General features: G+C 46.0%; 4 protein-coding genes and 2 pseudogenes across 5 annotated transcripts; 4 read left to right on the top strand and 2 right to left on the bottom strand.

The window, feature by feature from the left end:
* Positions 1-2,390: 2,390 nt before the first annotated feature.
* On the top strand, positions 2,391-7,064 carry LOC131481845 (NUT family member 2G-like; the record flags this gene model as incomplete). The annotated part of the gene is made up of 5 exons (XM_058672268.1): positions 2,391-2,911; positions 4,721-4,849; positions 5,845-5,984; positions 6,414-6,703; positions 6,951-7,064. Coding segments are annotated over exons 1-5 (1,194 nt in total), but the record flags the coding sequence as incomplete, so codon positions are not given.
* A 17,751-nt stretch (positions 7,065-24,815) lies between these two features.
* On the top strand, positions 24,816-29,499 carry LOC131481844 (NUT family member 2G-like; the record flags this gene model as incomplete). Its single annotated transcript, XM_058672267.1, has 5 exons — positions 24,816-25,336; positions 27,147-27,275; positions 28,267-28,406; positions 28,837-29,126; positions 29,374-29,499. Coding segments are annotated over exons 1-5 (1,206 nt in total), but the record flags the coding sequence as incomplete, so codon positions are not given.
* Positions 29,500-33,695: 4,196 nt separating this feature from the next.
* On the top strand, positions 33,696-47,805 carry LOC118759904 (methionine adenosyltransferase 2 subunit beta-like; annotated as a pseudogene).
* Positions 47,806-68,053: 20,248 nt separating this feature from the next.
* On the top strand, positions 68,054-70,927 carry LOC101523020 (hippocampus abundant transcript-like protein 1; annotated as a pseudogene).
* Positions 70,928-79,463: 8,536 nt separating this feature from the next.
* On the bottom strand, positions 79,464-105,335 carry LOC105941594 (F-box/WD repeat-containing protein 12-like). 2 transcript variants are annotated; one of them, XM_012925761.2, is made up of 10 exons: positions 105,230-105,335; positions 101,703-101,740; positions 92,849-93,012; positions 92,487-92,605; positions 91,269-91,478; positions 83,709-83,774; positions 82,632-82,842; positions 81,215-81,393; positions 80,708-80,835; positions 79,464-79,966 (listed from the first exon to the last, which is right to left on the bottom strand). In XM_012925761.2, the coding sequence occupies exons 1-10, from the start codon at positions 105,317-105,319 to the stop codon at positions 79,858-79,860; spliced, it is 1,314 nt and encodes a 437-aa protein (XP_012781215.2). In that variant the 5' UTR covers positions 105,320-105,335; the 3' UTR covers positions 79,464-79,857. The 2 variants fall into 2 exon arrangements, with proteins under 2 accessions (XP_012781215.2, XP_058528573.1); XM_058672590.1 differs by having other exon boundaries at positions 79,465-79,966; positions 83,709-83,867.
* Positions 105,336-108,803: 3,468 nt separating this feature from the next.
* Positions 108,804-115,385, bottom strand: CDK20 (cyclin dependent kinase 20). Its single transcript, XM_004581141.2, has 8 exons — positions 115,036-115,385; positions 114,749-114,862; positions 112,134-112,322; positions 111,869-111,990; positions 111,679-111,741; positions 111,013-111,136; positions 110,554-110,709; positions 108,804-109,467 (listed from the first exon to the last, which is right to left on the bottom strand). The coding sequence occupies exons 1-8, from the start codon at positions 115,108-115,110 to the stop codon at positions 109,270-109,272; spliced, it is 1,041 nt and encodes a 346-aa protein (XP_004581198.1). The 5' UTR covers positions 115,111-115,385; the 3' UTR covers positions 108,804-109,269.
* Positions 115,386-144,179: the final 28,794 nt, after the last annotated feature.

Below are 144,179 nucleotides of genomic sequence, written 5' to 3'. Positions count from 1 at the left end.
CTGTTGAACCACACTCCCTGCTACTGCTCCAAGACTTGGCAACTCCCATTGGACATCTCCGCTGGGGACAGTTGGTGGGCCTGACGTAGAGTAAAGAGAAAGCCCTGGGTTCCCAGCAGCTCACACTGCCTGGGGAGACTCTGGAAGCCCATGTTGAACTGACATTGCTGAAAGCGTGAGGGTGGCAGGAGAAGGGCTCCTCAGAGCCGCTATGGGATGCTTCAGGGAGAAATTCACTGCATCAGAGGCAGAGATGAGAACAGAAGAGTTGAAGTTTGACTCACCCCAGACACACACACACACACACACACACACACACACACACAGAGGTCACTTCAGTGTGCTTTTGTAGAGGCAAGAGCAATGGGCTTTGCTGTGGAGGCAGAGAGAGAGAGAGTCCGGGCACACTTGAGCCCTGTCCTTTCTTGGGATATATAGACAGAGACCTCAGCATGGTTCTCAGGCTGTTGACTGGGCTGTCCTAGACATCAGGAGGCTGTGAGAGATATGGGCATAGCCATGAAAGTGCACAGTGATGGTGTTGCTGCTTTCACCCTCTCTGCAGAGAAATATTCTCCCACATGCAGACGTGATGGTTACTCTGTCTCCTGCAGTCCTGAGTCTCCAGACTCCTTCCCTCTCACTGACGGCTTCTCTGACTCCCGGTAGCTGCTATCTGGATTTGACAAGGACCGTGGTGCCCTTGCCTTCCACCACACAGTCCGTGGGGTTCCCTCACTCGGCCCAAATTTTTTCTCCCACAAGTTGAAACTCAAGTACTTCACCTACTTCTCTCCCTTCTCATCCCATGGTGGGCACTGAGCTCAAGACTTGTCCAAAACATGGAGACTCTTCTCAGCTTGCTGCTCTTTTCAAGGACCAGCCTGCATGGCTGTGGCTGATTTTACACAGAGAACTAAAACACAGGCTGTACATTCTTCTCCCTTGATTCTTTGTCCAATAAAAAACAAAAACAAACTAACAGAAGCAAAAACAAACAAACAAATAAAAACCCATTGCATTTGTTCCTTCAATGCCAGGACACATAAGAAGCTAGACGCAGACTGAGCAGCTTGAGCTAATGCCTGATAGCTTCCACATTCATGGCAGGTAAAAGAATACTAATATCACGTCAGGATACCTACTCTGCCTGCATCTTCCACATCTTAGACAGCATCCTTAGAACACAGAGCACCTGCTGCCTCTTGGACTGCATACATGACCACAAAGCTGCATTGGAAAAGGTCAGAGCAACTTGACTCCAATCAGTGCCCTGAGAACCTTCCATGCACTTCCCCAAGCTGGGGTTTACCCACTCAGCTACAATACACCCACCCCCTGCCTTCCTTTCCTGAAACAAAAGAGCCTAGCAGACAGGGAGGAAGGCTACCATCCATTGCAGCCACAAAGAGTGCTGGTCATCAGGGACGTGGGTGTGCACGCTGTGGTTGACCAGGCTCTGCATGGATCCTCCACAAGGATGGCTTCCAGTCAGCTTCGTCCTATGGCTGCCAGCTCATGTCTGCTCCTGCTTGGCTACCCCCGAGTTGGGAGAGAAGTCTGGGGCCTGTCTTTCACTTTTCTTCTACTACAGAAAATACTGTAATATTCCATTTCAAGATTATATGATATTATTAGATATGGAATATACATGACATTATGTATATATGGTATGAGATTATATGCAAATAGACAGCGAATATAAAGGAGTGCTTCATAGCAGTAGTCATTCAAGAAGCCTTGGCAAGAGATGAGGGCACACTACTCTGAATCTTCAGGCTACGTCTAGATCATCTGGACTCAGGCTCTGTGTGTCAAAAGAACTCCCCTGACCTAGTAGTGCGGAGTACTGAGGGGGTGCGGAGCTGCCAAGGACTCAGTTCTGAGTTAAGCTTCCAGATCCAGCTATGAGGCTGGCCAGGTGTTCACACAGATGCCCTGGGGAGACCCTCAAGACAGGCAGAGCCATGGTGCACCCTGGGAGACAGGTTGACAAGATGGACCAGAAGGATGGGAAGGCTCTGGGGATACTTTCCATGGGAGGAACAGAACCTGAGCTTGACCCAGGGACATGTCCATACCACCACTCTCCCAGGCACGAGGGCCTCAGTGTCCCAGCAGTGACTGATAGGGAACACAGAGCCTCCCTCCACAATGCGCGTGCCCATCCTCCATTAGCCCTTTGCTTTGTCTCCACAGCAGCTCCAGGGCTGAGACCAGCCATGACGCTGAACCCTGGCACCTCCACACCTTCCTTTATTCTCATGCCCTGTCCCCAGCCAGCTCAGGGCCCAGCAACCCAGCCCCTCAGCGGGCCACGCCCACCGCCCAGCCTGAATGCAGCATGCCCTCCAGGCAGCCGCCTTGTGCTGCCTGCTGTCCTCCCCAGGATGCCTGTGGTGACAGCAGAGGCTGCTGCCTGTGGCCCAAATGGGGCTGGGAACCTCAACATCCTCCTCCAGTTGAGCACTCAAGGCCAAGTGGTGGAGCCTCCACGCTCTCAGACCTTGGTCTTTCATCAAGCCCCTCTCAACTGGAGTGTCCAGGGGGCCCTCTGCGCACAAGCTCAGAACCCTGCTCCCGCACTGCTGCAGACCTCCTCCCTGCAGCCAGGAGTGCCTGCACCAACCATAAGGAGGGCCCAGGGCACCCAGCGGGGCTGGACACAGGCCCTGGCCCCTCCAGCTCCACCACCACCTGTCCAGACGGCTCCCACGCTCTGCCCCGCAGACAACGGGCCTCCACAACAGGGAGCAAACGCAGAGGGCTCCTTGCCTACTTCCAAGGACAAAGCTCCATCGGGGGATTCCAGCGTCTACAAGAACTTCCGGCGCTGGCAGCATTTCAAGACCCTGGCCCGCAGGCACCTCCCACACAGCCCTGATGCTGAAGCTCTAGCCTGCTTCCTCATGTGAGTGCCAGGCCCTGGGACCCAGAACGCATCCTGCAGCCCAGCCTAGGCACGACTAATGGGTGGGCTCGGTCATGCCTTGCACGGGGCATCAAGGAGCACCTGAAGGGCAAGGACAAGGCCGTGCAGGAGCAGCTTGGTTCTCTCCAGTGTGTTTTTCCCACGCAGCTTGGGATACCATTTAGAGGTTTTCTACTCCGGATCTTCATCCTCTCTGTGCTACTCAATACATGGCCTGACACCACTGATGTTAGTTAGACAGGGCCATGGTATCACGGGAGCCCTTCAGGGATGGAGTCTTGCAGTGCAACACCTGCCACACACAGGTCAACGCCCTTGGGCACTTCACATGAGAAGGGGCTCATATGGGATGCAAGGACCCCAACAGGACCTCTAGAGAGCTCTCACCTCATTCTTCTGGGGAATGTGAGGAATAGAAAAAGGTGGTCACAAGCCCACACTGGGCCATGTGGGGCCCCCATCACTGGTGTCTGTCCTGGGCTCGTACCAATATCCACTTCACAGAGCCCTCACATCACTGGAGGAAGGCATGGCCCGTTTCCCCATGAAGATGGCACTGGGAAGGCTGCTACAACTCAACAGGATGGGCTAGGCAGATACCAGCTGTGCACTCTGACCACAGACAATGAAGACACTGGGAGCTATCATTACGACGCACAGGCACTGTGCAGAACAGAGCCCCAAAACCAATGTCCTGGCTTCAGAAAGGAAGGACACTCTGTGCCCCACAGCCAAGCCTGCAGCCTTCCTCCTGGGGAGGCTGTGACTTCAGCACAAAGGGCTTTGGTCCCTCAGTCCCACACTCACCTCTCTTGACCAGGCAGACCCTTGGTCCATGTCCAACCACCATGGCCGACCTTCCAGCAGCATCTGCATCAGGCCTGTAAATGAAACGGAGCTCAAGGTTGTGCACATGACCATCTCCATTGCCCTACAGCTCTCAACAGTCAGCCTCCCCGGGAGAGCACATCTTGCCCCCATTCCCTAAACCCATACCTTCAAGGTTCTGCTATTGTAATTGGGCACACGCAGGCCACTCACAGGCTCCCTCTTCTGCTCCTCAGCCCCAGCGGCACTGGGCTGGCTCACGTCCCCAACTGCTGCCTCTCCAACACACTGATTCTAGGCCCAGTCACGGGGCCAGGAAACTGCTGCTGAACCCTGACTCCCAGGACACTCTCTGTCCCCGACAGCTGAGGCACATGCAGCCACACATGCTCATCTCCCACATCTGCAGAATGGAAATCTGAAAACAAGGCATTGGCAGGGTTCACATCCCACTGAGGCTGAACTTCCAGCCTGAGAAGCCTCTTCCTCACTGTGTGAGCTGAGGTGGCTGAGACATGGGCTCATGGTGTCTCTTGCTCTTTCTCTCAAGACAACAATCCAATCCAGGCAGCACCACATACAAAATGTCCTTTAACCCCCAACCCTCAAACCACTCAAAAGGCCATCACATTGAGGACTAGGCATGGCACTTAGGTATTGTGACACAGCATTCGGGCCATTATGCACAATGACACGGAGGTCTCCAGCAGAGGACAGACAGGCCAACGCAGCCCTTGCTGCTGATGTGCCACACATGCAAGGGGGTCCGGGAGGGTGGAGAGTGGCCACTGCAGAGGAGGATGGGATGAGATGGGGCAGAGCACAGCTCTGATGTGATGTGAGCAGAGCAGGGATGTCGCTTGACTCAGCTTGGTGAGCTGGGGAGTTGTGATAGGCAGTGGAGTGCGGGGGGGGGGTGGGCAGTACTGCTGCCCCATGACTGACTCTGCCAAATTACAGCCCGGTGCTGCGCACACTGGCCCAGAGGAAGCCCAGCATGCCACTGGATGATGGCATGCGGATTGCCATGCGGGAATGGCAGCACAAGAGCAACTTTGACCGCATGATCTACTATGAAATGGCAGAAAAGTGAGTCAAGATACCTGCACCTGACACTGCGTGCTGAACGAGGGTGGAGAGAGGCTAGGCCTCCGGGGGTGCACTTGGCAACACACAGGCTGACAAGAGGCCTGTTCCCAGCCTCAGCCCATCCAGGGGCCCTGCCAGCCCATGGTGTTGCCTCTACCACGTGGCTGTGGAGGGTCTCTGTCTGCTTTCTTCTCACTCTGCCCCCAAGCACAGAACATCCTCCCACAGCTTCAGCTGAGGATGCCTGTCTTGACTTGGAAGGTCGAGGTAGAACAAGCCGCACCACCACTGGCGGTCTTGTTACCGTGGGCACTGTGCACACGGCACGAGCTGCTCCACACACACCCCTCATGCTCATGGTGCTGCTCAGGCTCACGCACTGAACTGGCCCGATCCACTCAAACACATGTTCCTAAGTTGAGACACACCATCCCAGAGATGCTGATTCAGAGCATGGCCATGGAGAGCTGGTGTCTAAGATCCTCCAAGGCCCAGAGAGGGCCTTTTCTGCCACTCCATGCTGTCCACTGTGTGACATGGAAATATACCATCTCCTAGCTAGGACTCCCCATCCTCCAACCTGCCCCTCGAGCCTCAATTCCGATGCTTCCACTCAAAAACTCAAGGACCCACAGCCTCTCAGTCCCTAAGCCTCGGTCAGGACCTTGGAATAGACTAGGAGAAATGAGGTGCTGGCCAGCCTCTGCTGACAACTCTCCTCATGGGCCTGGCTTTGAGACCCACATGGCCTTCAGGGCATCAGCTTGGCCCTGCTTTAGTCAACGAGGCCTGTTGCGGGTCTGAAAGTGCACACCACACCACATGTCACCACATGTTGCTGATTCCCATAACATTTGTCCCTCCCAGTGCTGGAACTCAGTAGGCCTGGGCTGACCACAAAGCCCATTTCCATATCTTGCTCCTCCATATCAAGTTGCCCTGTGCTGGGTCTGGGCCTCAATCACTCAAGTGGGACCTGCCTTTCCTTCTGCCAGGTTCACGGAGTTTGAGGCAGAGGAGGAGATACAAATTCAAAACCTGGCGTGGAAGAAAGAGAACCTGTGCCAGCCCCCACCAACACCACAGCAGCCGGCTCCTCCTGGGCCCCCAAGCCCTGTGGCCCTCCAGCAACCAGGTACAGCTCCCCTGACACCACACACAGCACTGCACAGGACAAGGTTCTCTAGGTGTGAATAACCCATCCTCCGGACCTTTCCCTGCAAGAGCAGCACTTGTGTGTCTTGGTTGGGCATGTGCCCCTGACAGCCCACGTTGCCTGAGCCTTGGGTCACAACTCGGTAGTAGCTGTCTGACCACACCAGCAGTGCCTCTGTCTAGGGACACCACACACATCCTCACCTTCTGCACAGGACATGGGCTTGGCGCCAGACCACAGGCAATGTCAGTGAGTGCCTCACACGTTCCACCTCAGCCCACTTCAGGTGCCGTGGGCAGCTTGTGCTGGACCAGCCCCACCAGCTCACATGCCCAACAGCCACTCTCTGCAATGTGGCTGATGTGGAGCTTGAGCTCCTGATCCTCACTCGCCTGTTTCCTCCCACAGAGCATGCCCACAGGAAGAGCAGCTCCAAGGTTCTGCCCACCAAACCCTTGCCACAAAGACACCAGGCCTCTCGGAACAGGACACCCAAGGAGATCCCTCCAGAGGCCGTGAGCGAGTACATGGACATCATGGATGCACTGCTGGAGCTGCAGCCCTCAGCCTCGGGCCAGCCCAGTGAACAGCCAGAAGAGGACGCCATGCTGGAGCCCCAGCAGGAGGGACTGGGCCCCGACCCAGACCTCCTGACTTACCTTGACGAGCTGTGCTCCCAAGATGACTTTGTCACCAAGGTGGGCTGTGCCACTCCACGATTTGTCCCACCGGGGCCGTGACCATCTCATGCCCTTGGATCAAGCTCACTTCACTTGCTACTGCCCCTGGGTGTAGGAGTGTGCGTGAGTAGCTGGCAGCCCTGCCAACCGGACATCCCTAGCTGGGCACGGCGCTCTGCTGCTCACTGCTTTCTGCTTCTCCTTCAAGTCCCATACTTTGGTGACTTCTGCAAAGAATGATAGAAGCCTCTTCCTTCTCTGCTAGGTGGAGGCCATCATCCACCCCCGATTCCTGGCAGAGCTCCTTTCACCAAATCCACAGCTGGATCTCGTGGCCCTAGCCCAAGAGCTGGACAAGGACAAGGACAAGGACAAGGACAAGGACAAGGACAAGGAGGAAGGGCTCCACCCTGACCAGGTGAAGGAGGGATGGAGGGAGGGAGGAACCTCAAGCAGGGAAGGGCAGCAAGGCCCAGCATGCAGACAGGGCAGGGATACACACCAGGAAAACAGAAGAGGGGTGGTGTGCAAGAGCAGCTACATTTGGGCGAGGCCTGCAACTAGGTCGACTGTGTGCAAGTGGGTCTCCAGTACAGTAGGCCCCGAGAGGCTGTCTCCCCCCACCTGCTGGCCATGCAGGATTTCTGAAAGAGCTGCTTCCAGTGTGGTGCAGGTACGGACCTAGAACAAGCAGCCAGGAGAATCAGGGTCAGGTGAGTGTGCAGAACGGCAACCAGCCCCAGCAGGATGACAGCAGAGCAGCTGCCTCCTGCTAGGAAGAAAGCCCACTGACTCTGGCCTGCCTCCCTCCTCCCCTGGGCACTGCTCTGGACCCCAGGGTCCTTCTGACACCAGCTGCACAGCCACTCAGTGCCTCTTTCCTCCTGCAGGTGGTGGACAAGAACCTCTGGCCCTTGAAGAGGGATGGCACCATGCGGGAAAACCCCAGGCCTGGGACACCCCTACTGGAAGCCAGTACTTCCGATTCCATAGCCCTGCAGGGCACACACAGAAATGACTATGCTCCCAACCCTGGGCTCAGTGCGGAGACCTCCGCCCAAAGCATGTCTTCCTGGAAGCCTAAGAGATGCGTGGTCCCAGACACCCACCTGTCCACAAGCAAAGACAATGCTGTCTTCTCTGGGGACAAGACATGTCCTTTCCTGGGACACATTAGGCCCACTTCTCCCAGAGCCCCTTCCACACGAGTGCCCAAGGCAGCCAGGGCTTTACGAGGACAATGTTCTGTGGAAGAGCCACCACCACTAGTGGATCTGACCAGTGACAATGACGAGGAACTGCCCAGCCTGGCCTTCTTCCTTGATTCACAGCACCATCTGCTGCCCTTGGGACTTGCCCACAGCCAGGTCTCTGCTGAGGGCCTGCCTTGTCCTGGAGCTGGGAAACCAGGCAGAGCACACAAGCCCACCTCCAATCTTGGAAGGGCCTTCACTGGTCCTCCCCCACCTGCTACCAATGGCAAGAAGCAGGTTCTCCTGGGGGACCCAGGCCCTAGACAAAACAAGCCTTGCCCGAGGGCTGGCTCCCACACCTCTGGAGAACAGGCCCCAGCTCTGGAGTCTGTGCCGCACTGCCAGGCTCACAAGAGGAAGGGAGACTCCTGGGTCCATATAAACAAAAAGATGCGATACTGAGGCCAGGCGCAAGCCTGTGGCCCCTGGGAAGCTGCCCCACCACGTGCAGGCTGAAAGCACATGGGATCCTTGTCTCTTGCACCACAGGGGTCTCTCCTTGTTCTCCCCATGCCAAACCCATTGTGCCCAGGGAGGGAAGGGGTGAGCTTCCCAGGTGGACGGATCTAGAGTGTTGGGTGGGGACCTCTCCTGAGGCACACTGTTTGCTTCAATAAAGAAACTGAAATGGAAAATGCTCTCTTCTGTCCTGACTTCAGTGCGCTGAACATGTGAGGAAACATGGATCAGGACTCCCAGCTGCTGGGTCCACATGCGGCCAGCCAAGGCCTTCCCTCCCCTCCACTTCATGCTTCTCTTCCTCCTGCTCCCTTCACAAAGCCTGTCCTGCACCCGGACATACAGCAGTGTCCCCACAGCCCAGTCCTTCTTTGACTCTTTGCATGCCCTCGTTTGTCAACCATGCACACAAATAACCAAAACAACACTCAGAAAATCAGCACCAATCCACTGAGGACTTGAACAAATCTGTACTTCAATAGATTCTGCTTCACAGGAACACAACATGCCGTCCTACAACAGTATACTATATGCTTTTGACACACATCTTAGCACGTGCTGTCCTAAGCTACCCTTCCAAGAGCTACCCTATGTTTGTCCATAGAAATCTTCATTGAAATCATGTAGAGTGTGGTCATATTGTGCAAGGAAATCAAAGCGAGAAGCATTCATAGGTGGACAGCTAGAACAGCTCCAAGAATTCTAAAGCAAAGTGCACACTATTGACTAACCCCAAAGACAAAGACACGGAAAAGAACATTCGAAGGTATTGTAAATTAGGTGACCCTGAAAATGCAAGGTGTCACAATTGGTGGGATGTGCTGCTCTAGCGGCAGAGCACTGGGACACACAACTGCAACACGTGTATCCCACAAGGCTGCTGGTGCCAGTCCTGCTTCTTCCAATCAGCAGAGCTAGGCCTGGTACTCCAGCCCCTGCAGCTGTGTTGGACAGACGGATGCAATCACAGAACGCGGAATGTGGTTTGGGCTCAGGCACTGTAGCCGTCTGGGGAGTGAACCAGTGGATGCAAGACCCACTGGTGTCTCTCTCGCTCTAGCTCCCTCCTTACCTCCCTCTCCCCTCATCCCCTCCATGCCTCATGCTCTGCCACTCTCCTTCAAACTCGACACATCTCAGTGTCTAATTCAGGACGTGAAGTATATAAAACCCACCGCCAAAGCACAGACACCTGGGGGATGCAACCAAAACGGCACTTAGGGGAATCTTACACCACAAAATCCACGTAGCAAAGCAAGTCCTCACACTTTGCATGTGAAATGGCAGAAAGGAAGGATACAACATGGATGAATCATGGAAACGTGACCTGCAATCATGACATGTCTACCCCAAAGTCATGAGGGAAGAGATTCAGGATGTTAGTCTTCACAAGGATTGTGTGCATGGAACACCAAAAGCACAGGCAAAAACAGCCAAACTAGCAACCACACACAGCCAAATGAGACTATATCCAAGCAAGCAGCTACTGCACCATCAAGCATACAACCTACAGAGTGTCAACACAAGTGACACAATTCACGAGAAAACATCATTTCACACTGTGTGTCTACTACAGGGTTCATGGCCACCTAGGTAACGAATGCCAACTCAACAGCAAAATGAAGAGTCATCATCCTATTCAACTGGGCAACTGACAGCAGCCGTCACTTCTCATAAACAATGCACGTACATGGCAAATAAGAAGGAGACAATGTGCTCCATTTCATTCATGCGGGTCCACACAAACCACGGTCATGCTGTAAAAACACACCAGAGTATGAGCATAGCCAGTACACTGAAAGTTCCACAGCAACTAGAACCCTGAGCCACTGTGGAAGAGTTTCGAGCAGAAACCAACATGGAGGAAGAGGGTCAGGATGCGTTCAGATGCACAGAGAAGGATGAACAGAAGAGAAGCAGACAGGATGGAACCCTGGATGACACCTGCAGGCAGATCAGTGGCAGAGTACAGCTACCAATATGTGCACACTGGGAAGCAGTGGAGAGAGCAGAGCGGCACTGCAGTAGCCAGATTGCCTGGCAGCGCACAAGCTCCAATGAGAACAAAGGTGGATATATTGAATGCTGGATCTGTCTGAACTGGTGGATCCAACAAGAGCCAAGAAAGAGAAGGAGATACCCTGCAGATGGGCACAAGAGTGGGGCTAGTGGACATGCCAGCTGCCCTGCCCATACAGGTGGCACATAGGGCACCATTTTGAGATGAGAGGCAAAGCACCTGGAGAACCAGTGATCCAAGCATACCCCAAACTCGCTACAAACCCATACCCAGCTCTCCAGGGACTGCCCAGGACTCTCACAGAATGCACACACTTCACTGCTCCACCAGGACATATTCCACCTACTTAGTGCTTATGGGTTCCATCCAGAAACAGGCAAGAGTCACACCCTGACCAACCCGTTGCCAGATTCCAGCAAAGAAAAGTAATAATCATAATAAACCTGTGCCTTGTACTGATCCAACACAGAGTGGAGAGCAAGCAGAGGACAGGGCACCACCAGGAGAGCCAGGACCACAACACTTTCAAGATACAGTTGCTGCCATGCCAGTGCCAGCACCACCAGGTGAGTCTGGAGTCATTAGCGGGAGAAAAGCTCAACACACCAGCCATGTGGCCACAACTGAGGAGTGCAGGGGATGGAGAGAGGCACCCCGTGTATTGCCGTTTGCCAAGTCATGGCTGTGGCAGGGCATGCGGTCAGCCAGGTGGCTGAAAGCCTTTGAAGGTGGAGGAGCCAGTGCCACAAACAGGGAACCAGGCTCCAAACAGCAACACTCATGTTGGCCTGTACACCTGTACAGGGCACAGCAACAAGACAGAATCTGCCTGAGCAGAGGCGCCAAGCACAAGGGTCAAAGAACTCCAAACACCTACAAGGACCAAACCAACAGCCTCCTCGCAGCAGACTCAGAAACGGCAGGTCAGAAGAAAGATGCTCAGAGCTAGTAGACACATCATGGCAAAATGCACCACAGTCTTCAATCTGGAAGATGAACTGAGCAAAGGGAAGAAATTCACCCGAGAGTTAGGAAACACTTTCAAAGAAACAAGTGTACATGCCAAAGGTGTCCCTGAGTGTGTGCAAAGAGTAGCTGACTGGAAGGGTTGTCTGCTCAATGAAATGGCAAACAAGAACTTCCCTCACATGCAGAAAGCAAGGAAGGGAACTCCAACACAGGGAGGGCTGAGGATCCTAAACGGACATGAATACAAGTCACCCCTGCCATCAAACAGCATCATCATGCTTCTGCTGTCCAATGTAAAGACACGATCCTTAAATACAGACGTGAGAAACATCAGGCAACCCCCAGAGGAACATAAGCAGACTCACAGATTCCTTCTCAGAGAAAGCCGACAGGCCACAGAGAACGAACGCAGTGGCATATTCCAGATCCCGAAAGGAGCAAAAACAAAACTGCCAGGCCAGCACAACAAATGCAACAAGGCCTTCACCTATATTTGGGAAAGAATTAAAAGCATCAGAGCAAACAAAAACACAAAAGTCTTCAACTCCTCCAAGAGCTACCAAACTAATGTTGCCTAGAGAAGTGTTACAGTAATGAAAGACACACACACATTGAGATATATACATTGAGAGAGAGAGAGAGAGAGAGAGAGAGAGCAAGAGAGAGAATGAGTGAGAGATAGCCATTGAGAGAGATAAAGGTTGAGAGAGAAAGCAAGAGAGAGAGAGAGAGAAAAGAAACAAAGAAAGAACAGGAATTGACACCTACCAGAACAACCAAAGACATGGAAAACCTCAGCTAAACATTCACAGGACCTGGAATTGTGATTCCTCCGGTTTGATTTCTATTTTTCAAGACAACTTTCAAACAACACATGCTGGCGTGGATGTGGGGGAAAAGGTACCCTCCTTCACTGCTGGTGGGAGTGTAGGCTAGTACAATCATTGTGGAAATCCATATGGAGAGTGCTTGGAAAATTGCAAATAAACCTGCCATGTGACCCAGCAATCCCGCTCTTAGGAATATACCCAACAGAAGTAAAATCTGCATACGAGAAGGGGATCTGTAATCCTATATTCACAGCAGCACAATCCACAATAGCAATGTCATGGAAACAAACCAGATGTGCGTCTAAGGAAGAATGGTTAAAAAAACTGTGGTACATCTATTCAATGGAATATTATTCAGCTGTCAAGAAGAACGATATTATTCTATTCAAAACCAGGTGGTCCCAACTAGAAACTATTATGCTCAGCGAAATGAGTCAATCACAAAAGAATAAATACCATATATTCTCTCTCATATAAGAAAGCCAACATGGAAAGGTGGAGTTCATCAAGTGCCCATGGAGTTCTGATCTAAATATAGATTGCTGCAAGTCAGGTCCCACGGCAAGAGATGGTGAAAATTCTCTCTTCTAGGCATGTTGGCATTTTATGGATGAAGGAACAGCAGAGTATACTTAGCATGTTGTGAACATGAATATGGCAAATTGGCAGTTTCCGTCAGTTGCTGGCAATAGTTTAGAGTGATGACAAATACTATTTTGATTCTTTTTTGTGTTATTTAGTTATGAGGAAAGTGTATGGTAAGCAGTCCATTTGATGGTTTACTAACTTCCTTATTTTTGAGAAGTCTGAGTTGATTATGTATTTAATATGATAACAATTTGTGTGCTGTGAATTGCATTAAGAGTTATGTAGGGCAGAGATGATGCTTACTAAATGTACAAAATGGATTGATGAGATTAGCCAGTTAAATCTTTTCACCAGTAAGGCACTCAACAGCCCATGAGATATTTATTAAAAATGTCAAGTAAATCCTCTTATTTTTGTATCATAGTGTCAAATAGCAGTAAAATAAACATGTTAAGATCCTTAATCTGGGGGAGACTCGCAAGATGGCCGACATAGGAGGAAGACTGTGAGAGAGCTCACAGACAGAGAGGGCTAGAACGCGACAAAAGCGTAAGTGGAGCAGCATAGAACTACAGGGAGAAGAACGTGAAGTTCCCTGGACAGTGTGGAGCCAAAAAAATCCACACAACTCGGAAGAGCAACCAGGGAAAAACAAAGCAAAGGACAGGGAAGACGACTTTCCGCTCCTGACCTGCTGAGTCACCTCTGAGGGCAGACGCTGAAAGCCGCCGAACCCACCCAAAGACCGACCTGAAGACGCTGTGGCCGTGAGGACCAGAGGTGATTGGGACCCGCTGGCATCTGCTCACCCTGGTCACCAGGACTCGCCAGGACCTGCCCCGCTGCGGACACCAGGACCCTGAATCACCGGGACCCGCCGGCATCTGCCCACCCTGGTCGCCAACCCCCGGGACCTGCACCAGCCGCAGCCTCCAGGCTCCATCGCGACCCGCGCGGAGACCAGCAACGGACGCAGCAGTCGGGAGACGCACTGGCGGCCAGGATTCCCACCAGAGGAAGAGGCAGACTGCAAGAACCTGAGGTTTGAGTGAGTTGGGTGGGGACAGTGGTGGGTTGGAGGCTTCGGGAGTTGGCCCCCCAGGGGCACGGACAGAGCCTGAACACAATTGGCCTCCCCGCCCCTCCCCCCCCCCAGGCTCCAGCCTCTAGAGACACAGGGCGAGTGCCTTGAGACTGCCAAAACTGTGTCTGGGAGAAAGGCAAAAGGCACACTGGATACTCCCCTGTGCCTTTGCGGTGTGGCACTCAGCTGGGCGGTGCTATCCCACAGGAACCCAAGCACGCCTCTGGGCTGGGCAGTTCCCTGCTAGCGCAGGGGCGGTCGGTCCCCTGCAAGTGCTGGGGTGGGCGGACCTGCGCAGGAGGCGTTTCCAGAGAGCACCTGGAACACGCCCTATAGTCCCTTGCTCCGAGCCCTGTGATCCAGTAAACAGGGTGCGCGCACAGAGAGTGCCTTCACTCCCCCACGCCCTGTGGTAGCATACCTGTAGGGGACGAGCTGAGAGTGTGCTTTGAATCCGCTGGGCCCTGGAAGAGGCGCCCTGAGGTCCAGTGTTCTGGAGACGCACCAAAAGTGCCTTGAAAATTCCCACACCCTGCTACTCCACGCCTGCAGACTCCGATCTATACAGGATAGTGCTTGGAGACCCCTCAGCACACTGGTGCCTAGGTCTCTCAAAAAAGAAACACTAACACAATGGGAAGAAATACCAGAAAAGGTAATGATCCAGATGAGAGTGCCAACACCCTACCAATAAAGGATCGAAAGCCAATGTCTATTTCGGAGATGCGAGATGAAGACATAGAAGATCTACCAGACAAGGAATTCAAAAAAATAATGTTAAAATATGTCAGAGACAATGAGAAGAATTGGGAGGACTTCAAGGAATTCAAGAACCACATAGCCTCAGAAATACAACAAATGAAAAGTAAAATCCTTGACTTAGAGCACAAAATTGAGAGCCTAACCAACAGAACAAATACAGCAGAAGAGAGGATCTCTGAAACGGAAGACACACAAAACGAACACACCCAGTTCATGAAACAGCTGGAGACAAGTCTGAACAAAGCCAATAAGACCATACAAGAAATGAAAGACAACCTCAGAAAATCAAATATTAGGATTATTGGCCTTCCTGAAGGAGCGGAAAAAGAATCAGGAATGCAAATGGTGCTCGACGAAATTATACAGGAAAACTTTCAAAACACTTGGAACATGAATCCAGCTCAAATCCAGGACGGTCAGAGGACTCCCAGCAGATATGACCCAAAGCGATCTTCACCCAGACATATGGTGCTCAAGTTCCACTCCAACGAAGACAAAGAAAGAATCCTGAGACAAGTACGAAGCAGAGAAAAGATCACATACCGGGGAAAACCAATCAGGATCACGGCTGACTTTTCTGAAGAGACCTTACAAGCAAGAAGAGAATGGACAAAGATCTTCCAAATCCTGAATCAGAACAACTGTCAACCAAGAATATTGTACCCAGCAAAGATCTCATTCGTATTTGAGAACGAAATCAAATACTTCCACAGCAAAGAGAAATTAGAAGAATATGCCAGCACAAAACCAGCTCTACAAAATCTCCTTAGAAATGCACTAATTCCAGAAAAAAAGGAGGTGAATCATAAGCAAAGATGGCAAACAGGAAGGTCTCCCCACTAAAGTCCACACAAGGAAGGGCAATAACACAGATATCAACACCCACAAAAACAAGTATGGCAGGGCAAAATCACAACCTCTCAATTTTAACTCTCAACACAAATGGCCTGAACTCACCAATCAAAAGGCATAGATTAACAGAATGGATTATCAAACAACACCCAACTATCTGTTGCCTACAAGAGACACATCTAACCAGAAGAGATTCAAAGAAGCTGAAAGTGAAAGGTTGGAAACAGATATTTCATGCCAATGGACGAGAAAAAAAGGCTGGGGTAGCTGTCTTAATTTCAGATGATGTGGACTTCAATCTGACACACATCAAAAAGGACAGGGAGGGACATTATATATTGGTGAAGGGACTGATCCATCAGGAAGTAATTACCATTGTGAACATATATGCACCAAATTCAAACGCACCTAGCTACGTGAAGCAATTACTCACGGACTTAAGGGGAGACATAGATATGCACACAATAATAGTGGGTGATCTTAACACCCCACTAACAACTATAGACAGATCAACAAAACAAAAACTCAACAAAGAAACAACAGAACTCATACAAACAATAGAACAACTGGACTTGGTTGACATTTATAGAATTTTTTACCCTAAGGCCACAGATTATACATTTTTTTCAGCAGTACATGGCACCTTCTCCAGGATCGACCACATGATAGGACACAAAGCAAACCTAAATAACTTCAAAAAGATAGGAATCATACCATGTACCCTCTCAGACCACCACGGAATGAAGCTGGAAATCAGCAATTCAAAATGCCCCAGGAAATACAGAAACTCTTGGAGGCTGAACAATATGCTACTAAACGAACAATGGATCAGAGAAGAAATTAAAGATGAGATCAAAAAATTTATGGAAACCAATGAAAACTCTGACACAACATTCCAAAATTTGTGGGACACTGCCAAAGCAGTGCTACGGGGTAAACTCATCGCAATTGGAGCTCATGTCAAGGCCCAAGAGAGGCGCCAAATACAGGAACTAAACACACACCTCCAGGAACTGGAAAAACAACAGCAGAAGAGCCCCACACACAATAGGAAACAAGAAATCATCAAAACAAGGGAGGAAATCAACCAGATAGAAATAAAAAAAACCATACACAAAATCAATGAATCAAAAAGCTGGTTTTTTGAGAAGATAAACAAGATAGACACTCCACTGGCCCGACTGACAAAGAAAAAACAAGAGAAGGCAAGAATTAACAGCATCAAAGATGAAAAAGGCAACATAACAACAGACACCGCATCCATTAAGGCCATAATCAGAAATTACTACAAAGCACTGTACTCCAACAAATCAGAAGATCACCAAGAAATGGAAAAGTTCTTAGACTTCTACCACTTGCCAAAACTTAGCCCAGAGGCAACAAACGACCTGAACAAACCCATAACTGAAGTAGAGATTGAATCAGTGATTAAAGACCTCCCAACAAGGAAAAGCCCAGGCCCAGACGGCTTCACTCCAGAATTCTACAAAACATTCCGAACAGAGCTGACCCCAATCCTCTACAAACTCTTCAAAACAATAGAAAAAGAGGCAACCCTTCCAAACTCATTCTATGAAGCCAACATTACCTTAATCCCAAAACCAGACAGAGAACTAACAGAGAAGGAAAACTACAGACCTATCTCTTTGATGAACATTGATGCTAAGATTCTCAACAAAATCCTAGCCAACAGAATTCAAAAACACATCAGACAGATCATTCATCCAGATCAAGTAGGATTCATCCCTGGAATGCAGGGATGGTTCAACATTCGAAAATCTATAAATGTGATACACCACATCCAAAAACTGAAAAACAAGAATCACATGATAGTATCAATAGATGCGGAAAAAGCTTTCGACAAAATCCAACATCACTTCCTACTAAAAACCCTAACCAAGGTAGGCATAGATGGAAAAATCCACAACATAATTAAAGCAATATATGAAAAACCCAACGCCAGCATCATACTGAATGGAGAAAAGCTGGAACCCTTCCCACTGAGATCTGGAACAAGACAGGGATGCCCACTTTCTCCACTACTATTCAACATAGTCCTAGAGGTACTCGCTGAGGCCATAAGACAAGAAAAAGAAATCAGAGGAATCCAAATGGGAAACGAAGAAGTCAAGCTCTCACTATACGCAGATGATATGATTCTTTATGTAGAAGAGCCAAGAGACTCAATACAGAGACTGCTAGAACTTGTACGAGAGTTTGGTAGAGTGGCAGGGTACAAAATTAATGAACAAAAATCAACAGCCATAGTGTATGCGAACAGCCCCAAGATGGAAAAAGACTTAACCAGCAAGATACCATTCAAAATAACAGAGAAAAGTATGAAATATCTGGGAATAAATCTAACCAAAAATGTAGAAGACTTATTTGAAGAAAACTACAGTCTGCTTAAAAAAGAAATTGAACAAGACCTCAAAAGATGGAGTAATATCCCATGCTCCTGGATAGGTAAAATCAATATCATTAAAATGTCTATACTGCCAAAAGCAATATATACATTCAACGCAATCCCAATCAAATTGCCCAAAACATTCTTCACAGATCTGGAAACAATGATCCAAAGGTTCATCTGGAAGCACAAAAAACCACGGATAGCTAGAACTATCCTGAAGAACAGGAAGTTAGCAGGGGGAATCACAGTTCCGGACCTCTGGACATACTATAGGGCAGTGGTTATCAAAACAGCGTGGTACTGGCACAAAGATAGAGAGGAAGATCAATGGAGCAGAATAGAAACGCCAGAAGGAAACCCACACAGATACAGCCAAATAATCTTTGACAAAAAGACAAACGACAACCCAGGCAAATGGGAAGGTCTGTTCAATAAATGCTGCTGGGACAACTGGTTGATAGCCTGCAGAAACAAAAAAATAGATCCACATCTCTCACCATACACTAAGATCAGATCTAAATGGATAACAGATCTAAACCTACATCCAGAAACCTTCAAACTTTTGGAAGAAAATGTTGGAAACACACTGGAACACTTAGGGGTAGGCCCTCACTTCCTAAAAAAGACTCCAGATGCAGTAGAAATCAAGACCAAAATAAACAATTGGGACCTCATCAAACTAAGAAGCTTCTGTACAGCTAGAGAAACAATCAACAAAGTAAAAAGGCAACCCACAGAATGGGAGAAGATCTTCGCACACGACATAGGTGATAGAGGGCTAATATCCAGAATATACAAAGAGCTACAAAACAACCAAAATGTCAAAACAAACAAGCCACTCAAGAAATGGGCACGGGAAATGGGCAGACACTTCACAAAGGAACAAACCCAAATGGCAAATAAACATATGAAAAAATGCTCAAGTTCCCTGGCAATAAGGGAAATCCAAATTAAAACATCAATGAGGTACCACCTAACGCCAGTAAGACTGGCCCACATGAATAAAAGCACCAACGACACTTGTTGGCGAGGTTGCGGGGAAAAGGGAACCCTACTCCACTGCTGGTGGGGCTGCAGGCTGGTACAGCCTCTATGGAAATCAGTATGGAGAATATTCAAACAACTCAAATTCAACATACCGTATGATCCAGCAATAGCACTCCTAGGAATATATCCAGAACACTTGTTCTATGAGAAACCAACATGTACTCCTATGTTCATAGCAGCACAATCAGTAATTGCAAAAACATGGAAACAACCAAAATGCCCATCAACAGAGGATTGGATAAGAAAGCTATGGTTCATCTACTCCATGGAATACTACTCAGCTATTAAAAAAAACAAAATGCAGTTCTTTGTGGCCAAATGGGCCAAACTGGAAACCATAATGCTAAGGGAAATGAGCCAATCCCAAAAGGTTAAATACCACATGTTTGCCTTAATTTAAGATGATATGATGTTATGTATAACATGTTATGTTTTGAATGTTATATGTTGTGTATAAACTAAAATTGAAGTATAGGTGAGGTGGTCACAGAAGGTGGCTGGGAACCCGCATTTACTTTTAACATATTGGTTACTCATTACTATGTCAATTAATTCCATAATGATGTAAATTTTTGCTGATGGTATGTTGGAGCTTTCAATTGACTGGGATGATACTCTGCTGGCTCTGTCATCAGACCAGAGAGGGTATACCTAAGAAACCGTTGAACTTGACGGGACAATAAGATGCTGGACTCTATGTTTGGTATACGCTTGCAATGGGGAAATCTCAACTGAACTTGAGCTGTGGTTATGCAATAAGGTGGAGGAATCCACCATGGTGGGAGGGTTTGGGGAGGGGTGGGGAGAACCCAAGTATCTATGTAACTGTGTCACATAATACAATGTAATTACTGAAGTTAAATAATAAATAATTAAAAAAAAAAAAAAAAAAAAAAAAAAAAAAAGATCCTTAATCTACTGCTATGTTTACTGTAAAATTTACCTTTGTTGAAATTTGCTTCTGTTCAAATTTGATGAGATCGCACGTAAAAGTATCCTAATATTACTTTGGCTGGTATTTTCTAATTACTGTATAGTATTATGGGAATGTAAATTTTATTTGAATGTCAACTACAGTTAAGCATGTGCCGTTTGTTTTTCTTGCTCAGGTTTTGTAATTTGATCGAATGTTTTTCTTATAGTTTAATAAATGTTTTTAAATAAATTTAAAACAAAACATTCACAGGACCAAATCGTGAGCTGCCCACGCAAATCCTGAAGGCAAAAGGCTGACACTCATCAAGCAAAACACACAGAGGAGCAGAATGGATCCAAACACACGACCCTTCTATGTGTTGCCCACACAGAACACACCTCATCAACCCACAAAGCTAGGCAGAAACGCAAAGTCCAAAAGGGGAAAAAGACAGGACAAGCAATGCAAAGGAAAAAGAACTGGAATAGCCACATTAGCATCACACAACCCAAACATCCATGTGAAAGGCATTAAAACACAAGGAAAGACACCACATCATGATGAAGGCAGACTTTCAACCAGAGGAAATGAGCATTATGAAGGTACATGCATAAATGTTAGTGCCCCCAGCTAAACACACACACTCAGCAAGGAAACAAGACCACTCACCCACACAACACAACAAGTGGACATAATGGATACCTACAGATCCTTTCATCTTATAGATGCCAAACACACTGGTTTTCGTCACTACAAGGAACCTTCTCCAGGATTCATTGCAGTGAGGCTATTGGGTGGAGACTAGTGCTGCAGAAAGAGAGCACCCGCTTGGATGCAAGGCTGTGGGAGGCAAGGCATACTGCAGACGAGGAGCTGCACATTGGTCACAATGTGGACAAATGAGTGTGCATGGCCACTCTAGGGGTGCTGGGTTTCTTGACTCCAGAAAAAGAAGGGCTCTAGGAACCCAGTGCTGCATGCTTTCACTGAAAAGGAACACATATCAAAAAGACGTCTTCTGGAGAAGGAAATGGGAGGTCCAGGCAGCTTGGTGGGAGGAAGAGCCATCTCTACATATCCCATGCACCTTTGGCAATCCATAAACATTTTGTGGGCCACAATCTGCAATGGAAATCATTACCGGGAATCAAAAGCACAGATTTAACAACACACACTCCCAGGACCAAAACCAGACAAGACATGAGATGTGGGAAATCGGCCCTGCATCTCTGCCTGCCTAGCCCAAGTGGGAGGCCATGGGCACAAGGCATACTGTGTCCCTGGGGAAGCCCTGACAGGACACTTGCCTAACTGAGGCCCCAAACTGGCCTGTTCACTGGCCATGCAGCAAGAGTGATGCCCTGCTCTCCAATCTCTCTTTGCTGCCTCTTGAACAAACTGTGCTAAGACTTTCTTGGCAAACAACTCTAGCAAGTCAAATGTTACATTCACCCTGCTTTTCAGCAGGTCACTACTTGGTCCTGAGACATAGCTTTCTGTGCTCTCTGAGCTTCATGGGTTTGAACTTCAGGGGAGGTTCCAAAGAGACCATCAGACCCATTAGCCAGTCACCATGTCATTTCCTGGTGGAAGTACCATCGTCAGCAACACCTCTTTGCCTGCATCCTTTTCCTTCCATATATAAGGTTGTGACGTCTCTCAAATAAATGCACATCCCTCACCACCAGCTTGTCTCCAGCGTTACTGCTGCAGAAGAACATGTCGCCTAACACCTTGGTGTCCTGGGGCCTGCTAGACAGAAGACTCCCTATGGGAGAGTGGTAGCCCAGGGGTTTCTGTGGTTTTGCTACGGCCCATGATGCAATGGCCTTTCTGACAAGAGGATCTCAATTAGAACGTCCTCTGCAGAACGAAAGCCCCAGCAGTGGCCAGCACACAGCGACATGAGAATGAGGACTTCAGGAAAGACTGCATGCAGGCTAAAACACAACCACCATCGCAGCTGCTCAGATGAGCTCCCCTGTCCTCCCCTCAGCAAGCCTGTCCTTCTCGCACTTCACACACAGAAATGTCAGCAGAAATAGCAGACACAGTTGAATATGGAGTTGAATATGTTGAAGGCATGCACGGGAGACTCCCAGCACAGGGAAGCAGGACTAGTGGGGAATGCAAAAGGAGGTTTACTGATACCAGCTGGGAAAGGGGTGACAAGCACTACAGTCTTAGTGCTGGAAATCTCAGCAACAATGTTGAAATTGCTCAAGAGACACACCAGTTGTGTGCCCACTGTCAAACCTCCAAAGCACTTGAGGGTCTACCCTCCGGAGCGGCCAGAGCCACCATGGAAAGTCTCCCCACACCCACCCAGGACCACTCCTGCCACCCCTCCCCCGCCACAGGGGCTTGAGCCCAACATTCTATTCCAGTTACCTTTAAATTTAAACGTGCTGCAGTTGGACTCTGAGCGGCCATCTCACTCGTTGGCTCCTCAGCTCGAACTTTCCCATTAGGGGGCTGCCAGTCAGCTGTGCTGAGTGCCCAAGCCTGCGAGCACTGCTTCCAAAGGAGGTAAGTCTGTTGGGGTGCGGCTGTTGAACCACACTCCCTGCTACTGCTCCAAGACTTGGCAACTCCCATTGGACATCTCCGCTGGGGACAGTTGGTGGGCCTGACGTAGAGTAAAGAGAAAGCCCTGGGTTCCCAGCAGCTCACACTGCCTGGGGAGACTCTTTAAGCCCATGTTGAACTGACATTGCTGAAAGGGGTGAGGGTGGCAGGAGAAGGGCTCCTCAGAGCCGCCATGGGATGCTTCAGGGAGAAATTCACTGCATCAGAGGCAGAGACGAGAACAGAAGAGTTGAAGTTTGACTCACCCCAGACACACACACACACACACACACACACACACACACACGTCACTTCAGTGTGCTTTTGTAGAGGCAAGAGCAATGGGCTTTGCTGTGGAGGCAGAGAGAGAGGGTCCGGGCACGCTTGAGCCCTGTCCTTTCTTGGGATATATAGACAGAGACCTCAGCATGGTTCTCAGGCTGTTGACTGGGCTGTCCTAGACATCAGGAGGCTGTGAGAGATATGGGCATAGCCAAGAAAGTGCACAGTGATGGTGTTGCTGCTTTCACCCTCTCTGCAGAGAAATATTCTCCCACATGCAGACGTGATGGTTACTCTGTCTCCTGCAGTCCTGAGTCTCCAGACTCCTTCCCTCTCACTGACGGCTTCTCTGACTCCCGGTAGCTGCTATCTGGATTTGACAAGGACCGTGGTGTCCTTGCCTTCCACCACACAGTCCGTGGGGTTTCCCTCACTCGGCCCAAATTTTTTCTCCCACAAGTTGAAACTCAAGTACTTGACCTACTTCTCTCCCTTCTCATCCCATGGTGGGCCCTGAGCTCAAGACTTGTCCAAAATATGGAGAATCTTCTCAGCTTGCTGCTCTTTTCAAGGACCAGCCTGCATGGCTGTGGCTGATTTTACACAGAGAACTGAAACACAGGCTGTACTTTTTTTCCCTTGATTCTTTGTCCAATAAAAAACAAAAACAAAAACAAACTAACAGAAACAAAAACAAACAAACAAATAAAAACCCATTGCATTTGTTCCTTCAATGCCAGGACACATAAGAAGCTAGACGCAGACTGAGCAGCTTGAGCTAATGCCTGATAGCTTCCACATTCATGGCAGGTAAAAGAATACTAATATCACGTCAGGATACCTACTCTGCCTGCATCTTCCACATCTTAGACAGCATCCTTAGAACACAGAGCACCTGCTGCCTCTTGGACTGCATACATGACCACAAAGCTGCATTGGAAAAGGTCAGAGCAACTTGACTCCAATCAGTGCCCTGAGAACCTTCCATGCACTTCCCCAAGCTGGGGTTTACCCACTCAGCTACAATACACCCACCCCCTGCCTTCCTTTCCTGAAACAAAAGAGCCTAGCAGACAGGGAGGAAGGCTACCATCCATTGCAGCCACAAAGAGTGCTGGTCATCAGGGACGTGGGTGTGCACGCTGTGGTTGACCAGGCTCTGCATGGATCCTACACAAGGATGGCTTCCAGTCAGCTTCGTCCTATGGCTGCCAGCTCATGTCTGCTCCTGCTTGGCTACCCCCGAGTTGGGAGAGAAGTCTGGGGCCTGTCTTTCACTTTTCTTCTACTACAGAAAATACTGTAATATTCCATTTCAAGATTATATGATATTATTAGATATGGAATATACATGACATTATGTATATATGGTATGAGATTATATGCAAATAGACAGCGAATATAAAGGAGTGCTTCATAGCAGTAGTCATTCAAGAAGCCTTGGCAAGAGATGAGGGCACACTACTCTGAATCTTCAGGCTACGTCTAGATCATCTGGACTCAGGCTCTGTGTGTCAAAAGAACTCCCCTGACCTAGTAGTGCGGAGTACTGAGGGGGTGCGGAGCTGCCAAGGACTCAGTTCTGAGTTAAGCTTCCAGATCCAGCTATGAGGCTGGCCAGGTGTTCACACAGATGCCCTGGGGAGACCCTCAAGACAGGCAGAGCCATGGTGCACCCTGGGAGACAGGTTGACAAGATGGACCAGAAGGATGGGAAGGCTCTGGGGATACTTTCCATGGGAGGAACAGAACCTGAGCTTGACCCAGGGACATGTCCATACCACCACTCTCCCAGGCACGAGGGCCTCAGTGTCCCAGCAGTGACTGATAGGGAACACAGAGCCTCCCTCCACAATGCGCGTGCCCATCCTCCATTAGCCCTTTGCTTTGTCTCCACAGCAGCTCCAGGGCTGAGACCAGCCATGACGCTGAACCCTGGCACCTCCACACCTTCCTTTATTCTCATGCCCTGTCCCCAGCCAGCTCAGGGCCCAGCAACCCAGCCCCTCAGCGGGCCACGCCCACCGCCCAGCCTGAATGCAGCATGCCCTCCAGGCAGCCGCCTTGTGCTGCCTGCTGTCCTCCCCAGGATGCCTGTGGTGACAGCAGAGGCTGCTGCCTGTGGCCCAAATGGGGCTGGGAACCTCAACATCCTCCTCCAGTTGAGCACTCAAGGCCAAGTGGTGGAGCCTCCACGCTCTCAGACCTTGGTCTTTCATCAAGCCCCTCTCAACTGGAGTGTCCAGGGGGCCCTCTGCGCACAAGCTCAGAACCCTGCTCCCGCACTGCTGCAGACCTCCTCCCTGCAGCCAGGAGTGCCTGCACCAACCATAAGGAGGGCCCAGGGCACCCAGCGGGGCTGGACACAGGCCCTGGCCCCTCCAGCTCCACCAACGCCTGTCCAGACGGCTCCCACGCTCTGCCCCGCAGACAACGGGCCTCCACAACAGGGAGCAAACACAGAGGGCTCCTTTCCTACTTCCAAGGACAAAGCTCCATCGGGGGATTCCAGCGTCTACAAGAACTTCCGGCGCTGGCAGCATTTCAAGACCCTGGCCCGCAGGCACCTCCCACACAGCCCTGATGCTGAAGCTCTAGCCTGCTTCCTCATGTGAGTGCCAGGCCCTGGGACCCAGAACGCATCCTGCAGCCCTGCCTAGGCACGACTAATGGGTGGACACGGTCATGCCATGCACGGGGCATCAAGGAGCACCTGAAGGGCAGGGACAAGCCCATGCAGGAGCAGCTTGGTTCTCTCCAGTGTGTTTTTCCCACGCAGCTTGGGATACCATTTAGAGGTTTTCTACTCCAGATCTTCATCCTCTCTGTGCTACTCAATACATTGCCTGACACCACTGATGTTAGTTAGACAGGGCCATGGTATCACGAGAGCCCTTCAGGGATGGAGTCTTGCAGTGTAACACCTGCCACACACAGGTCAACACCCTTGGGCACTTCACATGAGAAGGGGCTCATATGGGATGCAAGGACCCCAACAGGACCTCTAGAGAGCTCTCACCTCATTCTTCTGGGGAATGTGAGGAATAGAAAAAGGTGGTCACAAGCCCACACTGGGCCAGGTGGGGCCCCCATCACTGGTGTCTGTCCTGGGCTCGTACCAACATCCACTTCACAGACCCCTCACATCACTGGAGTAAGGCAGGGCCGGTTTCCCTATGAAGATGGCACTGGGAAGGCTGCTACAGCTCAACAGGATGGGCTAGGCAGATACCAGCTGTGCACTCTGACCACAGACAATGAAGACACTGGGAGCTATCATCACGACGCACAGGCACTGTGCAGAACAGAGCCCCAAAACCAATGTCATGGCTTCAGAAAGGAAGGACACTCTGTGCCCCACAGCCAAGCCTGCAGCCTTCCTCCTGGGGAGGCTGTGACTTCAGCACAAAGGGCTTTGGTCCCTCAGTCCCACACTCACCTCTCTTGACCAGGCAGACCCTTGGTCCATGTCCAACCACCATGGCCGACCTTCCAGCAGCATCTGCATCAGGCCTGTAAATGAAACGGAGCTCAAGGTTGTGCACATGACCATCTCCATTGCCCTACAGCTCTCAACAGTCAGCCTCCCCGGGAGAGCACATCTTGCCCCCATTCCCTAAACCCATACCTTCAAGGTTCTGCTATTGTAATTGGGCACACGCAGGCCACTCACAGGCTCCCTCTTCTGCTCCTCAGCCCCAGCGGCACTGGGCTGGCTCACGTCCCCAACTGCTGCCTCTCCAACACACTGATTCTAGGCCCAGTCACGGGGCCAGGAAACTGCTGCTGAACCCTGACTCCCAGGACACTCTCTGTCCCCGACAGCTGAGGCACATGCAGCCACACATGCTCATCTCCCACATCTGCAGAATGGAAATCTGAAAACAAGGCATTGGCAGGGTTCACATCCCACTGAGGCTGAACTTCCAGCCTGAGAAGCCTCTTCCTCACTGTGTGAGCTGAGGTGGCTGAGACATGGGCTCATGGTGTCTCTTGCTCTTTCTCTCAAGACAACAATCCAATCCAGGCAGCACCACATACAAAATGTCCTCTAACCCCCAACCCCCAAACCACTCAAAAGGCCATCACATTGAGGACTAGGCATGGCACTTAGGTATTGTGACACAGCATTCGGGCCATTATGCACAATGACACGGAGGTCTCCAGCAGAAGACAGACAGGCCAACGCAGCCCTTGCTGCTGATGTGCCACACATGCAAGGGGGTCCGGGAGGGTGGAGAGTGGCCACTGCAGAGGAGGATGGGATGAGATGGGGCAGAGCACAGCTCTGATGTGATGTGAGCAGAGCAGGCATGTCGCTTGACTCAGCTTGGTGAGCTGGGGAGCTGTGACAGGCAGGGGCGGGCGGTTGTGGAGGGGGGCAGTACTGCTGCCCCGTGACTGACTCTGCCAAATTACAGCCCGGTGCTGCGCACACTGGCCCAGAGGAAGCCCAGCATGCCACTGGATGATGGCATGCGGATTGCCATGCGGGAATGGCAGCACAAGAGCAACTTTGACCGCATGATCTACCATGAAATGGCAGAAAAGTGAGTCAAGATACCTGCACCTGACACTGCGTGCTGAACGAGGGTGGAGAGAGGCTAGGCCTCCGGGGGTGCACTTGGCAACACACAGGCTGACAAGAGGCCTGTTCCCAGCCTCAGCCCATCCAGGGGCCCTGCCAGCCCATGGTGTTGCCTCTACCACGTGGCTGTGGAGGGTCTCTGTCTGCTTTCTTCTCACTCTGCCCCCAAGCACAGAACATCCTCCCACAGCTTCAGCTGAGGATACCTGTCTTGACTTGGAAGGTCGAGGTAGAACAAGCCGCACCACCACTGGCGGTCTTGTTACCGTGGGCACTGTGCACACGGCACGAGCTGCTCCACACACACCCCTCATGCTCATGGTGCTGCTCAGGCTCATGCACTAAACTGGCCCGATCCACTCAAACACATGTTCCTAAGTTGAGACACACCATCCCAGAGATGCTGATTCAGAGCATGGCCATGGAGAGCTGGTGTCTAAGATCCTCCAAGGCCCAGAGAGGGCCTTTTCTGCCACTCCATGCTGTCCACTGTGTGACATGGAAATATACCACCTCCTAGCTAGGACTCCCCATCCTCCAACCTGCCCCTCGAGCCTCAATTCCGATGCTTCCACTCAAAAACTCAAGGACCCACAGCCTCTCAGTCCCTAAGCCTCGGTCAGGACCTTGGAATAGACTAGGAGAAATGAGGTGCTGGCCAGCCTCTGCTGACAACTCTCCACCTGGGCCTGGCTTTGAGACCCACATGGCCTTCAGGGCATCAGCTTGGCCCTGCTTTAGTCAACGAGGCCTGTTGCGGGTCTGAAAGTGCACACCACACCACATGTCACCACATGTTGCTGATTCCCATAACATTTGTCCCTCCCAGTGCTGGAACTCAGTAGGCCCGGGCTGACCACAAAGCCCATTTCCATATCTTGCTCCTCAATTGCTGCCCTGTGCTGGGTCTGGGCCTCGATCACTCAAGTGGAACCTGCCTTTCCTTCTGCCAGGTTCACGGAGTTTGAGGCAGAGGAGGAGATACAAATTCAAAACCTGGCGTGGAAGAAAGAGAACCTGTGCCAGCCCCCACCAACACCACAGCAGCCGGCTCCTCCTGGGCCCCCAAGCCCTGTGGCCCTCCAGCAACCAGGTACAGCTTCCCCTGACACCACACACAGCACTGCACAGGACAAGGTTCTCTAGGTGTGACTAACCCATCCTCCGGACCTTTCCCTGCAAGAGCAGCACTTGTGTGTCTTGGTTGGGCATGTGCCCCTGATAGCCCTCGTTGCCTGAGCCTTGGGTCACAACTCGGTAGTAGCTGTCTGACCACACCGGCAGTGCCTCTGTCTAGGGACACCACACACATCCTCACCTTCTGCACAGGACATGGGCTTGGCGCCAGACCACGGGCAATGTCAGTGAGTGCCTCACACGTTCTACCTCAGCCCACTTCAGGTGCTGTGGGCAGCTTGTGCTGGACCAGCCCCACCAGCTCACATGCCCAACAGCCACTCTCTGCAATGTGGCTGATGTGGAGCTTGAGCTCCTGATCCTCACTCGCCTGTTTCCTCCCATAGAGCATGCCCACAGGAAGAGCAGCTCCAAGGTTCTGCCCACCAAACCCTTGCCACAAAGACACCAGGCCTCTCGGAACAGGACACCCAAGGAGATCCCTCCAGAGGCCGTGAGCGAGTACATGGACATAATGGATGCACTGCTGGAGCTGCAGCCCTCAGCCTCGGGCCAGCCCAGTGAACAGCCAGAAGAGGACGCCATGCTGGAGCCCCAGCAGGAGGGACTGGGCCCCGACCCAGACCTCCTGACTTACCTTGACGAGCTGTGCTCCCAAGATGACTTTGTCACCAAGGTGGGCTGTGCCACTCCACGATTTGTCCCACCGGGGCCGTGACCATCTCATGCCCTTGGATCAAGCTCACTTCACTTGCTACTGCCCCTGGGTGTAGGAGTGTGCGTGAGTAGCTGGCAGCCCTGCCAACCGGACATCCCTAGCTGGGCACGGCGCTCTGCTGCTCACTGCTTTCTGCTTCTCCTTCAAGTCCCATACTTTGGTGACTTCTGCAAAGAATGATAGAAGCCTCTTCCTTCTCTGCTAGGTGGAGGCCATCATCCACCCCCGATTCCTGGCAGAGCTCCTTTCACCAAATCCACAGCTGGATCTCGTGGCCCTAGCCCAAGAGCTGGACAAGGACAAGGACAAGGACAAGGACAAGGACAAGGACAAGGACAAGGACAAGGAGGAAGGGCTCCACCCTGACCAGGTGAAGGAGGGATGGAGGGAGGGAGGAACCTCAAGCAGGGAAGGGCAGCAAGGCCCAGCATGCAGACAGGGCAGGGATACACACCAGGAAAACAGAAGAGGGGTGGTGTGCAAGAGCAGCTACATTTGGGCGAGGCCTGCAACTAGGTCGACTGTGTGCAAGTGGGTCTCCAGTACAGTAGGCCCCGAGAGGCTGTCTCCCCCCACCTGCTGGCCATGCAGGATTTCTGAAAGAGCTGCTTCCAGTGTGGTGCAGGTACGGACCTAGAACAAGCAGCCAGGAGAACCAGGGTCAGGTGAGTGTGCAGAACGGCAACCAGCCCCAGCAGGATGACAGCAGAGCAGCTGCCTCCTGCTAGGAAGAAAGCCCACTGACTCTGGCCTGCCTCCCTCCTCTCCTGGGCACTGCTCTGGACCCCAGGGTCCTTCTGACACCAGCTGCACAGCCACTCAGTGCCTCTTTCCTCCTGCAGGTGGTGGACAAGAACCTCTGGCCCTTGAAGAGGGATGGCACCATGCGGGAAAACCCCAGGCCTGGGACACCCCTACTGGAAGCCAGTACTTCGGATTCCATAGCCCTGCAGGGCACACACAGAGATGACTGTGCTCCCAACCCTGGGCTCAGTGCAGAGACCTCTGCCCAAAGCATGTCTTCCTGGAAGCCTAAGAGATGCGTGGTCCCAGACACCCACCTGTCCACAAGCAAAGACAATGCTGTCTTCTCTGGGGACAAGACATGTCCTTTCCTGGGACACATTAGGCCCACTTCTCCCAGAGCCCCTTCCACACGAGTGCCCAAGGCAGCCAGGGCTTTACGAGGACAATGTTCTGTGGAAGAGCCACCACCACTAGTGGATCTGACCAGTGACAATGACGAGGAACTGCCCAGCCTGGCCTTCTTCCTTGATTCACAGCACCATCTGCTGCCCTTGGGACTTGCCCACAGCCAGGTCTCTGCTGAGGGCCTGCCTTGTCCTGGAGCTGGGAAACCAGGCAGAGCACGCAAGTCCACCTCCAATCTTGGAAGGGCCTTCACTGGTCCTCCCCCACCTGCTACCAATGGCAAGAAGCAGGTTCTCCTGGGGGACCCAAGCCCTAGACAAAACAAGCCTTGCCCGAGGGCTGGCTCCCACACCTCTGGAAAACAGGCCCCAGCTCTGGAGTCTGTGCCGCACTGCCAGGCTCACAAGAGGAAGGGAGACTCCTGGGTCCATATAAACAAAAAGATGCGATACTGAGGCCAGGCGCAAGCCTGTGGCCTCTGGGAAGCTGCCCCACCATGTGCAGGCTGAAAGGACAGGGATCCTTGTCTCTTGCACCACAGGAGTCTCTCCTTGTTCTCCCCATGCCAAACCCATTGTGCCCAGGGAGGGAGGGGTGGGCTTCCCAGGTGGACGGATCGAGAATGTTGGGTGGGGACCTCTCTTGAGGCACACTGTTTGCTTCAATAAAGAAACTGAAATGGAAAATGCTCTCTTCTGTCCTGGCTTCAGTGCGCTGAACATGTGAGGAAACATGGATCAGGACTCCCAGCTGCTGGGTCCACATGCGGCCAGCCAAGGCCTTCCCTCCCCTCCACTTCATGCTTCTCTTCCTCCTGCTCCCTTCACAAAGCCTGTCCTGCACCCGGACATACAGCAGTGTCCCCACAGCCCAGTCCTTCTTTGACTCTTTGCATGCCCTCGTTTGTCAACCATGCACACAAATAACCAAAACAACACTCAGAAAATCAGCACCAATCCACTGAGGACTTGAACAAAACTGCATTTCAGTAGATTCTGCTTCACAGGAACACAACATGCTGTCCCACAACAGTAGACTATATGCTTTTGACACACATCTTAGCACGTGCTGTCCTAAGCTACCCTTCCAAGAGCTACCCTATGTTTGTCCATAGAAATCTTCATTGAAATCATGTAGAGTGTGGTCATATTGTGCAAGGAAATCAAAGCGAGAAGCATTCATAGGTGGACAGCTAGAACAGCTCCAAGAATTCTAAAGCAAAGTGCACACTACTGACTAACCCCAAAGACAAAGACACGGAAAAGAACATTCGAAGGTATTGTAAATTAGGTGACCCTGAAAATGCAAGGTGTCACAATTGGTGGGATGTGCTGCTCTAGCGGCAGAGCACTGGGACACACAACTGCAACACGTGTATCCCATAAGGCTGCTGGTGCCAGTCCTGCTTCTTCCAATCAGCAGAGCTAGGCCTGGTACTCCAGCCCCTGCAGCTGTGTTGGACAGACGGATGCAATCACAGAACGCGGAATGTGGTTTGGGCTCAGGCACTGCAGCCGTCTGGGGAGTGACCCAGTGGATGCAAGACCCACTGATGTCTCTCTCGCTCTAGCTCCCTCCTCACCTCCCCCCCCCCTTATCCCCTAGATGGCTCATGCTCTGCCACTCTCCTTCAAACTCGACACATCTCAGTGTCTAATTCAGGATGTGAAGTATATAAAACCCACCGCCAAAGCACAGACACCTGGGGGATGCAACCAAAACGGCACTTAGGGGAATCTTACACCACAAAAATCCACGTAGCAAAGCAAGTCCTCACATGAACAGCTGCTGCTCACACTTTGCATGTGAAATGGCAGACAGGGAGGATACAAAATGGATGAATCATGGAAACGTGACCTGCAATCATGACATGTGTACCCCAAATCATGAGGGAAGAGATTCAGGATGTTAGTCTTCACAAGGATTGTGTGCATGGAACACCAAAAGCACAGGCAAAAACAGCCAAACTAGCAACCACACACAGCCAAATGAGACTATATCCAAGCAAGCGGCTACTGCACCATCAAGCATACAACCTACAGAGTGTCAACACAAGTGACACAATTCACGAGAAAACATCATTTCACACTGTGTGTCTACTACAGGGTTCATGGCCACCTAGGTAACGAATGCCAACTCAACAGCAAAATGAAGAGTCATCATCCCATTCAACTGGGCAACTGACAGCAGCCGTCACTTCCCCCAGACAATGCACGTACATGGCAAATAAGAAGGAGTCAATGTGCTCCATTTCACTCATGCGGGTCAACACAAATCACGGTCATGCTGCAAAAACACACCAGCAGTATGAGCATAGCCAGTACACTGAAAGTTCCACAGCAACTAGAACCCTGAGGCACTGTGGAAGAGTTCCAAGCAGAAACCAACATGGTGGGAGAGGGTCAGGACGCGTTCAGATGCAGAGAAGGATGAACAGAAGAGAAGCAGACAGGACGGAACCCTGGATGACACCTGCAGGCAGATCAGTGGCAGAGTACAGCTACCAATATGTGCACACTGGGAAGCAGTGGAGAGAGCAGAGCGGCACTGCAGTAGCCAGATTGCCTGGCAGTGCACAAGCTCCAATGAGAACAAAGGTGGATACATTGAATGCTGGATCTGTCTGAATTGCTGGATCCAACAAGAGCCAAGACAGAATGGATCCTCCACAAGGATGGCTTCCAGTGAGCTTAGTCCTATGGCTGCCAGCTCATGTCTGCTCCTGCTTGGCTACCCCCGAGTTGAGAGAGAAGTCTGGGGCCTGTCTTTTACTTTTCTTCTACTACAGAAAATACTGTAATATTGTATCTCAAGATTATATGATATTATTAGATATGGAATATACATGACATTATGTATATATGATATGAGGTTATATGCAAATAGACAGCGAATATAAAGGAGTGCTTCATAGCAGTAGTCATTCAAGAAGCCTTGGCAAGAGATGAGGGCACACTACTCTGAATCTTCAGGCTACGTCTAGATCATCTGGACTCAGGCTCTGTGTGTCAAAAGAACTCCCCTGAAATAGTAGTCCTGAGTACTTAGTGCTTAACCTTTCCATGTCCTTTTTTTTTTTTTAACATACACAAAAGTAAGCAGAAAGAATACTCAGAAAATCAACACTTATCAGTTGTTACTTGAATAAAATTGTCCTTAAACATATTTTCCATACTTCTCTTAGCTGGAAAAAAAGTTGTCTGACCTCCAAGGTTTAGTGTAGCTTTGATTTCCAAAAAAGAGGGATAAATTATGCAGAATTTGATGCAAGAATTATAGAATTGCAGGTAATGTTGTCCTAATCTCCCTGGATTCTGCAGGAGCAAAACAATTCACACAACTCTGAATATCAAGTTATGACAAAAAAAATAAGTCATGGTGGCATCCTGTTCCAGAGCTGCCGGAGGTGGATACCAGTTGGATATTACTGACTTGAAACCTCATGAGTACGAATTCAGGTAGGGAAGAAACCCGCGGGAGCCCTAGCCGACCCATTTGAGATGGATGGAGGCAGAGAAAAGACTCTTAGATTATGACACTGTTTGGAATTAAAAAAAAAAAAATCCCGCCAGAGAACTGCTGGAGAACTACAGTCCTGAGAAACCTCTCCCAGAGGAGTGAATTAAAGATCAAAACCTACACCAGAAACCATGAAAACTTCAGAAGAACAAGTTGGACATACTCTGCAGGATATAGGCATGGGCAAAAACTTACTAAAAAAAAAAAAAAAAAAAAAAAAAAAAACAATGCAAAAGAAGTCAAGACCAAAAGAAACAAATGGGACTACACTAAGCTAAGACATTTCTACACAGCAAAGGAAACAATCAACAAAGTAAAAAAGAAACCAACAGAATGGGAGATCTTTGAACGCTACACAGAAGACACAGGGCTAATTTCCAGAATATACAAGGAGCGCCATAACAACATCAAATCAAACAAATCAGTCAAGAAATGAGCAGAGGGAGAATCGAGATGGTAGAAGTGGGAAAGGACATAAATAAACGGACAGAGAAACATTAACGGGTATGAAGCAGAGACAGCACATTCCAGGAAATAGGAGAGGACAGAATGACAGCAGAGGGGTACCTGGAGACTACAGACACAGGAAAGCAGCAAAAACAACAGTGTGCTGTTGCACTTACTGAAATCCCAGCAGCATTCAGCAAACGGTGATCTGAACTGCACCAGCAGCCAGAACTCCACCAGCAACAAGGTGGGAAGGGACTTTCACTGGGAACTTGGGAGGTGAACCCAGACAAAGAACTGCTACTCCTGCTGGTCTGTTTGATTTTTGACCAGTGCGGCAGATCCCGGATGGACAATGAGGGAACAGGGTGGACTTCACAGCCAAGTCCACCTCCTAGAGCCAAATCAAGGAGGCTAGGGTAATGGGGCAGGGTTGCACATGCACTGAGCTGGGAATGAACTCATTTCTGACTCAGTGAACTGCAACAGCGTGACACTCTACAACTTCCTCCCAAAACAAGTCCAGGTAGCCCTCAGACCTGACAGCCAGCAGATCAAGAACTCTAGTAGGGGCATGTCAGGCACCATTTTGTACAGTGTAACAAATGTTTTAGGACTCCAGAGACAACAGTGACAACAGCTGCACATGTGCTGAGCTCGTGAGAACTCACTGAGCTCAGTTCATTGCACTGGTCCCACAGGAAAATAATACCAACTATGGCATCACACAGGTCAAAATAGGTCTGTGTGGCCCTCAGACCTAACGGCCAACAGGTTCCTACAAGATTACCACCAACAACAACCTAGCTATATATAGGACACCTGGTGTCTCCCTAATCCTGGAAACTGCTCCAACCAGAAGTGGGAGAAAGGTTGCAGAGACAATGGTGCAGCCTCAGCATGGTATCACAGGAGGTGGAGTGTGGTGAGCCAGAAGCTGGGGTGATAGAGACCATGGTGGAAATCTAACATAAGAACCCAGAGCTGGAACTTGCTGGAGGGAATGGCACAAATAACTGCAAACAAAGAGCTGTGTACCAACTGCAATAAGTATAATTGAACAGTAGATCTGAACATGACACAGCTTTAAAAACCTGCCCCAAGGAGAACACTCTGCTAACCAGAAGTACAATGACTAATAGCAAAAGATGAGACAAAGTCAAAATGAATATTACTGAAGACGCCCCCGCAAAGGATCAAAACCCTTTGCCAATCTCAGAGTTCACTGAGGAAGACATCAAGAAAACAGGAGATACAGAATTCAAAACACTTGTAATAAAGCTTCTTATGAACAACAACAAGCACGTAAAACAGGTGTTCAAGGAATGCAAGGACTATGTCACATTGGAAATAAATCAAATAAAAGCTGATACATTAGAAATGAAGAATACAGTGGAACAAACTCAAAGTACAGTGGAGAGTCTCCAAAATAGAATGAAGCAAGCAGAAGAAAGAATCTCAGAACTGGAAGATATTTCCTGTCACCAGGGAAAAACAAACAAAAAGCTGGAAGCAGAGCTGGATCAGGCCAAAAAAAGTATTCAAGAATGGAAAGACACTATTAAAAGACCAAATATAAGCGCTATGGGAGTCCCAGAAGGTGCAGAGAGAGAAACTGGTTTTACAAATATGTTTAATGACATGATAAGGGAAACTTTCCCTAATCCAGAGAAAGAATTGAGAAAAAACATCCAGGAGGGGCACAGAACTCCCAGCAGGGTTGATCAAAAGTGATCTTCACCAAGACACATGATCATCAAGCTCTCTTCAACCGAAGATAAGGAAAAGATCCTTAAATGTGCATGTAAAAAAAAATCAATTGACATATAAAGGAATGGCAATTAAACTCACAAAAGACCACTCACAGGAAATTCTACAGGCCAGAAGAGAATGGAACAACATGTGCTCACTTCAGCAGCACATATACTAAAATTGGAGAATGGAACGACATATTCCTGATTCTAAAAGAAAAAAATTATCTGCCCAGGATAACATATTTAGCAAAACTTTCCTTTGTCATTGAAAATGAAACAAAATTCTTTCACAGTAAAGAAAAGTTAAAATAATTTGCCTCTTCCAAACATTCCCTACTAATAATGATACTTAAAGATGTTCTCTTAACAGAGAAAAGGAATAGCAACCAACAAAACCAAAGGCAAATATAGAGAACACCCCAATAAAGACAACAGAAGACTAAATCAATGAATAACCCACAGCTAAAATAACAGGACCAAATTACCACCATACATATTAACCCTAAATGTTAATCGCTGAAACTTAATCAAACATACATTAGTAGATTTTAAAAAAAAAACATTTATTTGTTGCCTACAGGAGACACATTTCACCAACAAAAATCAGCAGAAACTATATCACATGAATTTTGATTTTTTTCTTGTTGTTAGTTTCATCTCTTCAAAACATTTTCTTCTGATTAAATTCTGGGCCCCGGCTAAAGTTCTCACCTTGAACGCACCAGCATCCCATATGGGTGGGGGTTCTAATCCTGGCAGCTCCACTTCCCATCCAGCTCCCTGCTTGTGGCCTGGGAAAGCAGTTGAGGACGGCCCAAAACCTTGGGACCCTGCACCCGCGTGGGAGACCCGGAAGAGGTTCCAGGTTCCCGGCTTCGGATCGGCGCTCACTGGCTCGTTGCGGCTCACTTGGGGAGTGAAACATCAGATGGAAGATCTTCCTCTCTGTGTCTCCTCCTCTCTGTATATCTGACTTTGTAATAAAAATAAATAAATCTTTAAAAAAAAATCAATGAATCAAAGAGCTGGGTTCTTGGAGAAAATAAGCAAAATAGATTCTCCATAGGCAACAAATCAAAAAAGGAGGGAGAAGATATGCATCAATAACATCAGAGACAAGAAACAAAATATAACAACAGATACCTCAGACATACATAGAATTGTTACGCACTATTTTAAGTTAATGTATGCAAACAAATCAACAGACCCAGAAGAAATGGAGAGATTTTTGGATGCATACAATCTACTAAAATTGAATCATGAGGGAGTTGATAATCTAAATAGACCTATAACATGGCCTGAAATCAAACTGGTAATTAAATCCCTTTCAACAAATAAAAGTCTTGGGCCAGATGATTCAATGCTGAATTCTATCAAACATTTCAAGACCTCACCCCAATTCTCCACAAGCTTTTGCAAACAATAGAAAGAGGAGCAATCCTCCCAAACTCTTTGTCTGAAGCCAATGTCACCTTAATACCAAAGCCAGATAGAGAAACAACAGAAAAAGAGAACTACAGACCAATAATCCTGATAAGCATAGATGTAAATATCCTCAACAAAATGTTAGCCAATAGGATACAACAGTATATCAAGCAGATCATTCACCTGAACCATGTGGGATTCACCCCTGGCATGCAGTTTCATCATTTGCAAATCAATAATTGTGATACTCCGAATCAACAAATTGAAAAATAAAAACCATATGATCACCTCAATAGATGCAGAGAAGGCATTAGATAAAACCCAACACCATTTCATGCTAAAAACCTTAAGCAAGATAGGCATAGATGGAACATTCTACAACACAATCAAAGCAATTTACCAAAAACCAATGAAAGCATCAAACTAAATGAGGAAAGACTGGAAGCATTTCCCCTAAGATCTGGAACTAGACAAGGATGTCTACTTGCAACTCTGCTATTCAACATAGTATTGGAAGTCCTTGACGGGTCTATTAGCCAAGAAAAACAAATTAAAGAAATTCAAATCATAAATGAGGAAATGAAATTATCTCTTTGGTAGAAAGTCGATTCTCTACAAAGGAGAACCAAAAGACTCAATCAAGAGACTACAAGAAAGAAAGAAAGAAAGAAAGAAAGAAAGAAAGAAAGAAAGAAAGAAAGAAAGAAAGAAAGAAAGAAAGAAAGAGAAAGAAAGAAAGAAAGAAAGAAAGAAAGAAAGAAAGAAAGAAAGAAAGAAAGAAAGAAAGAAAGAAAGAAAGAAAGAAAGGAAGGAAGAAAGAAAGGAAGGAAGGAAGGAAGGAAGAAAGAAAGAAAAAAAAGATCGAGGGAGAATGCAGATTTCATTAGCCAAGCTATTACTGGAATAAATGCAAAGTTTATTCCCTAGAGTAATAAATATTTCACAATCTAAAACAAAAAAAAAGAGAGACTACTGGAGTTCATAACAGACTTTCACAGGATAGCAGGATACAAAACTAATGAATACAAATAGATGGCACTAGTATATACAAAAAATTCCAGGGCTGAAAAATAAGTGTAAGTACAGTCTCCTTTAAAATACTGGAAAGGAATTTTAAATACCTAGGAATTAATCTAACCAAATATGCGGAGGACCTCTATGATGAAAACTACATAACATTTTAAGAAAAACAAAGAAATAGAAGACATTATACAAATTCAAGGTGATCCCAATCAAAATCCCAACAGCATTCTTCTCAGAAACAGGAAAGAACATACAAAGGTGCAACTGGAAAAACAAGAAACCGTGACTAGCCAAAGCTATTCTGAAAAATAAAAATTAAGCTAGAGGAATTTCAATTCCAGACCTCATCATACTACAAGGCAATGATCATCAAAACAGTCTGGTATTGGTATAGAAACAGATAAGAAAATCAATGGAACCAAATAGAAACACCAGAACTGAGCCTACGCATGTATAGCCAACTAATGTATGACAAGAAAACTGAAAACACTCCAGGGACAAAAGCCTGGTCTCTTCAACAAATGTTATTGGAACAACTAGATAGCAGCTTGCATAAGAAACAAGACCCCACACCTGTCACCTTTTATAAGAATCAGCTCTAAATGGATCAAGGACCTAAATTTGCACCCAGAAATCATTCAACTATTAAAAAAGCATAGGAAGCACTCTCCAAGATAAAGGCACTGGGGGAAACTTCTTAGAAAAGTCACCATAAGCATAGGCAAAGCCAAATAAACAAGTGAGACTACATAAAAAAAGTGAAGAAGCAACCAACAGAATGAGAGAAAATTTTTGCACACTACACAAGTGATAGTAGACTAATATCTAGGATTTACAAAGAGCTTCAAAAACCCAGGGAGAATAAAACAAACAACCCAGTGAAGAAACAGACAAAGGAAACAAACAGACATTTTTCAAAACAATAAATTCAAATAACTAACAAACATGAAAAGATGATCAGGCTCCCTAGTCATCAGGGAGATACAAACGAAAACCACATTGAGACTCCACCTAACTCCAGTGAGATTGGCCTACATTCAGAACTCTACTAACCTGCTGGCATGGATGTGTAAGAAAGGTACTCTCTGGTAGGAGTATAAGCTAGTACAACCACTATGGAAGCCATCATGGAGAGTGCTTAGAGAATTCAAATAAACCTGCTGTGTGACCCAGATACCCTGCTCCTGGAAACATACCAAAAGAAATGAAAACTGCATACGAGAAAAGGATCTATAATTCTATATTTATAGCAGTACAAACTACAATAGCATGGACATGGAAACAACCCAGCTGCCCACGCAAAGAGGAGTGGATAAAGAAATTGTGGTACATCTAGTCCATGGAATACTACTCACTCATTAAAAAAGAATGAAATTCTACTATTTGTAACCAAATTGTCCCAACTAGAGACCATTATGATCAGTAACATAAGCCACTGCCAAAAGGATTGTGTTCTGTCTGATATAAGATTACCTTCATGCAAATTATAAGATCGATAACCCTTTCAATACTGTTTTTGCTGCAACTCATGGGTTTTGATAAGCTTGCTTTTAATTTTCATTTCTTCAAAACAGTTTCTTTCCTCTTATTAAATTCTTCACTGACTCATAGATCACACAGTAGCATAATTTTCTACAAGAAGTCTTTTGTTTTCTTTTTCATTTCTTCATCAACATATTGATTATTCAGTAGCATGTTATTTAACACCATGATGCTGTAAATTTTTTAAACTTTATTCCTGTTGTTGATTTTGTTTTATGGCTTTTCATTTAAGGGACTGTGTAGAAATGGCATAATAGAGACTGTCTTATCTATACGTAAAGATACAATGCAGCATGCATCTCTACTTCGAAATCAAAGATGGCTCCCAATGAAACTGTTGGATTTATCTTGACAATATGATGTTGTACTTTCTATCACTGTCTGTGCCCACGATGTCAGGATATACTTCAGTAGCATGATGGTTGACCTATCACTGCTTATGAAGGACTATACTATTGCAATAGGGGGAAATGTTGGGAAGGAGGAATTTAGGGAGAAGGTAACAGAAATCCCACAGCTTATGCAATTTTATTATAAAATTAAAAAAAAAAAAGAAGGAAAAAAGAAAAGAAAGCTAGTTACTTAAATAGCAAAATGTAAAAATAAAATAATTATCACTAAACTTTATACCTCCACAGATTTTTAAATTTTTATGTGACATACATACTTAACATGTTAATAATGTATTGGAATTCCAAACATTTTTTTAATAAAAATTGACTTAAAGCAACTATTTGCTATACTAATGGACTACTGTTGACATGCTTCCATGCAAAGTCTGTGTCCTATGTACTTTGCATCTTATAGATGGATACTTTCATTTCACATTTTGGTATTTTTGAGCCTGTGTTCTTTATATATATATATATATATTTACAATCTTTAAAAAAAGATTCATTTTATTTACTTTAGAGACAGTTACAGAAAAAAATGAGACAGAAAGAGATCCCCCACCCACTGATTCACTTCCAAGATAACTGCGATGGCCAGGGGTGGGCTAGAGAGAAGTCAGAAGCTCCTTTCAGATCTCTCACTTGGGTGCAGTACTTGTGTCCCCACCATCCCTACGACCTGAGTTCCAAGCATCTTGTTTCAGTTTGGCCCAGCAGCCTCAGCTGCTGTTGTAGGCATTTGGGAAGTGAACCAACACATGGATGATGGCTATCGCCGCCCTATAAATATAAATAAAGAAATATTTTTCATTGTTAATCTTCAATTCTCAGCCAGAGGTGTACTATTTCCCAGGCTCCTTATTTTTTCTCCCCTCAGAGTCATATCTGAGAAGTTGTGTGATCAGACCTCATAAACACCAGTGTGTGAAATGGGAAAATCAAAGGGGAAATAAGACAAAATAATATAATAATATCATTAAGCACAGTGACACACATATTCATGAGAGCCCAATGGGATAGTTTGGTCAGCTGACTTTATCAAATAGAATCAGTATCACTTAATTATAATTTCTTAAGTGCCATTTAAAATCTCAGAATTGTGAGATTCTGTGATGCAAAAGGTTTATTTACTGCCTGTAACACTGGTATCCCATATGGACACTGGTTCACATCCTGGCTTCCCCACTTCAAGTTCTCTTGTTGTGTCTGCGAAAGCAGCAGACGATGGCCTGTGTACTTAGGTTCCAGCAACCCATGGACGATTACTAGGCTGCTGGCTTCAGCCTGGCCCAAATGTTTGGCAGAGTGAACCAGCAGAGGGAAGATCTCTGTCTCTGTCTCTCCCTCTCTCTGATACTTTAACATCTGCTCTAAATAATCAACACACTTGATCACAAATGGAATGCTGTTGACTTGTTCGAGACCTAGTCTGCTTGTTTGAATCTTCCAAAACATCCTGGAATGATTGTGACATTAACAATGCAGTAAAGAGAGAAACACAATAGAAACAGTTGTTGGAGTCTTGGGGGAATCAAGGAAACACTATCAAAGAGCCCCTTCCTCAGTGGAATACATGTAAATAAATGGCTGGTTCATTTTGGAGTTTTCGAGATGAATTAGTACAAATAATTAATATTCAATCTTGATAATTGAGAATATGTATTTTAATAATATGTGATGAAATCAAACATACATACTTTAATATATCAAAAATAATAAACAAAAGAGTGGATTAGGCACAAATGAAGAGGACACTGATGACATAAAGGATCAATGACCTAAATGAAGCACAGAGAAGAATAGTCAGAAGTATATGGACACGGAAATCTAAGATGTCTTGATCTTCCACTTCCCAGCCTTCAAAAATTTGGGGGGGAAAATCTATTATTTAAACCTTTCACCACAGATGTTTTCATGGAGCAGTCTAGGTTTAAAGGAAAAACTCAAATCAACAATTTAAAAGAATTAGAACTGCCTTTTCCTACACTCCTAAAGGATAATAGACTGAAAAATGTCCAGTTTCTATGTTTTGCTATATTTACCTAATGGAATCCTAAACCTGTGCTTGTGAAGTGAATGCAGGTATGCCATTCTGATGGGGAGGGGGAAAAGAGGGTGGAGGAAAGGGAGAGAAAGGGAGGAGCCCTGTTCTTACAAAATTGCAACACAGAAAATAAGAGTCAAAAAACTTTTTTTGAAAGTATGTCATTGTGAAAACTAGGAAAAAAAATTTAGGGAAGGAGGAGGGTGGGTGGAGAATACAGGCAAGAGGGAGAATAGGGTAGGAAGTATCACCACGCTTCTAAATCTATATTGTGAAATAGGAGGTATTTGTTCACTTTTATAGAAATAACAAAAGAAAAACTAAACCAAAAGATAGTAGAAGACAGAAATTTTTAGGCTAGAGATAAACAAAATAGAAAAATCAAGAGTGTGGCACTGAAAATATTCACAAAATCACAATCCTTTCCAACTTGAAGAAAATAATTAAGCTAAGCTAACTATGGTGTATCAGGCTAAGCCTCTGTCTGTGGCCCTGGCATCCCATTTGAGCAGCAGCTCAACTCCCAGCTGCATCACTTCCAATCCAGCTCCAGCTGACAGCCTGAGAGAGCAGCAGAAGATGGCTCACGGAACTCTCATGGGAGATCCAGTACATCTCCTGCTGTTTATTACTTCTCAAAGAAACTATCACTAAAAGAAAAGAAAAGATAATCCTCAGTTTCTTATTGGTGTTGAAATATACATTACCTTTCAAGAGATAATGTGACTGTTTTTATAAAAGGTAGATTTACAGAAAGGGAGAGAGTGACAGAAATCTCCATCTGCTGCTTTACTCTTCATTGCAAAGCCATGAGTCTGGCTTCTTCTGGGTATCCCATTTGAATGCAGAGGTCCACAAACTATTTTTTCTAATGAATACTTCTTTTGCTGGGGTAGGCTCAATGGGCTAATCCTCCACCTCGTACTGCATGCATCCCACATGGGTGTTAGTTCTAGTCCAGGCTGCTTCACCTCCTATATAGCTCCCTGTTTTGACCTGGAAAAGCAGTGGAGGATGGCTCAAATCCTTGAGCCCCTGCATCCACATGGGAGACCCTGAAAAAGCTCCTAGTTCTTGACCTCAGATCAGCCCAGCTCTAGCCAATGTAGTCATTTGAATTGAACCAGCAAATGAAAGATCTCTGTCTCCCTCTCTCTGTAACATTGTCTTTCAATAAAAACTTGAAAAAAGAAAGAATAGGCATCTTAGCCAACATCACAGAAATAAAAATGATTACAAGAGATATGAATAATTCTATGCCAACAAATTGGATAACACCTAGAAGAACTGAACACATATTGGAAGATTTCTGTCTTTCTCTCTGTAACTCTGCATTTCAAATAAAAATAAATCTTTTAAGAAGGAGGAGGAGGAAAAAAACAGGACATAACTACTTCTGGCTTTCAAGAATCATTTTATCAACAAAGATAGACATAGACTAAAAGTGAAAGGATGAAAAAAGATATTCCATATCCACGGAAAGCATAAAAGAGCAGGACTACCTATTCTAATATCAGACAAAATAGACTTTAGTTTAAAAACTGTTGAAAGAGACAAAGAATTATGTTATGATTAATGGATCAATTTAACAGGAAGATGTGACTGTACCAGATGTATATGCATACTCAATACCAGGATGCATTTATAGGAACGACATACTCCAATGCTTTTCAAACTGATCAAGACAATTAGAAGGAAGGAAATCCTCCTAAAGCATTTAAAATTTCTAATGAATCTAAAGGGAGACATAGACTTTCAATGCAAAAACAATGAGAAACTTCAACACTATCATCAACTGACATATTAGACAGAAAATCAACAAAGAAACAAAACTAAGTTATACTATGAATCAAATGAACCTAATTGATGCTTACAAAATCTTTCATCCCACAGCAACAGAATACACATCCCTTCTATCAGTGCATGGAACTGTACTGAGGAAAGACTGTGTGCTAGGACCTAAAGCTAGCCTCAGTAAGTTTTAAAAAATGAAATCAGACCATGTGTCTTTTCTGACCAAGATGGAGTGAAACTAAAAATTAACTTAAGGAACTTTAGAAAATATATAGCCACATGAAAACCAACCAATAGGCTAATTAATTAACAGTGGATATTAAAGAAATCAAAAGGGAAATAAGTCCTGGAAAAGAATGAATATGATATCAACATATCAAAACTTAAAATCTACAGCAAAAGCAGTATTAAGAGGTAAGTTTATAACAATTAGTTATCTTCCCATCAATGAATTGGGAAGATAGTAACTAAATTATCTAATAATGCATCTCAAGGATCTATAAAGCAACAAACTAAACCTAAAATTACCATGAGTAAACAAATAATTAAAATTGTATTAGAAATATATACAGTTAAGACCAAAAATTATACAAAAGATGAATGAAATGAGCTGATTTAGGAAAAAATAAACAAACTGATACATCACTGGCACAACAAATTAATAAAAATAGGGAGACTAATCAAATTAATTAAGTCAGAGATGGAAATGATCTGTTACAACAGATGCCATGGAAATTACATAATCTTATGGATTTACTACAATAGCCACATGTCAGTTAAATGGAAAATCTAGAAGACTGACAGATTTCTGGACATACATGATCTACCAAAATGAAGCCATGGAGACACAGAATGCCCAAATAGACTAATCACCAAGATCAAGACTGAATCAGTAATAAAACACAGAATCAGGTGACTTCTTGCTGAAATCTACCAAACTTAATAAGAACTACATATTCCAATGCTTTTCAAACTGATCCAGACAATTAGAAGGCAGGAAATCCTCCTAAAACACATTCTGTGAGCCCAGCATCACCTTAATTCCAGAACCAAAAAAAAAAAAAAAAAATAAGAAAAAGAACTACAGACCAATACTCTTGATGAATACAGAAATAAAAATCCTCAAAAATTAGCTAATTGAATGCAATACCATACCAGAAAGATCATTCACCCACCAGACTAAATGGAATTTATGCACAGCATGCAGGGATGCTTCAACATACACAAATCAATAAATATGATACATTACATAAACAAATTGAAAAGTAAAAGCCATATGATTACTTCAAAAGGTGCAGATTAAAACACATTAATCAAATTGGGTATAGAAGGAACTTGCCTCAACACAATCAAGGCAATATATATGAAAGAAACCAAAGCAGGAATTATATTCAATGGGGAAGAGTTGGGAGTATTTCCAGTAAGACACAGAACCAGACAAGGATGTCCACTTTCACCATATCTATTCAAAATAGTTGTGAAAGCTTGAGTCAGAGCAATTGGGCAAGAAAAAATAATCAAAGGGATACAAATTGGAAATATATCTCTTTTCTGATGACGTGATCACACATATACAGAAACCAAAACATTCTCACTAGGAAACTATTGGAACTTAGCGAGTTTGGAAAGTTGTAGTATATAAAATTAATGCACAAAAATTAATAACTTTTGTATACACACAATGCTCTAGTAAGAGCAGTTCAATTTCTAACAGCTACAAAAGTTTAAATATTTTGGAGTCGATCTAACCAAGGCTGTAAACAACCTCTGCAATGAATTTAACAAACATTGAAGAAAGAAGTCAAAGAAGAGACAAAACAACAGAGAACACTACCACGTCTGTGGATAGGAACAATTAATACCTTCAAGATGTCTACAGTACACAAGCAATGCGAACATTCCCAATCAAAACACCAACAATATTCTCAGATCTAGAAAAAACTAATGCTAAAATTCATGTGGAAATACAAAGGTCCTCAAACAGATAAAGTATCTTAAAAGCAAAAGGAAAGCAGAACACATCACTATACTAGATTTCAGGATACACTGCAGAATAGTAATGATCAAAACACCCTGAACTGGCACAAAAACAGACAGGCACTCCAGAAATCTATCCAAGTATCTGTACCCAACTAAGCTTTGAAAATATAAAGTTAAAATAAGCTCCAGGAGACAGTACAGTCTCTTCAACAACAAGTGCTGAGTAAATTGAGTCTCCACATACAAAAATATGAAACAAGATTCTACCCTACATATTATTCAAAAATCAACTTGAAATGAATCAAAGATCTAAATTTATGATCTTACACCATCTAATTATTATACGGAAACATTGAGGGGAAACCATGCAAAAACTGTCGTGGGCAAAGATTTCATGTAAGACACCGGAAGCAAGACAATAAAAGCAAAAACAAATGGGAAAACATTAAGCAATGAGAGTTCTTCATTACAAAGGAAACCCTCAATATAGTGAAGAGATAATGGACAGAATAAGAGAAAATATTTGTAAACTATGCAACTGATAAAGGATTGATAACCAGAACTTATAAATAGCCCCATAAATGTAACAAACAAAACAATCCTGCCCTCACCAACAAATAAATGCAACTGGGAAACCATCATGCTTAGTGAAATATGCTAGTCCCCAAAAGACAAATATCACATATTTTCACTGATATGTGGTAAATAATACACAAAGTGTTTAAAAATATGGTATATATGAACTAGATTGGCATTCTGAGGTTTCATATCTCTTCACACACTTTTTCTATACTCCTGAAGAATAGTAGCAGTTTTTTGGTACAAGACCAAAATCTGGGCAAGTTAATCTTTTGAATTCTGATGCAGTTCATCACATCATGCATGAGTTTCAGTCTCATTTTGCTGTACACTAGGCAGCAAAGGCAAGACCAGATGCAGTGAAAAGCCAGCCAGATTCTGCTTCTCAACTTTTAGCAAAGGAATTTAGCAAAGGAATAAGATGTAATTGGAGCATTTCTCATCTTCACAGGCTGTATACAGGACAAATACACCTTCTAGAGAGGAATATGTACCAACTCTCCTAAATCTCTCTGGAAAAACAAAATTAGAAGGAGAAAAACTGTACTTTGAACAAGTCAGGAGAAGGCTGCTTTGAGGATTCCTATTTTGCAGGGGGAGGTTGAAAAGCTTGAAGTGCTGTGACTGTGGTATTTGATAAACAGCAGAGCAGCAACTAATCCGCACACATGCACTCGCTGGAAGTAATAAGGGTTTCTTTCCTCCACAAGTCAAACATGGAGAGAAGTGAAGGAACTTCTCACTGATCTGGCATCCGTAGATGACTACAGATAAAATCACATGTGCAACTACAGCTACAGATGCCTTCAACCTTCCCAGCAGTCCCTTAAGATCTAGCACTGAGAGCACTGTCTTAGGAGTACAATGCCCCAGAAAGGCTCCACTTGAATGTGCCAAATTAAGAGATCTTGGGCATTGGACACCAAACACCATTTAGAATAGTAATTAAAGAATCACTTTGATGTTTCATCAATGACAAAAGATGAAAGCAGGCCCAGCCAGCCACCCCGTCTTGTGCTATGGTTGCAGGATCCATGTTTCTTCTAAGACAGTGACAAAGGACTCAGGGTGACTAGAGGAGGTGACAAGGCCTTCTTTCCTTCACCAGGACCCTACACATCATCCTTCACTCTCATGCACAATGTCTCTGTATAGCCAGGCACCCTGCATCTGCCCAAATTTACACTTCACCTCCATGGACATTGTGATCACAGCAGTGGCCAGTGGTGCCTCCCTCGGCTCCTAGGAGCAGCTCCTGGACTGTAGTCCCTCCCAGAAGGACCATGCAGCTCCCCAGTGTGGAAAGACAGCAATGGCCAGCAACTAATGCTGGGTTTTCAGCTGTCCCCGCAGGCCCTGTCCCAGCCTAGGTTTCTGAGGAAGGAAAAACACAGGTCCCACATGATCCTTGGGAAGCGAATGTAGGGAAAGGGAATGATGAGGTGGTGGGAGGCGGCGGCAGGTGAGTGCAAAGACGGCATCCCTGTAGCTGCCCAAGCCCATAGCCAAAGACAGGTCAGTGTTGCCTCAGATGCAGCCACAACCGAGGCCGGGCGAGCTTCTTCCCTCTTCTTCCCTCCATCTTCCCAGCCATCCATCAGGCCCTGCTCTGGCCAGGCCCTTCTCACAAGCCTGGGGATACATGATCTGGATGGGCTTTGGCTGCAAGAAGGCCCCTGATGCCCGGGGGCTATTGCAACCTTAACTGTCAGTCCTGGCTGAGTCACAAAAGCAGGGTTTTGTTGCCCAAGGCTACACAGGAATTGCAGGGCATCAAGCACTGGACATTCGTGGGGTGGGGCTCTGTGAGGCAGAATAAGACCCTTGAATGGGAAGGGTAGGCCATTTTTTCTTCAAGGTAAACCCTGTTCAGCTTTTTTGGGGGAAGATATGTTTCGATGTGTGCCTGGTTGGTGGGCTGGGGTTTTGGGGGTAGGCTGGTGGGGATAGAGAGAAAAGGGGCGAAATGTCAAAGAGGGGCCTGAGCTCAGATATTACTCATTTGTCGCTGGTCACCAGGATTCTGGAGTTCACTGTGAGTTTTTGGGTTCGCCAGAGCCAGCTGTGTCAAGCACTACTGCAAGCAGCTGGTCTTTCAGTTACTTAATTTTCCCCCTTCACTTGAGAATATGGAAAGGACTCTTTGCTTGTGTTAGTGTGAAGGCTTTTATTGATAAAGTAGAACTCAAATGCACCAAATGCTTTAGTCTGGAAGATTTTTAAAAAATAACAATTTTGATATGGACACTGGTTTAGTGTAGAATCCTGGAAAGATATTTTAGTGCTCCATCTTCAGTGGCTTGCTACAAGCAAGCTAAAACAGAAACAGTTTTAAATCTGTTTGAGGTTGTATGTATTATGTAGCAAGGGGGCTGCTCAAAATGCAATGTGAGAGTTACAGTCCACTTTTATCCCCAGAGAGGAGTATAGATACAACACACAATCTTGGGTCATTCCACCATCTGCAATATATATAGGCCCCACAAAATGATTCCCGAGGATTTTGGAGACCAATGGGGCTTAGAGAAATGCCAACAGCTAAATACAGCTATTAAAATATAATTCAAAGACACATAGTGATCCAATCAATCTTGCTGAATAAGTTATATAAGTGGGGTAAGAATCTTTTCTTCACATTGTGACTCACAGAATCCTTATTTAACAGGTTATTTGGTAATTTATGTAAAATTTGTGATTTAGAAGAGATAAAAAACTGTGTCTTGGCATGCAAAGTGAAATAATTTTGAAATGAGACCCTGATTTTAAATCTTGACACTAAGGATAACCAGAAGCTTATAAAGAAATACTGGGAAGCATGATCAATTGAAGACTCCAAAAATAGCTTTTCAAGGTAATTTATATGTGATGATTTATAATAAGAAATACAAGATCATGATACAAAGAAATAACTTGTATCTCCATGTACAAAATTAAAATGTAAACTCTAAAGTCTCATTGTGACAATATTTAACTAACACTAGTTTGTCAAGTCCTGTACATGCCATCCTCTGGACATTGTACTTGTCCCTGAGGAGTTTATGCAGAGGTACAAAATACCATGCTTTGATTCCTACTCACTGGTTTTATAAACTTCCTTCTTAAATTTCACTCTCTTCTCATGGCTTAAAAAAAAACAACTTTCTAAAATAAGGGGCCTAACCTGGCAGAGGTGTGAGGAGAAACTCTTCTTGTTCCGCTTATTCAGGCCATTTAACAAGACTCAATGGATGCTACAGGATCTTTGGATATGTAACATTGTATATATCAACTGCATTTCTTAAGCTTTCATTTATTTGTATTTCCCTCTTCCCTCTCCCTCCAGAAAACTTTTATAATCAATGGAATGATCCAAAACTATGAGTTGTGCCTGAATTATGCAGATCAAGCACTGGAAATGATGTTTCCAAATGCCTGGTTTCTTAAATGATCACTGATTATGTTTTCTTATGTTGCACACTCTTCTGCAGACCTATGTGTAGGAATAAACTAAGCACATATACAATTATTTAAGCAAGAATTTTTAGGTTTGTTTTGAGTGAAGACAACATTTTTAAGTGTTCAAATAAAATATTCTGATAAAATCTTAGATGTTATTTTTGTGATGGTTCTAAACAACAGAATTTTGGCCAGTTTCAACACCATTCCCCTCAGGCCAGATGTAAAGAATATAATCAGGGGTATCATGGTGTGTAATGGATAACTCTGGACTCGGGCCCTGCTTTTAATTCTGGCATCCATTGTTTTCTTAGCCGGAGGAGCCACAGCTCTACCCGTAAGACGAGATGGTAAACCCACCCCACATTGGTGAGGATTAAAGGATAGAAAATGTCTAAAACAAGCATTCAATAAAGAGCAGAAAAGGGAAAGAGATGAAAGCAAACAGGTTTTCATTAAATTTATGTCTTTTTTTTAATAAAAATGTAATACATGGTACTTCTTTAAAAATAAAGGAAATAGACTTGTATGAGTACTCTAATGATGACTCCTAATGATCTTTCTGGTAAATACTCTCGAATTAGTGAAATTATCTAAAGAAACTAAAGAATAATAATGCTATGTTTACAATAATAATTTTTGTGTTTGAGCATTCTGGCTTAACCTGCAGGTTCAATGTAAAACAAATGATAATTATTTAATGTTTGATAGCCAGGCAAAAATATATCTGTTGTAGGCTTTTTTTTCCCTATTAAAATACATCCACTCCCATAACCTCCATATTTTCAGGTTTTCTACAACTGTTGACTCTCTACAATAATTACTTTAAAGTGAAATAGTATGAAGATCACTGGTGTCTATCCTAATGTTGTCTTTGAACTTAGATAAAAATGTTTGAAGAAACAAACTTGATTTTCGTAACTTAAGTAGTTTTAATGCTTGAAATATGTTATTATGTTATATATATTGGAAGTACAATTGGTGCCTCCTGCCCTCCACAGCAGTGTATATTGAGTGCAGTATAAAGAGAAAGATAGAGACTCTGTGTAGTTTTTAAAATATAAATATGTAGCTATCATTTTGAATATAAACATATAGCTGCCACTTGTTTCTAAGTGATAATTCATACTGTGGTTATATCAATAATAATGAGCCTGTAAGTCTTCTGACCTTTCATAAATAATGAACACGCACTGCTGACACGTAATTCTGAGTCTTCTTGTACTTACTACTCTTTCTTAAGTGTAAGGAGAAAATATCTAAACTGTTTTCATTATGCTTTTTATTTTATATTCTTACGTAACATGTGATGCACAGAAAAGAATATAGTTTATACACTGAGACATAGAATCCCACAATAAATGAACACCTGTGAACACTGAACTAGAATATTAGGTACTGTATCTGCTTGTGACAACTGACTGTTCTTTACTGAAAATATACCTTAATTTAAAATGTTTATCTCAAAAACAAATATATATATGTCTTTCATATAGAGTAAATAATATCTATTGTTTTGAATGTATTTTGTGTATATCTATATATCTATGAATATTATGTATATAGATCTATCTATGTATATCTATGTATATAGATAGGTACATGTATATACACATATGTATATAGGCCATACATATTTCCTATTTGGTTCTTTCCTTTGTATTTTAAGTTTTCTTGTGTTTTGAAATAGAATAATTTTAAATTATATAAAATTTGTTCATTAAAAATTTGTATTATAATAGGGAAAAAAAATCTCAACCCAGCAACCTAAAAGTAGAGAAAAAGAAACAAGCTAGCAGAATGAAGGAAAAAAATAAAGGTGACAGTGGAGATAAATTAGAAAACAGAAAAAAAATCAACAAAAGTAAATCTTGGTTGTTTGAAAAATAACAAAATTAACAAATCTCTAGCAGAAGAGAAAACTCAAATCATTAGGCGAAAAGAGGATGTCATTGCTCATTTCATAAATATATAAGACAGAAATATAAAAAGATTTATGCCAACAAAGTGGAAACTCTTGATGAAATAGACAGTTCTAGAAAAATAACATATCAAGTTTGAATCATAAAGAACCAGAATAATGAAGCAATCAACTGAGTAATCAAAAACCTTATAAATATTATAAGTTTAGGATCAGATGATTTTACTGGTGAATTATATCAAAGATTTCAAAAGGAATAAACTAAATCAAGGATGAGTGAACACTTCCAAACTTATTTTATGAGGCCAGCATTACCCTGATGCCAAAGGCAAAGACGATATAAGGAAACTGCACATAAAAAAGATAATCACTAATTATCAATACCACTTACATATACTGATACAAAAATACTGAACAAAATACTAGTGAAATCAATTCAAAACACATTAAAAGGCTTGACCAGGACCAAGTATAATTATTCCTGCTATGCAAAGATGGTTCAACACATGAGAATCAATCATTGCAAAACATCGCATTAGCACAATAATGGAAAATCATGGTTATCTTAACTGTTGCAGAAAATGCAGTTGATAAAATTCAAGCACCACCCTTAATAAAGCTCTAAACCCAAACATATAAACTACACATACATGAATATAGTCTCATCAAGGCACCCTAATGCAACTTTTACATAAAAATATACTCAACTCTGCTACCCAAAATGTATATCCCAAGTATGTACAAAGGCATGTTTGCCTTAATTTAAGATGATATGATGTTATGTATAACATGTTATGTTTTGAATGTTAAAAAAAAAAGTATACAATTTAAATTTCCAAAGCCCTGTGTACATAAAATCACCCTATATTCCATTAGCAGAAATACGCACCACACATTCACAGCTCTAGAATGGGAACACAGGCACATTTCCCAAATATATTCAACTGCAACTTCACAAGCTCAAGCATCCTTACATCTACAATTTGCTCATAGATCCAAATATGTCCATAGCCACATTGTCTTCAGTACAAACACACAGCCTTTAGCTTGAGAAATTATAAACAGAATCTTTCCATATCACCAGATTAGATATAACTCACAATATCCAAATGTACCCAAATCTCCCATTTTTCTAAAATATCTACTTAAAAAAGGCACACCCAACTTCTTTCCTAGAAACCATGAGCACTCACTAAACTCCTTTTTCTGTCAAGACACACAAAACAGTAAAATTCATACTATGTCTTGTCAAATGTATACATATTCACATTATCTCAAAATACTCTCAAAATTGTACAGAGCCATTCCTGCATCCCAGCCATTCATACATCATTCATAAATGTACCCTTGACCACTCTGCCCAATATATTCCAGATTCACACAGTCTTCCATATAAACCCAAACCCACCATATTTCCATATTTCTATATTCCCTTAAAACACATTTCTAAAACCATTAAATAACTCACCATACCCATTTAATTGAAATACATATTTCAAATATATAATACATACACGATACAGAATACAGACATCCAAACATTCATCGCTGAAATGGACATAAAGTCCCTAATTTCACTATAACACATTCCACATCTGACAATGGGTCATTGTCACACAGCAGCCTTCATACATTTAAAAACACTCGTACATGATCTCTTTATACTCCTCAGGACACTATATACACAGCCATGGAACCTAAAATGTATCTACAAACTGTGGCAGATATACCATTACAAAGCATATTTATTGTCCCTCTCTGTAGGTATCTTCAAAAATCATATCTTGTTGAGCTCAGGTATGACCAAGTGACTTTTGTTGGCCAAAGAAATGCAAGCAGAAATGCCATGAATGACATCTGAGCAGAAAACAAAACAAGCAAAAACTCCTCTGTCCCTGACAATGCTGCTCCATCCAGTTGAAACCAACAATGCAAAACCAACTACTGGAGGATATGTGACTTACAAAACAATCATTTGTTATTATAAGTCACTGAGATGCAGATTTGTTAAATCAAATAATCAGGCACATATTAATGGATTCATGTCCTCATACCAACACACACATACACACACACACACCCCACCACCACCACCAAACTGTGTGCATGTGTGCACACATATACACTCCCATCAAGACTTCCCCAAAGTCATCTTCAACTATCTCTCCTCTTCAGTTTACACACATCTATGAACTTCCATAACCCCCCAAAATAGAATACCAAACCCCAGTCCATGTACACACACACACTGAACATTTTGACCTCTCAAAAATGTGTATAAAATCTTCACAAGCTATAAATTGCCATATTCCCTAGCCAATTTATACTTCGCATAATCTCTTCTTCCATAAACATATATGCACACTCCCTACAAACGCTAAATTTACATAAGCACCCAAACTCTAGTATACACATAACCCACAAGAAATTTCACATATGTATATCAACACAAACCATACCACAAATATATATGGTGGAGGCTTCCAAACCACCCTGATAAACACATAACTCCCTTACTCCGTAAGTTCTCAAGTTTGTACGTACAAGACACACTACCCTGAAAATACACACAACTCCCACTACTCTGAACACACCCTTCAGCAGTGAGCTGCACCACATCCTCCTGCTGAAAACAGAAGAGCAAAGGAAGGCCCCCTGCTGGCTCTACAACCAAGTCCAGAGCCAGAGTTGGGGGCAAGCGCCACACAGAGTGCAGAACAAGGACCTTGTTGCTTCGAGGTGTGGACACTGGGGCAGAGCTTTAAGCACTCTGTTTACTGTGAGGCAGAGCTTGAGGTGGGATTTTTGGAAAAGGAGTAGGAAGTCCATGTCCCAGCAGACCAGCAAAGCACCGGCTGCTTTCCTCCTTATGAGGAAAAGGGCACTGCACTAGGGCAATAGGCAGTTATTCGGCAGGGATTGGTAATCAGAATGGTTAAGGCTTAGGATGAGTTCTTGTAACGTGCCATTCATTGCAACAAACACTATAACTTAAATGTCCAGAACCCTGTAGAATTACCACTATACTCTCATTTTACAGGAAGAGAAACTGAGAATCAGAAGGCTCATATGCTTATCCAGAGTGACAAAAATCACAGAGCTGACACTGCAGCCCCCTGGGTTGAACTCTTCAAATCCTTACCACGTGATGTTTCCCTGAGGTAAATTATGCCAGAATGACTAACTTTAAGCTACCAATCTAAGACCACTGCTTACAGTGTAGACAGAAGATGTGACCCATCAGCTGGCTCAAGCATGTGTAAGTCCTTTCAGATTAAAGAATACTCTCCTGCATCGCCAGCAGGACCCTTGATCCTCGTGCCAAATAGACAAAGAAAGTCAACCAAACATATCCACAACAGTGTGCTTCTAAACCCACACCCTGAACTTCCCACAGTCCCCAAACTACACAATTCCTAAACCCCATGAACTCAGATACACACTGATCACAATCTCATCCCAGTCAGAATTGCTGTCATACAGAAATCAAGAAACGATAAATACTGGTGAGAATGTGGGATAAATGGTCCCCATAATATAGTCTTAACAAACTCTATATTGCACAATTTAACTTCACCAATATCAAAACATAGTAGTAGGACCTCTCCACACACATTAATATAGGCATACACAACTTCTAAAAACACACAAGCTTTCACACTCATACTACATGCTTTGATTATAAAAATAATCCCCCATACTTACTAAATATAAAAAAAATCCACACTCAAATATACCCGCACTCCTGAACATTGCACACCAAACCCACCACCGCCACACACAAGCACACACTCATAGTCATGAAATTTAAAGTAAAATATTCCTCCCAACAATAAATTAGAACCATTGGGACAGCACTGTGGCAAAAAGGGTTGAGCCACTGCTTGCCCAATGCTGGCATCACATGTGGGCAACGGTTCTAGTCTCAGCTGCTCCACTGCCTGGGTTCCTGCACCCACATGGGAGACCAAGAAGCAGCCCCTGGCTCCTGGCTGTATTTAAGGAGAGAACCATTGCTTGAAATACTTATCTCTTTCTCTAACTCTACTTTTCAAGTAAATCTTAAAAACAAAGAGAATTGCTTTACCCAAACCCCTGTTTATATGTGTGGGCTCTCATACCCACCAAATCTACCCAATATTACAGACTAAAAAAATTATCACCTACCCCTTAGTCAATATATCCAAACACTACACACACATCTTTGTATACATATCAACTTGTTGCCAATTAAGTATCTAACCACCAAACTACAAATTTATATGTTACCAATTAACTCCCAAAGATATACCAAACAACTCACATCACTTCAGTGGAATTCCTGAAATCACTGACATCCACAAATACACACTTAATGAAACATATAGCCACCACAATTCCCACATGCCCAAAATATCAAAGAAAAAACATCACAGCCTCAAAAGTATGCACTGGCCTCCCAGAAAAACCAGGAACAGAGACAAACACCTGTTTGTGAGAGAAATTCCCCTGAGGCAACAAATGAAAAAGACACAACATACAAATAACTTATGAGATGCTTTATTATAAACTTCAGACAAACTGATTCTCAACACAGCCTTTGGCTGACGCTCGCCAAAATCTTGTATTAATTGCCAGCCTTCTAGGGCAAGTCTCTTCATGATTCGACATATAAAGAACAGCCTAGGATATGAAGAAAGCTCAACTGAAACAAGCCACGTCAGTCACACATCCCTAATCTGAGATTTTAACAAAAAGCAGGTTGACCACTTTTCTTCATGGAAGTCAAACAACATGCCCCCCTGAGACCTGGTCCCATTCCTGGAGGGACAGGATCAGGGCTTGCCAATCCTGAGGAAACGGCCCCTCTGTCCTCCTCAGAGGACAACAGCCACCGACGGGACACACTTCAGGATCTCCCCTTGTCAGAGCAACGTCCGCACCAACGGCAACAACAGCAAGCCGGGCCATGGCGCGGGCGCTGGGCCGCGCAGGGCCGTGTGCCCTGCCCACGCCGAGGTTGAGAGCCGGCAACACCGGCAAAGCGCCTCACGGAACACGCTCAGGACGCGAGACCAGCGCAGCCATTACCGTTTCTTGTATCTGAGGGCCTCGGGCCAACGGCCGTTGGGCACCCGGGTGGTCCTCGTGCTGCGCCCCTGGCAGACGACGCGGGAACGCCGGCTGGGAGGGCGGCGCATGCGCACTCACACCGCGCTGCCACCTCAGGGCATCCCCGGAAGGTTCTGGGTGCGAGTTGAGGAGAGCCACAGGATGTCACATTTTAGAGGGTTGTTGGTCGCTCGGTGAAAGGGACGGCTGCAGCCGAAACTCCGTGGCTGTCTCGCCTTTGGCCTCGTGGGTCTGAGGAACATCCACTCATAACCTTCTACCCACAGAGGGAGAAAGAAGCCCTTCCCGACACAGTTTTTCTCAGAGTTGCTCGCTAATGCTGAGTCCCTTGCAGCTGGCCGAGCACCTGTTTCCTCTAGGCAGCGAAGGCGTTTGGTTCTTGTCCCAGCCTTTCAAAAATGCTGCGTTCGGTCTTGGTCTATGTGAGGTTCCATTAGAAAATAATCTGGCAAAGGATTTTAGATTTGGCACACACTGAGGGATTTGGACTCCTGACTCTCTGGAAATTTTGTTTTTATCATGTCAGTTTTCAAAAAGTAGGAATTCACACTGCTTTTCGTTGAACATTGATGATACACACAGAGATTTGATAATCCTGGTCGCTTAAAGTCTACCTACCTATCTTACAGAAGTAATTTTATCCTCCTCCAAGTTATCTTCGTTTCAGAACCTCAACTGACAAGTAAATACTGACTTGAGCATTAAACACTATCAGAAAAACCCCAGTCATAATTCATGGAGTTATGTTTTAATAAAAAATAATTTGTTCAAATTCAAATGGAGAGGCTTTATTTTTGCTGAATCTGTCCTACCCTATCCTTTTGGATACATTGCATTTTAAGGGATGATGAAACCTCTCATTGCAAAAATCTACCCTACAGAAATATAGGAGCCCCATTACCAGGACAAAGAAAATCATAGTATATATCATGTTACTGTAAATAAATATGACAGAATTTTTAAAGGTTCATGAGTTCATGGAAGGGCCCAGCGCAGTAGGCTAGAAGCTAAAATTCTCCCCTTGCATGCACCAAGATCCCATATGGATGCCAGTTCTAATCCCAGCTGCTCCACTTCCCATCCAGCCCCCTGCTTGTGGTCTAGGAGAGCAGCCTAGTATGGCCCAATTCCTTGGGACCCTGCGCCCACGAGAGAATCCCAGAAGAATTTCCTGACTCCTGGCTTCGGATTGGTGCAACTCTGGCCATCGTAGCTACTTGGGGAGTGAATCATGAGACGGAAGCTCTTCCTCTCTGTCGCTCCTGCTCTCTGTATATCTGACTTTCCAATAAAAATAAATAAATTTTTTTTAAAAGTTAATGGAAATTAACAGGAAAAGACAAGTTTCTTTTGATGCGAAAGATTTTGATATCCATAGCCTTTTCAAACTACATATTTTCAATCAATTTTACAAAAACCTTAGTTATATATTAATTTTAAACAGAAAGAACAAGGCCTCTTAAACATTTATTACATGAAAAAGCAACAGGGAGAAGGAGAGAAAGCTCTTCCATCTGCTGCTTCACTCCTCAGATGACTGCAACAGCAAAGCAAGGTCTGGAACAGGCAGAATCGAGACAGCGTCTCCATTCCGATACCCCACAGGGTGGCAGGGACCAAGGACTTGGCTTATCATCTGCTGCCTTCCCAGGCTCACTTGATAATGAAAGTAGATGGGACTTGCAGCAGATGGAACTCCAACCAGCATTCTGATGTGGGATATCACCATTGAAGTCAGGGATTTCCCTGTTTGGGCCACAACTCTGACACCATAGAAAACATTTTTTAAAAATAAAATATTGTTTATATGCTTTTAATTACATGGCAACTATGGAAAGCTTTTTAAAAAATCAAGCATCAAGCTCACTTCTCTGGGAAGGACAATCAGTGAGTGACCAGAGTGAGAAATAAACTCATGACTGGATATTCCAACTACAAAATACTCAAAAGATGTTACATACTATAAAATTAAACTTAAGTTATTAAAGAGGTCAGAATTATAGAGGTCAGGACATAGATATTAAATTAAAGAGGTCAGGACATAAATATTTACTAAGGTAATATTATCAAAAACCAAGAAAAAAAAAGAGTTTTGGGTTACCTCAACGTTGTTCAATAGACTAGGGTTCTCCAGTAAAGGGGAGAAAGGTGGACTGCACTCTGGAGAGTGCAGATTCTAGGAGTGGACATGACAAGACTACTTCCTTCAGGATGAACTACCAACACAAAAAACCACACTATAATTTGCTGAGATGACCTTTTGTTTTAAGACCTTCTCTCTACCTTGTCCTCCTAAACACACTTTTCTCACTAAATTTGTAGTTCAGAATTTGGAGTTGAGTGCAGTCTAGAGCCTCACTCCACAAGTGGAAAACAGGATGAAGAAAGAACACAAAAGTAGGTTCACTGATACAGAGCAGACAGCTGACATCAAATACAAGCTTTCTGCTAGAACATATCCCAGTACTATCCAGGCCCCTCTCCCACCACTCCTCTCCCATCTGAAAAGCTTGACACAACATTCTATTCTAGTTACCTTTAAATTTAAACGTGCTGCAGTTGGACTCTGAGCGGCCATCTCACTCGTTGGCTCCTCAGCTCGAACTTTCCCATTAGGGGGCTGCCAGTCAGCTGTGCTGAGTGCCCAAGCCTGCGAGCACTGCTTCCAAAGGAGGTAAGTCTGTTGGGGTGCGGCTGTTGAACCACACTCCCTGCTACTGCTCCAAGACTTGGCAACTCCCATTGGACATCTCCGCTGGGGACAGTTGGTGGGCCTGACGTAGAGTAAAGAGAAAGCCCTGGGTTCCCAGCAGCTCACACTGCCTGGGGAGACTCTTTAAGCCCATGTTGAACTGACATTGCTGAAAGGGGTGAAGAGCCCCTTAGAGGTGGATCATGGTTCCTCAGAAGATTGCACATTGTCAGAAGACATGGCAGCAGAGGTATTATTTATTTCCAAAATGGGGAAAAAAGTAAATCCATTGAGCATAGGTTTGTAGAAGGAAGAGGGATGGGGTGCAGTGGAGGCAGACAAGAGTCAGGGAACATCCAATCCCTGTTCTTTCTTCAACCTCTTGGAGCATGACCCAGAAACAGTTCTGAGGTCATGGAATGGCTCTGGGATATCCTAGAAATTAGGAGGTTGTGAGAGAAGGGGAACAAGTCATTTCTCCCAGTGGGGTTTCTTCTCTTTGCTCCTGTCTGCTGTGAGATGTCCTCCCCTGAGGATGGTTGGATACTAACCCAATCTCCAGGGTCCACAATCTCCCACCTCCTTCCTATCTACTAATGGCTTCTTTCAACTTGAGTAGATCTTGACTTATATTTAATGATGATATTGTTTTGGGATTCCCTGACCTGTTCTGAATCATACTCCCATTAGTTGAAACTCAAGTAGATTAACCACTTCATTCCCTTTCCATCTTGTGGTGGGTCTACCACCAAGGACTTGCCTTAAAATGAAGACTGCATTCATAATACACATCTGTATAACACAGGCTTGCACAACTAGGTAGTTTGCTTGGTGTTCTGGATAAAGATTCCACAAAGACTGTCTTGTTTTTCCAGAAAGATATAATAGTGGCAGACAATTAGGAAAGGTGTCATAAATGTGAGGACTCAAGTCCCTATCATTAGGTGCATGTACTGTTTGGCATCCTTTATGAACAAGGGTTTGCATAGGTCCTAGTGGCCAGGGTTGTTATATACAAAACTTTGTCCTGCCTGGTGCCTGGATCTGCTCCAGTTCCCTGGGAGTAGCAGCAAGATTGCTCTGCTGTGTCTGCTGCTTGTGTTCATGGAGTGTGGGATTAGGAAAAGCTCTGCCCTCTGGACTGGAATTTTCCTCAAAATCCCTAGGTCTGTTGTGGGTCAGCATTTTTGTTTTAATGAGAATGTCTCCATTTCAGTTGTACCCCTATGCGCACCTAGCACTGTCTCTGAAGAAGGTTCCTGGTATAATCGAATATGAGGAGTGCAATGGTACTAAGCAGAGCCACTTTTGAATCAAGTACAGGGAGCTGCATATGAGGTTGGCCAGTGTCTGCAGGGATGCCCTGGGGAGACTCAGAAGCAGTGAGTTGAATGTTGTTCCATCCTGGGGCACAGAAGTCACTGACTGTAGATTAAGGAAGGATGGACTTTGGTGGATACTTCTCAGAAACAGAGCCTGAAGTTCACTCAGGGACATTTGAGGACTGCACATTTACCCCATCCATGTAGTTCCCATATGTTGAGATTGTTCTTCTTTTTCTCCAGCAATTAATGGGGAACCAGAGGGCCCCACCCTTACTGCAGGTATGCCTTATTCTACTTATCCCTTCCATTTGTTTCTACTGCTGGAAATGGCCATGACACTGAATTGGAACGCTTCCAGCACAGCCACCATAAAGCTGGTTTCAGGCTCAGTCTTGGGGCCAGGAATCTACAATCTACTCTGGCTCCCAGCCTCTCTGTGCAGTTTCTCAGTCAGCTCAGGCTACCAAGCACACTGCCACAGACTGAGTGGTTTCAGCCACTAACATACACATGGCACTGCCAGGATTCAGATACCAGTGAGGCTGGTCTTTCAGCCTGAAATTTGGGTCCTCCACACCATGTCCTCATGTGTTTGAGACACTCCAAGCTTCATGTAGTTTGAGGCAGATAAAATGCAGAGTCTGAAGCTGAGGTGGATGAAGGAGAAACCATGCCAACTTGCCCAAGTCTTGCCACAGCTGATTCTGCAAGAACCCTCAGCTCCAATTGTCCAGTAGGCAGATACAATTTCCCTCACATCCCGGTGTAACTCATGACAAAGGAAAGAAAGACCAGAAGGAAGCCACTGTCTCTCCATCTGGGCCCTCTCCTTCAATAGCAACATTTGTTCTTTCACACATGATGGCCAGTGAGAGCTTGGGACCCCAGCTGCTCTTGGTCATGACTTGGGTATTCACTTCTCTCTCTCTCTCTCTCTCTCTCTCTCTCCTTTTGCCCTACATCTGTGCAAGGCTGCAACATAGTTTACCCAAGACATGGAGTCTGGGATGATGTGGAATATCAGTGATTGTTTTACATGTTCCACCTCTGCCTCATTTCCTCTCTCAGGTGCTGCAGTAAGGTCATCCAGGCCAAGCCTGACCGTCTCATGTCCCCAAAACGGGCCTTCTTCAGTGTGACTATGTTGGAGCTGAAATCCTTGTTTTAATGTTGTCTTTCCCCATCCATAAAGTGTATCCTAGGAAGGTCAGCCCCAAAGCCCTGCCTGGCTGCCTGTAGCCATCCAGATACCATTGACCTTGAGACACCAAGAAACACAAGATTCCTCCAAGAGGCCACAATGGAGTACATAGATGCTTTTCTTCTAGGCCACAGCTCCTACTAGGGAGCCCAAGAGCCTGGGTTGAGGGCAGGCCAGGCAAGTCTGTGGTATGCCTAAGTGTTTGTGTGGACTGGGTTGGGGAATAGGCTGAGCTTGGCCAGGCCTCACCACCCGCTGGCATGCATGAGAACCAGGATAGGGTATGGGATGCACCTGGCTGGGATAGGCTACAACACCTACCAGTGACAGCAGAGAGTGAGGGTGAACCTCGCCAGCTAAATCAAAGCACCTGTCAAGCTACTCCCACTGGCGAGCGTGAGCTGGGATGGGGCAGACCAGACCAAGCAGGGCTACAACACCTGTGGGCTTTATGGGGACTAGATCAGAGAAAAACCGGGCTGGGTTGATTATTCCTACTGCTGCAAACAAAATTAGAGTGGGTGAGGGTTGTTTGGGCTTAGCCACAGCATCAGCTGGCAGAAGCTGGCACTGGGGGCTAATTCTCTCAAGTCAAACCACAGAACTACCTGGAGAGTGCATAATCCAGGAGTGGGAGAGGCCTGGGAGGGAAATAGTAGGCTCCTCCCTCTAGGGTTACCACTGCCACGGGAGGGCACAAAAACTAGGACAGGGGCTGGGATGGCTAGATAGAGAGGCACCCAATAATAACCATGAGGGCTGGATAGTGGAGCTGGTTAGATGGAACTAAGCGTTAATACCCATTGACATGTACGAGAGCTGAATGTGATGTGGGACAGACTGGACTAGTCTGCTACACATACTGACAAACCAGGGTAGAGGGTGGGCCTAGTGGGGGTTATTGTGGGTCGCCCTGACTAGGCTTAAGCTCCCACTGGTGTCTGTGAGGGCCGAGTATGTGCTAGGCAGAACCAGGCTGGACTGCAACACCCATTGGTTCCAGTGGAAGTCGGAGCTGAAAACAGAACCAACCCAGCAATTGCAACCACCAGCTGATCGGGGCGATGGACTGTGCCAGGCCCTGTACTTGCTTGTACATCTGGTCTGGGAACACCTCAGACAAAGTTTCTTTGGGGATCCCCCAGTCAAATTGCCGGACTCAGAACCCTAACCATGAAAAGACAGAAGACAGAACAAGTCAACCAACCACCTCAGCTATATGTTGGCAGTGAAAAACTGGGCAAATGGAGATTCTGTGATGGACTATGTTAATCAGTGGATTCTTCAACGATCTCATCGTGCTTGGAGTGGCAAGAATGGCAGCAATTCATAACTGGTGAACTATCAAAACCACTTGAGCAAGAATCTCGGAGCATGCCTCACATCTGGGACCTGGGGAGGGTGGGAAATTGGGTGGGGCTTCTCCCTTAATATCCCCCTTTGCCTCAGATACATGAAGGAAACAATGTGGAAATAATAGTCTTACCCACTTTCCTGTAGCCCTTGAACCTTTTTACTCTTATTAGCTATGTAAAGATTGTCAAAAATATAATAAAAATAGGGAGAAAAAAAGCACCTGTTAGTATGTACAAGACCTGAAGCTGAGAACAGACCTGTTAGGAGAACTCTGGGGACTCCCCTGCCAGGCTGTAGCTCCCACTGGTGAATGCAAGAGCCAGGCCTGTAGGTGGACCAGGCTGACAATTTTGCAGCACCCACTAGCAGTCACTAGCAGACCTAGCAGGCTGGGTCTTGGGGTGGGTCAGACTGGTCTAGGCCCCAGCACACACTGGTAATTGGAAGATCCAAGAAAGGTGTAGGGCAGGTCACACTAGGCCTCACACCTGCCAGTTCATGTAACAGCCAGGTATGGGGGGGGGGTGGACCAGGTGGGACTAGGCTGTTACATCCATCAGTGAGAGTTGGTATGGGTGCAGGCCAGTCAGGCTGGGCTGCAATACCACTAGTGAATGCCATGACTAGGGGTTGGCCATGTCAGTCTGGGTAACAGCACCAAACAGCACACGTGGCATCTGATGTCTGGAGTAGGCCTGGATCTTGGAGAACTCCCCTCCTTGGCTGAAGCTCCTGCTGGTGAGTGCAAGAGCTGGGCTTGGGAGCAGGTTAACCAGGCTGGGCTGCAGCACCCATTGGTATATGAGTGAGCCATTTTTGGTACAACCTGGGTATGGTCAGTCCACAGCACGCACTGGCATAAGTGACAGCCAAGACAGAGTACAGGCCAGGCCAGGTTGGACTGCAACATCTGCCAGTTCACATGAGGGTTGGGGATAAGCCAGGCCAAGCTAAACTTCTGCACGTGCAAGTAAGAGCTGGGACTGGGGGAGGGCTGAGCTAAGCCAGGCTATAGCACCTGCTGGAAAATGCCAAGACTATGGCAAACTAGATTCCAGAGTTTGTACAGCAATTTTTCTTCAACTAATCCATTTCCACAATAAAAGCAATTAAGAATTAGCAAACTAAAATCATTAAAAGGCCTGATGTTGTAGCCTAGTGGCTAAAGTCCTCGCCTTGCATGTGCCAGGATCCCATATGGACACTGGTTCGATTCCCAACTGCTCCACTTCCCATCCAGGGAAAGCAGTAGAGGATGGCCCAAAGCCTTGCAACCCTGCACCCACGTGGGAGACACAGAAAAAACTCCTGGCTCCTGGCTTCGTATTGGTTCAGCTCTGGCCGTTGCAGCCGCTTGGGAAGTGAACCAGCAGATGGAAAATCTTTCTCTCTGTCTCTCCTTCTCTCTGCATACCTACCTTTCAATAATAATAAACAAATCTTTTAAACGCGTTAAAATAAAATTTGTATGTGAGTCTGATATTTAAATTAGCAGATAAAGACTTCAAAACATCTATAGTAAAAAGCTTAAGCTTTTAATTGATCGGGATGATACTCTGCTGGCTCTGTCTTCAGACCAGAGAGGGTATACCTAAGAAGCCGTTGAACTTGACTGGACAATAAGATGCTGGACTCTATGTTTGTTATATGCTTGCAATGGGGGAATCTCAACTGAACTTGAACTGTGGTTATGCAACAAGGTGGAGGAATCCACCATGGTGGGAGGGTTTGGGGAGGGGTGGGGAGAAGCCAAGTATCTATGTAACTGTGTCACATAATACAATGTAATTAATGAATTAAAGATAATAAATAAATTTTAAAAATAATAATAAACAAATCTTTTAAACGCATTAAAATAAAATTTGTATGTGAGTCTGATATTTAAATTAGCAGATAAAGACTTCAAAACATCTATAGTAAAAAGCTTAAAAACCAAAAGAAAACTGTTTTTTTAAAAAATACTCTATTTTATTCCTTATTTTTAAAATCCATTTGGTAGAGAAGAAGGTGAGGAGTTTGGGAAAGTGGGAAGGACACCTATCAACGGTTCCTCAAACTCACACAAATGTCTAAGACTGGGCCATGTCAAAGCAGAGGATTTGGATCTCATTTCATGTCATCTCCACGGGTTGTAGGAATCTAACCAACTGAGTTATCATCGCTGATCCCAAGAAGTTGCAATTGGCTACTAGAGGAGCCACTGAGCTTAGGCTGCAACTCTGATATGCAAGAGGGATATCTCAAATGCTAGACCTGGGACCAAGCTTAAAGAATTAAACAGGAGCTTCCAAGATGGTTGAATAAGGAAAGATGTGCTGATTTTGACTAGGGACAGCTAATGAAAAAGAAGTGGATAAGGTTTATTCCCAAGGGAGAGCTGGAATAAGGTCCGCAGTGGAGATTTTGCAGAGGGTTGAGAAACATCATGGGCGGAGACACCACACAGGAGACTGGGGAAGACGATAGATACAGAGTGGTGGGAGCAGACTGTGGGGGACAGAGCCACTGGTGACATGGTCTGGCATAAAATATCATGACCACACTTTGTGATCAGACTGGAGCCAGAGCAGGGGAAGGGTTTCGGCAGGTCATCACAGGCAAAGAGTATACTTTTCTCTCCTGTTCTCCCACAATGCACTTGGACTAGTGGGGAGAAGATGTCATTTTGAAGGGAGCCCAGACCAGCTGGGAGAACTGGTCAGAGAAAGGTCACCAAAGATTGTGGTGGCTGCAGCTGCTGTAGCATGCGTCTGGCTCTTTGAGGGTACACACAACTAAGTGGTTCTGTCAAAAGGATAAAGCCATGGTCTTCATGACTGTAAGTCTGAGCTGATGACCTCACAGTGGGGGTAGTGGAGGGGAGCCATTCTGAAGGTGACTCAGACCAGCTAGGAGAGACCTCCAGAGTAAGATCACCAAAAGTCACAGTGATACATATGCTGGTGTGGGTGTGGGTTGTAGCTACTGTGGGATAAACCCAGGCACTGATCACCTTGTAAGACAAGAGGTTGTATTTACGCTAACAAACATGATCACTACTTCTTCTTTGCTGGCAAAAGAAGAGTTATGCCACATCTGACTCTAACAGCACACTTGAGCACTGGCCAGAGTACACTGACCATACCCAGAACACACTCCAGATACCAAATGAAGGAACAGTAGTTACATCAAACCACAGAGGCATCATCCAAAGATTTAAAAAAAATCAGAAGAAAACAACAACATGTGTCCAGAAATGCCTAGAACTAATGCAAAACTACAAGAAACAAAAACAAGGAAGACATTTTTTGACTCCGCAAAAGGAACACAAGAAAGCTTTTATATTTGAATATGAATATAATGGTTTTGATGGAATCCCTGAGGATGAATGGAAAAAAAGTGATCACAGGGTAACTCCAAAGCACAAAGAAATACGTTATTAAAATAGAGAAATCCGCTCACAATGTGGAATAAAAAAAAATCACACAAAGAGATTCAGGTTTTGGACAGAAGTCAACCTAAAATATTAGAAATGAAGAATTCAATAGCGCAAATAGAAAACAAAATGGAAAGCCTTTGTAACAGGCTTGGCAAGGCAGAAGAAAGAAAATCTCAGAACACAAAACCTTGGAAGCATTGCAATTCAACAACAACAACAACAAAAAAAAAAAAGACAAAAAAAACCCACAAAAACTCAAAACAATGTTCACCATTTATGGGACAGTATCTAGCAATCAAACATACAGAATGAAGATCCTGATGGTGCAGAGAAAATAGGGGGAAAAAGGCTTATTCAGAGAAATAATAGAAAACTTCCTTGATGTGCAGAAGTCAAGAGACATCCAAGTACAGGAAACATATATAATTCCTAATAGGCATGATAAGAAATTACCTTCACAGCAACACATTATAATCAAACGTTCAATAAGGGGAAGATTCTACAATGTGCATAATACAAACACTGATTACTTTTAGAAAATCTCCAATTAGACTAGCAGCTGATTTCTCATCAGAAACCCTACGTCTAGTAAAGAATGGAAAGAAATTCTAGGTCATAAAAGAAACTGCCAGCAGGATAATACCCGAGAAAGTTCTCATTTATATATGAGGACAAAATTAAAATCTTCCAGAACAAACAGAAACTGAAAAATTTATAACTGCCTGCTCAACCTGGCAAATGATGCCCAAAGATAGCTATATACAGAAATAGGCAATGAGGGCAACCATCATGAAAGAATGTGGAGGTACAAAAATTCCTAGAAAAAAAGGGACAGAAGAAATGCAAAGCAAAGCAAACAATGAGAATATCTACTAACAAGTAGCAGGACCAAGCTGTTACCTTTCAGTAACAACCGTGAATGCAAAAGGCCTAAACTCTCCAGTTGAAAGATATACTCTAGATTAATGGATTAAAAAATGAAAATCATCTATTTGCTGACTATAAGAAATACACTCAACAATAAATAAACACAAACACTGAAAATGAAGATGGAAAAAGATGCTCCATGTTAAAGCAAAGGAAAAATGAGCAAGTATAGCATGTTATATCATGATGGCAGCTCCTAGAAAACAGATTAATACAGTTTGGTTTAGTTTCTGAATGTATTGTTCATTTTAGATTCAGGACTAGAGTTACGTTAGATAAGAACTTCTTTCATGATGTATCTAGTTTTCATATAAGAAAGAAAGGCAATAAATACACAAGGAGATTAAAAAAGATTCATGGAAATACTGAATTAAGGAATGATGGCCACTTGCATAAGCTTTGTGAGGACATACTCAGATCTATCCATTTGGGCAAAAACTGAACAAGAACTACACACAAATTAAATGATAGAGGTTAGAAGAGTGAGATGGAGAGGACAGGGGAACGGGAGCTAGGTAGGAGGAATAGAAAGAACATCTCTTTGAATATACTTCTTCATTGTTTTTACATTTAGAACAATGCTAATTTTTAGTATGCTCAAAAATAAATTCAACAAGGGTTGGGGTAGATGGTTCTTTTAACTACTTTATGTGTATTCTGGGACTGAGCAGAGAAGCAAACAGAACTGTGGACAATGATAGCCAAATTCTGTGGGAGAAAGAGCTACAAATGAAGAAAGCAGGAAAACCATAATGTAAGCTGTGGTGCTGGGTTTGAACTGAAGGTGTCAAAACGGATTTGCCATTGTGCAAGTCAGCATGCTTTGTGAATCAGTATGCCTCTGTGGTTCTATGAACCAGTCTGATCCCAAGGATATAAATCAGTCTGAATCACTATGTATCTGTGATTCTCAAATCACAGTATGAACTCAAGACTATGCAAACATTTATCAGTTAATGATTCTATAGATCGGCTTGAGTCCTTGTGAGGAATGGCCACCAAAGATGGCTTCCAAGGGTGCCTTACAGGGTTAGGCCTGTGAGTCTTTCCAACAAGCACTGCGCCTCACTGGGCTTCCAGCTTCACAATGCAGAAGGCAGGCCTTATGTCATCCTCTGTGGATTTCATGTTTCTAATAACAAACTGCTAAAGGCAAATATCACTCAAACTAACCAGAAGCACGATGAAAAGAAGCATCTTATGGCTCTTTCTAGTCCATCAATTCACTCATCTATATCCCTAAATTAAGAATGTTTTTAAGCTTAAATCTTGTGATGATAAATTTAAGGGCTGTGGGCGGGCCGCCGGCGGGGGGCCTCGCGGGGCGCACGGGGTTGGGCTGCCGGAGCGCCGGCCTGTGGGCTGAGGGGAGCCGGCTGGCCTGGGCCTGCTGACCGCCTGCCTGGCCGCTGGCTGGCCGCTGGCTGGCCACGGAGCCCATAAAGCCCAGGGCCCCTCCGCCACCGCCCCCGAGGCGTGGCCATCGTCCCCGAGCGTCCCGAGGTGGCTCGGGCACGGCTGCGGCAGGAGCCCGGGCCCACCACCTCCGTGGGAGCCGGAGCGGAAAACGGTGTCCAGAGCGGAGGTGGCTCGAGAAACGTGTGGGGGCGAAAGCCCTTCCTCCTGGGCATGGTCTTCTTCACCTGCTTCCCAATTCCCCTGATGAGGATCATGATGCCCCTGGTGGTATTTTGCAACAATTTCTGTGTCTGGAGTCTTCTCAGTCACCTTCTCTGTGACAGTCGTCTACGTCGCTGACATTACCCAGGAGTACAAGAGAAGCCCTGCTTATGGATGGGTCTCAGCCAGGCCACTTATGGGGACAACCTTGTGGTGCTGGTGGCCACAGTGGTGGCCCTCCTGGACATCTGCTTCATCCTGGTGGCTGTTCCAGAATCTCTTCCTGAGAAAATGCGACCAGTCTCCTGGGGAGCTCAGATTTCTTGGAAACAAGCGGACCCTTTCACGTCATTGAAGAAAGCTGGCCAAGATTCTACTGTCTTACTTATCTATATCATCGTGTTTCTTTCCTGCCTTCCTGAAGCTGGACAGTATTCGAGCTTTTTTCTGTATCTCAGGCAGGTCATAGGTTTTGGATCTGTGAAAACTGTAGCTTTCATAGCTATGGTAGGAATTCTTTCTATTGTGGCTCAGACAGTCTTTCTTAGCATCTTGATGAGGTCACTGGGAAACAAGAACACTGTCCTCCTTCTCCTGGGCTTCCAGATGTTCCAGTTGGCCTGGTACGGGTTTGGATCTCAGGCCTGGATGATATGGGCTGCAGGCACTGTGGCCGCCATGTCCAGCGTCACATTCCCTATGATTGGCGCCCTCATCTCTCGGAATGCAGAGCCGGATCAGCGAGGAGTTGCTCAGGGGATCATAACTGGAATCAGAGGCTTATGCAATGGCCTTGGACCAGCACTTTATGGCTTAATAGTCTACATGTTCCATGTGGAGCTCACCGATCTCGGCACGGAATTGAAGTCCGACAGTGCCATCCTGCAGGGCGCTGTCATCCCAGGCCCACCATTTTTATTTGGAGCATGTATAGTTCTTACATCTTTTCTTGTTGCCTTATTCATCCCTGAGTACAGCAAGGCTGGGGGCGCTCAAAAGCATAGCAGTGACAGTGGCAGCCTGGCCAGCTCCCCTGAAAGGGACACTGGGGAGGACGTTGAGCCACTGTTGCAAGACAGCAGGATTCCGCTTCAACGATAAATCTTCTTTGCTGCCCTGCAGCTTTGTGAACCCAGGTGCAAAGGGACAAAGGCACAATTCTCCCATCCCAGGAACAGGAGGAAGATAAGGGTGTGAGGATGGGATGAGCCATAAAGATAGTGAGTATGGAAACGGAACAGGCTCCCTGAAGGCCATAAAAATTAACATGTCTAAGGTTGTTACTTTGTTACTTTTAATGTATTTCCCAGCCCAAAAGAGCCTATATAATCTTCTGTCTTGGGTTAATTCGAGGTCCGACTGCCCGGCTTGGCTGGCCTGTGTGCCCCAAGTGCGGTCTGACCCCAGCATGCTGGCGCAATGAACTCTGTTTGCTGTTTGCATTGCCAGTGAGACTCTTTGTCGTCCTCTAGGGGTTGACTAACTCGCACCCTGACGTCCGGGGCTTTAGCCCAGACTCTAACACATAGCCCACAGGCGTGCTGAGTGGCCACTCCAGAGTCACTCTGTATCAGGGACCCGTTGTCTTTTTCCAAAGGTCAGACAAAAACTTAGTTTTTGTCTTTGTATTTCCTCTGCTTTCTATGCTTGGCTGAAATAAACGTTGGCAATGTTGATTAATGATTATCTTTTCTAGCTGGAGGAATTTTTCTCTTACATTTAAATCAGGTAGAACTCCGATTTCTGGATGTAGTATTCCGATCAGATCTGAAGTGTTATTAGAGAAGACACATGTGGGCCCAGCGGCGTAGTGTAGCGGCTAAAGTCCTCGCCTTGAACGTGCCGGGATCCCATATGGGCGCTGGTTCTAATCCCGGCAGCTCCACTTCCCATCCAGCTCCCTGCTTGTGGCCTGGGAAAGCAGTTGAGGACGGCCCAAAGCTTTGGGACCCTGCACCCATGTGGGAGACCTGGAAGAGGTTCCTGGTTCCCAGCTTTGGATTGGCGCGCACCGGCCCGTTGCGGCTCACTGGGGAGTGAAGCATCATATGGGAGATCTTCCTCTCTGTCTCTCCTCCTCTCTGTATATCTGGCTTTCCAATAATAATAAAATCTTTTAAAAATAAATAAATAAAAATTAAAAAAAATAGAGAAGACACATGCATCATGTGTCCTAGTGGAGACAGACGTGGAGGGCGCTTGGAAGAAACACTTTGAACAATGTGAACATTCCTAAGAGTGATGAGTTAATGGCGGGACACTAGTGGAGTTTATATCCAAGTCCAGACTCCTAGTCTTTTCTCACCATCCTCCCACGGCCTGCTCCTCCAAAGGTTTCCTCATCCTTCACACTCCCGCCGTAACTGCTCGGCAGGTCCTGCCCAGTTAATCTTTTCTGTCAATCTGTTTCCTGAGTTTTGAATCTCATAGGAATCTGTACATCAAATTCCTTTCTGAAACATGAGGGTTTGGTGAGGCTCAGTTTCACAAGGAGTGTCTTGCTAACTTTTCAAGGTGTTTTATGGACAAAGAACACTTTACAGATTTATATGTATTTTGCTGCAAAAGTACATGGACCATTAACTAGGACCTACCGTTAATAGCACTCCTCTGAAAGTTTCATAGATATGAAATATATGTAGATATTTGTAAGGGATTTTAATTTTTTTGATGGGGTGCTATGTTTATCCTGTATTTATAAATGTAATGAAGGTATTGACAAAAATATATACAACTTTTATACGATTGTTTACTGACTGAATACATTTAAAATATATATATTTTGAAGTCCTGCTCTACCATGAACAGACATAACAGATCTTTTTACTGTTGGGTTTTCAGGTTATGCTTCCTAATGCATAATAAATTTGCCATGGATACTTTAAAAAATAAATAAATAAATAATAATTCAAGGGTTGTGTTAGGTGGTTCTTTGATGTCACTCAATTCCAAGATTCTCTGAGTCTGTGTCCCCATGGAGCTGCAGTTGTAATGCTCCCCACCCCAGGGAGAATCATCTTACTAAGCCATTCAAGGCAGCCTCCCTTTCCTATCCTGAACTCCTGGGCCAAAACTAAAACAGGGATGGAATGGCCACCTCATGAATAAGAGAACCTTCAAAGAACCAGATGCCTTACACCTGCAGAGGACTCGTGTAAACAACCTTGGGGAAGAAAAGAGGACCAAACTTCAAGTTGAAAGAATTCATAAAGCTCTAATTCTTCGGCTCAGGGAGATTGACAAAGAAAAAGCAACACTCCAGAAATTTCTGGTAAAGCTTCACAGAACAACTGGGTATTTCCCTCCAAATAAGTTCTGGTGATGGATGCCACTGCGGACGACTTCACCAGTTGTTCAACTTGGGACACATTTGAGTCTCCTGTTACCTCTGTGGAGCCCAAAAACATGCCTTAAGAAACTACTAAGACAGGTCAAAAAGGGAAAGAAAGACTATAACTTAAGACAGGAATGGAATGTCTATCAACCAATATTCCTACAAGAGAGGAAGTATTTATTCTTCAAGATGACCCTGTTGTTTTCACAGCCTGAGGAGCCAATGTCCTGCATACATTCCTTTCTTACAAATCTTGAAAGAGATTATAATAAATCTCGGCTATTTGAGATCTTTCTGAAATTGATCATGGAATATACATTTGTCTAGTAAACTCATTTTGTTCTCATTGACATACCATTTTTAAGCTCTTTATAAATAGCACGAAAAAGATAAAAGTTGATGTTAAAATGAAACGGCACTGGCATTGTGGCATGGTGGATTAAGCTGCTGCCTGCAAAGCCAGTATCGCATATCAGAGCCCTCATTGAGTCCTGGCCTATTCCAATTCTAATCCAGTTTTTTGCTAAAGAGCCTGGGAAAGCAGTGGATATAGTTGGAGTGCCTGGGCTTCCCATGTGAAAGATCAGAATGGTGTTTCAGGTTTCAGGCTTCAGCCTGGCCCAGTCCTGGCTGGTACAGTCTTCAGGGGGTGGAACAGACAGTGGAAGATCTCTCTGTCTTTGTTTCTCCCTCTCTCTGTAACTATGCCTTTCAATCAAATGAATATTTTTAACAAATGAAATAACTTAACAGTGGCAAATATATAGAACCTTGAGTTTTTATGAGCAATTGAATATCAATGTTTCTAAGTATGAACATGGATTACAAACCCTTTTTTAAATTCAAGTTGCTGATGACCCTTATACAGAAAGATTATTTTAAGGGTTGACTAAGAACATATCTTAACTCATACTTTAAATATTACTAAAATTTTGTATTGAAATTTATGACTAATAATTATAAAAACTCAATCAAGTTAATTGTTATATATTAAAAGTGTTTGAAAACTGAAAAATCACTACTCTGTTGAACTTACAAAGTAACTTTAAAATGTCTTTAAAAATCTTTAAATGATGAGTGGACTGTATAAGTGGAAGATATAATTTTCAACAAAAATGATACATTTGTAAAAATTAAAAACAAAAGTATTTAAAAAGCATTACTTATATATTTTTAAGCATTTAGACATAAAAGAGTAACTTAATTATTCTGCTAAACTTGATAGCATTTGTAACTATGAAACTTTTAATATTATTATGTATCTTTCCTCTTTAGGAAGAATGTTTTTGGAGAATTTGCTTTTCATACACATAAAACAATTCCATACCATTCTTACAGTTATATATTAAGTATGCACACAAATAATTTATGAAATTAGTTTTGATTAATGTTCTGTGTGATACATAATGAGAGTCATTGCTAAGTTTTGGATTCTATTTTTTTGGGTATTAAGGTAAAATCGACATAAGAGACAATTTCGTATTGCATTATGAAATAAAAGTACGTGGATGTTTAAGAAAGAGGTCTTCAGATTTTAAATATATTTTGATGGAATTAAACTAAGTGAAGTGTATGTTAAAATTCATATCCTTAAATGCATCCAAGATAGAACATCAACTAGAACTGTATCATGGAAAATAGAAAAAGTTTAAAAAATCTGTCAAAGAAAAGAGCATACATACTAAGAGAATGGAGGACAACTGTAGATACCTTCTATTTTACTCACTGTTGTTTTCAACATTATTTTTAATCACTGTGTAATAGAGGTGAAGTTCTCCCATTATCTCTATCAAGGAAAACCCATTTCCATTCATGGATATTAGCTTTTTCCAAGATTATGTCATAAGAACTGCACTATATAATCTTTAGGATCCCTGAGGCTTTAAGTTCTTTGATGCTAAAGCTCTGTGATTCTGCTTAGAACTCTTTGAGAAAGCATACTAAAATGACCTGAGGAGTGTGGGTATACATATGTTACTATGGCTAAGCTTCCATGATTAAAGACACTTATCTTTCAAATTTGACAGATGTTTAGCAGCCTCTTATTATACAATGATGGGCGGCTTGCACAACAAATGCAACTCATGTCTTGAATATCCTTGGATTTAAGCTGCACATCTATATAATCTGTTTAGCCTCAACTATAAATAGATCTGGATTCCTAATCAAAATTTTCCATCGACAGAGAGACTCCAAAACTGTGGAAAATTGAATTAAAAGATAATTTGGCTCCAAAAAATTCTGAAATCCACGGAGTTTTTCATGATACCCACTTTCCATAAACATTTTGAAGACTCCACTTAAATGTTTGATACTAAACAAGTTGCTTAACATTCATATAGGTTAAAAAAAAAAAAAAGAAAAAAAAACATTCATATAGGTTGTGTTATTCAGATTTTCCAGTTGTACAATGGAAGTACTAGGTTTTTTAATTCAGAAAAAAATTTTGAAGATGTATTTGTTTTTATTGGAAAGGCAGATTTACAAAGAGAAGCAGATATGGAGAGAAAGATCTTCCAGCTGCTGGTTTACTCCCAAAGTGGCCAAAATGATCAGAACTCAGCTGATCTGAAGCCAAGAGCCAGGTGCTTCTTCCATGCAGGTGCAGGGTCCCAAGGCTTTGGGCCATCTTTCACTGCTTTCCCAGACCACAAATAGAGAGCTACACAGAAAGCAGAGCAGCCGGGATACCATCCGACACCCATATTGGATCCCAGCACATGCAAGGCAAGATTTTAGCCACGAAGTCATTGCCTAGGTCATTAAGTCACTGGAACCAACTCAGAAAACTTTGGTGATGTCTTCCTGAGATGTTATATAGAAATCTGTTATCCAGCATATAACACACTAAAGGGACTTACTCTGTCCAATTACTCTAATGATTGTTATTTTGGGGAAGAGGTAAAAGTAGAACTTTTAAAAATGACTTTGTACAAGAGAATTGAGATGGTGGAAAAGGGTAAGGATATGTTTAAACAGACAGAGAAACATGAGCCAGTGTGAAGCAGAGAGGGCACATTCCAGGAAATAGGAGAGAACAGAATGACAGCAGAGGGGTACCTGGAGACTAACAGACACAGGAAAGCAATGGACATAACGGTATGATGTTGGAGTGACTAATACCCGAGAGGCATTCAGTGAAAAGCAATCTGAACTGTACTGGCAGCCAGAACTCCACCAGCAACAAGGTGGGAAGGGACTTTCAATGGGAGCTTGGGAGGTGAACCTTGACAAAGAACGGCTACTCCTGCTGGTCTGAGTTGACCAGGAGCAGAAACAGAGCAGCAGGTCCTAGACAGGCAGGGCAGGAACAGGATGGATTTCACAGCCAAGCCTGCCTCCTAGAGCCAAATCAAGCACCATTTTGTTTAAGGAGGCTAGGGCAATGTGGCAGGGCTGCACATGCACTGAGCTAGGAATGAACTCATTTCTGACTCAGTGAACTGCAACAACGTGGCATCCTACAAGTTCCACCCAAAACAGGTCCAAGTAGCCCTCAGACCTGACAGCTAGCAGATCAAGAACTCTAGTAGGGGCATGTCAGGCACCATTTTGTACAGTATAGCAAAAGTTTTAAGACTGCAGGGAACACAGTGAGCTGCACAAGTGCTGAGCTCACAAGAACTCACTGAGCTCAGTTCATTGCACTGGTCCCACAGGAAAATAATACCAACTATGGCATCACACAGGTCAAAATAGGTCTGTGAGGCCCTCAGACCTAACGGCCAACAGGTTCCTACAAAATTACCACCACCGACAACCTAGCTATATAAGACACCTGGTGTCTCCCTAATCCTGGGAACTGCTCCAACCAGAAGTGGGAGAAAGGTTGCAGAGACAATGGTGCAGCCTCAGCACAGTATCACAGGAGGTAGAGAGTGGTGAGCCAGGAGTTGGGGCGATCAAGACCATGGTAGAAATCTAACATAAGAACCTAGAGCTGGAACTTGCTGGAGGGAATGGCACAAATAACTGCGAACAAAGAGCCATGTACCAATGGCAATAAGTAAAACTGAACTGTAGACCTGTGGGTGACACAGCTTAGAAACCTGCCCCAAGGAGAAGAATCTCATAACCAGAAGTACAATGACCAAGAGCAAAGGAAGAGACAGAGGCACAACGAATATTGCTGAAGACTCCCCTGCAAAGGAGCAAAACCCTTTGCCAACCTCAGAGTTCACTGAGGAAGACATTGAGAAAATGGGGGACACAGAATTCAGAAAACTCATTATAAAGCTTCTGATCAACAATGAGAAGCACATACAAGAGTTCAAAGAATTTAAGGAATACGTTAAACAGGAAATAGCGACAATAACGCAAATCAAGGCTGACATATCAGAAATTAAGAATACAGTGGAGCAAACTCAAAGTACAGTGGAGAGTCTCCAAAATAGAATGAAGCAAGCAGAAGAAAGAATCTCAGAATTGAAATATATTTCCTGTCACCAGGGGAAGCAAACAAAAAGCTGGAAGCAGAGCTGGATCAGGCCAAAAAAAGTATTCAAGAATTGAAAGACACTATTAAAAGGCCAAATATAAGCACTATGGGAGTCCCAGAAGGTGCAGAGAGAAAAACTGGTTTTATAAATGTACACCCTGGGAGGCCGCAGGTAATGGCTCCAAAACTTAAGTCTGTTCTACCAATGTGGAAGACCTGAATAGAGTTTCAAGCTGCTGGCTTCAATGTGACCATGTGGGGATTTGGATGGAAAATGGCTCTCACACATACTCTCTCTCTTTCTTTCTCTCTCTCTCCCTCTCTCCATCCCTCCCTCCCTCCCTCCCTTCCCACCCACCTCTCTCCCTCCCTCCCCCCTCCCTCCCTCCCTCTTAAGTAGAAGTTTTAAGGGTCCAGCATGATGGCCTAATTGGCTAACCCTCCACTTGCAAGTGCCAGAATCCCATATAGGCACCAGTTCATGTCCCAGCTGCTATGCTTCTAATCTGGCTCCCTGCTTATGGCCTGGAAAAGCAGCAGAGGACAGCCCAAAGCCTTGGAACCCTGCACCTACTTGGGAGACCAGGAAGAAGCTCCTGCATCCTGGCTTTGGATCAGCTGAGCTCCAGCCATTGTGACCATTTGGGGAGCCAGCAGATGGAAGATCTTTCCGTCTCTTCTTCTCTCTATAAATCTGACTTTCCAATAAGAAATAAAAATAAAAACAAAAAGATAAGTAAAAATTTTAAAAGAACAAATACAGGAAATTTGGCTATTTGGGTACTGAACAGTCAAAAGTCAGATACTGTAGAAAAGTGCTTTTGGTTATTTTCTATTTTGAAAGAAGTTTTCCTTCCTAATCTTGAAGAACTTTCAACAGCAAATCTTTTTTAAGATTTATTTTTATTGGAAAGGCAGATTTATATAGAGGAGGAGATACAGAGAGAAATATCTTCCATCCATTGGTTCACTTCCCAAATGGCCATATGGCTGGAGTTGAACCAATCTGAAGCCAAGAATTTCTTCTGGGTCTCCCAGGCAGGCTCAGGGTCCCAAGGCATTGAGCCGTCCTCCACTGCTTTCCCAAGCCACAAGCAGGGAGCTGGATGGGAAGTAGAAATGCCGGGACACAAACCAGTGCCCATATGAGATGTCAGCACTTGGAGATGGAGGATTAGTCAGTTGAGCCAAAGTGCTGGCCCCTTAGTTGTAAATCTTGGTTAAAAGCTCCTCCTTCTGAAGACGAAGGGGCTGTGGTCTCCCTTTCACCAAGTCTGTCCTAAATGGTGTGGGCATATGAGCAAGGTTCCGCAAAATCACAAACGTGTACATGTGTACACACATATACCACCCCCCACACATACACACAGAGCATTCTGAATCTTATTTTCTCCCTAGGAGGAAGAGCCTGGAAGTTTGTCAGAGGGTGGACATAGCAGATATTCACTAACAGTGATGGCAGCACAGTAGCAGCAAATGTCAGAGCCATTGATGGCAGAGCAAAGCCTGGGATAGCCCCAGTCAGTCCACCGGAGCAGCCTGCTTGCCCTTGACCCTCCCCATTTCTCCAGCCTTCCAAATGATCCACTGGCTGCTCCTGTTTTCTTTCAAGAAACTCCTGTTTTGGTTTTAATTGGTCAATGTCGGCTTTAGTGGCTTACAACTAAGAATTTTGAAATTCTCATTAGCCCAAGCAAAGTATCTATGCTGACCAATTCCAGGCAGTGCCATTGACGCAAAAAGCAAGAATGGCAGACCTTAAGTCATGAAGCAGTACCATAGTTACCAATGCTGCAGCAAGAACTATGCGTTAATGTGAATAAAAGCACGGAAGACAGATTAGAGAAAAATATGTATTTAACTACATAATTTGACAACAACAACAAAAAAACATTATAATCCCAGTACATTAAATGTGCACTTTTCAGTACCCACAGACTTAAAGTTACCCATTCTCTGTCTCTTACTGTCTGCATGGTCTTGTGCAAGATGCTCAGCAGCTGGCAGATGGGCTACTAACAGGCTACTTCTCTCATTCTGTGTTTCCTGTTCCTTGTGGAAAAAGCAGGAATAATAGCACCTGTTTCACTGGCTTGCTGACAGAATTCAAGAGTAAAGCCATTGCCAGTGCCTGGGACACAGTCGACATCTAGGCATTTCTAATTCCTTTCCCAGTACTGATGCCATAACCCATTCAGTCTTTGTATGTCTACAAGCTCTTTACCAAAGTGAAAATATCTTGGATGTGGTGCAGTCATCTCAGCCACGCTCCACTCTGAAGCAGAAGGACCTCAGAACACTTGTTCCAACGCTTCTGGCTTCTACGCCTACGATACTCCTGCTGTCACTTTCCACATGCATATACCCACTGCAAAGAGAAGGGGCAGGCTGGGTGTTAACGTGAGCAAAGGCAAACCCGTAAGAGGTAAAGGCCTTGCCATGAAGATGGGGCTCCGCTTCCCCCATCAGCTGCCATTGTACCTCGCCTTCACTCGGCCTTTATTCTGCAACAGTTAACAAGTGCTGTCACCCTTTGGTGGGAACAGTGGTTCCGGTTCTTCCTGACAGTGCCTGCTTGAGTCACAGTGATTCCAGACACGCTAGGAAATTCTGAGAGAGGAGGAGGGGGACTGGTCTCATCTCAGCAATTCTAAGCTATCGCCCCACAATTTAGAATTGTCAATTCCTACGAGTCAGATTACTTCTTCTATGAAGGAGATGAACTACATGAGCTGGACAGGTACACTTGTTTTCCACAAAGTCAGAGTCAGGGCCTAGCCCAGGCCTGGCTGCCATCTCTAAGGAACTTTTGGTAAAGCACACATATCTGTATGTTCGTTTTCATCTGCAAAACATGTGCAATGCCAGTTGTATGAGGTAGTTGGCACACTACAGAAAGTCATGTATATGATGCACAGCTTTGGTTAGCAATCTGGTTTCCTAACAGGGAACAGAATGTGACCCGTGATTTGCCTCAAGCCCATTAACTGGGTCTATCTAAGTCTCCAGATTCTTTAACAGCTTTGCAATATTTCCTTATAAAATGCTTTTTGAGGATGCCATGCAAAGCCATTTTATAGGCAAAGTAAGGAAGAACAGAAACAATTACCTGGCCCATCTGTGAGATCCCCCAAGCAAGTGATAACAGCTCTTGAGGACTGGGAACTTCTTCTCCTTATTCCACACATAGACGCGCAAAGAGAGATCAAGCGATGAGGTGATTACTCGGCTTGGGTCCTGGAAATGAAGTCAAGAGGGCCGGCATGATGTGGCAGGTTAAACCACTTGGAACACAGGCATCCCATACTACAGAGTCCTCTACTGACACAGCTCCCTGCCAATATACCTGGGAAAGCAGCACAAGATGGCCCAAGTACTTGGGCCCTTGCCACCCAAGAGTGAGACCTGGATGGAAAGTATGGGCTCCCAACTACATCCTGGACCAATCCTGGCTATTGCAGCTGCTTGGAGAGTGAACCAGTGGATGGAAGACCTCTTTCTCTGTCTCCTTTTTCTGTCACTCTGATTTTCAAATAAACAAGTCTTCAAAGAGAAAAATACCAAGGGGTAGACTACCAAAGGTGGGATCTACAACTTGGCAGGGGCAGGTACTCACCACCCACACAGACGTGATGGGCCTCTGGTGGTCCTGGAAGGCTGCCAGCTGCAGGCCGTGGATGGTGAACAGCACCAGCTGCAGTCCCGAGACCAGCAGCAGCACCTGAGAGCCATGGCTCTTCATGAGGTTCGGAGGCTTTATGGTATCTGGCAGCAGGAAACTGGCAATCTGTTGTACTTTTTGAAATTAAAAAAAACAGGTTGGTTTCCCTGATACCGACATAGGCCTCACCTAAGACATGTGGTACACTGAAAAAAAGAAACAGCTTTGCAGTTAGAATTGCATTCGATCCTAATCCATGCAATTCTTCTACCAAGTCCCCCAGTCAGCAGCTCAAAAATACTGCTGCTTATGCCTCACTTACAAGGAGCAGGAAAGACTCAGTGTGATGCCTGTGTGGAAGTGACTAGCACAACATACAACCCAGAGTACAGGTCGACTATCTCTAACCCAAATATCCAAAGTCTAAGACTGCGTCAACGTGATGATGGCACAAGCAGAAAATGCCACGCTTGACCTCTGATGGATTAACACATACAAAATTACTTAAAGCACTTACTAATTAAAGTTATTATGGGATTATTATTAGGCCATAGGTTTAAAACATACATGGAACAAATTAATTTTCTGTTTATTCTTAAGTCCCATCCTAATATAACTCACGGTACATTATATAAACATTCCAAAATCAAAGTGGAAAACTCCAAGAGCCAAAACACTTCCAGTTATAACTATTTTGGGACAGGGATAGCAACTTGTACTATTAAGAAATGGGACTCTCTTCCTTCTATGCTTCCTCCCATTTATGTCTAGGTCATGTAAGAAATGGCCACAAGACATCTATGTGACATTTATGACATCTGCTCAAAATTATTGCTGAGGAAATTGTCCTTTGTACTGCATAGGATTCCTTTTTACCAAAAAAAAAAAAGTCCTTGTGAAGATTCCATGTTTTCCCATATCAGTCACAGGATGTGTTACACATCTTTTTTTTTTTTTTTTCCATTTTCCCTCAGCTGCCAGGAAACTCAAAGTAAAAATGTTGGTCAAATTATGGACATGAAAACAAATGGGCATAATACAAAAGAAAACATGGTAGAATCATAAGGAAGGCTTGGGGGAGTAAAGCAATGCCTGGGAAACAGAGGGCCTTTCATGTAGGAAAGGCAATCAGAGTAGACGCAGGCAGAAAGAGAAGTCAGGAGAGGACAGGCTAAGACTGTCTGAATGCCAGGGCCACACAGGGTGCCAAACGCAAACCAAGTGCGCCACCACTCAACCAGTGCATCAGATCACAACAGGAGGCCACTCTACCATCACCTGAGTATTTCCCAAAGGGAACTTTGCAAGGTGTCATCCTGCAATGGTGGGGACACACCTGCTGACCTGCTGGGATCAGCACAGGGACCCTTACCCACAATGTCCACTTTTTTCTTGCACTTCTTGGCCCTTAGCTCATAGGTGGTGATAACCAGCTGCATGCTATTGCCATCTGGGTGCATGACAATCAACCTGGCCGCTTCAGCAGGAGCCCAGCAGGCTTGGGGTCTCACGCAGCTGGAGAAGGTGGTAAAGACGGGAGTCTCATCGTCCAATGGGTACAGCAGAGAGGCTGTGTGGAACACCTGGGGAAGACACCCCTACACAGTCACACGGCTTCCCAGAGCCAAGCACACGGCAGCTCCCAAGCACACAGCAGCACTGCTTCTCACGCCCACACGCATCTCCCGGGTCTTGTGGGGCGGCCCAGGCCAGCTGCACATTCTTGCCAGATCAGACCCGACCTGTGGCCTCCCTGCACTCGGCTGCTCTTCCTTGACCACTCACGCCTCAGCTGCAGACGTGAAGCTCTCAGCCCTTCCAGCCCTGCCACTCTCCTTTGCTCTGACCGCCTTCTTTTACTACGGCCAGCAGTCTGCTTCCTGTGGCCAATCAGGCAGCTCACCTCCTGCACATGAACAGGTGTATGTGCCTACATGGAGTCAGAACTCTGACTCCCGGGCAGGCAGAGGATGGGGCACCCACTCACAAATGCAATACAAGTAACACAGCCCAGCTGCACCACTTCCTTCTGTATCAGCGGATGCACCTTCCGTGCCACCAGGGTCTTCTCTGCACCTGACCTGCCCACCCCCCTTCTTACTTTCAGACACTCTCAAGCAGTTCCTGAGAGGTTCCACCAAGATCCTCTGATAGCCCCAAACTGTTCAAAATGGAGCCCTACTCAACCAATTCACAGCCAAAAAGCATAGGCTGTGGGGGCATGAGCTGGGTCCCAGGAGTGGACTCTGCTAGTGTGAACAGACCTGGGCAAGGGACAGAATGCGACTCACGGTGAGCAACACTCACGCAGGCTACACCTGCCAGGCTGTGCACATGGTCCTGCCCAAGCAGCTGCCTTGAGTCCACATCTCACAATCCCTGGAGTCCAGAGCCTTTGCCTCCTCCCAGGAAGCCAGGCTCCAAGGAGAAAGGCTCACAAAGCACTGACCTTCGGGTCAAGGTCTGAATTCTGGGTTGATGCAAACACCCACTGGCAGTCAGGAGAGCACAGGAGCTGCACGGGACTGTTGGGAAATGCAGTCACGCTGGAGACCAGCTGCAGTTGAGGCAGCATCAGAGTGTAGAGGTTCCCCTCAGCACAGGCTGCCTGTGACAGGAAACAACCCAACTGGTGATTATCAGGTTCCATGTAACATGGGGAAGAAGGGCTGCCTATAAATAATAATGTACTGTGTGTATGAGGAGATGCAAAAAGTTCTTGGAAAATGTAATCGAAAGATCATTTTGGTACCAAAAATCTGAAATCCAGACATATAAGGGATCTTAGAAAAGTTCACAACATGCATGCTATTAATAAACTATTCATGGGGGCCCAGTGTGGTAGCCTAGCAGCTAGAGTCCTCACCTTGCACGCGCCAGAATCCCATATGGATGCCGGTTCATATCCCAGTGGCCCTGCTTCCCATCTAGCTCCCTGCTTGTGGCCTGGGAAAGCAGTCAAGGACGGCCCAAAGCCTTGGGACCCTGCACCCCCGTGGGAGGCCCGGAAAAGCTCCTGGCTCCCGGCTTCGGATCAGCCCAGCTTAAAAAAATGGCTCAGCTCCAGTCATTGCGACCAGTTGGGGAGTGAATCAGTGGACAGAAGAGCTTCCTCTCTGTCTCTCCTTCTCTCTGTATATCTGACTTCTCAATAACAATAAAAATAAATAAATATTCATGGGAACCAGCACCACAGCACTGTAAATTAGGCCACTCCCTGCCATGCTGGTATCCCACATGGTGTGTATCCCACTGGGGTGGGTTCAGATGCCTCACTTCTGATCAAGTTCCTGCTCATGTACCTGGGGAAACAGAAGACGGCTGACATACTTGGGCATATGCCACTCATTGGGAGACCCACGTGGCATGGAGGTTCTACCTTCAGCCTGGCCCAGCCCCGGCCCTGTGGTCATTTAGACAGGGAATCGATGTCGATGGAGGATCTCTAGCTCTCCCTCTCTGTGTGACTCTGCCTTTCAAATAAATAAAATCTAAAAAAAAAAATCTTCACAGATTTCAAAACTTTTTTCAGCAAATTACACAAATTCAATTTCATTCTTCATAAACTCTTTGGAACATCTTTACGTACATACAGAGAGGGGGAGACAGAGTGGCTCGACTGGAGAATCTGGATGTCTTTATTATTCAGAGATGATAAATGTTTGGAAAAATAACTATGTTCACCTTTATTTGAACATTAAACAATGCATTTACACATGGTATCCCATAAAGGCAGTCTTTATGTATCAGTTAAAAATTGACAGACAAAAGAAATGAACCAAAATAACACCCTAACATGAGAACAGAAAGCCTGAAGGAATGCTCATGGTCTTGAAATGCCTGTAAAGAGAGCTCGCTGCCCGCTCACGGGCAGCGCTTGTTAGCAATATTTAGATAATCTCTTAGAGTATTTCTTCAAATACATGGGCAGAAAATGAGCATGTTCCAGCAACATGCACGTCTTCAGAGCAGCAGCCCCGAGCACTGGCCCCGCAGCAGCCAGCACGACCCTCCCGCACCCTTGCTGTCCAAAGAGCCGTGGCACCACAGGCTGTTCTGTCTTGTGTGTGATATTCTGGATTTAACGTGCTCCTTAGGAAATGTTCCGTATCAGGAAATGCCTTCTTTTGACTTTTTACATGCATTATTTATAAATTTTATCACAAATGCTCATTGCACCAGGAAGCTCCTCTGCATACAGCTCTGCACAGATGTCAATGTTTCTCCGTGGGAGGATCCAAAAACTAGCAGTGAGGCCAAACAGCGTCAAAACTCTTAACAACAGAAAAGCAATAGTAGGTTTTGTAAAACTTTCAAATACATCCCCATTCTACTATGTATGAAACAATTTACTTCTTTTCATCTAACTTACATTGATTGCTTACACATGTGCTCTCAGAACAGGTGTGGAGGTGTGCCAAAGCAGGTCAGCCCACCAGCTGGGACACCCACCTACCCTGGGAATGCGGGTCATCAGCTGGGACACCCACCTACACTGGGAGTGCGGGTCATCAGCTGCTGGGACACCCACCTACCCTGGGAGTGCAGTTCAGGTCTTGCTGCTGTTTCTCATCTGGTTTCCTGATAATGCATCTGGGAGAATACAGATAGCAGCTCAAAAGCATGGGTTTTCTGCATTCAGCTTTCCCAATTTCTGGCTTTGGCCTGACCAAAAGTGAGCTTTAGGGTAGTGAGCCTCAAGTGGAAGACCTCTACCATCTCCCGCCCCTCTCCCACTGCTCTAGTTACTAGCTTTCAAGTAGACAGGAAGTAACAGATTTTTCAAAATGTGTGCTCTCTTCAATATATATATAAAATATATATTTATAAATGTATATAATTTTTTATTTTCTCTTTTCTTCTTTCTTCTCTCCCTCCTTTCATTCTTTCTCTCTTGCTCCTGCTCTCCTTCTCTTTTGAAATCCAAAGCTCTTCTGACCTCTAGCTGGCTTCTCCAATGGCTTCAACAGCTGGAGCTAGGCCAGGCTACAATGAGGAGCCCAGAACTCTCCCCGCATGTCCCATGGGGGCGGCAAAGACCCAAGCACGTGGGCCAGGACTCACTGCCTTCCCAGGCAGGTTAGCACAGAGCTAGATAGTAAGCACGAAGCAGGCAGGACTTGTACCGGCACTCCAATACACAATGGGAGCATCCCAAATGGTGGTTTAGCCTGCAGTGCCACAATGCTAGCCTCACAAAGTCTGCTTTTAATGTCTCTTTCTTGATGGCCAGTTAGGTTTCACACTTTCATGTAGTATTGGACATCTGTGTTTTTTCGAGGAATTGACTACTCATACTTGACCAGATTTTCTAGCAGATTCCTGCTTTCTACGCTCTGATAGAAATCCTTTCCTAAATAAGATAGTTTTTCTCACAAAGTTTCGTGTATCTTAGCTTTATAAGTTTATGGTCCAGATGCATACAACTGTTTAAATAAATCAAATCAGTGTCTTTAAAAAAAAGAATTATTTACTTATTTGAAAGGTAGAGAAATAAAGAGAGAGAGAGGGAGACACACGGATTTTCCATCTGCTGATTCACTCCTAAAATGCCCACAAGAACTTAGTCCCCTACATGGGCGGTACAAACCCAAATACTTGGGTCATATTCTACTGTCTTTTCCGACACATTAGCAGGAAGCTGGATTGGAGGCAGAGCAGCTGGGACTTGAACCAGTATACTGATGTGGAGTGCTGATAACACAAGTGGCAGCTTATCCACTGTGCCACAATTCTGACCCTGGGTATCTTTTCTTGATTCTGGACCTTCTCCTGCCTTGGCATCTCTGATTTATGAAACCACTTTTATTTTACATTTGGTTTCTTAAGTGCACAGTAGTTTACAGGGGGAAATCTGAAGGCATGTCTGGGTCAGGTCTGGCACCCACCTATGTGGGAGACCTGGGCTGAGCTAAATCACATCACCCACTGACCACTCATGCATGTAAAAGCTGGAACTGGGGGACATGCCTGCCTGGGTAATACCACAGAACCCACCTACAACTGTCAGAACAAGCGGTAGGCCATATCAGGCTGGGCTGTAGTACCCACCAGAATGTGAGACCTGGGGGCAAACCATGTAGGGGACCAGTAGGCTCATCCCTGTGGGACTGTAGTACCTGCTGATTTGTGCAGAGAGCTGGGGGTGGAGATGGATCACACCAGACTGGACCACAGAACCCATGAGCCAGGAGTCCACCTGACATTCGCAGGGGCTAGGAGAAGGCCAGGCAGGGCCAGAATACAGCACCCGCCGGCATATGAAAAGGCCAGGACTGAGGGCAGACCATGCCAAACAGGGTTACTGAACCCACCAGCATATGTATGAGATCCAGGGCTGGGAGCAGGCCTGGTAAAGGAACTTGGAGAACTCCACCAATAGGCTAAGCTCACATTGGGGAGCACAAGAGCTGCATCTAGGGGCAGGCCAGGCCAGGCTGGGCTACAGCATCCATCAGAATATGTGTAAGCTGGGTCTGGGTATGGGCCAGACTGGGTCACTCTAGAGCATGCACTGGAATGAGCAAGACCCAGGATGGGGCACAGGCCAGAACAGGCCAAGTTGGACTGCAACATATAACCCTCCCCCCTCGGCTGCTTTTTAAGCAGCCAGCACCATCTTTATTCCAGAGGTTGGACATGCGGAGTGGAACTCCACTTCATTGGCCAATCTTGGCTAAAGACCAGAGGAAGAAGCCCACCCCACCCCACCCCTCCGCTGCTCTTTAAGGAACTGGCACCATCTTTCTTACAAGCATGGCCAGTGCGCCCTTTGGGAGCCAGACTTTGCCCACTGGCTGCCTGCCAATGAGTTCTGGAGACTTGGGGGTGATGAAACATTGCCTCTGAACATCCATGGATATGGACACCATATGTGAAAGTGAGAAATGAACCCTGAGGGACACCTAACAACAGGGCCACTGTACTGGGTGGTAAGTAAGGGGACGGAGACCTTGTGGTATAGAGAGGAGAGAATTGAAGGTCTGTATGGGTCAGACTGATTCATCAGCCCACATGGGAGTCCTGAGATGGGTTTGTTAGTGCAGAGCATCATTGACCATCACATGACATACCACACGAAAGCTATGGCTGGAGGCCTGCCTAGCAGAGCTAGATCCAAACACCTGACTGAGTGTTGGAACAGGGGATGGATCACACTAGGCAGGGCCATGACACTAAGCAACACACAAGAGAACCAGGCCTGGGGGTAGATTCTGTGGGGAATAAGTGGGCTCAACCCTATGGAAATACAAGTCCCGCTGGTTAGCTCAAGAATTGGGGTGGTGACTAGCTGAACTGAGTGAACATGGAACCTGCCAACACTCACAGGTACTGGAAATGAGATTAGGCTGTGCGGGTCCAAACTGCAGCACCTGCATGTGCATGCTAAAAGAAGCTACAGAGCAGGCCGGCCCACAACATCCACCTGCTCATACAAAAGCCAAGATGGAGGAGCAGGCTATGCTGGGCAAGGTCCTAGCACCTACTGGAGCATGTGAGATCTGGGTCTGGGAGTGGGCTGAGTGGAAAACTGGGAGACTGCCCTACTGGGCCATAGTTCCCACTGGTGAGCACGTGTTCCAGACCTAGGGGTCAGGCAAGCTGGGCAAGGTAGCCCCACCCTTTGGCAAGTGTGTAGGTTGGTTTTAGAAGGGGGCAGACCTAGCAAGGCCTAACAGATCTTAGCTAACTGACAAATGCAGAAACCAGGCTGGAGTGTAGGTCTTGCTGGGCTAGGGTATCACACCTACTGGTTCACATGAGCCGGAGATGGGAGCAGACTGAGCAGGGCCAGGTTGCAGCACCCACCAGTGAGAGTTGAGACTGGGGGATGGCTAGGCCAGGTCAGGTTACAGCATCCAAAGGAAAGGCTAAGATGAATGGGGGTTATGCCAGGTCAGGTCAGAGCAACCACTGGAATGCATAAAATCTGGGAGAAGCAGGCCTGGCTGGGGAGCAAAGGGGAGGCACTGGCCATTTGTGATCCCCACTGAAGAATGCGAGGGCCAGGCTTGTAGCTGCGGTCTGGTCGGGATATAGCTGCAGAATCCCTCGGCATGTGTTAGGCCGGGTATGGGATGCGCCAGACTGGGCTAGACTCTAGCACCCACTAGTACTCAAGAGAACCAGGGTAGGTATAGGACAGGCTGGGCCAAGTCTCTGCTCCCACTGTGTCATGTGTAAGCTGTGTCTGGGTATGGATCAGGCTTGGTTAGGCTGTAGCACCCAACAAGAACCGGAATGGGTGAGGGCCAATGAGGAAAGGCCACTTTTCCTGCTAGGACAGGAGGTGGCTAAGTAGGGCTGGCCGACTGACCCACCAGTGTGTGCGAGATCTGGCATTGGGAGAGATTCGGATGGAGAAGCCTGGGGAACTCCTCTGTCAGGACACGCCCCTTGCAGGTGAGTGCAAGAACCAAGACAGAGAAAAGCCCAGACCAGGTCAAATATGGTACCCATTAGCATACATTTGGTGCAGGTCGGGGGCAGGCCAGGCTGGGTCAGCCCAAATCACCAACTGGTGAATTTGAGTGCCAGAATGGAGTGTGGGTCAGGCTGGGCCAGGGCGCAATACCAGCCAGTCCACATGAGGGCCAGGATTGGGGGCTGGCAGGGCTGGGCTAGGCTGTAGCCCCCACACCAGTGTGAGTTGGAATTCGGGATGGGCCAAATTCAGCACCCACTGGTAAATGCCAAGGTGAGGGGGCTGTACCAGACTAAACTGCAGCCCCCAACCAGCACATGCGAAACTCATGGGGTGGTGGGGATGGCCCCAGTCAGGGGACTGCGAAGGCCCCCCTACTAGGCTCTAGTCCCGTCTGCTTCACTTCCTATACAGCTGCCAAAGGCCTGGGAAAGCAGCAGAGGGTAGCTGAAGTCCTTTGGCTCCTGCAGCCACACAGGAAACCTGGAAAAAGTTCCTGGCTCCCAACTTTGGATCAGCTCAGCCCCAAACACTGCGGCCATTTGAGGAATGAACCAGCAGGTGGAAGACCTCTCTCTGTGTCCTGTTTGTAAATCTGCCCTTCAAATAAAAATTAAAATATTTTTTAAAAATGTGTACATCTGAAACACGAGCATCATAAAGGATCTTCCAGACCGCATTATAGAGAATTTATAGATATCTTAAAAATCTAACACCCAACTGTAATATCCACATGTTGGTTAATTTCCTTAGGAGTCCATGATGGAAAGATAAACTTAAAGAAGGATATGATAAAAACTGAAAAGGAATTAGATTATCAGGTTCTGTTAAACTGTTATATGTATCTTGCTTAAATTTCTGTTTATTACTTTACATATGCCCAATTACATCCGGAGGAAAATGTTTCACTGCATCTTTAGTGTTTTTGCTAAACTTCCTCTCCTTTACAAGACTCATTTGGTTTGACTATTAAATTCTTCCTGGATGAATGTTCAGCTTTTTATTTGGAAAAACCAGCCTCCCGGTACCTCCAATACCTCTTCCCCATTCCTGATCGTATCTCCAGCTGACAACCACGCCCTTGACCTGTTATAAATGCATCATTAGATTCTTCCCTGGCCAAATGCTCTCCAAGGCCTAAGAACCACCTCTTAACAAAATGGCCCAGCCACTGGAGACCTTCTTGTTGTGGGCAAAGGCTCACATTCCTGAGGACAGCCTTAACAAGGGATTGAAAAACAGGAATAAAGAATAAGAGCACAGCACAGAGAAACTGCAGGTAAGCCAAGGTCTGGAGAAAGGAGCGCAGCAGCATAGGAGCAACAGTGCTGGAAGCCCGCAGCGCTGGACCTCAGCATGGAAGGAAGGCAGAGGCCCTGAAGACCTGCTGCCACCAAGTGCAAAACCAAGAGTCGAGACAGGAGTTCACACTGCCATGGTGGGCAAGGAAGGGCCTCGAGGAACTCAACAGGAGAGGCACAGTCTGCCTGGGAGGGGGCTTAGCTCACGGTGGTCATGGCCACAGCGTCCAGATCCTAGAAGGTGGTCAAGCCCAGCCAGGGCTCCTGAGAGCCACTCACTCACCAGCAGGAAGGGGCCTTCTGGATGGTTGCAGGCCTCCAGCGCAGAAGAAGAGGTGGGCAGACAGAAGGAGGCCCGCTCCCGCCCTGTCTCCGCTTCCCAGGCTTTAATCAATCCCTGCTCGTCCACCGTGACAACCAGCTGCAGCTGAGGGTAAGTTACCAAATTCACCAGAGCAGTGGGCTGACAAGGGCTGCACCAGATCTCCTTGCCCTGGAGACGACAAAATGTGTGTAAGGTACTGACATGGGGCTCCATTTATTCTGTGAACACACATTAGTTCTGTGTGTTCTACCAACACACATCTACCTATGCCCACTCTGTGCCAGGTCCCACAGTATATATCAAGGATGTGACCCCACCCTGCAGCCACAGTAAGAACAACAATAGAGGGACAAAGTGTCCTAGTCACATCAAAGACAGTGACAAGGTAGGAATTACCCTGTGAGGGCTCGGCAGCCAAACCCACTGCAGGTGTGAGCACAGCACTCAGTGTCAGGGCAGGAGTCACCCTGTGACAGCTGGGCAGCCAAACCCGCTGTGGGTGTGAGCACAGCATTCCTGTCGCACTGTGCCTGAAGTACCTCCAGTAGTTACCTGGGTTCTACTGGAGGGGTAGTGGCAGGTGCAACACCGGCATGCCATGTGCATGGGACTGGTTATAAATCAAAATTCCTGTCAAGTAACCCAAAGAACGAACCATGTTTAGGAGTCTGCCACTTGAGCAGGAAATCCCAAGTCATCCTGATGCCTGTCAGGTGCAGTATCTGGAGCAGATGAACATGGTGACTACAAGTTCTAATCATCCGAGCTAAACCACCCCACACACCAGCACCAGTGGAGAGGATCACACAATGGAGAGGCTTCAGACAAAAGCCCAACCAGGCTCACAACAGAGGTGCAAGGAAGAGCACAACTGCCCTCCCTGAAATACAGCAACACAGCCCCACAAGACACAGTGGACAAAGTCTGCCCGCCCAAAGCAGTACGGCGGGAAGCCAAGAATGTGTCATGGAGGTCAGTCATATGCTTCAAACGTGATCTGTCCCTCGCTTGATTCCTGCGTGACCAGGCAGGGTGGCCTCTTAAAACTGGATTTCTCATCCTTTCACTCACTTCAGCAGCTCTCCACGATTGTTAAAGGAATCATAAAGACAAACGGCCTGAGATGAAGAACCGAAACAGTCTCACCTTCTCCTTCCCGTTTTGGGGCCAGCTCACCTCACGTAAATCCCAGGCACGAACAGTGGAGTCTGAGGACACAGAGCAAACCACAGACTTCTCCCTCCCATCAAATCGGCACTCATTGGTTGAGATGTAGGCCAGGCCATCTATAGATCCTGCAACACAAAGCACATACACAGAAGGCTTGGGATTTGAACACTCAGCATGGCACAGTGGAGGCAGGAAAACCACTCCTCTCTTCCTGGCTCAGGAGCACAATGGGCATTCATGCACGCAGACAACGTGGACAGCAAATATGCACCCACTGCCCGGCACATGTCCAGTGACCGGCTGACATGCCAAATCCACAGAACTCAGCCAGTGGCACTGGATGTGGCCATTACATCACCTGCTCATACCTATGTGGCCAGCAAGTGCTGTGCAGACGAAGTCCTTCCCTGGCCGCCCAGACTCCATTCGGAATTCCAGCTCGGATCGGCAGAGATAATACTCTTTCCATGTTTGTGTGCCTGGAACTATCCCAGAGGCCTTGAAGGATGACCAGCGTCTGCAACACAGCTGCCTGAAAACACACCCACAGCTTAGGCTGGATAACAGCAATCATGGATTTTGGAGCCAACAGGCCTCACTTTGACTCCTAACCTTATAAGTTATTGGCTGTGAAACCTACAACAGCTTGGTTTGCCAACAAAGGTCTCAACTTCCTCTCCTGTAAAATGGAAGAAGTGAGAAGCTGATACTGAAGGAGTGCTCACTCCATGTCAGTGAAATGCTCTTTGGATACAATCAACCCTGTGAAGTAGGACCTCACCTCCATTCTCCACAAGGACACAAAAGCAGAGAGAAGTTACACAACTTAGACAAAGTCACACAACCTGCACAGTGGTGTAACTGCAGTCCAATTCTGTATTATCCACTGTATGAAGCAGGGGAAGAGAGGAGCTGGGAGGCTCTAAATCTCAAGGTAAGGAAACAAATGCTAATCCGTGGATTCAATCGGTGTGTACCTGAGCTGAACTATCTTACTCTTTCCTGAGAAATATGTGCTACATGTTAACCTGAAAATTAAAAAAAAAAAAAACTTAAAACAAAGTATGCAACTGAGATGTAAGAACACACTTTTAAGTCCCTGAATGTAGCTATTTAGTTGCCCATTTCTCCATTGCTGTCAGCCCTTCATGTATTCTGCTGCCTTGTTACTCAGGGCACATATTCCTATATTTATAGTTGATGTGCCATCTTGAGAGATTGACTTGGATAAGCAGTCTTCTTTTTTAACAACACTTTTGTTCAGAATTCTTTTTTTTTTTTTCTTTAAGATTTATTTATTTTCAGTCCTGGCACGATGGCTCAATGGCTAAAATCTTCCTCTTACAAGTGCCGGGATCCCATCTGGGTGCCAGTTCATGCCCCAGCTGTTCCACTTCCCTTCCAGGCTTGTGACCTGGGGAAGCAGTAGAAGATGGCCCAAAGCCTTGGGACCCTGCACCTGCACAGGAGATGGCTCTGCTCCGGCCACTGCAGCCACCTGGGGAATAAACCAGCACATGGAAGATCTTTCTCTATATCTCCTTCCTCTGTAAATCTGCCCTTCCAATAAGAATAAATAAATCTTTAAAATAAAAAGAAATAAATCTTTAAGAAAAGAAAAAAATTATTTTTCATTGGAAAGACCAAATTGAGAGATCAGAGAATGGGTTGGGCCAGGCAGAGGCAAAGACCCTGTTACCCCACCCAGATCTCCCACTTGGATGGTAAAGACCATCCTTGGCCATTTTATGTTGTCTTCCCAGACACATCAGCAGGAAGCTGGATCAGAAGTGGAACAGTCAGGACTTGAATGTGCACTCCAATATGAGATCCTGGTATGATGAATATCTGTTTACCCTGCTGGGCCACAGCACTGGCCCCTGACTGCCTTCCTTTGAATTCAACATGCTCTAGTATACTATTTTAATTCTTTTGTAATTCTTTCTAAAAATATTCTTTCAGTTACATTTTTTTAAAATATTGGCTTTTTAAAAAAATTTGGAAGACAGATTTTTACAAAGAAGAGACAGCCAGAGCAAAGCCAGACTGAAGCAAGCAGCTAAGATTTCAATCCTGGTCTCCCACACAGGAGCAGGGACTCACCCACTTGAACCATCATCTTTTGCCTCCCAGGTGCATTCCTGTGGGAACCTGGGTCAGAAGAAGAGCCAGGACCTGGACACTGGGATTCTAACATGGGCTGATCCAGCAGCATCTTAACTGCTGTGTCAAACACCCATCTCTATTGGTGCTCTTCAGTTCTTCACTTGCGTTAGATTAATGGTTAACGGAATGACTGATTGATTTGAAAGGCAGACTGACAAAGACAGAGAAAATTTTCATCTTCTGCCTCATTCTCCAAATGTGCCCAACAGCCGGGCCAGAGCCAAGAACCAGGAACCCCAGCACTCTCACATGAGTGGCACAGACCCAATCTGCTGCCTCCCCAGGCACATTCATAGGAAGCTAGCTTGGAAGTGCAGTAGCCAGGACTTGAACTGATACACCAAGTTCAAGTGTATGGGATAATGTGTCCCAAGCTGAAGCTTAACCTGCATCACAACGCCTTCCAAACTCGTGCTGTTTCTTGTAGACTATTTTTAGCACTTCTTATAGAGCAAGTCCTCTATATACAGAATTCTTGGTGATAGTCTTTTTCTTTCAGGAACATAAAAAGGTCATCTCATCATCGTCTAGGCTCCATGGTTTTGGATAAGAAATGAACCACTCATTCGGAGTTCCCCTAGCTTGTGAGTCTCTGCTTTCAGTATACTTTGTCACATAGAATATTGTATATATTAGAGTATTTATCTCTTGAGTTTCACTTTAGTTCGCAGTCCAGTGAACTTCAGAATGCATAAATTAACAAAACTGGGAAGTTATAACAAAACTGTTTTAACAAAACTGGGAAGTTTTCAGTCATTACTTATTCAAATATTTTTCTTCCTTCTCCTCTTCACCTCTGATCCTGGGACTCATATTATGCAATAATGGCATGTCTATGGTCCCAACATGTCCCCTAGGCACTATTCACATTTCTTTATTCATTTTATTCATGTATGGCCCATGCTGGATAATCTTAACTATTTTCAAATTGACAGATTCTGTCTTCTCCCTGCTATTAAGCCTTCCACAGAATTCTTCATTTGCTGTACACCCTTCACTCAAGCTTCTATACATTTGTAATGATTTCTATTTCTTTGCCATTCTCCTGGTTAAGACATTGTTCCATTTCCCTATTGTTCTTTACAATCGTTCCAGTTAGTTCTTTCAACATGTTTGAAGCAGCTGTTACAAGCCTCTGTCCACCCTGCCCAAAGCCTGAGCTTCCTCAGAGCACTTTCTATTGGTTTCTGTGTTTCTTTTGTGTTCTTTATTCTAAAATAATTTCTTGCATGTCTCATCATTTTTATTGAAAACAGAACATTTTAAATAATAAAATGTGGCAACTCTAGAAATCAGGTCCCCTGGCTAACTTCTGGTGTTTGCTGCTTTGTTTCTGAACTAGTTCTGCAAACTTTGGATTCGGTGTAATGAATAGCCATTGAAATTTCTGTTCAATCTGATTCGTGCTAACAACTGACAGAGATTTCCTCAAGTACATTTCCCAGTCTTTCAGGAAGCGCTGTGCAGGATGGTGAACGAATGCACCGAATCCTTCACTGTCTGCTGGTATGAAGCTTAAAGGTCAGCAGGATATAATAACCCGGGACGTTCTAGGATCTCTCCTCAACCTGCACACTCTTGCTGGGCATGCATTCAACCTTCGAGACTTACAGATATGACAGAGTATACTCTTGTAATGCCCTGAAAGACATTTCTTTCCCCAGTCTCTCTGTCCAATATTTTTGGTTGTTGGGAGGGGTGGGACCTTGGGGAAGGGCACGGGTAACCCCAGAGTCTATGGAATTATATCATAAAACAAAATTAAATATTTTAAATGTAAAAAATGTATTTTTGGTTGTCCTATTTGCCTGTTATTTATCAGACTAGGGAGTCAGAAACTTAGATAGCCCTAAATGTCCACATGTTTGGGAGTTTTTGTTCTTTTGGGGGGTTTTGGTTTTTTTGTTTTTTGCTTTTTTCCTCCTATTTTACACTGGGTAAACTCCTACGTCTATTCAATTAAAGATAATCTTGCAACTGGGGTCTTTTTTTTTTTTAAGATTTATTATTATTGGAAAGCAGGATATACAGAGAGGAGGAGAGACAGAGAGGAAGATCTTCCATCTAATGATTCACTCCCCAAGTGAGCCGCAATGGGTCGGTGTGCGCCAATCCGATGCTGGGAACCTGGAACCTCTTCCGGGTCTCCCACGCGGGTGCAGGGTCCCAAAGCTTTGGGCCGTCCTCAACTGCTTTCCCAGGCCACAAGCAGGGAGCTGGATGGGAGGTGGAACTGCCGGGACCAGAACCAGTGCCCATATGGGATCCCGGGGCGTTCAAGACGAGGACTTCAGCTGCTAGGCCATGCCGCCGGGCCCAGCAACTGGGGTCTTAAAGGATATACCAAACAGGTCAAATAATGACAGTTCTGGGAGCCGGAGTGATAGCTCAGTGGCTAAATCCTTGCCTTGCGTGTGCCAGGATTCCTTATGGGCACCTGTTCTTGTCCCAGCTGCTCCACCTCCCATCCAGCTTCCTGCTTGTGGCCTGGGAAAGCAGTTGAGGAAGGCCCAAAGCCTTGGGACCTTGCACCCATGTGGGAGACCCGGAAGAAGCTCTTGGCTTCTAGGTTTGGATCAGCTCAGCTCCAGCCATTGCAGCCACTTGGGGAGTGAGCCAACAGATAGATCTTTATACCTCCTTCTCTCTGTAAATCTGTCCTTCCAATAAAAACAAATAATCTTAGCGAGAGAAAGAAGAAAAGAAAAATTTAACAAAAATGACGGTTCTGGGAATGAGGCTTGCAAGGATCTCTAAGCCCATTAATTCACTCGACAGTGACACCAGGTTCCAGTTTTCACTTGATAGCCAAGGCTAACAGAGCTGTATGGGGATTATGGGAACAGGGTCATCCTAAGACTCCACTGTTTTTCATGAATAAACACATCCCAGAACACTGTAAGACTTCAGTTATTTCTAAAGTTCAAAAACAGCTTAGAGCAGTATTGTGACACAAGTTAAGCCACAACTCAGCAACACACATCCCACATGAGTGTTCCACTTCTGATCCAGCTCCCTGGATAGTTCAGGGAGGCAGCGGCAGATGGCCCACGTGTTTGGGTCCCTGCTATCCATGTGAGAAACATGGATGGAGTTGCACACTCCTTGCCCACCTGGCATAACGGCTGGCTGTTACAACTAAGTGGGGAGGAAACCAGTAGATGAATGATATCTCTGTAACTCTGCCTTTCAAACAAATGTATATACAAACAAAAACAGAAAAAGCTGATTTTGTATCAGTTATTAAGGAGAACATTTTCAGAGGCTATTATTCCATTTTTTTTTCCTGAGATTTTGCATTGTTTCAAAAAAAATTTTTTTTATTTATTGGAAATGCAGAGAGGAACGGAGAATATGTTCGCTCCGTAAAGGACCTTGTTGGCTGGGGCTGATGCCAGGAGACAGGCCTGCAGTCCAGATCTCCCACGTGCAGAGCAGGGATCTAATTATTTCAGGCTTCTCAGGATCTGCATTAGTAGGAAGCTGGAGTTGGGCACCATCGCTGGGAACCCAACCCAGTCACTCCAATATGGGAGCGAGGCCTGTTAACTGTAAACCAGGGGGCTACATGCCCATTCCTAAGGCCCTGCAGTCTCAAATTCCAGTGACTGCTGTCAATTCTTTGATAGCACCTTTCCAGTGAGGTTGTTGAGAATAAAACAGTAATTCATGACTCCTATAAACAATTTAATAAACACCAACCTAATTCATAGGCCCTAAGGTGAATTAGATACAGCTGTTCTTTCAAGAAACTCTCAGCTGCTGGCTAAGACAATAATCAAGGTGGCACAGCAGGCAATGTCGGGATTTCAACTGGAACCCAAATGGGATGGAAACATTGCAGGTAGTTGCTTAATGTGTTAAGCCACAATGCCAGTTCTGGGAACTATTCCTAATAACTATGTATCAATCTAAACCATGTGAGAATAAATAATAGAAGAAATAAGAGAGGAGATGGTACATTTTTATATGTATGGGAATGAAATGTATTTCTATGTTTAAAGCCTTTACACATTCACCCACTACGAGAACTGTGACCAATACTCCAAAGAGATGAGAAAACCAAATGATTTGACAGAAAAAAATGAATGTTATCTAGATCAAAGTATGCATATGACTAAAGTAAATGTGCATAATGCCTCTGAAACAGAATAATAAAATGACGAAAAAAAAGTACCTCGGCACCAAAACTTTCCACAGATAGCAATTTTTAAAAATATATTTAGATGCAACAGAAATTACATACCTTAAAAAAGAGCAATCAGGTGAAATTTTACTTCAAACCAAAAAGCTGACACTTAGTATGCTAAAGAAACGACAGAATTTAAAAGGTCGTTAAGCCTTTAAAATAGTAACTTGGGACTGGCACGGTAGCCTAGTGGCTTAAGTCTTCTTCTTGCATGCGCCAGAATCCCATATGGGCACCAGTTCATGTCCTGTCTGCCCCACTTCCCATCCAGCTCCCTGCCTGTGGCCTGGGAAAGCAGCAGAGGACAGCCCAAAGCCTGGGGATCCTGTACCTGTATGGAAGACCTGGAAGAGGCTCCTGGCTAAGCACTGGCTCAGCTCCGGCCATTGCGGCTACTTGGGTAGGGAATCAACAGACAAACGATCTTTCTCTGTCTCTGCTTCTCTCGTAAATCTGACTTTTGAGTTAAAAAAAAAAAAAAACTAAATAGTAACTTGCTGCATTTTCAACTAAAATTATTTTCTAAAGGCACATGACACAATTGGCCAAGTTTATTTGCCGTGTCCAAGAAAATTTCCACAGGTCTGGAGAGTTTCTGGACAAGGCAGGCACCTGCGACAGGCCTGCCATCAGAAACCTGTAGTGTAGAGTTGAAAACAAAATGGAATAAACACGGCTTGCTGCTACCTGCAATACTTTTCGCTTTTGTAATTTCTGCTTTGCTTGCTTGGCTAAGAAACTGTGTGAGTTTGCAGGCCTAATGGCCAACGTGACCTTTAGTGCCAATGGCCCCCAACCCCCATAAATCAAGGCCCCAGACTTATTAACCCCTAGATAATTCAAGATTGGGGGGTCTGGTTGTCACAGGTGGCTCCAAGGTTGGAATCCAGACCTGAGGAGAGCAGGCAGGGGCTGGCAAGCCGAGATAAGCAAGGAATGCATGACCCTTTCTCACTCACCTTTCGAACTATTGTAAATCGTACCCCCTTTAAGCTGTGTCAAACTGCCCCTATAAAAACTTTGTAATTGTACTGCTCGGGCCGCACTCTGGTAAGGGGTTTTGGTCCAAACTGGCTGGTTGGTCAGTCAGTCAGTTGCCTTGCCTCTCATTTATAATAAAACTTGGTTGTGACTGTCACTGGTGGATGTAACATTCTGTTTCAGCGGTCGAGTAGATGCAACAAAATGACCTGTTGGTATGACCAGAACTGACAACTCCACTGGAATCCAACTGTCGTTATTAGGAAACAAAAAACTCAACGTTTTCACCAGGACATAGGTCAAGGATACAATCATAAGAGATGACTTCATGCTACAAAGATCATTAAACATTACAGGCATAGCAAAATGACTGAAAACCCATGTGTGACATGGCCTGCAGACAGATGAACAATTTGCACAAGGAACACAATGTTATGTGTGCCATTACATGGAGATCAAGTGATACATTATAGCAAATGTTTTTGAACCACTCATAGAAACACACAAGTCACTGAAATAGAAAACTCCTTCCCTTGCTTATCTGCAAAAATAAGAGAAAGCCCAGGGTTGAGATCCTATTCATTTCATTGTAAATGTTCCTCTGTCAGGGCTTCTCCAAATATTCAGATCAATTCATGACTTCATTCAGTTATTCTTAATGAAAAAAAAATTCTTTAAGCATGTGTCAAGACAAATGTTTACTCATTTCTCTACTGAAAAATCAATTTCCTTAATTAAATATTAGGTTTAGAATACATTCCCCAAATTATGGAAAGACTGAATTTAATAAAAGTTCTTTTACTTCAAAACTAAACAGATTAAGATTGTTTTTCTAGTTAATACTATTATTGGTCATAAAAACTGAATAAAAAGCAACAGTGCTATATGATCCTGAGAAACAAAGATGGCAAGGCTAGTGCTCGAGAATTCTCAAGGGTCTCAAGGTGTATACGTCCTGAAAATAAAAATGGGGATTCTCTAATGTTGTGAGAAACATGCACTGGACAGGTGTTTTCCATTAGGCGTGACTGCCATTACACAGAGCTCCTGGTTGGCCGGCAAGACTACCACATTCAGAAAGAGACAGAAAGAGACAGGGGAGCCAACAGTTCTCTATTCCAGTTTCAGATGGTTGTATCTTGGTACAAAAAAGACAGGCTCTAGGCCCGGCACTGTAACACAGTGACACCGTTATGCCATACAGGAACCACTTCACGTCCCAGCTGCTCCACTTCCAATCCAGCTCTCTGCTAGTGGCCTGGGAAAGCAGTAGAAAACAGCACCCACAGAGAAGACTCAGATGAAGCTTCCGGCTCCTGGCCTAGGCCTAACTCATCCTATCACAGCCAACTGAGGGGTAAATCAGCAGATGGAAGATCTCTCTCTCTCTGTAAATCTGACTTTCAAATAAATACATGAATCATTTTTTTTAAATTCCCAAGTGGAGAAGTTAGAAACTTTAATAACATAATGATTAAAATACTTGTATTTTCAACTTTGATTTTTCCCATTTTATAAGTTCTAATATCATACATGCTTATAATGCTAAAATGTTACACCAAGGCTGAATTAAAACAAAAGTAGTTTGATCATATTTCTATTGCTTATCATCTGTCAGCCTTCTGCTTTCACTTGTTGCGCCCTTCTCACAGCCTGGAAACACTATTCTATATAAAACTTCTAAATAATGGACAAAATCTCTCATATTTTAACATGACAAAAATCTTATGTCTCTAACCAGGGAGGAGGTTTCTGTTGGTAGGCAAGCAACAATTCTCCCTTTTACACTCAAGAGAGTCCAAAATGCAGTGTTCAAGATACTTATCCAGTTACCCAGCACCCCAAGCCTCCTTTCTGAAACCATCTTGGGCTTTGCCTTTACTCACCTCCATAGTTCCTCCGTCCTTGCAACTTCATTCCACATCTAGAAAAGGGAAGGAGAGAAGAAAGTATATGATGAATCCACAGGCCATTGGCAACCAGTCAGGTTCTGGAAAGGGAATGAAGAATTAAACCAAACCCAGTCACTGACCTCAGGAAAGCTCACCCTGAGAAACTAGGAAACACTGGACAATCAAAAATGAGTAAACCTGAGAATGATCAACTCCATGCAGATGAAGAGCTGTACCTCAGAGAAAAGGTTACTGTGTCAAAGCGACAAAGGGTGGTAAGTTGTGTCTAAGAGAACACTGGGGCAAAGGATCCAGGGTAAAATAGGTGAGTGAGCAATTTGCCTTAATTACAACAAGAAGCGCTAGTTGGAGAGGAAGGAAAACAACTAGCGCTGGGTTTAGACTAACTCCCAAAAGCCAATGGCAAAAGTACTGAGAGGCTGCTTGAGAACTCCGAACAGAGGAGGATTAACGGTTCAGTAGGCTCGCTCTGCCTACAGTGAAGCAGGCCTTGTACGAAAGTTGATGCAGTGGCGTAAATTCAGGCAACAACTGAGGGGTGTCCCAAAGATGCACAGAGGGTGGGATGAGAACAGCTTTCCCAACCCCTCAACCGCAGAGGGTAGAACTATTCTAGCCCTGCTTCAGGAACTACCCTGCAAAAATATGTGCATGAAAGTCACTAGGGTTTCCTGGGGCATAGAGTTCTGGGTATGAGAGAAACAGTCTGATTTTAAGTGTTTATTTGCCTCCACTTACATCAACACTGCTCCATCAATACATACTTGAATGGGGATAGATAAAAATGAAGCCATGGGAAATATGGGTAGTAATATTATCAATAATCTTAATTATATTCTTGATATTACTACACTTCTGAGATTGATGACCCAGAGATAGCTACAATAATAGACCTTTTATGTAAATTATGCTGTGACTTAATAATGGATATAGTATGTATGTTGGAACTTTTGAACAGAAGTGACTCCATCTTCCTAGACTACTGGTAAAGAGGAGTCACCTCTCATATCACTCCTGTCTAGAAGCTCTAATACAAGTAAACATGTTTAAAAAAACAAGTTTTCATTGAACTTGACTGGACAAGTGGGATGCTGGACTCTGTATGGTATGAGCTTGTAATAAGGGAATCCCAACGGAACTTGAGCTGTGGTTATGCATCAAGGTGAAGGAATTCACCATGGGGGAACGGTTGGGGTGAAGGGGGGAGAATCCCAGTACCTATGAAATTGTGTCATGTAATACAATGTAATTAATGAATAAATGAATATTAAAAAATAAAAAAATAAAAAAACAAGTTTTGGTAAAAACGATAAAAGAAGAAAAATATGTTTTGACAAATGTGTAAAAAACATGTTTTGCAGAATTAAGAAAAAACAAAGTGTGTTACCTATAGATAAGCCATAACCAATTAGAGATAAGTAAACATGTTTATGAAAGTGAAAGTAACCAATGGAAATACGTTGTAAACATGTAATAACCAACCAAAAACACTGTAAACAACTAATGGCTTGACCCCCTGAATTGTATATAAACCCATGCCTTGGTCCCAGTCACTTGAAACCAGCAGGCTCCCACTAGACCGGAGCCAAACCCCCTTGGGCTTCCACCAGAAGCCAGCAGGCTCCCACTAAGCCGGAGCCAAATATCTTGGGCCTTCACAAAAGGCAGCAGGCTCCCACCAGACCAGAGCCAACGCCCAGCAGGCTTCCACGACAGATAAGCTAAGAGGTGCTTTTGGTGGCTTCCCTCATCCTGTTTGGTGTATGCTCGCCTGAATAAACGCTTGATTGCAAGCATCCATTCTCTCGACTTGTGGCGTTTGTTCGAGTGACCAGGCTCGGTGTTAGTGACAGTGTACCACACTTCTTCCTCTCTCAGGGACGGGCCTGCCTGCCAGCTAAGTCACCCCAGAGGCTGCAGCCCAGTGACTGAGGGCAGCTCTCTAGAGTCTTACTATAAGGCTGTCCAGGTCCTGCAGAGAGAGCAGGCATCTCGGAGAGTATGCTCTCACGTCAGCAGCCCTGGCTCAGGGCTCCGAGTTTCTTGGACAACCTGGGATGAAAATTTTGTGTTTATAAAATCAAACCAAGTAAAAAGATCCATCTATTTTCCCTTTTCTTTTATTGGAAAGGCAGATATACAGAGAGGAGGAGAGACAGAGGGGAAGATCTTCCATCCAATGATTCACTCCCCAAGCGAGCGCAATGGCCAGAGCTGAGCCAATCTGAAGCCAGGAGCCAGGAACTCCTCCAAGTCTCCCACGCAGGTGCAGGGTCCCAAGGTCTTGGGCCATCCTCAACTGCCTTCCCAAGCCACAAGCAGGGAGCTGGATGGGAAGCAGGGCCACTGGGATTAGAACCGGCGACCATATGGGATCCTGGAGCGTGCAAGGCAAGGACTTCAACCACTACACTATCCTGCTGTATAATATTTTTAAAGATTTTATTTATTTTTATTGGATATACAGAGAAATACATATTCATATAAGTAAATATATAAATAAATATATTAAATATATTATATATAAATATATAATATAAATAATATAAACATCAAGGGAAACCTCGTCCAGGGGACACATACATACATAGTTTTAGATGCACAATGATTAAAAAAAATACACAAAACACATAACTCATTCAGTAGCATGTTATTTAACTTCATGTTGCAAATTTTCTATTTTTCTCTCTGTTGTTGATTTTGTTTCATGGCTTTTCATTTAAGGGGATGTATAGTTAACTGTGTAATAGAAATTATCACATATAGATGTGAGGATACGATGCAGTGTGCATCTCTACTTCCAGATTAAAGATGAACTCCCAATGAAACTGTTGAATGCATCTTGACGATAGGATGGTGGACTCTGCCACTGTCCATGCCCGCAGTGTGAAGATACACTTAAACAGCAGAATGACGGATTTAGGACTGACTGTGAAGCGCTATACTACTGTAACAACACGCGGGAAATTGGCGGGGGAGGGGGGGTGGTTAGGGAAAGGTGAAGGGAAATCCCAGAGCCTGTGGAACTGTATCATGGAATAATAAAATAATTAAGGGGGAAAAAAAGAAATTCTGAAGCAGTAAATTCAAGAGGAGAAAACAAATCCGAAAGCCACGGTAACACAGCTCTGCTGCGGCCCTCAGTGGGTTGCGGCAAGAGCAGCAGAGCTTAAATGAGTCAGCAGGTGTCTCGGGAGCACCCGTGCGACGACCCCTACACTACGGCGAGGATGGGTCATCACCGCCCAACTGGCAAAGCCAAAGCACCAGGAAAGTAGTTCCAGAACAGTCCAAGAAAGGTAAAACTGGGCAGACCCGGGGGGGGGGGGCAGGAGTCTCCTTCAAGGCTCCCTCAAGGACTGTGCCCCCAGGGACCTCCTGAGGAGGCGCGGTCACCTGCCCCCTGCAGTCCCCCCGCCAGAATCCTCCCTAGCGGACAGGAACCCTTGAGGACGCAGAGAAGCGGCCGCCCTGGACCCGCCCAGGACAGAACGCGTCACCTTGTCCACCTGCGCGGCGCAGAGCAGGTCTCGGGCCTCCAGGAAGGAGAAAACGTGCAGCAGCTCGTGGGCTCCGAGCGCCGGCTCCATCTCGCCGCCTCGCCTCCACCGGGCCTCAGCCCTCAGCGCCAAGGCCCGCGGGGCCCAGCTGAGGCACGCCCAGCCCAGCCCGCCGCGCTTCGGCCCCGCAGCGCCCCGCCGGGCACGCCGGCCTCCCCTCGGGACACCCCGCTGGCCACCGTCCCTCACGCCGGCCACCGCCCCGCACACTGCGCTTCCGCACCTACGCCCCGCCTCTGCCTCCGGAGTTCCGCCCCGCGAGGTGGGCAGGCCCACCCCAGCCTTCCTAACGCCCGGGTTTCCTGCCGGTTTCCTGATGGGGCTTCTCCGGTCGGTCGCCTGCCCGCCACCCCTTACAGCAGCACCTTTCCTCGGCTGCTCTCCAACACTGCCTGCTTGACCTTGCGCTGACCTTGCCAGCACCTACCAGTAGTAGCCTGGTTTCTAACCCTGCTTCCATTGCAGCAGCGCCTCCTAGCCCTGACGTCTAGGGCCCCGTCCCCTGGTGCTAACGCTCGACGTTCCACAGGACCTTCCATTGGCCTTCTTCAAGGCTCTGGCTTTGACTCTGCTCATGGCCTAACCATAAACCTGACTTTTTACCAATACCTATATTCCAGGCCTTTTCCCTTAACCATAACTTACCTTGGCTCTGGCCCTTAGCCAAGTCTTCTCCTTGGTTCTTATGCTAGCCTTGGCATTGACCCTGGTCTCACCCTGGTCATCTGTTCTTGGAACTGACTCGGCACATGAGCAAGCAGTGGGATTAGAAGTGGAACAGCCGAGACTCAAACTAGCACCATTATGGTCAGCCGAATGCAGCAGGTGGAGGTATGTCACGGTCCCACTTTTATGAAACTTTTGGTAGAGACAGTCATTTTTAGCCTTCTCAATAGCATTAAATGTCATCAGTAGGATTTTTTAAGCGCAACAAAAATTTTATTTAGCAACAACAACAAAAAGGGTAAAGTCCAACAGGCCCTTACATTCATAGAAAAAAAAGTGACTAGAAAAATATTTATCTTAAATACCCTACAGGGGCTGACATGACCTCTGCCTACGGTGCTGGCCTCCATATAAATGCCAGTTCATGTCTTGGCTGTTCCACTTCAATCCAGCTCCCACTTTATGGCCTGGGAAAGCAGCAGAGGATGGCTCAAGTTTGTGTGCCCCTGCTCCTAAATAGGAGACCCAGAAGAAGCTCCGGCCTCCTGGCTTTGGACCAGCCAGCCCCAACAGTTGGGGATATTAGCAGAATAAACCAGGAGATGGAAGAAATCTCTGTCCCCCTCCTCCCTCTCCTAGTAACTCTTTTAAATAATTAAGCAAGTCTTAAACAGCAAATATGGCTCTGGCTCACATGTAGTGAACCCATCCCAAGCTTTGTGGGACCCCGAGTCTCCCCCACTCCTCCTCACACAGCAGGTGGGTTTGGAGAGTCGGAGAGTTCTGTAGGTAACATGATGGGCCGATACTGATGCTCATTGAAGTTCTTATCCAAGTAAGAACTACTTGTGAGCCATCCTGCCATCATGCAGCAGACAGGGAGGGACTAGCGTGGAGAGTGGCCACGGCCACAGCAGGTCCCCACCCACCAAGGCATCACTGTCACTGGGACTGTGAGCCCCGAAACACTGTTGCAGCTGTGTCCCCTGTCAGATCACATCACTGTTTCTATTTCCCATTGTCTTCAACCCATGAGTTGTTTTAAGTGTTTCTTTCCAAACACCTAGGCAATTGTTACCTGTTTTCTAGCTTAACTACAGTGAATATGTCTATACCTTAATTTGATCCTTTAAAATGTGTTCACTGGGGGCCACCAAGATGACTCAACTGTCTGATCCTCTACCTCCAAGTGTTGGCATCCCATATGGGCGCCGGTTCTAATCCCGGCAGCTCCACTTCCCATCCAGCTCCCTGCTTGTGGCCTGGGAAAGCAGTCGAGGACGGCCCAGTGCATTGGGACCCTGCTCCCGCGTGGGAGACCCGGAAGAGGTTCCTGGTTCCCGGCATCGGATTGGCGCGCACCAGCCCATTGTGGCTCACTTGGGGAGTGAGTTATCGGACAGAAGATCTTCCTCTCTGTCTCTCCTCCTCTCTGTATATCTGGCTTTCCAATAATAATAAAATCTTTAAAAAAAAAATAAAATAAATTTATTATCAAGTACACAAGATTTTTGATTTGTGTGTAACATCATAAATTATTTTACTGGCCAATTTTTAGTATCCACATTCTAGATTTCTGTTGGAAATTATGTTTAAAAAGAAACAACTTAGAGGCAGACAGAGTACTGCTCTTGTATTCTAGTTTTTTCCCACAAACGTCCAAAATAGCCAGGGCTGGGCCAGGCCATGCTAAAGCTGGGAGCCAGGAACATGGCTAGCTTCACCAAGGCTTCCTGCCTCCTGCCCAGGTCTACATTAGGAAGCTGGAGTCAGGAGCTAGAGCTGAACTCAGACTTGAGCACTCGGACACAAGACGTAGGTCTCCCCAGCAGTGGCCACACTGCCAAGTCAAACACCTGCTCCAGGAGTTCCTGCAGTCATCTCAGTATGCTCCGTGCACACAGCAGAACTGGTGTACACAAAGCATAAAATGAACATTTTAAGAATTAAAAACTGCTAAGATGAAGTTTATCTAGTACGTTTCTATACATCCCTGAATCCATCCAATCTTTCTTAGTCATTGTAGAGCCTTGTGGTAAGTCTTGACACCCAAGGTTGGCAAGTCATTTCCTCATCTCTTCTGCTTCCTCCTCTTTTTTTAAATTTTATTTTTTTAAAGATTTATTTATTTTTACTTGAAGTGGAGATTTACAGAGAGAGAAGAGACAGAGAAAGAAAAATCTTTCGAACATTGGTTCACTCACCAGCTGGTCCAAAGCTGGGAGCCAGAAGCCTCCTCCAGGTCTCCCATGTGGGTACAGGGACCCAAGAACCTGGGCCATCCTCTATGCTTTCCCAGGCCACAGGCAGGGAGCTAGATGAGAAGTGGAACAGCCAGGCCACAAATCAGTACCCATATGGTATACCGGCACTTAAAAATGGAGGTTGGCCTATTGAGCCGTACACCAGCCCCTATAATCTCTTCTTGTAGATCTTTGTATTTCGTTTTTAAAAAATCATCTTATCAAACAATTATGAAATTAGAAAAACAGAGGGGCCAGCACATACTGTATTCAGATTTACTGAATAATTTCAGCTTCCTTTTTTGCACAGCTGTTTTTGGCTCAGCTTTCCCCAATGGAGAGGCAGGTAGCTGACCCTAATGATGAAGGGTCATCCCCAAGGGTCATCCTGAGCCTCAACTGTCCACCTCACATGCCAATGAATGCTCAGTCCTGTGTTGTACACAGAAAGCCTTCAGGCAAGAAGTAACCATGCCCGGAAACATCTTTCTAGGGACACCAAAGCACAAGGGCCAGGAGATGATGTCACCTCAGCCACTTCCCTTGATAGGAACAGATGGGGAGCAGAGCCAGAGCCATTTGAGGCTTTCATAGTAAATCCCAAATACTGAACTAGAGTGTTTAATGTTCTGAGAACAAAGCTTGGCTTCCCAGGACGAAGCCACTGCACTCTGCATTTTCCCTGGATGGTTCTACAGGAACACCTACATCAGGACACAGTGCCCTGGGAACCTGTATCCAGGTAGGTGTCACCATTCTGTGTAGTGGTCCTGGACAGCAGTTCAGCTCGGTCTTTCTGTAGATTAAGTCAGCAGCACACAGATGTGACGGCCGCAGAGCATGGGCCACAGGTCTCCTCTGCAGGGCTGGGCACCCTCATTGCCTTGGCTGGGACCGTGGCCTGTGCCTCTTTGAGATCAGACCTCACAAAGACAGCAAATCACAGGAGCGGGACCATCTGTGGAGCAGCCCAGTGTGGTTGCGGGAGTCCTTGGAAGCCTTAGTCTGGCAGGAGGACAAACAGCCTGGGCGGTTGTGAGAAGCAGGTAAGCAGGATCTGGGCCAGCCATCTTATCCTTCTGGGATGAAGGGTCGGATCAGCTCTGGATTCAACAGCGACTCCTCAAGAGGCCGGTCCACGTGGAACTCATGGACGTGAGGAGGCCCCGGGTGGGCCTTGGGGGCAGGTCCCCCTGGGCGCTGGGGAATGGGCAGCTCGGATGGGTGGGCAGGCAGCGGAGCTGTGAAGAAGTACTGATGCAGGAGGGCCTGGGGAAAGCAAGAGGGAACAGCAGAAGGAAAATCATCATTGCCTTGTCCCCAGCCTCGGGCCAAGGGCCATGGGCTGACCCCTGCATCCAGCTGACGCAGCAAAGCTTTCCTGAGAATATACTATGTGTCAAACATCATTCCAGAGACTGAGCACACACAGGCGATCAAAACAGACAAAAACGCTGCCTTGTGGGCACAGATAAGAAAGGGGGAGGGGGACAAGCAAGATAAAGAAAAGGCTCAGTGCTGGGGAACAGAGAGCAGAAGGGGTAACAGGAACTCCAAGAGAGGTGGCAGGTTGCACGGTAGTGAGGGCCTGTTACAAGACAAGTGAGCCAAGGGTCTATGAGTCCTCGGGACAAAGGCACTTCTGACGGACAGAGCTCTGGGCCAGGAACAGATGTGCAGAAACCCCAGGGGAGGTCAGAATCCTTCCTGGGGCTGGAGAGGAGTGAGAAAAAAGAGTGGGCAGGGTCCAGAGGTGACTGCATCTAAGCCTGCAATTCCTGTGGGTCAGGGGAAGGACCCCGGCTTTCCCTGCAAAGTGAAAGCCACAGGAGGGCCCAGCCGAGGACAGCTGTCACCTGTTCCGCTTGGACAAGATCACTTCACCTGTCAGGTGGGAAAAGAAGAAATGGGACAAGAAGAGATGCAGACTCTGGAAGGCAGCTGAGCAGAGAGGTCATGCCAGCAGTGGAGACACAGGAGGCACGCACAAACACAGGCTTATGGTGCCAAAAATGGAGAGGTTACCGGAGGAAGTGAGGTAGCAGCCTACAGGAACATACGTGCCTGGGACCTAGGCCCCAACATCCACCCACTCACCACTTCCCACCTTCCAGCCACAACCAGCCTTGCTAGGCCCTCCCACGAAGCTGCTACTTAGGATTTCTCTCTTGAGCAAACACCGCCTCCATACTTGAAACTGTCCTGTCTGGAAGCCTGCCTTGGCCCTGCCCTGCACCTGAGGCTCCCACCACAATCCTGTGACTGGCGGGCTGCATGGAAGCCCGGGGTACTGATCTGCTATTTACCGACTGTGTAGGGCTCAGGACAATGCCAGACCACTGGCCTCCAGCCTACCTGGGAGGCCGCAATGCGCTGGCGAGGAGGGTATAGCAGGAACCGACCCAGCAAGTCCAAGGCCTGAGGAGAGGCATCGGGTAGCACCTCCTCCAGGGGCACAGGTGCTTGCTCCTTGAAGGAGATCTTGTTGTAGTCAGGCAGCTCTGTAATCTCCTGGGAGGTGGAAAGGGGGAAGCGTGTGAGAACACACTCTCCTCTCACTGCTCAACAAGGCCAGGCCTCAGTCACTGTTCTCCCATTCACATGCCCCCATCTCGCTGGCTGAGATGCTGAGATGCAGTGTGTGCTAGGTGGGGAGGATGGAGACAGGAACTGACAATGGACCAGCACAGTGGTCCCACTTGGTCAAAGACAACTGGAGTCACCAGAGAGAAGGTACAGCGAAGGGGATCAGTTACTTGCTACTGCTGGAGCAAACCTGTCCCCACAACCTCCCCACTAGGGGCCCCGGCAAACCGGCCAGACTTGAGGGCTTGGGGTGCCCAAGATGCGAAGCACACAGCAAAGCTGTTCGATGTCATTCTCGCCCGGGAAGAGCGGGGACCCGTTCAGCAGCTCCCCCATGATGCAGCCTACGGCCCTGTGGACACAGAACCCCCAAAGAGCTCAAAGCCTTACACCATGGGACGGACCTCCCATATCAGCTCCAGCACCCCACACCAGGGGTTCATGTCTAGAGGTGCACACTTCCAATCAAAGACTTCAACCCTTGAACACAGAGCAAACCCCCAACAGCCTGCAGTCCCTTGTTGCTCTCAGACACACAGCTCCTCCTCCCCCAGCTTCACTTTCTGGGGTAACTCTGTAAAACAACCCCAAATCTCAGACTCTGAGGTCCCACAACCATCTTCTCCCCACAAAGGCTCAGAGACTTCCCACCCTAGGACACAGCTTTTCAGACGAGATGAGCAAAATCGCATGCTAGTGTCACAGTGCCACACACACCCACTGCACCCCTGCCCCAGTCCAGACTGCCACCCCAGAACCTCCTTCCTCCCACCTCACCCCAAGCTGCTCTAAAAACCTAACAAGGGCAGATCCCTACTCCTGACAGGCAACCTGGAGCTCACACCAGGCACAGCCATGGCCAGGTTGCCCCCTTGCCTGGCATAAGAATCTCACCACAGGTCGACGCCCTGGTCATACTGGCGGGCACCATACAGGAGCTCAGGTGCTCGGTACCACCTGGGGGAGAGTTACAGGTCACGGTTGGGCCACTGGTCGGATGGGAGGCATCCCACCTACCCTGAGCCCACACACAATATCAGTATGCCTTCCCCTGCAGGAGGCCGAGGGATCTGCTGTCCCCTACCTGGTGGCCACCTGGTGTGTGTACAGGCGGCTGCCATCTGGGGAGAAGACTCTGGCCAGGCCAAAGTCTGCTATCTTGAGCTGGCCTGAGGCACTGATGAGAAGGTTGGCGGGCTTCAGGTCCTGGAAGTATAAGAGGAGATATCCATCTCTTCATATTGCCCACAGGGCTTGAGAGATGATGTCAGCCAGGTCCCCTAGAACCCTCAGTCTCCCTCCGACCGCACACGGAAGAACTGGCCCACTCCGCCCACACAGGGACTGACCCGATGCACAATGTTGTTGGCATGGCAGAAGGCGACGCCCTTGAGCAGCATCTGTAGGTAGCTCTTGACCTGCGCGGGAGCCAGCGGCCTCTGGGCATGGCGCACCACTTCAGCCAGATCTGACAGCATGAACTCAAAGGCCAGCACGAAGCCCGCACCATGTGGGAACACAGCCTTCAGCTGCACCACCTGCAGGCAGGGACAGTCACACAGGACCCGGATTCAGAACCAGCATGTTGGAGGTCCAGCACGAAGCCCGCACCATGCGGGAACATGGGGCCGGCGCGAAGCCCACACCATGTGGGAACATGGGGCCAGCAGATGACACAGGACCCGGACTCAGAACCAGGATGTTGGGGGTCATCCCGGTTCTGTTCTCCTGAAACAAGACATGACACTGAAGGTCATGTAATGGCAGTACCTGGGTCCCTAACCAAGCCCACAACACTAGCAGACTTCCTGTTTCATTGACAGCCATAATGTCATCAACAGGAAAGGATTCACACCTTCACAGTGCTGGCCTACATCCTGGGGTCACCAGTGTCGGAAGGGCCGGCTGCCGCACACCAGTGAGACAGGAAAATGAGAACGAATACACTCATTAGTGTGATAAATGGTTAATAAACAAACCAAGAGGATATGTTCATGGCTGATCAATACGAGACACACATATGAAGGTAATTCCAAAAGTTTCTGCAAAGTGGAATTTTAAAAACTTTCAGAATAAAAAAGAATTTTGAAATCTATAGTTTTTTCACAATGAGTAGTTTTTCACAAAACTCTTTAAAGACCTCTTCTACGAGAAGGTGGTGTAGTTTTTCCAAGTAGAAAAAGTGATTCCTTATTTACCTAGGGCAGGGGCAGGGAAGGACTTCTCCGAGCTGGTTATGCCAAACCTGGGCAAGAGTGCCAGACAGTGGAAGTACAGGCATGGTGGGCACAGGAGGCTGAAGGACATGAGTGAACAGAGCTTGCTTGGGGAAGGAATGAGCCTGCTCTGTTCTGTTCTCGGAAAGCGGAGCAGCAAAGCCAGCTAGCGACAGGCACAGAGTAGAGGGACCCTATATGTGAAGGGAAGCCACTGTGGCTCTGTAAGTGGGGAAAGGAGAAGGAGTCAATGTGCTTTGACAGAGCTCTCTGAACTATGGCCTGGGCAGCAGTGTGGGGGATGCTGCTGTCTTTCTGCTGAGTGGCAAAAGGGATCCAGCCAGGCACAAATCTAGAGTATTTTTTTTTTTTAAGATTATTTCATTTGAAAGTCAGAGTTACAAAGAGAGAGGGAGAGATAGATTATCCACCCACTGGGTCACTCCTCAGATGGCTGCAAAAGGTAGGGTCGAGCCAGGCCAAAGCCAGAAGGCAGGAGCTTCCTCCAGGTCTCCTACGTGGGTGGGAGGGCCCAAACATGTATGCCATCCTCTACTGCTTTTCCCTGGCCATCAGCAGGGAACTGATCACAAGAGGAAGAGCAGGAACTCAAACCAGCTCCTCTACGGGCTGCTGGCACTGCAGATAGCAGCTTGACCTGCTGTGCCACCATGCCAGCCCCTGAAATATGCTCTGTAGAACCTTCAGGACCACTGACCACCTCTGTCCTTACGGAGCTCTCTCCTCCTAATCCAGTATGGGCTGTCCAGAAGTTCTTTTATTTTCCCTCAAAAATTAAAATGACTTTATCACTGCTTTCCTGGGAGTCCACAGCCATTTTACACATCAAAACATGTGCATATTCAGCACACAGAATTATATCAGAAAGAAAAGGCACACTACCTGCACTCCCTCTTGGAGTATACTCTAGTTGTACTCTGGCAGACTTCACGGTAAAAGGTGCACACACACACACTAATATGGGTAAGCGTTTTCACACAAAACCAGTACGATACAGAAAGCCTGTCCTCCCGTGTAAAGCGGACATCTGCAGAACACATGGATGCAAGTCAAATGGCGTGTGCTTAACTCTGCACCGTCATCTGACAGGGAGATGAGCTCCGTACTCCAGCGGGAATAAGACCTGACTACACAGGGTGTGAGGAGCTCCTCTCATTGCCATAAAACGCCCCAGTAAGTTATCACAGCACAAACCACATTCTGGGACCCTCGTCACCTCCTCTACTTGGCACACAGAAGGTTCTGGGAGCCGGGTTGGGCCAGCTCCTCCCCAGGCCACCAGAACACACCGAGGGAAGAGCCCACCCCCTTCAACCAGCAGCTGAGGGAGGAGAAGCTGGTGGTGACTGACATGAGCACCTGAGACTCTGAAACCGGCCGTGTGCAGCAGTCCAACAACGATGGTGTAAAACAATCCACACGGCCAGCCGAACACAGGCGGAGCCCAACAAGTGCTTTCCCTCACCCTCAGAAATCACTGAGTAGAGAACAAAACAGTTGGGAAATAAATGAGCATGAAAATCCAGAGACTCAATGAGTGAGGAATTCGATCGATAACGATGAAGAAGCAGGGATAAAGCAGCAAATGAATGAGCAGAGTGAGGAGGGGCGGGCGTTTGGATGGGGTGGATCAGTGCAAATGAGTGAGCTGGGCCAATGCCATTGCCAGGACTCCCCCCCCCCCCCCCACACACACACACACGCCCTCCAGGTTGGCCCCCACTTACATGCTGATTGTCCTCGATCTCCTGCAAAGCCTTGATCTCCCGCAGCGCCTGGTTGGGGATGCCATCCTCCAGCCGCCGCAGTGCCACCTTCTTGAGGGCAACTATCTCCCCAGTCTGCACAGGAAAGAGCCAGCAAACAGGGAAGGGGACAGGACGAGAGGGAGGCGGCAGCCCGGCAGCAGAGTGGCAGCTGATTAACCAGAGAGGAGTCGCGCCCACCACCAGCGGTCCTGCACACGGGTCAATCCCACCACCGCGATCCGAGCCGCACGGGGACCAGGGCTCACCTCCACGTGCTTGGCCTTGAAGACGATGCCATGGGCTCCCTCGCCAATGCGGCCTAGAATGCAGTACTGGTCCATGGGGCGCCCCGGCTCTCCGCCTAGCCCACCGCTCGCAGCCAGACGCGGTCGCCTGGCAACCCCGGGGTGGGACCGGCGAAGTCTGGGCGCGCAGCACACGACCGGGCACCCAAGCTGCCTCGGTCAGGGACAGTCGTTCTCAGCCAGCGCGCCTTTCTTAAGTCTCCGCTGCCACGCAGCAGTGGGATTAATTCCACAGAGGTCACCCACGCGCGGACAGCTTCCCGGCGGGCCGTTTCACCGAGCAATGGCTGCCGGACCAAGGTCACCTGACGAAGGCGAGGCGGGGCCACGCGCTCGGGGCGGGCTGCCAGGCGAGGAGGCGGGGCAGGCAGCTCACCCTGCAGGGCCGAAGCTGCCCACCCTTAGGGAGGGTGCCCATTTCCGCAGCAGGGCCCCAGCACCTGTAATGAAGGCAGGGGGGCCCGGGGTGCGTCCTGGAGAATTTTAGAGCTGAATCCACGGCTTTTAAAGAATTTCTGAAAAGATGCACAACCTTACCCACAATAAAACAAATGCAAAATGGATCTACAGTTCCCCTGACTCATCAAGTGGAATATCATGAGCAAACTGAATGAGGAATGCTTTTTTTTTTTCCTGTCCAGGGTTGGGAGATTGCTAAGCAAAAGAGGCAAGGTGCAGAGCCCGGTATTTAGAGCACCACCAACTGTGAAAACTGAAGCACAGAAGAATATAAACCAGGGTGTGCCTTTGGCGCAGCGGACACCGCGCCGCTGTCTGCATCGCGTATCCAAGTCCCAGCTCGGCTCTTGCTTCCAGCTCCCTATACACCCTATATACCACAGGAGGTAGCAATTTATGGCTCAGACGTCTGGGTTCCTGCCTCCCGCTTGGGAGACACACGTTGCAGTGAGTCTGATGCAGCCCCGCCTGTTGCAAACATTTGGGCAGTAAGTCAGCAGATGGAAGATTTCTCCATCGCTTGTGCTCTAGCTGTCTTCTGCCTATGCCTCTGAAATGAATAATTTTTTTCTGTAATGGTGTGGATGCAGTGAGAACATGATGGTTTTTCAGTAAACACTGCTGGGTTGTTTGATGCGTTATATGGGGGTAGGGGTATATTCTAATCCAGACTTTATACTATCATAAAACCAACCCAGATGGACTGCAGAGCTAAATATGGATGGTAAATAATGAAGCTTTATTGCGGGGAAAGGTGCAACAGCATCTACGAGAAACAGAATATCTTGTTTGAAAGATTTGTTTTATTTGTTTATCTTATTTGAAAGGTGGAGTTAAAGAAAGAGAGAGAGAGAGAGATACTCCATCCCCCCAGATGTCTTCAACAGCCAAGCAGAACTGAGGAGCCTGGAGCATCATTGTGATCTCCCACACAGCTGCAGGACTGTCACGTCACTAAGTCATATAACTTCATATCACCACCATAATATATGGGATGTAATGCTAGTCAAAATGTATAATAACCAGAAACATACAAGAATTCTTGCACAGTATAGACCTCTTAAATTGCCCCAAATCTAATAGCAACCCAAATGTCTGTCTACAGTAATGAATAAACAAATTGTGCAATACTTACTCTATGAAATTTGATATAGAAGTAAAAAAATGAATAAAGTATCACTACTGTCAACAACATAGAAAAATCTCAAAACACAGTAGAAACACTGGGCATAACATGTATTATGCATAATACATATAAAATACAAAATACAAAATAAATCTGTGATATAAGAAAACAGAAATGTAATAAACCTCAGAAAGTGACTGGAAAGGGCCAAGGGGGAGTGCAGATGCTGTGGAGAGCAATAAACTTAACACTTGTGCAATTTTCTCTGTTCATAACATTTTAAAAATATAAGGACATATTGTAGAAAACAATTGGTATATTCTGGTTTCTAAAATGTAACTTAAAGTGGTAGAACCAGGTCCGGAATTGTGGTATACCAATTTAAGCTGCCTCCTGCAATGCCGGCATCCCACCTGAGCAAGAGTCTGAGTCCTATCTGCTCTGCTTCCCATTAGCTGCCTGCTGAAGTGCCTGGGAAGGCAGTGGGAGAATGCCCAAATACTGGGCCCCTGTCACCCACATGTAAGGCTGAGATGAAGTTCCAGGCTCTTGGCTTTGGTCTAGCCAAGGACCTGTTATTACAGCTATTTGAGGAGTGAACCAACAAATGGAATATATCTTTCTCTGTCTCTGTCTCTCTCTTCCTCTCTCTCTGTTTTTTTTTTTTTCAAATAAATAAATAAAATTTCTAAAAAAAAAAAAATTCACCATGAGGCCCTGGTGCACTAGCCTAGTGGCTAAAGGCCTCACCTTGCATGCGCTGGGATCCTAGCCCAGCAGCCTGGTTCTAATCCCAGCAGCCCCACTTCCCATCCATCTCCCTGCTTGTGGCCTGGGAAAGCAGTCAAGGATGGCCCAAAGCTTTGAGACCCTGCATCCACGTGGGATACCCAAAAGAAGTACCTGGCTCCTGGCTTCAGATTGGCGCAGTTCCAACTGTTGCGACCATTTGGGGAGTAAACTAGCAGACAGAAGATCTTCCTGTTTGTCTCTCCTCCTCTCTGTATATCTGACTTTCCAATAAAAATAAATAAATCTTTTTTAAAAAATTCACAATGAGCCATTAGAATGGCAACCATCCAAAAATTAAACAAAATGAAACAGAAGAAAATCAAATGTTTTCAAAGATATAACAAACTGGAACGTTTGTGCACTGATGGTGGGAACATGAAATAGTACAGTTGTTATGGAAAGCAATGTAGTAGTTCCTTAAAACATTAAACATGAAATACCATAAGGTCCAGAAATTCCACTTCTGGGTTAAAAAGAGCCAAGGTGAAGCAGAGAGGTCATGATCCCAGAAAATGCAAAAGGACAGGCGGTCAGCAGAGGGACAGCTGAACACCTATGGACACAGGGAAGCAGCAGAGAGCAGAGACAGTGCAATGGTGTTGTGGTGACCAGATACCCCAGCAGTGATTGCTGATTGGAGCTCCACCAATGGTCAGGTATGAAGGGAGGGAGTCACTGGGAGCTCAGGAGGTGAACCAGGCATAGAACTGTCCATCCGGCTGATTTGCCTAGTGTGGCCCTGAGCAGAAGCAGAGTGGTAGAGCCCAAGCAGACCAGTGCAAGAACAGGGCGGATTTCATGGCTCAGACCTCCCACCCTCAGTATCACAACAGGCACCATTTTGTGTTCTGAGGAAGAAGCTGAGGGGGCTGGAGGGACAACAGCAAGCTGCACACATACTACGCCAGCAGCAAGGTCATGTCTGGCTCAACTCATTACATTGATCCCACAGGGAAAACACTACCAACTTTGGCATCCTACAGGTTCCACACAGTAGAGGTCTGGGTGGTCCCCGGACCTAAGGAAAGTAAGTCCAGATGACCACCAGTGAGACAATGGGTGGCATTTTGTGTACTGAGGAAAAGGCTGTGGGGCTGTAGAAACAGCAGCAAGCTGCATCTGCACTAAACTAAGAATGAATTCATCTGTGGCTCAATGCATTGCACTGGGTCCAACGGGGAAAACAATACCAACTTGGCATCCTACAGGTTCCATGCAAGATAGATCCAGGCAGCCCCCAGGTCTAAGACCAGCAGACCCAGACCCCCACCAATGCCATATTGGGTGCCATTTTGTGTACTGAGGAAAGGGCTGTGGAGGGGGTGGGGCTGAAGGAACAACAGTGAGCTGTGCAGGCCCTGAGCCAGGAGAGAACTCACTTCTGGCTCAACGCTTTACATTTGTCTCACAGAGAAAATAGTACCAACTTAGCATCCTATGGGTTCCACCTGAAACACTTCCAGATAGACTGCAGACCTAATGGCCAGCTGGTTCTGGGAAGACCAGCACCACCGACAACCCAGCCTAGAGTCTCCCTAATCCCTGGCACTGTTCGAACTGGGAGTGGGAGGAAGGCTGCGCGGCAATGGTGCAGCCACAGCACAGGATCACAAGGTGGGAGGGAGTGGAGAGCCAGAAGCTGGTGATGTGAGACTGTGGGGGAAACCTAGCTCAAGAGCCCAGGTCTGAAACTCGCTGGAGGAAGTGGCATAAGCGACTGCAAATGAAGAACTAGGTACCGAAAGCAATCAGTGAAAATGGCCTGTAGACCACTGGGCAACACAGTTTAGAAACTGGCCCTAAGGAGAAGAACCTGCTAACCGGAATAACAATGACTGAGAGCAAAAGAAGAGACAGAGGCACAATAGATATCGCTAACACCTCCCACACAAAGCAGCAAAAGTCTTTGTCCAATTCAGAATTAACTGAAGAAACATGCAGGAAATGGGGGATAAACATTTTTAGAAACTTGTTATAAAGCTTCTTACCAACAAGAAACACATACAAAAGTTCAAGGAATTTAAGGAATATGTTACACGGGAAACAGCAACACTGAAACAAAGTCAAGCCGAACTACTAGAAATGAAGGACACAATGGAGCAGATTAAAAAGTCAAAGGAAAACGTCAATAATAGAGTAAGTGAGACAGAAGAAAAAAATCTCAAAATTGGAGGACATTTCCTTCAACAGTGGTGGAAAAAATCAAAAAGCTAGAAGAAACTGAGTCAAACTAAGAAAAGTATTCGAGAATTAAGGGACACTATTAAAGGCTGAATATAAACGTTATGGGAGTCCCAGAAGATGCAGAAAGAGAGCTGAGTTTAAACATGTATTCAATGAAATAATAAAGGAGAATTTCCCTAACTTGGATAAAGAATTGGGAACTAACATAAAGGAGGGGCACAGAACTCCTAATAGGGTTACCAAAAGTGATCTTCATCACGACACATGATAATCAAGCTCTCTTCAGTTGAACACAGGGAAAAGATCTTTAAACATGCATGTGAAAAGAATTAGCGTATAGAGAGATGGCAATCAGACGCACAGCTGACCTCTCACAAGAAACTCTACAGGCCGGAAGGGAAGGGAGTGACATATCCCAGATTTAAAAAAGAAAAATTGTTAGCCCAGGATAATGTACCCAGCAAAACTTTCCTTTGTCTTTGAAAATGAAATAAAATTTTTCTACACTAAAGCTCAAAGAATTTATCTGCTCCAGACCTGCCCAACAAACGAAACTCAAAGAAATTTTATTGACAGAGAAAAGGAACAGCAGGTACTAAAACCAAAGGCAAGCATGGGGCATATCCCAATAAAACAACAAAAGAAGACCAAACCAAACAATGAACAACTCATTGCTAACATGGCAGAACCAAATTACAACCTATTGATATTAATCCTGAGTATAAATGGCTTAAACTCATCCATCAAGGTCAATTAAGCATCAAAGATTAGCAGACTAGATTAAAAAAAAGAAAAACCCATCTATTTGTTGCCTGCAGGAGAAACATTTCACCAAAGAAAGATAGGTGCAGGGCCCAACACGGTAGCCTCGCGCCTAAAGTCCTCGCCTTGCACATGCCAGGATACCATATGGACACTGGTTCTAATCCCGCTTCCCATCCAGCTTCCTGCTTGTGGCCTGGGAAAGCAGTCGAGGACAGACTAATGCATTGGGACGCTGCACTTGTGTGGGAGACCCGAAAGAGGCTCCTGGCTCCTTTCTTCAGACTGGCTCAGCTCCAACTGTTGTGTCCACTTGGGGAGTGAATTAATGCACTGAAGATCTTCCTCTCTGTCTTTACTCCTTTCTGTATATGTGACTTTCCAATAAAAATAAAATAAAATCTTAAAAAAAATAAGTATGTGGAAATTGAAAGTGAAAGGATGGAAAAAGCTATTCAGACTGATGGAAAAGAAAAAAAGCTGGTGTAGCCATTCTTACATAAGATAATCCACTTTGATGTGAAAAATAAGAAGAAACGAAGAAGCACACCACATAATGATCAAAGGATCCATTCAGCAAGGAGAATTCACATTACTAGTTTTTTTAAGGATGCTTTCTTTTTCATCTCTACTTTTACTTGGGTTTTTTTCTCTTGCTGGACTCTCTGCTATTGTTCATACCTACAATGTCAAATAGCAGAATGGCAGATCTATGATTGCTTAGGAAGGACTATACTATTATAATAATATAAGGGAAATTAGGGGGGCAAGGGGACTTGGGAGAGAGGAGAAATCCAAGAGCCTATGGAACTGTATCATTAAATAAATAAATAGATAGATAAATAAATAAATCAAAAACTGGATAGAAACAAATCTTTATGGAAATAGGACCACCTATAACTGAAAGAATCTACAAAACTGAATCGATGCAGATATCATGTCCAGGAGAAGATAAATACAGAGAAAGAGCCCAAGGGAAGAGAAAACATATTTCCCAGCCCCACAATAAGCTATTATAAAAACATAGCTTACATTTTTGTAATACGAATAGCGGCAGGCAATTCTTACCATATTACTTAGACACCTACATCCCAAGTCCAAGTGCCTCCCTGAACTTTAAAACAATGTTTTTATTTATTTATAAAAGACGGAGTGACAGAGAGAGATCATCCATCTATTGATCACTCCTAATGACAATAGTACCAGGGCTGGTCCAGGTTGAAGCCAGGGAGCTAGAATTCCATTGCTATCTCCCACATGGATGGTAGAGGCCCCAATTCTTGGATCATCTTCTACAACTTTCCAAGGAATATTAGCAGGGCACTGGATTGGAACTGGAGCGGCTGAGCCTGAAATCAACACTTCAGTATGGGATGCTGGTGTTGCAGGAAGCAGCTCACCTCACTGCAAAACAGCCTAGCCCTTTCCATGAACTATTTGAAGTGCTTTAGAATGGTTTGGGTTTGTTTCACAGACATGATGTGTGTTCTGGTAGGACAGACCCAGATGGAGACTTGGAGTGGTGTGTCCTTTCAACACTTCTGAGCTGTTGTGCCTGCTTCCTTGTGATGGGGTGCAGCTAGGTGATAACTAGCACCCCATAGCAGTGGGCAGGCTTACTGGGTCAATTGACAATGTGAACTGGGCAGAAGCACTGCTGGAGGCTCCTCCCCACCAGTAACGTTAATCGAGTGAGTGGAAATAGGCTCTGGAGGCCAGGCTTTGCTCACTCAGCTCCTCCTGCCTCCATTAGGCAGGGCTTCCACTAATTAACTGCACAGAAACATAGGGCTCCTGCTGCTCCCTTTCTGCCACTTAGCTTAATTGAATGTTTTCTACTTTGTGCAGAAACTTCTTTTTTAATATGGACTGACATGATGGCTTAATATGCTGGTCTTCCACCCTGTGACACCAGCATCCCATAAGGGGGCTTGTGCCAGCTGTTCCACTTTTTTAAAGGTTTTTTTTTTAATGCAAATTCAGATTCACAGAGAGAAGGGGAGACACAGAGAAAGATCTTCCATCAGCTGTTTCACTCCCCAAGTGGTCGCAATGGCCAGAGTTGAACCAATCTGAAGCCAGGAGCCAGGAGCTTCTTCCAGGTCTCCTACATGTGTGCAGGGTCCCAAGGATGGCTTTGGGCCATCCTTGACTGCTTGCCCAGATCACTAGCAGGGAGCTGGAAGACAAGTATAGCAGCTGGGACATGAACTGGTGCCCATATGGTATCCTGGCACATGACAAGTAAGGACTTTAGCCACTAGAATACCATGTGCTGGCGCTACACTCAAGTTGTTTGGGGAATGAGAGGCTTTATGGTACAGTAGCTCCTAGCTCCTGGAGTGTCAGGCTGATCCATAAGGTCTTTTGGTCTCTCCCCTACAAAGTACCAGGTCTCAGTCATCTTGCTTACCTGCAAGAACAGTGGTCTTATTGTTGGGAGTCCTTCTGGAGTTCCTCACCTACATGTAGGGTGGCCTTATCCAAGGATGTCCTCAGCAGTAATCCCTCACAAGGACATGAATCCACAGGTCATTGCTCACCCTCACCTGTGCAATTCCTGCCAATCCACCACCTCAAGCTTTTTCGAATACATACATACATCAATAAATCAATCTTTAAAAAAGAAAGAAGCTAAGACCCTCACTCCAGAAGTGTCCTGTGCCCTACGCTGGATTGTCAGTTCTACACGAAGCCCACTACACGAAGCCCAGCAGCATCGAGGGGGACAGGCCTTGCTGAGTTTTGTTCCTCGGTCTATCACCATTAATCAAATCACACCTTTTTGTCAATGCACTGTCCCATGCTCTGAGGAACCTAAGCATAGAAATGGAGAGCTCACCCTGGACCTTTGAGCCTTCAATCTGAAAGTTCCAGTGTCACAGAAAAATCTAACCCAAAACGTGTTTCTTTCTCTTCTTACCTTGTCATTGGTTATACGGGTATCAGTCACGACTTTATGAACATGAAAGGGATCACCCTTTGTCCTCATCTCAGCTGAAACTCAAGCATAGCCCAGAGACAGCACAGGAGCCATGTGGTCAAGGTCACTACAGTCAGAATTGCTTTCACTTGCAGTGATTAGAAAAGGCGCTGCAGCATAGTGGGTACAGCCGCTGCCTGCAGAACTGACAATCCATATAGGTGCTGCTTTGAGTCCTGGCTTCCCCAGTTCCTAGGCTGAGCTGAAGCCATGAGCTTCTTCCTGGTCTCCCACACGGGAGCAGGGTCTCAAACACTTGCTGCTGCCTTCTCTAGGCCATTACCAGAGAACTGGATCTGAAGTGGAACAGCCTGGATTCAAACCATCACCGAGGGGCTCGGCGCAATGGCCTAGCAGCTAAAGTCCTCACCTTGAACACACCAAGATCCCATATGGGTGTCAGTTCATGTCCTGGCAGCTCTACGTCCTATCCAGCTCCCTTCCTGTGACCTGAGGAAGCAGTCAAGGACGGCCCAAAGCCTTGGGACCCTGCACCCACATGGGAGACCTGGAGGAAGCTCCTGGCTCCTGGCTTCGGATCGGCACAGCACTGGCCATTGAGGTCACTTGGGGAGTGAATCATCAGATGGAAGATCTTTCTCTCTGCCTCTCCTCCTCTGTATATCTGACTTTGCAATAAAAATAGAATAAATCTTTAAAAAAAAAGTCACCAAGAGAGGATGCCAACATCAGTGCATCTTTATCTGTTATGCCACAATGCAGCTCCCTCGTTTTTGCTTTTTTTAAAAAAAATATTGATTCACTAATTTGAAAGGCAGAGTTACAGTGTGTGCTCTGAGGAAGAAGCCCTCTTTTCTCTTGCCCTAACTTTGGCTGTGACATGGGGAATGAGGGACTCACAATTTCTCCTTGTATGACTCCCTTGAATACTACATTCACCAGCTTCTACACAGATACTGTGCTGTGATACTCCCATACTGTTTCTCCATAACTCCCTAACACACATCACCCTGTAGCTCCAAACAAGCCCCCAAGGCCTCTCTCCTGCTGCAGAGTGGTGGTCCTGGAGATCTGGAAGCCAGCAGTGCCCTCACCTGCCGACAGATGAGATGTTCTCTTCGCTTCACCTCCAAACCTAGCCTTCATTATTGCGCAAGGCATTGGCAGCCAGGCTCTGTAACAAAGCTCCACACCCCGTGTGGCTTAAACATAAACGTACTTCGTCACAGTCCTGGAGGCTGGCAGTCTGGGATGAAGGTGTGGACAAGACTGGCTCCTCTGAGGCCTGTCTCCGTGACTTGTAGACGCCCTCTTGCCCTTGTGTCCTCACAGGATGAGCTTTCTGTGTGTCTGTGACCTGATCCCTCCTGCTAAGAACCCCAGTCAGATTGAACTAGGGTCTATCCCCATGACCTCGTCTTTCTTTCGTTGCCTCTTTGAAGTCCATCTCATGGAGCCTTCTCATATCAGCAGGAATACTGGGGGACACAGTTTAGCTCATCACACGCATACATTGCTCAGTCTTTGCCCCGTGAGAGCTCCACTCCTGGGGAATTACTTTTAAGCATGTTTCCAGAATGTTTTAAATCTTTTTTAGAAAAGATTTCTTTATTTTTATTTGAAAGGCAGGATTATGGAGATGATAAACAAACAGAGAGCTTTTCCATTCACTGGCTTATTCCTCAAATAGCCACAATGGCTGGAGCTAGGCTAGTTTGAAGCCAGGTGTCCGCAGTTTCTTCTGGGCCTCCCAACTGGACACAAGGGTCCAAGGACCTGGGCCGTTTCTAGCTGTTTTTTCAGGTACATTAGCAGGGAGTTGAGTAGGAAGAGGAGCAGCTGAGATTTAACTGGAACCCATATGGCTTGCCTGTGTCCCAGGCGGAGGATTAATCTGTTACTCCAGGCAGCAGCCCCCAGAAAGCTTTTTTCATAGATATGCTGTTTGGACGTTCCCATATGAATAGTTTGGATTTTGAAACTTTCCTTTATTTTATCTGTTGTGGCCATGTGCACTGAACCTAGACTGACGCTTTGACCTCTGCGCGGAGGGCACATTGGTTCTCAAATCTGAGCCTGTGTCAGCATTGCCTAGAGGGCTTATTCAAGTACAGATCGCCGACATCCACCTTCAGGTTCGGCTTAGCAGGTCTGGGGTAGGCCTGGAAATTGCGTTTCTGAGGAGCTGCTTGGCGGTGCAGGTGTCGCAGGTCTGGGGACCGGAGTGATAAGCAGCCACTTCGGAAGCTTCCCACCAGGGGGAGCCCTGGGAGCACCTCTCCCACCGAATCCCCGCTGAGTCTGCAGGTAGCTAGCACCTATACTCACATACACACCTGCAGGCCAAGGCCCTCACAGCCTCCTAACAACCTCCAGGCAGGAGGGCTCTCATCTCCAATCGTTGCCTGGGGTGATCAGACTTCAAAAGCAGTGAAAAGTCAAATGAAATCAATTTGGGAAAAGGATAACAGTAATACATCAAGTCTGGCTCCGGTGTGATGGCTCACCTAGCTTATGCTCAGCCTGCGAGCGCCAGCATCCATATGAGCACCCATTTCTGTCCCAGCTGCTCCACTTCCCATCCAGCTCCCTGCTTGTGTCCTAGAATAGCAGTAAGGATGGACCTAAGCCTTCATTTCCTGCACCCACCTGGGAGACCTGGAAGAAGCTCCTGGCTCCTAACCTCAGATTGGCTTAACTCCGGCCATTGTGTCTCTCCTTCTCTCTGTAAATCTGCCTCTCCAATAAAAATAATAAATCTTTGAGTTGTCAAAGTGCCCAACACATGCAAAGTAGGCTGAGGCCAGTGAAGGGCTCTTGCTTTTGCTTTGTTGTTCTACATTTGTCCATCACAACCGATAGAGGATCTGTTTACTTGTGAGATGAACCTCCTAACCATCTGCCACTCTTCATCCTAGCTCCTTATTTTTCACATAGGGCGATGTGAACTCTATTTCAAACTGAAACATCCTTGCAACTGACAGCAAGGTAAGCACAAGGTCTCATGTGACTCAGCAAGATTAATCGAAGAAAATGGTTGCTATTTGGAGAGATGGGAACTGATTAAATATCAGAGAAAACCAACATAGTTAAATTACAATGTTTGAGTGGCTGGAAGTATGGTGATTCAAAGTGAGAGCTGGGGATAGATACCATAGTTATTATCTAAAATAGGGTTTTGTATGATCAAAGTCTTTAAAAAATTTGCTTTGGCTAAATATATGGACTTGCTCTAGAGTTTTAATTTGCCATTGCAGACTATATAATTCTTTCATAAATAAAAACGATGATTCCTAGCAGTTTTCCCAGTGATGCAGATAATGCACCTTGGGGTCCAGTGCGGTAACCTAGTGGCTAAAGTCCTCACCTTGCATGCACCGGGATCCCATATGGGCGCCTGTTCTAACCCCATCAGCCCCACTTCCCATCCAGCTCCCTGCTTGTGGCCTGGGAGAGCAGTTGAGGATGGTCTGGAACCGTGGGACCCTGCGCCTGCATGGGAGACACTCTTGGCTCCTGGCTCTGGCTCCTGGCTTTGGATCAGCTTAGCTCTGGTTGTTGTGGCTGCTTGGGGAGAGAGCCAGTGGATGGAGAATCCTTTTCTTTGTGTCTCCTCTCTGTGTGTCTGTGTTTCCACCAAAAAACAAACAAACAAATAAACAAATCTTAAAAACAAAGCAAAACAAAAAAAAAGAAAAAAGAATACACCTTTATGGAGAAAAAAACAAATTTCTACTGAAGGGAATTAATTTGACAGTGAGAAATGTCAAATTATTTTGGTACCAACAGATTTCTAAACACTTAATTAGCAAGAGTGCTTATCAAAAATTTCTATTCTGTATGTTTTATCACACTTCAAATTAGTGAAGAACATTGTTGTGAATCCATGCCAAGAAGCAGAGAAATAAATTTTGCATGTTGCAACGAGGAGGAAAAATGACAAGGAAGACGCCCCTTGCAGCTGGTGACCCACAGTGTGGGACAGGTTTGTGCAGTTCTTCCTGGCGTCCCAGGGCCCGCCCTCAGATGTGTGCTTGTTGGTGGCCTCTAGTCTGAGAGGATGAAGCAGTGTGGTCGAGAGGGGCGGCCTGAGTCTAAGTCTGCCCGTGGCATGCTTCAGGGTGAAGACATGCTTGTTGTCATGGTCACCTATGGGGCTGCGTGCCACCCATGCCTCCTTACTGTAAGGAAAACTGTGCATTCGTGCTGCCTGTCACAGCCCAGACCCCAAAGCAGCCAGCTAACACAGGAAGCTGATGTTTGCGGTCAAGGCAGATGGGGTCCTCCTTCTCCCCGGGCCTCGGAGGGCCATCCCTCTGTGTCCACAGGGCCCAATCACATCTTCCTGTAGGATGTTGGTCAGACTGATGAAGGTCTTCCCTCAAGGCGCTGTTTAATCTTAAATAACCACCTTTTTTCCCCTTAAGATTTTGTTAAAAATCTATTTTAAAGACAGAGCTACAGAAAGAGAAGGAGCAATGGAGATCTTCATTTGCTGGTCTGCTCCCCATATGGCTGCAAAGACCAAAGCTGGACCAGGCTGAAGCCAGGAGCTTCTTCCAGGTCTCCCATGTGGGTTCTGGGGTTCAAGCACTTGGGCCATCCTCTGATGCTTTTCCAGGCACACTAGCAGAGAGGTGGATTAGAAGTGGAGTAGTTGTGGGCCTGGCAAGGTAGCCTAGCAGCTGAAGTCCTTGCCTTGCACACGACAGGATCCTTCTCATCCAGCTCCCTGCTTGTGCCCTGGGAAAGCAGTGGAGGACAGTCCAAAGCCTTGGGATCCTACACCCACATGGGAGACCCGGAAGAGGTTCCTGGCTCCTGGCTTCGAATCAGCTCAGCTCTAGCCATTGCAGCCACTTGGGGAGTGAATCAATGGACAGAAAATCTTCCTCTCTGTACATATAGTTTTCAAATAAAAATTAAATAAATCTTTAAAAAAGTGAAGTGGAGTAGCTGGGATTTTGAATTGGTTTCCATATGGAATGCTGGCATTGCAAGTGGAGGCTTAACACTTGTCTCCATATTCACCCTTAAATACCTTATCTCCAAATACATCACACACTGAAATCGTGGGAGTTTAGAGTTCAACATGGAATTTAGGGAGAGCATAAAGCAACATAATACAATAGCCCTAGGTAGCCACACCAGTGGCTTCCAGCCAGGGGTATCTGGGAGAAATCTTTGTCAGAGTGACTCCACAGTAGTGTTGCAGAACAGCTTTCTAAACCAGTTGGAGGTATTGTAACAGAATTCTCAAAGTTGGGTCTGCTTGCCTAAATATAAGAAGCCAGTCACTGTCGTGGGGGCGGGGAAGAAAGTCGGTATTGATCATAAAGTGGGGAGTAGGAGTCAGCTATTGCTTAATTCCCGTGCTCCCTGAGGAGTTAGGGGTGAAGGTTGTTATGGACTGAAATTCGGACCGAGAAGTCTGTGGTTAACTCATGTCCAAGTTCCTGGTGGGTCAGTGGTGTTCAAGACTTTGATAGATCAGTGACGTTGTGCTCTTTAAGGAATTTACGATGGCCAATGATAAGTCTCCTGGGGCTAGCTGTGTAACACGAAATTCAGGGAATTCCTCTAGCCGTCCTAGGAGGTAGGGAAACTCAGCTAAGGTGACAGGTTAGCCTGAGAAGACACCTTGCCCATGCTTTTGGAGATGCCACAATAGGGATCCGTTTCAATGTGGCAGCTGAAATCATTACCTCTGCTCTGCAGGACACAGACACAGCAGGTATAAACCACGCAGGTGGGCTGCCTTTGGTTAATTACAGGAATGGGAAATCAGAAAGAGGCATTCCTCCAAAAAGCTTGATGCTGATAAATTTCAAGTGCTTAGCAACAGCTAAATTGTGTACATTGATGAGATACTAATGTCCTTCATTAAGGAATGGTGGTTGTGTTTCCTGCTGAGTGGCACATGTTCACACGAAGTCAGGGTTGAGGAATGTGATGGCAATGGTGCGTGCCTGTTACCCACAGAACCATCGTGCTTCTGGACTGAGTACTATAGACAGCACGCATGGTTGGGGCTGGGGACCACAGTAAGAAGAGAAATCCTTTCATCAGAAATGAGCATTTCAATTTAATGAGCGTAAACAAGCAGGTAAATTCAAAGGCATAGTGTGTGCTTCCGCCTAAAAGTGGAGAGACACACTTTCGGGAGGCAAAGCAATGTAGAGGCTACAAACGCATGCTGAGTGTGCCAAAAGCATCCCTCGTGTGGGCAATCCCAGGGCAGGGAGCTGCAGGCTCAGAGGGACTGTGGGGAAGCGTGTCCTTCAGCCAACAGCGTCCTTTGGCTTAGAACAATCAGAAACACAGAGTTCTGGGCCCTAGCCTCAGCCAGCAAATCAGGAACTGAGGCAGGGTGCTATGGTGACTGAGCAATCAGGCTTTGATCAGACCTTCAGTGGAAGGGCTGTGCAGGTTGAAAGAGGGAAATTTCAGAGCATCATTACACTTGAGTCACTTTAGTGTAATAAATTATTGCACAGGACATGGTTAAATACAAATCATTCATCATTTAAATGCTGTTCATGTGTAGTGGTAACCCAGACCCCAAGATTCAGACGCCTGCCCAAGCTTGAGGATTAGGGCACTGAGGGACCCCCTGTGCAAGCTCAGTGGGAGCTGGGATGCCTCCTTCCATAGCTTCTCCTTCATGTCCTCCTCCTCCCTCCTTCTCAAGTCTGACAGCCTGCTTATCCAAACCAGACATACACTTGGAATGGGCCTCTGTGCCCATGCCCCCTGGACTATGTGTTCCATATTTGTGGTTTAGTCAACCTGTTTGTTGTGGAGAATGAGATCACACAGGATACAAATGTAAGATGTTAGGAGGCGTGTTTATTAACCTGGGTTAGCAACAGCAGCTCAGCTGCACCCCAGGAGCCACTCACCTGTGAGGTGGAAGTCAGGGGGTTTTAAGTTCGTTCACCTGTGCAAGAAATACACATCCAATTACTTAATTAAGTACAATATATTTAATTTAGTTAAGTGCTCCCAGGCGGAGGCAGGAAGGGACCCATCAGACCAGAGCTCAAAGTTTCCATGCAGTCCATTAACTTAAGAGTTGCATGGTGGCAAGAGGGGCAGAATGCTCTCTTGAGGCAGGAAAGGGAGGGCAGGCAGGAAACAGAGCCTCTGGAATCCCCTTTTAGCAGTCAAAACATTCTTTGGAGGCCTAGGGCCATGGATCGATGGCTAAATTTTCACCTTGCAAGTGCCAGGATCCCATATGAACACTGATTCATGTTGTGGCTGTTCTACTTCCCATCCAGATCCCTGCTTGTGGCCTGGGAAAGCACTCGAGGACGGCCCAAAGCTTTGGGACCCTGCACCTGCGTGGGAGACTGGGAAGAAGCTCCTGGCTTTGGATCAGCTCAGCTCTGGCTGTTGTGGTCACTTGGAGAGTGAACAGAGGGAAGATCTTTGTCTCGCCTTCTTTCCGTAAATTTAATCTGTCCTTCCAAGAAAAGAAGGAAATAATTCTTTTAAAAAATATATATATGTTTTATTTGAAAGGCAGAGCTGCAGAGAGAGAGAGCGAGGTCTTCCATCTGCTGATTCAGTCCACAAATGGCTGCAGTGGCCAAAGCTGGGCCAGTCCACAGCCAGGAGTCAGGACCTACTTCTGGGTCTCCCACATGAGCGCAGGGACCCAAGGACTTAGGCTTTTCTCTGCAGCTTTTCCAGGTGCGTTAGCACGGCGCTGGGCTGGAAGGGGCATAACTGGGACACAAAGCAGTGCCCACATGGGATGCTGGTGCTGCCTATGGTGGCTTCACATGCTATGCCACAATGCCAGCCTAATGGAAGGGTTTGACTTGGCTTGTTTACCTAACTTGTCTTTCATTGAAAAATTAAATTTCACTGATTTGAAAGAGAACAAGAGACACCCAGAGACCGTCATCTGTTGTTGAAGTGTCCAACAGCCTGAGATGGACCAGGCTTCAACTAAGCCTGGGTTTCCTGTGTGGCTAACAGGAGCCCACACACCAGAATCATCACCTACTCCCTTCTAGGGTGCACATTAGCAGGAAGCTGGATAGGCACAGAGCTGGGAGTCAGGCTCTGATAGGGGAACTGGGCAGCTTAATTCTCAGGCTCGTCTGGTCTGCTCTGTCTTAGATGTGTGCAGTTGGGAGCAATCTGTGGCGTTCTCGTGGGTTCAGAGTCCCTCCTCCAGGAAGCTGCATTGCTGGTGGGAATGGGTGAGAAAAGGAGATTTGCATCACAAAGTTTTCTGTCGATCCACTTTATTTTTTTTTTAATATTTATTTTATTTTTACTGGAAAGGCACATTTGCAGAGAGGAGCAGAGACAGAGAGAAAGATCTTCCATCTGATGATTCATTCCCCAAGTGAGCGCAATGGCTTGTGTTGCGCTGATCCAAAGCCAGGAGCTTCTTCCAGGTCTCTCACGTGGGTACAGGGTCCCAAGGCATTGGGCCGTCCTCGACTGCTTTCCCAGGCCACAAGCAGGGATCTGGATGGGAAGTGGGACTGCCGGGAATAAAACCAGCACTCATATGGGATCCTGGCATGTTCAAGGCAAGGACTTTAGCTGCTAGGCCACCGTGCTGGGCCCTGCCTGTCCACTTTAATTTCCTTCCATACTTATGGATTTCGTTGTTGCAAGAGGAAAGGCAAGGGAAAAAAAAAAAAGAGGAAAAGCAAGGAAGATCTGCAAACTGATCCAACAAGCTGGGGCTGGAGCGGAGGCCCTGAGCAGGTATGGCAGAAGCATCACTTCCTGCTCTGCTCGTTGTTAGGGACCCTCTTCGGGAAGTTTTAAGTTGCCAATGGTTAAAGAAATGTGTTTCTAATTGACAAAATCGCTCTTTAATTCCTGTGGTCCCCTCAGGTTTCCAAAAGTAAACTTGGAATGAACTTCCAAATATTACTGTGCTTTCGAGTTGCAGCGCGTGGGGGTGTGGCACAGTGGAGCTGCCTGGGATGCCTACATCCCGTGTTTGGAGCTCCTGGATTCAGCTCTGCTTACAGTGACAACGTCTTCACGCACACTCTGGAAGGCAGTGGCTGGTGATGCAAGTACCTGGGTCCCTGTGTGGAATTCTTGGCTCTTGGACACTGGGGGAATGAGCCATGACTGGCTCTCTCATGGCTGGGAGATCTCCTTCCTGTAGGCTCCACTATCAATCAAATAAAACGAGTATATACATAAAAGTAAGATTGTATCTGTCGAATCCCACAGTTTCTTAAAGGAGGTACTTAGTAAGAGCAGCAGAATCTGCCCTTGCATTTGATAGCTGCTCTGCACCTGTTCAGGGCTGCACTAAGTGTCCCCCAAGGCCCTGAAGGCGTTAGGGCATTGGGGAACAAGGACACAGAGTAATCCTAGTTTATGGATATGCCCAAGGAGAACAAGAGATCACCTCCCTACCATACCTTTAGGCCAGGAGGTTAGGGAAAGCTGTTTGTATTGGTCGAATTTTCCAGATGAGTAGCTAGGATCCCCACGTGGACCATCTTCCACTGCTTTCCCAGGTACATCATCAGGAAGCTGGACCAGAAGCAGAGCAGTTGGGACTCAAACGAGCATTCTGACACATGATGCAGGTGTTGCAAGCTACAGCTTAACGCATTGTCCTCAAATACTACTTATTTCAGTGCTAGAAGAATGTCTGATCAAATATCTGGGTATTGGGCCCGGCGGCATGGCCTAGAGGCTAAAGTCCTCGCCTTGAACGCCCCGGGATCCCATATCGGCACCGGTTCTAATCCCAGCAGCTCCACTTCCCATCCAGCTCCCTGCTTGTGGCCTGGGAAAGCAGTCGGGGACGGCCCAAAGCCTTGGGACCCTGCACCCACATGGGAGACCAGGAAGAGGTTCCTGGTTCCCGGCATCGGATCGGTGCGCACCAGCCCTTGCGGCTCACTTGGGGAGTGAATTATCGGATGGAAGATCTCCCTCTCTGTCTCTCCTCCTCTCTGTATATCTGACTTTGTAATAAAATAAATAAATCTTTAAAAAAGTAAAAGAACCTCATCTGGGTATTGTGACCGGTCAAGTTAACACATAAAGTTAACCATCACACAAACCATGTGGAAATAGCAGCCATTTCAGGACCGGCCGTCCATCCCAGCTCGGAGAAGAAAAGCCAAGCGCAGGGTCTGGGTGCACTGCTGTGATGCACACAGAAGTTAGAAAATTAGGCCAGGCCTGAGGAAGAAGGCAGGGGTCCTGGCATAATTTGATCAGTAGTATAAAGAGAATTGCTGGAGGAAGGAAAACACGGGTGATAGTAAGCTTTGAGAGTGTGCTTGTTCTAGAAAGATCTTCCAGTTCTATATGCCAGGTTTAGAATGGGGGACAATGGTTTGCTTTGCTGAGTGGCATGTGCCAGAGTCTAGCTGCAGTGCAAGGCAGTGATAGTCAATGCATACAGGACCCCCTCTTAGGCTTTTTGTCCCTGAAGAACATTCAGTGGTCTCTGACAGCCTAATAGCCATGTTTATATTACACACACAAGAAGCTTTAATCAGATTGGTATGTGTAATTGAAGGATAAGTTTATTTGGGTAATTGAAGGATAAATTCATTTGGGTACAAGGGAATTTAAAAACTCATTCCTGTGACTTTCATAACACACAGCTTCATGGACTCTTGGAAGACTACTTATGTTTTTATCTCTTTAAATGATATTTATTATATCACATTATAAGTTCCTTGTATGTCTAAGGTTATAATGAGACAAAGCTCCATCCACAACACAACTGAAGTATTTTTCTTCTTTGTTTTAGTTTCTTTTTTTATGATTTATTTATTATTTTTATTGGAAAGGCAGATATACAGAGAGAAGGAGAGACAGAGAGAAGTCAGTTTTTTGCTCATTATGACAATAACTGTGAAAATGTTTAGCAACTTCTTTATTTTAATTTTTTTTCATTTTTTTAAGATTTATTTATTTTATTACAAAGTCAGATATACAAAGAGGAGGAGAGACAGAGAAGAAGATCTTCCGTCCGATGATTCACTCCCCAAGTGAGCCGCAAGGGCTGGTGCGCACCGATCCGATGCCGGGAACCAGGAACCTCTTCCTGGTCTCCCATGTGGGTGCAGGGTCCCAAGGCTTTGGGCCGTCCCCGACTGCTTTCCCAGGCCACAAGCAGGGAGCTGGATGGGAAGTGGAGCTGCTGGGATTAGAACCGGTGCCGATATGGGATCCCGGGGCCTTCAAGGCGAGGACTTTAGCCGCTAGGCCATGTCACTGGGCCCTTTATTTTAATTTTTTTTAAGATTTATTTATTTATTTGAAGGAGTTACAGAGACAGAGCAATCTTCCACCTGCTGGTTCACACCCCAAATGGCTGTAATGGTTTGAGCTGGGCCAAGACTGAAGCCAGGAGCCAGAGGTGTCAGCCAGGTAGCCTACATGCATGCAGGCTCTGTTCAGAGACAAGCACGCGATATGACCACTGCAGTGGCTTGGTCTAATTAGGAGTCTTCATGGACACAAGCTGATTGCCCTCTGCCAAATGCGGGAGGAGCAATCCCAAGGTGTCCCTTTGCAGGATTCATAAAGGCTGAAACAAATAGGGCAGGATCGTAAAGGTCGGTTTCTCATGGAATGGCTTTAGTTTTAGTTTTTTTTTGTACAGAAATTTTGTATCTGGAAACAGAGGGGACTTTCAGATACAAGCCTGCCTACACAAGATACGCCAACACAATGGAGTCTCTACAGTTTTTCATCCCATACGTAACAGGACCCAAGGCCTTAACACAGAGCTGGATCAGAAGTGGAGCCCCTGTGGAATGCCATAACCACAGACGGCGGCTTTGCTGGATGTGCCATAGTGCTGGCCCCCTTCAGCAGCTTTTAGCATGTTATCTCTGGAGTGTTTTATATAACTCATTCAGATTTAGAAGCAGCCATCATGTGTTACACAAGACAAGCCTTTAGCCTATATGGCTGCGATGCCTGCATCTCACATCAGGCTACCTGAGTTCGACCACTGGCTCCAGCTCTTGACTTCAGCTTCCTGCTCCTGGGAGGCAGCACGTGATAGCTTGAGTAGTTGGATGCCTGCCTCCCTCGTGGCCACTCAGCTGGATTTGCTTCTCACATCTTCAGCCTGACTGATTTCGAGGTGTTGCTGGCACTTGGGAAGTGAACCAGTGGACGGAAGCATGTTTCTTTATCTCTCTGCTTCTCAAATAAATAAAAATGTACCACCCCCCCAATAAGGGCAGAAACAGGGATAACTGTTAGCTCTCACCCAAGGTACTCATCTCAGGCACTAGAGGCCAGAGCTTGGCTTTCTCTGGCATGCTTCCCAAGGACATGTAAATGACCACTGAAGAGTCCTTGAGAAATGAGGCCCCTGGAAGGCACACATCTGTGTGCTCATAGGCCCTCCTGGGAAGAGTTCTCCAGTCCCAGCCTCGTTTCCTTTTCTTTATCCAGGGCCCGGCAAATTGCTAAGAGGTTCTATTTCCGGCTGTGATTACAAAGAGCATCTTGAGAGGCCTGATTAGCAGGGAGGTCCTTGAGAGGACAAAGTCAGGTTGGTGAGCTGATCAGGGCTTAGGACCCATGCCCCAGCTCCAACGCACATTGTCTACGCTTCAATGCCCCAGCAGGGTTTGGGATTGCTGGTTCCACATGGCAGTGTGGTGGCTGATCTCTGCTAATACCACACACCACAAATGATGAACTTCTCCAAAATGTGTCTCTTTCTCCTCTGGGTATGTTCAACTCTGCTTATGATACCCATGTCTGCAAACCAAACCAAAGCAGCTCCCCAACCTGTGATGGCAGTTTCATCCTTCTCACACAAGAAGCCAGAAAAACAAGGAGGAAGGTAAGGCTCGATGTCACACCAGTGTCAGGAGTTGTGGTTGATCTTCCAAGTCCTCCGGAAGGGTACGTATAAGAGAGATGACTCAGTTACAGAGAATTAGGCCTGTTGCACTTGGGGATTCCAAGCTTTCCAGGAAAGCCAAGGACCGTATCTTAAGATTCTTCCCCTTCTCCCCCACAATTGCATTTATTTGTTATTTGTTTGAAAGGCAGAGGGACAGAGCCAGAACCTGGGAGAAAGACACAGAGAGAGCTCCCATTTGCTAGTTTACTCCCCAAAAGCCGGCAACATTTGGGGCTTGTCTTGACCAAAGCCAAAAGCCAAGAACTTCAATCTGGGTCTCTCCTGGGGGTGGCCAGGTATCTGAGTGCTCATCACTACCACCTCCCATGGGCTGCAGTAGCAAGATGCTGAACTGTAAGCTTAGTAGTCCAACTGCTGTGGAGTGTTCTGGTCTTCCAGCTGGATTTATTCCAAGTCCTTGTCTCCAAGTAAGAGAGGAATTTAGAGTAGAAACTTAGATGAAGTGAAAGACCAGGGGCAGGATTTACTTCAAGTGATAGATAGCATACATTCAGATGTGACTGGATCCCACGAGAGGAATCATGTGCGACGAGTACAGTCACCTGCATCCCAGTGTAGGTGACCCCTTTATTGGATAGGCGGTGGCGTTCTAATTGAATATGCAAATGGGATGAGGTTTGGGTGGACTTGGAGAATTTCTGGGAGAGTTTAATGTGAAATGCAGCCCACACATGTTCATTGTCACATCTTAATTTTTAAGATTTATTTGTTTTGATTTGATAGAGAAGAGACAGAGAGGTTTTTTATCTGCTGGTCCACTCCCAAAACGGCTACAATGACCAGAGCTGAGTCTATCCAAAACCAGGAGCCAGAAGTTTCAACTGGGTCTCCCATGTGAGTGCAGGGCTCACCTTGCGTCATTCTCCACTGCTTTCCCCAGGCAGGAGCTGGATCGGAAGTGGAGCATCTGGGACATCGATCAGTGCTCATATGGGATGTTGATGCCTCAGGTGGAGGATTAGCCTGCCTGGTCCCTCATTGTGGTGTCTTTTTGATGCTGGAGGAAGCTCAGATAATGTCCTGGAGAAGTGGATATGCTGAATTGGCATGGAAGAAGGGGTGAGGTCAAGAGTGCAGAGCCAAGGCATACCAACTGCTAGAAAACTCTCGGCTCCCTTGGCCCTCGCTGATTCCCTGATGAGCTCACGTCACCACCAGGCTCTCCAGTATGGGACGTGGGTGTCAGCATTGTAACCATCATGCCAAACACCAGCACTGAAATGGCTCTTCAACTCACGAATCATTTTTTTCATGAGTAAGCGTTTTCTAGCACAAGCACTAACTATCAAATTGAACTGCTAGTTTTACTTTAAAAAAAAAAAGATTTATTTATTTATTTTTATTGCGAAGTCAGATATACAGAGAGGAGGAGAGACAGATAGAAAGATCTTCCTTCCAATGATTCACTCTCCAAGTGGCCGCAATGGCGGCTGCTGTGCCGATCCAAAGCCAGGAGCCCGGAGCTTCTTCCGGGTCTCCCATATGGGTTCAGGGTCCCAAGGCTTTGGGCCGTCCTCGACTGCTTTCCCATGCCACAAGCAGGGAGCTTGATTGGAAGCGGGGTTGCCAGGATTAGAACCAGTGCCCACATGGGATCGGCTCGTGTTCAAGGCGAGGACTTTAGCCTCTAGGGTATGGTGCAGGGCCCCAGTTTTCTTTTTTTCCAGGACGTAAGAAAAAAGATAATTGAACTAAAAAAAAAAAATTCACATCTTTTGCTCATCGCATCGTGGGCCTAATGGAAACAAATAAATGTGTCAATTTCCTGCATGTTTACTTTCTATAGAAACGTGCTTTTGCGAAACAAGATATGGCAGGTGTGACAGAGCTGCTCCCAAGCGTAGCGTGAGCCTGAGGCCTTGTGGCAGCACATCTGTTCCTCTGGTGGTGGCTACTGGCTCCCTGGGCTTCGGTGCCCTGCCTGCCTGCCTGGTGTTCCCGGTGTGCACCTGCAGCCTGTGCTTCAGGGTTGGGAGGCAGGAGAGGAGGTCAACCCAAGGCCAACACAGCCACCTGTGACACAGGCCGCAGGCATTGTCAAAGCAAACATGCCACACATTATGTATAAGATTCATTTTATTTCATTTGAAAGGCAGAGCTTTATATGGAGTGGTGGGGTTGGGGGGATTGGAGGACGAGGAGGCATGGCCCCGCACTTTGAGAATATCTTGGTTTTGACTCACCAAAGAGAAGGACAAATTGGTGCCTCTGCCATGGGCCACTACAGACAAAGAGGTCACGAATAGGATGGGCAAGAGTGTCCGCGCACAGAAACCAGACTCTTGTTAAGGCAGCAAGGGCAGCTTTGTCCATCTGCGCTGTCAGCCCCAAGACTCCTGAGCTGTGGCTCAAGCACCTGACACTGAGAGGATGAACCTCCAATGCAGGCCTGGAGGGGGCGCCGTCACCACAGAAATGAGGGCCTGTCTTACTGCAGATGATGGGTGGACCTTTACCTGAACATGGAAGTTTCTGGTCAACACTTCCTGTCCTATGTTTAGGGATGCATCAAATGTTGCTCGCTTAGGTTCTTTGTTGTCATGATTTCTGTGTTTTTGACAGATAAGAATAATCTCTCATTTGAACATAAGCAATGTTTTAAAGCCTATTCTCAGAAATGTAATATGAAAGTAGATCACTTCTGTAATTGTAATCATGTACAATTATACCTGAAAGATTTGATAAGAAATATATTGAAATTTCTTAAGCTGTTTCTGAAAACTGATTTTTATAGAAATTCTGAGGGTTTTTTTTTTTTTTATGGAAAGGCAAATTTACAGAGAGATGAAGATCTTCCATCTATTGGTTCACTCCCTAAATGCCACAAAAGCCAGAGCTGAGCAGATCCGAAGCAAGGAGCCAGGAGCTTCCTCCGGTCTCCCACGCGGGTGCAGGGTCCCAAGGCCTTGGGCCATGCTCTACTGCTTTCCCACCCACAAGCAGGGAACTAGGTGGGAAGTGGGGCTGCCAGGATTAGAACCGGCGCCCATATGGGATCCTGGCACTTGGAGACAGAGGATTAGTAAGTTGGGCAATTGAACTAGCCCTGAGATCCTATTTTTAGAAATAACTACATTACCTTTATTTTAGTCAGTGTACTTCAAGAGAAACAGAACCAATAGGATGTTAGCATACATAGCAAGAGATTTATGGTAAACAATCAGATCATGCAACCAAGTTGAGACCAGGAAAAACCGACTGTGGTTCTGTCCAGGTTCAAGTCCAAAGGCAGGAGCTGAAGGATGCCCCAACTTAAAGACAGTAAGGGGAGAGGGAGAAATGCAACCTTCTTCTGCCTCGTTGTTTCATTTCAGCAGCCTGATGATCCCACCTGGGGGAGGTTCTTTTGCTTTGCTCAGCACACTGATAAACGTTACTCATCCAGAAAACCTCAAAGCCATACCCAGAGCAATGCTTAAAACAGACATTCAGGTGCTCTGGCCCAGTCAAGTTAACAAGTAAAATTAACCATTACTCCTTGCCATGAAAAATGAGAACATGGGACGGTCTTTTTCTTTTTTAAATATTTATTTATTTGGAAAGGCAGATTTACAGAGAGAAGGAGAGACACAGAGAAAGATCTTTCATCTGCTGATTCACTCCCTGAGTGGCTACAATGGCTGGAGCTGAGTCAATCTGAACCCAGGAGCTTCTTTGGGACTCCCAGTGGGTGTAGGGCACCAAGGTTTTGGCCCATCCTCTACTGCTTTCCCCGGCCACAAGCAGGGAGCTGGATGGGAAGTAGAGCAGCCGGAATTAGAACCAGCGCCCATATGGGATCCCGGAGATGGCAGGGCGAGGATTTAGACACTAGACTACTGCACCATGCCCACAGGGTGATCTTTCTTTTCTTTCTTTAAAGATTTATTTACATTTATTGGAAAGTCAGATATACAGAGAGGAGGAGAGACAAAAAGGAAGATCTAACGTCTGATGATTCATTCCCCAAGTGACCGCAATGGACAGTGATGCGCCAATCCGAAGCCAGGAGTCAGAAACTTGCTCCAGGTCTCCCACGTGGGTGCAGGGTCCCAAGGCTTTGGGCTATTCTCAACTTCTTTCCCAGGTCACAAGCAGGGGGCTAAATGGGAGGCAAGGCTGCCAGGATTAAAACCGGCACCCATATGGGATACCGGCGTGTTCAAGGTGAGGACTTTAGCCTCTAGGCCACCGCACTGAGCCCAGGGTGATCTTTCAAAACATGCATTCTGGGAGCTGGTACAATGACTCAACTGGCTAGTCCTCTACCTTCAAGTTTTGGCATCCCTTAAGGGCACTGGTTTGTGTACCAGCTGCTCCACTTCCAATCCAGCTCCCTGCTTTTGATCTGGGAAAGCAGTGGAGGATGGCCCAGGGCTTTGGAATTGTGCATTAGTGTGGGAGGTCAGGAAGAGGCTCCTGGCTCCTGATCAGCTCAGTTCCGAGAATTGTGGCCATTTGGGGAGTGAACTAAGACGGAAGACCTCTCTCTGTCTCTCCTTCTCTCTGTAAATCTGCCTTTCTAATAAAAATAAGTAAATAAATAAGTAAATCTTTTCCTGTTTTTTTTTTTTAAGATTTATTTATTTTTATTGGAAAGTCAGATAAACAGAGAGGAAGAGAGATAGAGAGGAAGATCTTCCAGCCAATGATTCACTTCCCAAGTGACCACAATGGCTGGAGCCAGGGGACAGGAACTCTTCCAGGTCTCCCACACGGGTGCAGGGTCCCAAGGCTTTGGGCCGTCCTCGACTGCCTTCCCAGCCCATAAGCAGGGAGCTTGATGGGAAGTGGAGCTGCTGGGATTAGAACTGGCAACCATGTGGGATCCCGGCGTGCTCAAGGCGAGGACTTGAATCACTATGCTATCACGTCGGGCCCTTCTTGTTTTGTTCTTTTTTTTTTTTAAAGACATTCAGTGTGCCAGCATCATGGCATTGCAATGCCACATGTCATATGAATGCCACTTCTAAACAAGCTCCCTGCTGATGTGCCTGGAAAAGCAATGGGCAATGCCTCAGTGCAGGAGCCTCTGCCATCCCCAAGGGAGACCTGGGGGAAGCCCTGGCTCTGACCTGGACCAGACCTGATTGTTGCAGCCATTTGGAGAGTGAATCAGCAGATGGAAGATGTCTCTCTCTCTCCTCCTCTCTCTGTAACTCTGCTTTTCAGGTAAATACTAAATATTAAAAAAAAAAATTCAAGTTAGCTATTTGAACAGATCTGTTGCATGGGATTTGGTGCAAAAGACAAAAGCTACCTCAATTCTTGTCTTACACAAAATAATTTTCAAGTAGACAATTTCGGTGTGAAAATCAAGATTTATTAAAGATATTGAAGATGGGAACATCCTGTGCCGCATCAGGAGGGGGACTCCAGGACAGGACAGAGCCAGGAAGATGGTGGAAGTGGTGTCTTTGAGGCACAATTCAGGTGAGCCGAACAAGGGCTCACAATTAACAGGAGGGCAGGGACAAAGCCTAACAGAAGAGCACAGCCTCAACCCTGTCCAGCTTGCTCTGGATAAAACCATAAAGCTGGGCTCGGCAGTGTGGCCTGGTGGCTAAGCTCCTCACCTTGATCCCATATGGCCGCTGGTTCTAATCCCGGCAGCTCCACTTCCTCTCTGCCTCTCCTCCTCTGTATATCTGACTTTGTAATAAAAATAAAATAAATCTTTAAAAAAAAAACAAACATAAAGCCATCAGAAAGGTATGACTGATAACTTCTTTCTCATGATAAGCTAAACACTCATAAGGGTAGGAAGGTACTTTTGTCTTTCTAGAAGTTTCTTCTGTACAGAAGAGAGCATTTTGTGTTAATGAGATTCCCCCTTTTCTCATTCCCATACTACCTATTAGCTTCTATAACTCTTAAATCATAAAATTTAAGTTTTTTACCAAGATCTTTTAGTATCTGATTCAGCAATAAGTCATGAAGACTCTATATTTGAGATATAGAAATGTCATTTAATTTGGATCAATTAATTTCATAAATATAAACCATCCCATATAGTCAAAATTTAATATTTTCTTTAAAAATAAGAGATGGACTATTGTAAGTCATTGATCACTGTAATGTATACAGGAAATCTTTTCACTTTACCTTGAGGCTAGTTTTCCTGTTGGTTTTATGAGTCTCTTAAATCATAAAAATATAAGGAGTCAGATGGGTAATAGGTATTCCAGTCATGTCTAGCGAAATGAGAAAAAGGATTTCCCTTTGAAAATGTGTAAGATCTTGCTCTGTTTTTTTTTTTTTTAAAAGATTTATTAATTTTTATTACAAAGTCAGATATACAGAGAGGAGGAGAGATAGAGAGGAAGATCTTCCATCCAATGATTCACTCCCCAAGTGAGTGCAACAGCCGGTGCTGTGCCAATCTGATCCGATCCGAAGCCAGGAACCTGGAACCTCTTCCAGGTCTCCCACAAGGGTTCAAGGTCCCAGTGCATTGGGCCATCCTCGACTGCCTTCCCAGGCCACAAGCAGGGATCTGGATGGGAAGTGAAACTGCCGGGATTAGAACCGGTGCCCATATGGCATCCCGGGGCATTCAAGGCGAGGACTTTAGCTGCTGGGCCACACCGCTGGGCCCAAGATCTTGCTCTTTGGAAAGGCAAAATACCAAGTACCTTCTGGTTTCTGGTTTCATAATAAGAACAGCAACTTTTGGGTAGTTAGATGAAACCCTGTTGGAATATGAGTCCCACTTCCCTGAATTTCCAGTTTTATCAGAAAATAGCAAACAAACAAACAAACAAACAAAAAAACAGGGAAATTTGTTTGAGAGAACGCAGACTGCTTGTCTCCCCAAAAGCTGTAACCAGATCGAACTGTCACAGCCTATTTCTTCAGTTTATCAAACCCAAAATGCCAGATGCAGCGAGTCACACAGGAAGACAGGTGGCCAGGGGGAAGGGAGAGAGAGCAGAGAGAGAAGACAGAACAAAAGACGCACACCTTGGTATCAGCGGGGTGGGCTGGAGGGATTGGTGGAGAGGGCCTGGTGCCGTGAGAGTAATGCGGATTGGTGGAGAACAGGGTTACCAGCTCACAACGAATTGGAAGAGAATAAAATTTGAGCCTAAAGGGCACAAACCTTAGAGAAGTAAGCCTTAGGGAAAACTGGAACCTGACGGAAGCAGCTATTTAAAATGGCCCCGGACTCCAAAATGGCAAGAGTCTTACCCATCTTTAGGGGTGGGGGCTGATGCTTGAGTCACTCTTCACGGAGCCTGAGATTTCATCTGATGAGAATAGGAAACAATGATCAGTCACACCTTTCTGATGCCCCCCACCCCTTTTCTAAGCAAGCTAGGCAGGATTAGAATTCAGGTTATGTTTTGTGTCCTTGACTTTTAATCTCTGTTCTATTTCCCCCCCCCCCAAAAAAAAATTGTGCTTAAAATTCACTACTTGTATTATTTCTCGGTGGGGCGGAGGTTCCTCTCACGGAGCTTCCCCCAGCCCCCATGCTGTGGGAGGGGGTTTCTACCTTTAATAAACCTTGCTTTGCTCACTAAAACTGTAGGCATGAAAATCTGAGACAAGAACGGAGGCTGCTTTTGTCTTTCATGTGGGTTCTCTGCAGCAAACACACACACACACACACACACACCTGGGCACACACATTTGGAGCATGTCTATAAGCAGGGCAATGCGGAAGTGATGTCGTTTCGACATCTCTTCCAGTTCAGAAATACATGGGAAGTTTCCTAGAGACAGACATTTGGCTGTTAATGTTTTCAGTTTTTATAGGTGGTCATGTCTCTGATTCAAGCTCCCAACTAATAGATAATATACTTAGTGAGCTTCTTTGTCATTGTGGGAAAGTCGACACAAAGGACCAAGGCAACTTCAATTCCTGTCTCACACGAAAGAAGAGTTTTCATCTGTACAATCTCAGTGAGCAAAGCATTTTATTTTAGAGAGCAGTGTCCTGA

The sequence above is a fragment of the Ochotona princeps genome, chromosome 14 (assembly GCF_030435755.1).
Source record: "Ochotona princeps isolate mOchPri1 chromosome 14, mOchPri1.hap1, whole genome shotgun sequence".
NCBI classification, from domain to species: domain Eukaryota; kingdom Metazoa; phylum Chordata; class Mammalia; order Lagomorpha; family Ochotonidae; genus Ochotona; species Ochotona princeps.
Note: the sequence above shows the minus strand (reverse complement) of the source record. Positions and strands in the feature narration are given on the sequence as shown.

Coding starts and splice junctions, on each gene's coding strand:
- LOC105941594 (XM_058672590.1), bottom strand. CDS start 105,319: ATGGAGCCGGCGCTCGGAGCCCACGAGCTGCTGCACGTTTTCTCCTTC. Junction 80,836..81,214: donor CCATCACGTCTGTGTGGGTG/GTGAGTACCTGC, acceptor CTTCATTTCCAG/GACCCAAGCCGAGTAATCAC. Junction 79,967..80,707: donor GGATCTCACAGATGGGCCAG/GTAATTGTTTCT, acceptor TTCTCTTTGCAG/TGGGTATATGCATGTGGAAA.
- CDK20 (XM_004581141.2), bottom strand. CDS start 115,110: ATGGACCAGTACTGCATTCTAGGCCGCATTGGCGAGGGAGCCCATGGC. Junction 110,710..111,012: donor CAAGCCCTCAAGTCTGGCCG/GTTTGCCGGGGC, acceptor TCCACCTCCCAG/GAGATTACAGAGCTGCCTGA. Junction 109,468..110,553: donor AGCGCATTGCGGCCTCCCAG/GTAGGCTGGAGG, acceptor TGCTTTCCCCAG/GCCCTCCTGCATCAGTACTT.